Source organism: Ovis canadensis, chromosome 7, assembly GCF_042477335.2.
Source record: "Ovis canadensis isolate MfBH-ARS-UI-01 breed Bighorn chromosome 7, ARS-UI_OviCan_v2, whole genome shotgun sequence".
In the NCBI taxonomy this organism is placed as follows: domain Eukaryota; kingdom Metazoa; phylum Chordata; class Mammalia; order Artiodactyla; family Bovidae; genus Ovis; species Ovis canadensis.
This window is the reverse complement of record NC_091251.1, coordinates 29,415,250-29,557,051: the sequence shown is the minus strand read 5'-3', so window position 1 is coordinate 29,557,051 and position 141,802 is coordinate 29,415,250. Positions and strand designations below refer to the sequence as shown.

The following is a 141,802-nucleotide window of genomic DNA, read 5'->3' as shown; positions in this document are numbered from 1 at the left end:
TTGCTTTTATATTTCCAATCTATGCCTTGACTGATATTCATCTTGCTATTTGACAGTAATTAAATCTATTGTCAATGACATGAACCTGTTTGGTTCAGTAAGAAAACAAAAGTGATTGTTCCAGACAGTGCTGGGTTTTCCCTGTTGGTGCCACTGATTTATGGGCATGCCTTTAGTCATCACAATCAAAAACAGCAACTTCCTGGAAAAGGTGCGGCATTTATTCAGGTATCTGGTGCTGATTTTAAAGGTCAGCTGGGTGTGTGGTATTAACTGCTCTTCAGGGTATTTTCTTTCTTCAGACATGTTTCCATATTGTTCAGGATGAGGGAGCCCTAGCATTCAAGAGGAGTAATACATTCATTATACATAAAACAGCCTTAGAACAATCCAGTACATCAACCTGTTTTACATGAACAATGAAAGTATTCTGAAAAAAAACCTGATGGCAAGATGGTTACATAGTATTAAGTTAAAAAATTTATTTTACATAAAAACTAAAAAAGCATTAGGTATGTGCACATGTTTTAAGATTTGTAATTTATTTTTGGCCGTGCTGGGTCTTCGTTGCTGCTCAAGAGCTTTTCTAGTTGCAGAGCGTGGGTCTACCCTCTAGTCGTGATGCAAGGGTTTCTCACTGCAGCGGCTTCCCTTGTTGGGGAGCATGGGCTCTAGGGCGTGCAACCTTTAGGAGCTGTGCTGCCCAGGCTTAATTGCTCCAAGGCACTTGGGATCTTCCTAGATCAGGGACCGAATTCATGTCCCTTGCATTGGCAGGTGGATTCGTAACCACGAGACCACTGGGAAACCTGGTATATACAAATGTTTAAGGTATTTCTTATGCACTCATCTCAAAGAATAGATTTTGGGTTTTAAGGAAATTAAATCAGTTCACTGGTCAACACAAAACAAAGGCTACTCTATAAGGACCTGCACTGTGGGGCAATTGTTTCAGAAATGCTTGTATCCCATTTAGTCTCCCAAGTTGGCTAAATACTCCTCCTGCGATCTCACACCCTGGGCAGTCACTTAGCAAGCCTTTCTATCCTTGGCTAGAGCAGCTGCAAACACTGGTTCCACATTCTAGATAAGCCGAGCAGACAAGTACTATCTCATGGTTCTACTCCTAAGGTTTAGAAAAAGAAATTAATTATATAGGCACTCCTATACAAGGCTTTTTCCAACAGTTCAACCAAAAATATGTAGTCCATTATATTCTGGGAAAAGAAGTGGCTTGGAAGAAAACGGTCACTGCAGAGGCCGTAAAATGTCCACCTTCTGATCTGTATGCTGGACATCGGTTTGTTTGTCGCCTTGGCAGAGTGACCTTCCTCAGGAAGGGCGCACTGACTCTTGAGTCAGCCTCTCTGTGTTCAAAGGCTGGCTCTGTTTCTCATTTAGCTGTGTGATGTTGGGCCAGTTGCTTAACCTCTCTGTGCCTCATTTGGCTCATTTATAAAATAAGGAAAATAAGCTGATCATTTTATCAGGACTCCAGTTTTACAGGCACTGATAGATCTAGGGTAGGGATTGGCAAACTTTTTCTGTGAAAGGCTAGATAGTAAATTTTTTCAATATTGGGGGCCATACCTACAGTCTCTGTTGGGCCCACTTGATTCAGCTCCTGTAGCACAAAAACAGCCACGGCCAACATGTACACAAACAAGTGTGACTGCGTTCTAATAAAATTTTACAAAAATAAGCAGTCATTGGCCTGGGAGCGCTAGATTGCCAGCTCCTGGTCTAGAGAATGTCAGAGCCAGAGCAAGGGAAGTGGTAATGAGAACAGACAGAACCAGACCGACAGAGAAGGGATAACGGAAAAGGTTCTGAGCCCAGGGAAAGATGATGGAGGAGGCAAAAAGAACCAGTGGGCTCCCCCTCCACAATGCTGGTGACTGAGCTCCAGTCATCTCTCAGCCTAGAATGCCTCCCCTTTCTTCCAGCCTAGAATGCCTCCCCTATCTTCCAGCCTGGTTTCCACATTTCAACACCTATGGTCTCTCCCATTCCATCCACACCCTTGACAAGTATAGGGCTCAGGTTAGGGTGCCTGGCTTCCCTAGTGGCTCAGATAGTAAAGAATCCACCTGCAATGAAGGAGACTTGGGTTCGACTCCTGGGTCAGGAAGATCCCTTGGAGGAAGAAATGGAAACCCACTCCAGTATTCTTGCCTGGAGAATTCCATGGACAGAGGAGCCTGGCAGGCTACAGTCCACGGGGTCGCAAAGGGTCAGACACGACTGAGCGACTAACACTTTCACAAAGGGAAATGCACCCACTTTCAGGGTGCCTGGATGGGAAGTGTGTGGTAGAAGCGCAATCCTAGAGCCTACAGGGGACTCAGTTCTAGGTCCACCTCTGCCAAGACCTTGAAGTGTGACCTTATGTCTGGGGATGAAGAGGTGGCTATAGCCCCAGGGCCTCCCCGTAGAGTATCAGAAGATGAAGCTGGGGACAGATCTGTGCCAAATCTGTGCTGCGTCCTCAGACCTCCCTTCCCCCACCCCTCCTGGCCTCCCCAACCTCTTCCCTGGTGCTAAGGTGCTCAACCCAGCTCACCCTTTCCCTGGCTGCATCTGTGCTTCTTTTGCTTCTGTGCATCAGATTCTGCCATAGCCAAAGGGCCTTCAGGATCGCCTAGTTAATCCTTCCATTTTTCAAAAGAGGAAACTCTGGCCCAGAGACAGAAAGCGACTTCCTTCAGGTCACAAGTAGTTATCCTGCCTGACAGCCTACGCCCTGACCCTGCCTCTGAGGAAGCCCCACCCTCAATCTTTATAGAATGCAAATACTGGCCCAAACAATAGAATACAATTCTTGGTGAGAATTATAAAAAAGCATCCTTTCCTCCAGCCAAACAGAGCCCCACACCAGCACCCATGGCGCGGCAAGCCTATTCTAGAAACGCAGTCCCCATCTAGCCTCACAGCCGGGTGCTTTGTGCAGAAGACTACCTGTACAACTTTGCCTGGAGGTCCTGGGCCCATGCCTAGTATCAGGGATTGGTGTTACCCTTGGCAAACCGCAAACCTCAGACCCATGTGGAGATATCAGGGACTACTCAGCTCTCCCAGGTCATCCAGTGGGAAGGGTGCATGCCCACTCTCATACTAGAAATCTGGTTTTGAGAATCTGGAGTTTGTAAATGTTGCCAAGGGATTTTTTTTTTTTTTTTAATACAATACAGGCTCATTCTGTGCCGGCCACATGGACATGTGTGTGGGCCGACAGATTTTGCCATTTGACTACTCCAGACCTCTCAGGAAGCAGCTGTGAGATGACAGAGAAGTGACTGGCCCAAGGTGACGCCTCGAGCCAGTGACAGGCTGTCTTCTAGACCCCCACCAATGCCTGTGACCCACATCATGTCTGCATTTCACAAGTCAGCCTGCATTGCACACACACCTCCCGGCCTGGCCCCGTCCCTGGCTGATATTTTCACCAAATGTCACAGCAGTTTGCAGGAAGGCCCAGGGTCTGGCGTGAGCCAGTAAATTATGATCGCTTGCCAGAGAGCTGTAAACAGGATCCTGATCAATGAATTCCTTAATGGTTGGGCCCTGTGTGCAGACGCTGTCTGAGTGTCACCCCTGGCAGATACACTAGGAGTTGGCCCAGAGGTGGGAAGATTTGTGTCATGTCTTTGCCTCAGAAAGGGAGTTCTAAACCTGCTGGCCCTCAGCGCCTAAGTAACCAACGCTCCCCCCTCCCCCCCGACTCCTAATTGTGTGCCTGCCCCGTCTGAGTCCACGCCAGCTGATGTGTGCGCAAGGCGAGAAAGAGATGATGGATCCTCGGGTGAAAATAGAATTGGCTGGCCTCCGAGGTGAGCTCAAGAAACTTGAAAATGCCCTTATCTGAATCCAAACAAAGAGTCGAGAAGCCTTCTGCCTGACGCAGCCTGCCTTGCATCTGGCAGGACCCCTGAGGTCTGAGCAGGAAGCCCTGGATCACATCCTCTCTGGGTTGGAGATTGAAAACTCAGGCAGAAAGAGCCAGATGCAAACCTGTCCAGACTTCCCAAGGATGTGGGAAGAAGGGAAACACTGGAGAGTCACTAATGAGAGAATGGTCCTGCTGTGTGACCTCAGGTTAGTTTCTTGACCACTCTGGACCTTGTGTCCAGAGCACATGAAATAAAAGACCCAGAGCACATGATTCACTTTGTTCTCAGTGTCAGGGAAGATGAGGCCAAACGTAAGGCTAGAGAGGGGTGACAAGTAATTGACATGGGCAGCTACTCCCCATCCCTCCCCTGGGGCCATTGTCACTGGTGATCCTGGCTTTCCTTGCCACTGAGCAGGGACCAGCCTTAACAGGCTTTCTTGGTGCAGGACTCAAGGCAGCCGCTACCAATCAACCCTGCCCAGAAAGTGTGAGAAAAGCAATTTGCCTTTCTTGGACTGGAATCTGTGTCTTCTCTGCTTTAGTCTAAGAGCTGCAGCTTGTGTGATGGAAAGAGCACTGGACTGGGAGTCGGGAGACCCAGAAGGCGGTCATGGCGCTGTCATCAGTTCCCTTGGGCCGGACACCAGGACTCCCAGAGTCTCCTCCAAGTCCTTTCCAGCTCCAAGTTCAGGGATCCGTAAGAGCACAGTCTTTTGTATCAGGCACTGTGCAAACACTTCAGGGCATTTTCTCATGTAGTTATCATGATACTTGACAAGAATGGATTACCACTGTCCCATTTTATGGGGAAGGAAATGAAGATTCAGACAGATGTTTAAAAAAAAAACAAAACCATCTTTATAACTAGTAAGTGTCCAAATGGTTGAACCCAGGTATGGTCTGACAAGTGTCCATAAAGTCTTTGAGGCTCTTCCCATCAAGAGATGGGGTCTTGGGACTTCCCTGGTGGTCCAGTGGTGAAGAATCCACCTGCTGGTGCTGGGGACATGGGTTTGATCCTGATCCAGGAAGATCCCACATGCTGCAGGGCAACTAAGCCCGTGCATCACAACTACAGAGCCACGCTTTGGAGCTCGAGACCCACGAGAACTGAACCCCTGCACAAGTGCCGAGAGCCTGTGCTCCACAGCAGAAGTCACCATAACGAGAACCACACTCACTAAGAATAGCCCCTGCTCACCGCAGCTGTAGAAAGCCCACATGCATCAGTGAAGACCCAGCACAGTCACAAATAAATAAAGAAGAGATGGGATCTTGAACCTGGACTCGGTGTGACCAACAGAATGTGTCAGAAGGCAACTGATAAGTTTTCAGGAATTTTGCTGGTTGAGTAAGTTATTAAACATATCCATTACTAAAATTAAATTTATTTAGAAATGTATAGACAAAGAAATTAACTGAAATAAAGGTAATAAGTACTCAAAATTAAAAAAAAAAAAAGACTGTGGCAGAAGAGATACTATATAAGTTCTGTAACCTGGGCCTCAGAAGACCTAATGGCTTCTAGTCTTGCCCTTTGGAATGCTTCTCAGAGACTGCTGACTTATCCTACTGGAGGATGAAAGGCATGAGGAGGAGAACCAAGGCACTCCAGCAAACAGCCTGCATCAGACACGTGAAGAAGGCCGTGGTGAACCTTCTGGAACTGCAGATCCTCCAGTCAATGCTCCAGCCAAAGGAAACTGTGTAAGCCCAGAAGAACTGGGAGAAAAAAGCCGCTTCATTTTTAGGGGTGCTTGTTATGCAGCAATAGCTGACGGATACACAATCTTACTCCAGAGCCACACTCTGAGTATTCTTGGTGTCCCTCACAAGAGGCAATCCAGAGCAGTGGATCAGAGTGTGGTCTCTGGAGGCAGCCTGGCTTCAATTCCCGGCTCTACCCTTTCCTAGCTGTGTGACCTCAGACAAGTCACTTCAGCTCTTTGTGCTTCGGCTTCTCCCTCTGGGAAATGGGGGTGATAGTAATAACATAATTTCCTTGTTAGAGCCTATGACACTTGAGTTACTAGAAAGACATGTAAAGTGCCTAGAGTAGTGTCTGGCACAGTGTTTGCTTCTGTTCTCCCTAAAGAAAGGAAATTCCCAGGCTCATGGTCACTCACCCAGTCAGGGCTCCTGAGGACTGTGGCAGAAATCTGCCCGTCTTCTGCCTCTCACATCCTCAGTCGCTCAGAGAGAAGAGCTGAAAGCCCCAGAAAGAACATCCAAGGGGAGGTCCCCTCAAGAACTGTATCATGTGTGTGCTTACATGGTGGCCCTGGAAATGGATGCCATTGGGTCTACTTTTACCAGATGAAGAAACCAAGACCCAGAGAAAGAACTAGCCCTTACTCAGCCTCCTAATTCCTAGTCCAGGCTTGCCCCTCAAGCCCACCTGGTTTCCTGTCCCGGTGCTGAAGCAGCAGTGGGTATCCTCCTTGGAGCCATTCCCCAGCCTCAAGAGAGGAGCAGAGCAGACCCCTGGGGCTCAGTTAGCCAGCCTTCTTTGGGATAAGGTGGGAGGGATGATGGTGGCAGGGCCAGCCCCTCCCTGAGGCCTCCTGTAACCAGAAACACGCACGAAGGAGAGTGGGCCAGATGCCAGCAATGACAGGGTCCCAAGGCTCACCTTATAACGGAGCTCTTCCACCATCTTCTAGTTTCCCTCATTCATCTTTCTCTTCCCTTGATCCTTTGTTCCTGTTTGGCCAGCATCCCCTCTCTTTCGATCTCCTCGAGGATAACCCTCCTTCTTTCCTTTCCTGATAGGCTGAGCACCAGGCAGACAGGAAACAAACCTGAGATTTTCCAACAGGTGCCTGGTACAATATAAAGTGAAGTGAAAGTCGCTCAGTCGTGTCTGACTCTGTGACCCCAAGGACTATACAGTCCATGGAATTCTCCAGGCCAGAATACTGGAGTGGGTAACCACTCCCTTCTCCAGGGGATCTTCCCAACCCAGGGATCGAATCCAGGTCTCCCACATTGCAGGAGGATTCTTTATCAGCTGAGCCACAAGGGAAGTCCAAGAATACTGGAGTGGGCAGCCTACCCCTTCGGATCTTTCTGACCCAGGAATTGAATGGGGCTCTCCTGCATTGCAGGCAGATTCTTTACCAACTGAGCTACCCTGTGGTTCAGCTGGTAAAGAATCTGCCAGTGTGGGAGACCAGGGTTCGATCCCTGGGTTGGGAAAGATCCCCTGGAGAAGGGAATGGCTATCCACTCCAGTATTCTGGCCTGGAGAATTCCATGGGCTTTAACGTTTAATGATGTAAACATTCCCCTTTTGATTGACACAACAACCCCACAAGGGATGAGTGGTTACTCCCCTGTTACAAATGAGGCAGCAAGGGCCCCAAGGGGCTAAGTGACTTGTCTGAGAAGACACCTTCAGTCGATGTCAGAAGTGGAATTTGAATCCAGACCCTCTGCCCTCCAAGTCATGCCATTTCCATCGCACCACCTGGTCTCCCGCAGGGGAGGCTGGCAGCCCAGCACAGAAACCCAGGGTGGAAACACTGAGTGGAAACTACATTAATGAAAGGAGAGAGTGAGCCAGGCCGGCCCCCCAGGGCTGGTTCCTCATCAGCCTGAGCCCCTGGAGGAGCTGGGGAAGAGATGTTCCCAGCCTTCTTGGCAGCTAATTACTGGCTTCACTTTTTCCTTTCCCTCCTTAGATGTTTCCGATGCTCTCATCAAGTGCTCCAGACTCAGCCTGCAGAGCAGGGCTGCGCCTCAGAGCTGGTGAGGGAGGAGGGGCTGCGGAAAGCAAGCCTGCAGGGCCCACTCACGGCCCCATCCAGGAGGGCAAGGGCTTCCCGTGCGGCTGAATCCACGCTCCTCAGTACAGATCTGTTGGACTAATAAATCGAGCACATCTAGGCGCTGGTTTCTGCGCTCTGATGTTCACAGCTGTAGCTCACAGCATCCCTGCAGCGTTCACACGGGCAGCATCATCACTATGTGCCCTGACTGTGCCGAATGCTCTCGGAGTGTGGTCTCACTTCCTGTTCTCATGACCCCCTGAGAGAGCCCTCCGGAGTCCCCCACTCCCACCGTGTTGTCCCAACCTCACACAGCAACGGATGCCCCCTGGATATAAGTGGCCTCTTCCCTGGTGGCTCAGTGGTAAAGAATCCACCTGTCAATGCAGGAGATGCAGGTTTGAACCCTGGATTGGGAAGACATCTCAGAGAAGGAACTGACAACCCAGTCCATTATTCTTGCCTGGAGAATCCCATGGATAGAGGAGTCTGGTGGGCTACAGTCCATGGCGTCACAAAGAGTTGAACACGACTTACCAACTAAATGACAACAACAACAACAACCCAGCTAGTAGGTGGTTGTGCCAGGAGCCAAGCCCAGGTTCCTTTGGCCCCTGAGTTGATGCTCTTAAGCATGATGCTCTAGGTCATGTAGAGAATACGAAGGTTCAGAGGTGGATGTGACATCTCACATGTCAGAGACCAAGAGTTGGCCGCCTGGAGCTGCTTCTGTTTCTGAGTGTGGCTCTCACCTGGCCAGGACCCCACTGGGGCTGATGCCCCTCCAAATGTAGCCCATCCAGGTAGCTGTTCCTTCCCACCTCCCGACCCGTTCTCCCCAAAGCTCCCAACACAGCAGCCTGGCCCACCTAGCTCTCCCTACTTCCTGGCCATTCATTGCCCATCTGAGCTTCGCGGCATGCTGCTGAGAGTCCAGTTACATCTTGACCATTGAGCGCTGTCTGTGAAATGCATGTGTCTCTGGTCAAGCCAGCAGCTGGAGCCTGCGCGGCAGACTCACTCTCTGACCCCCTTCTCTCTCACCTCCTCCTGCCCTCACCTTCTTCCCTCACCATGACACTCCCTTCCCCTCTTTCTCAGCTTACCTCCTCCTCACCCAGAAAGGGAGAGGGCACAGCACAGTTCTGGAGGTTCAAGGCCCAATGTCAATTTCCAGGCACCTGTGGCTGAGTGACCTTGGACAATTTACTTGTCTTCAAAACGAAGCTAACAAGCCAGGTAGGGCCTTGGGGCTGCAGGAGGAAAAGGCCAGCAAATATTTGGGGGTGCCCAGTCTGTGCTGGGCTTCCCTGGTGGCTCAGACAGTAAAGAATCTGCCTTCAGTGCAGAAGATCCAGGTTCAATCCCTGGGTCAGGAAGATCCTCTGGAGAAGGGAATGGCAACCCATTCCAGTATTCTCACCTGGAGAATCCAATGGACAGAGGAGTCTGGCAGGCTACAGCCCACGGAGTTACAAAGAGTCAGATATGACTAATCAACTAACACTTTTACTTTTTCAGTCTGTGCCTGGGACTGTTTAGGGGTTGCCTTTTCCCACCAACTTGAGCCTCCCAAGTGAGCCTAAGTAGAGGTAGGGGCAGAAAGGGTTTCACCTAGAAGTGGGGACTTGGACTGTGTCCATTTTTTAATGAGGAAAATAGATTTCAGAGAGATGAAGTCACTCACCTAAATGTCCCAAGGCTGGTAAGCATTTGGGTCTGCATTTGAACTGGCCCTCCCTAAGATGAAACCAGTGTTCATCCCCTCACTCAGTATGTGTCTTCCCCGAGTACCTGTTGTGTGTCAGCACCTTAGAAAGACACTTTAAGGCACAGCCCCCCTCTCCCAAGTGACTGGGCAGGTGTCAAGGGCCAGGGGAGATGGAGGGTGGGAAGCACCTGTAAATGCTAATCTCTCCTCCCACAGTCCTGCCTCTGCTCGGCCAGACAGAGAGGCCTGGGTGGGCAGAGAGGCCAGAGGTTGCTGGCAGACCCCTCGTGAGACCTCTCAGGAGTCTTCCCCTACAGTCCTCCCTGATACTCAGGTCTAAGGTTGGAATTCAACCAGCAGAAGACCCTTGGGCTTGGTCCAGATCCCACTGTGCCCTCAATGTCCGGGGGCTCACTGCTCTGAGAAGCACCCCTTCTCCCCCTAGGCCTCTCGTCCTGCTGGTCCTGGTGTGCAGAAGCCCTGCACGGAGACTGAGCCATAAGCAGAACCCAGCCAGGGCACGGCCAGTGCCAGGAGGAAGCCCTGAGCATGTGCCAACACTGGGAGCAAGATGGGAGGTTATTTTTAGAGGCACCCTGATGGGGCAGCCGTCTGTCCCCGTGCACGATGACACGGAGATGCCCTCTGGAGAAGGACAGGAGATTTGCCATCCAACACTCAGCCTCTCCTGGCCTCGTCAGAGCCTGGGCAAGCCCCCCTCCTCCAGGGAGATTTCCTCGGTTCTTGCAATCTGCCGGTGGCCCTGCATCTCAGTTTTGTAGGCAGGAAAGCAGAAGAGGACACGGATGTCCCTCTTGCATGTTGAAAGGTCTCTGCGCCAGGTGCCTTCAGCACATCTGACTTCTCTCAGGCCTCCTGAGGGGTGGGCATTACTCATTCTCAAACAGAGGAAAAATTGACGCTCAGCGAGGCTAAGTAACTTCCTTGGGGTCACACAGCTCGTGCCTGGCAAAGCTAGGATTTAAACCCAGGACTGCGTGATGCCAAACCCTTTCCACTCCACAGTGGCTCTGAGAAACATACCCTCTTCCCAATTTCTGGATGATCCTCCGGCCACATGTCCTGCTCCATTCCATTGTGTGACCTTCAGGTCTGATCTTTCACTAAATGCTGGAGACTTCAGGATGAGTCAGCCCTGGCCTATGGTTCTCACTAGGGGATTTAAGGGTTTGTTATGTATCTACCATATACCAGGCGCTAGGCTCTGTGAATCCCCTTGGGATTAATCACTGGGGTGCTTAATCCACTCAGACCTCTGTGCTCTGAGCTTTGCTTCTACTCTTCTGCTCAGTCCTCATGATGACCCTGGGCTGCAGCACTAGTATCTCCATTTTTCAGATAAGGAAAATAAGGGCTGGAGAGATTAACTCTCATTCGCCCAGGGCTTTGAGATCACATGGTTTAGGGGCCTTATTACACATGCATTAGCTATTTAAACATTTCCTGCTTTTCCCGCCTGGGGCTGCCCTGATGGCTCAGTGGTAAAGAATCCACCTGCCAATGCAGGAGACGGGAGGGGGGAGGTTTCAGTCCCTGGATTGGGAAGATCCCCTGGTGCAGGAAATGGCAACCCATTCCAGTATTCTTACCTGGAGAATCCCATGGACAGAGGAGCCTGGCGGGCCACAGTCCATGGGGTTGTAAAGAGTCAGACATGACTGAGGGTACCGGCGTGCATTGTTGTTATCAACTGACTCCTAATCACATGGAATGCTGAGGGCCTGAGGGCCTGAGGGACCTTAGAGACCTGCTCTGGTTCAATCCCCTAATCCCTCGTTTCTTATTGACCTTGAGGTAGGTTGGGTTTCCCTGGCAGCTCAGCTGGCAAAGAATCTCCCTGCAATGCAGGAGACCTAGGTTCAATCCCTGGGCTGGGAAGATCCCTGGAGAAGGGATAGGCTACCCACTCCAGTATTCTGGCCTGGAGAATTCCATGGGCAGAGAGAGGAGCCTGGCAAGCTACAGTCCGTGGGGTTGCAAACAGCTGGACACGTCTGAGAGACTTTCACTTTCAATCTTTGAATTGAGACAGGTAACAGTTTCTAACCCTGCCCCTTTTGCAGATGGGAAAGGCAAAGCCCAGAGAGGGTGTGCAACTCCCTACATGTTGCACAGTGACGGAGACAGGACGGTGCCTGCTTGCACCTACAGCCTGTCTGCCTTTGGCTTTAGACAGAGGCCCCCACCCCGCCCCCTCCCCACTGCGTCTGAGTAGTCCAGGACATAGTCACAAGGTGGGAGTATCCTCATAGCTCTCTGCGCTTGGTCTCACAGGAAACCAGAGACCCTGGGCAGTGTTCCAGCTCAGGAATAGGGGAAGAAACTCCAGCATCAGGAAGGGATGTACGTTTTGGAATGCACGGAACTTAAACAGTTCTTCAGGAAGCAAGGTCAATGGAAGGCCCTGCAGGGACTGGGATAGAGAATGTGATGCAACAGAACAGGGACTGGCCCCCTGGCGACCAGGCCCTGACCCTCTCAATCCCTACAGGGCCTGGCGGCAGGGGCTGGGATTCTTGACCACTGTGGCCCTCCTTCCCAGGACCAGAGGGATCTCTTGTGTTTGTTCAGTCATTCAGTCATGTCCGACTCTTTCTAACCCCATGGACTCAGTACTCCAGACTTCCCTGGCCTTCACTAACTCCCAGAGTTTTCTCAGATTCATGGGCATTGAATTGATAATGCCATTCAACCATTTCACCCTCTGTTGTTCCCTTCTCTTCATGCCTTCAATCTTTCCCAGCATCAGGGTCTTTTCCAATGAGTTGGCTCTTTGCATCAGTTGGCCAAAGTATTTTGGCCTCACTCGGATCCCTGCCTCTAGGCTTCAGTGGCTTTCTCCTCTCTTGTAAGGATACTAGTCAGTGGATTTAGGGCCCACCTGATTAACCGCTTCATCTCAAAATCCTTTATAACATCTGCAAAGACCTTTTTTACCATAGAAGGAAATCCCCAGTTTCTGGAAATTAGGCTGTGAATATCTCTTCGGGGGCAAGGGGCACCATCCAACCCACTGTAGCAGGATCTTAGCTCCATAATCACAGGCTCTAGGCATCTGAGAGGCTTCTGGCAGCTCAGCCCAGCTGGATGTGGAGTCCTAAGTGAGGGGAAACCTGCTTTCTGCCTGCCTGCTTGGCCCACCCTGAGGCAGAAGGCTGAGGGCAGAGATACTCCCAGGAGGGAAGGAGGTTTTTCTGCAAAGGGGGCTCCAGCTCTGGGAGGCAGTAGCTCCTGCAAGTCTGTCTTCCTGCTCAGAGACAAATGAGCAGGCTAATACAACTTGGAAACATCAAAGGAGCATTCCGCCCAAAGATGGGAACAATAAAGAATAAAAATAGTAGAGACCTAGTAGATGCTGAAGAGATCAAAAAGAGATGGAAAGAATACATGGAAGACCTGTATAAAAAAGATCTTAATGAACCAGATTACTTCAATAGTGTGGTTAGTCACCCAGAGCCAGACATTCTGGAGTCAAGTGGGCCTTAAGAAGCATTGCTGTTAATAAAGCTGGGGGATGAGATGAAATTCCAGCAGAACTATTCCCTAAATCCCTAAAGGCTGATGCCATCAAGGTTTTGCATTCATTATGTCAGCAAGTCTGGAAGACCCAGCCGTGGGCACAGGACTGGCAAAGGTCAGTCCTCATCCCAGTTCCCAAGAAGGGTAGTACCAAAGAATGCACTCTCAGACAGTTGCACTCATCTCCCATGTTGGTAAGGTCATGCTTAAAATCTTGCATGCTAGGATTCAGCATTATGTGCATCAAGAACTTCCAGATGTCCAAATTAGGTTTAGAAAAGGAAGAGGAGCTAGAGATCAAATTGGCAACATCTGCTGGATTGTAGAGAGAGCAAGGAAATTTCAGATAAGCATCTATTTCTGTTTCATCGACTATGCTGAAGCCTTTGCTTGGATCATGACAAACTGTGGAAAGCTCTTAGAGAGATGGGAATACCAGACCATTTTACCTGTCTCCTGAGAAATCTGTATGCAGGTCAAGAAGCAACAGTTAGAACCTTGTATGGAACGACTGACTGGTTCAAGATTGAAAAAGGAGTATGACAAGGCTGTTTATTGTCATCCTGTTTATTTAACTTATATGCAGAGTTCATTATGCAAAATGCCAGACTGGATGAATTACAAGCTGGAATCAAGATTGCTGGGAGAAATATAGCAACCTCAGATGTGTGGATGATACCACTTTAATGGCAGAAAGTGAAGAGCCTCTTGATGAGGGTGAAAGCAGAGAGTGAAAAAACCAGTTTAAAACTCAATATTAAAAAAACTAAGATCATGGCATCCAGTCCCATCACTTCATGTCAGATGGAAGAGGAAAAGGTGAAAGTAGTGACAGATTTCCTCTTCTTGGGCTCCAAAATCACTGCAGACAGTGACTGCAGCCATGAAATCAGAAGACAAATGCTTCTTGGCAGGAAAGCAACGACAAACCTAGACAGTGTGCTGAAAAGCAGAGACATTACCAACGAAGGTCTGTATAGTCAAGGCTATGGTCTTCCCAGTGGCCATGTATGGTTGAGAGAGCTGGACCATAAAGAAGGCAGAATGCCAAGGAGCTGATGCCTTCAAACTGTGGTCCTGGAAAAGACTCCTGAAAGTCCCCTGGATGGCAAGGAGATCAAACCAGTCAAGCTTAAGGGAGATCAGCTCTGAATATTCACTGGAAGGACTGATGCTAAAAATGAAGCTCCAGTATTTTGATCATCTGATGCAAACAGATGACTCATTGGAAAAGTCCCTGATGCTGGGAAAAACTGAGAATAGAAGGAGAAGAGGGAGTCAGAGGATGAGATGGCTGGACGGAATCACCAGTGCAATGAACACGAACTTGGGCAAACTCCAGGAGATGGTGAGGGACAGGGAGGCCTGGTGTGCTGCAGTCCATGGGGCTATAAAGAGTCAGACACGACTGGGCAACTGACCAGCAATCTAGCTCCATTAGTCGGAATGGCCGTGTCTGAAAGGAACTGAGGACAATCAAACCAATTCCTTCTGCACCTAAGGACAGAGAAAGAAGGGCAGAGTGAAACGGGATTCAGGAGCAGCGTCAGGAGATGTGGCAGAACCTCCCAGTGCAGCTCAAACACAGTCCAGGATCACCATCTTCCCTTCCCAGCCCGAGCACGGGCCCCAGAGTCCAGGTTGGGCAGATCTGCCCCGCTTCGGGACATGTTCTATCATCAGAGTCCTTGCCAAGCACGCCTTCGGATCTGGGGTCTTGGGAAGACCTCAGTGAATACAGAAGACCATTCTCACTCCAGACCACTGGAGGTGAGGCCTTGGCTAGTCAGCTAGTTTACTGAGTGCTTTGGCCTGGCTCTGAAAGGGACAGCGTGGGGGAAAGACAGGCCTGGGGCATTGTTTCAGTGGTCGGGGGCTATAGACTGAATAGCAACTGTGTGCGCAAGGAGAAGTAGAGAGCGTGGCCTGGAGGGCGGAGGTCAGGGGACAATGACATGGGCAAGAAAGCGTTCTGGGGGCTTGGGGACAACTGGAAGGAGGTTCATGTAGAGAGACTGGCTTAGGAGATAAAGCTGGAATAATGTATTCTAGGGTCTCAGGAACCCCCCCCCCCCAGTCTTGGGAGTGACAATATTGGGCTGGATTCCAGGAAGATTAATTTAGGGGCCACTTGTAAGACAGATCTGGAGGCAAGAGGAAACAGGGCAAAGTGACTGGTTGGGAGGCTGTTGTGCGTACCCAAGAAGGGTAATGAGCGCTTGAACAAGAGTGGTGGTTCTGAGGCTGGAAAGAAAAGGATGTAAGAGGGAGGAGTGGAGGGGGGGAAGGACTCTTTGAACATCCATCCTGGGCTGAACACTGGACATACTATGTCTCATTCCACATCTCGTCTCATCTTCTCAACTGCCGGCACCATGGGACAGCGGCTTCCTGAGAAACATCACGTGGGGCGGTAGGAAAGGAGAGATTGCAGGGTGAACAAAAGGGACTCACAAAGTCATTTTCTCTGCAGTGATTCCAATAATTGCAATGTCCTAGAGCCAAGCCTGCAGGCTGTGATTGCGAGCTAAGAGTAAGGAACAGCGTGTGTCCCGTGTGGGAGGTGTGACTGATAGCAAGTCCAGTAACAAGCATTGTGTCCCCTAATGGAAGGGCTGCGCCATTTCCACCTCAAGCTATTGGAATGTGCACACGAAACTGTATCTGCGTTCATCGTCCCCATTTTACAGACTCCCCAACTCCCAGGAAGAGGAGCGGCGAGGATGACTCAATGACTGATGCCTGCTGACAGCCCCAGAGGAAGGGCAGGCGCCCGTGGGGCTCCAGCCGGGATGTCAGCCAGCTCCTGGAGGCCTGAGCTTCATGAACGGGCAGCCAAGAGAAGGCAATCCCTCTCCCTCTCAGCCAGGCTGTCCCTCCCACCCCCAGGAAGCGCTGATTGAGCATGGCACTCTCAGAGCAGTGAGGGATGAAAATGGGAAAGGAGGAGAAGGAGCAGCCAGGGAAGGAGGGAGCATCGTGCCCAGGGGGAAGACAGCACCCTATTTAGGCCAGACGGAGGGCAGCTCTGCCCAGCTATCGCTGCACTGCCTTTTAGCACTTTAATCAAATGCCTTACGAATGGGTTCACCCGGATGTCAAAAATCCAATTGGATACATTTATTGGCCTGACAACCAATTTTCTGCGATGTATCATCAGGGACTGATGGTCCATTCGCGCAGCAGGGGAGTTGGAGATAATGGAGCCGAGAGCGCCATGGTGTGCTCTCCATATTGTCTCAGGCTGTCATGGGGAAGGAAAGGAGCCTGGGCCCACAGAGGCAGACGGACAGGTGGACAGACAGAGCGCGCCTGAAGCCTAGGATTCTACACAGCGAGGGGCGTGCTAGATGCAGGAGAGCGATCAGGGCAGCTCAGGCAGACCATTCAGAAACCACACTGCCTGAGCCAATGCCCATGCCTAATGTGGGGTCCTCGGGGCCTCGCCAGCCACTTCGGAAGAATGGGAGAGCATGAACCTGGCAGGGCTGATGCGAGGCCCACAAGGACTCGTTATCCTCCACGTGCAAGGCGTGGAGAAAGGGAGCCAACTAAGACATGGCTCTAGGGCTTGGGGAGCCCCCAAAGAGTGGGGGAGGCCAAGTGGAAAGGTCAGAGGGGACCACAGATGCCTCCCCTCTCACGCCTGCCCTAGAGCCTCCAGGAGCGCCCCTTTGCCCGTGAGTTGCCACAGTGAGGACCAGGCCTCTGGCTTCCACTCCCATTACAGCTCCTCTCATATCCCCTCATGCCTTCTTTTTGTTGTCGGTCTTCTGTGTAAGATCACCTTTGAGCAAAAGGCTGCATTCCTTTAAGAAGAAAACTGAAAAGCACAGGTTTAGTCCAATCCTCTCACTCTACTAGCAGGGAAACTGAAGCCCAGAGTGGAGAAGGGACTCCTAGGCAGACTCCTTGGAGGAGGTGACATGTGCCCTGAGCCTTGAAGGATGTGCAGAATTTCCCGTGTGGACAGGCAACAGGAGCGGGAAGGAATTGCTACGCTGCCCTCGGCTAGTTCCCACCTCTGGGCCTCTGCTCAGGATCTTGCGACCTGGAGGGCTCTGTCACCCTTTGTCCTGTGCCCCGCTTGCTCACGTTTCTCCTCCTCTAATAACCAGCTATGTCACTTCCTCCAAGAAGCCTCCTCATCCAGAATGAATGGTCCCAGCACCCTCGTCCTCGTGACAAATTATTTACAGCACATTTTAGCTCTTCCACAATTCTACCTGCCCCGTGTCCAAGGTCAATGGTGCTATCGCTATCCAGCCAAAGATCATGAAGAACATACCTGTGTTTGAACAAAAGTGGATGTGTTACCTGTTGCAACAGGCTGAACGGTGGGGAATGGCGGGTTATCAAGGAGAGGGCACGAGAGATGAGTTCCACCACTGGGGCTGGTGATGTACGATTTGGAGGAATTCTAGGAAGCAGAGTCCTGTTCTGGTTTGAATGCTGTCAGGAAGTGAGCAGGGGGGCAGGCAGTAATTCTATGCCTGAGTAACTTAATGAATCTTATCTTGGAGGGAAGAAGAGAGCACAGCAAAGACTGTAATTGCTTAAAAAGCAGTAGTCCCTGATATTAGCCAGAGTAGGGGAATGCTTAGTGATTTTTGTGGTTTGGAAAATGTTCTTGTTTTTGTCTGTGTTCAGACACGATTATGGAGTGGTCTTGTTTTTGTCTTGCTCATGGCCTTGTCTGATGTTTATATTCTGGGAAATTGTTTATGTTCTGCAGGGGAGAAGGGCAGTCAGGCTGGAGTGCCAGGCCAGCTCCGGCTCTCAGGGGCTATCTGCCTCCTCCAGGGAAGGGCCCAACTCTTGCCCTTTCCTTTCCTGCCTCTCCAGCACTGAGCCCAGTGCCTGGCATCCAGGAATTGTGTCCTGATCCTACGAGAGGTTAGGCGCACAGCAGGGCAGGTTTGAGGACTTAGCGTGGCTGAAACCAAGGACAGAGCGGGGAGCATACAGACGGAAGTCAGGAGCAGGCTTCGAATGCCAACTAATCAAATGAGATAACTGAGGTGGCTGCTCTCTGGAAGGTATAAAGTACGAGCGGATGGTGAAGGATTAGTCTTATCTCCTGCTCCTTCCTCCCTGGACATTGGCCTGGAGACTTGCAAGCTGTTCGGCAACCTCACCAGTCTCCAGAGACAGGAAGGGAGGGAATCACAGCTCAGCAGAAGCTGGAGCAGCCCATCCCGATGGGCAGGCTAGCCGAGGAGGGCTATTTATCCCGAGGATGCCCCTGACCTTTCCCCGTGCAGCAGGGACAGACGCACGGAGCCCGGCTGCATCCTTCTCCTTTAAAACAAGAAATGGAAGCATTACTCACCACCCCGGCCATTTATCATGGTCTGGGGACATTAATTTGACAGTGTGTCATTTTCCATTTGGTTTGGGCCTGGTGGAGGCTGCCCTCGAAACACCTTCAATTAAATGCAGCTAATAACACAGAGCTATTTTGAGAGAGCAGAGCCCTCTACCTCCCCCCAGAGCTCTGATGTGAGGAGGGGTGGGGGTGCTGCGGGGAGGCTGCAGTTCATGGTGATCTCAGCGAAGTGATATTGCCCACAAATCTGGGTCCTGCACCATTTTAGGCAAGAGAAGTGCAGACAGGACAGGGAAGATGGGGAGAAGGACTGCCTTGACCCCTGGATGAGAAGATTCCAGCAACCGGCTATGTTGTAGCCCTTTCCTCAGGACATGGGAAGCCATGGCTCTCACCCGACGTAGAGAAAGCAAAGGTTTTGGAGTCCAGAAGACTTGGAAGTGGATCTTGGCTATTCTTTCTGCTGTGTGACTTTAGGCAAATCCTATAACCCCTCTGAGCCTGTTTTCTCATTTGTAAATGGAAACAAGAGTTCCTCTTTTGTGGAATGAATGATGTTTCATGTTATTTTATTAATTCAAACAAAACATTATACACATGAAGCTTATTAATTCACTGAAGATAACTCATAATAGCCTTTTTATTTTCCTAGTTTCAAATTTAGAGAAAGACCAGTAAGTGCCCAACACTCAGGACTTCTTCCGTAAGACTTGGAAATTGGCAAAAGCACATGGTCCCCAGTTAAAAATCTCTGGGCTTCACTGTCACCTTAGCCACCAACTAGCCATGCAATTTATTAACCTCCCTGTGCCTCAGTTTCTCCTGTGGAGGGAGACAGTCATGGCAACCCTCCCTAGGACTGCTGAGAGGATTAAATGATATGATGTATGTAGTACCTAGTAAACCGTACATGGTTAACCCACGTTAGCTCACTTCTTCCTTGCCTCGGCCTTGAGCCTAGGAAAAAAGCACCAATCTCATGATTATTACATTTCAGATGTGTGCCAAGCATTGCGTATGAATAATCTCATTTTCATCCTCAAAATGTTATAAGTTAGATACTATTAGCAGATTGAGCCAGATGAAATTTGTTGGTTTCATAGTTCAAACTGGTTGAAGATCAGTAATTTTGTATGTTCAGCCTAACATCTTTCATTCTGTTGATGAGGCAGTTAGGCTCAGGATGCTGATGTGCTCAGATCAGCCACATGGACCAGTGGTGGAGATGAGATGGGCTTCTGGCAGATGACACCAGAGCTGGTCAGCTTAGCCCGGCCTTGGGAATAAAGGACAATAGCCACCTATCTTGCTTTGATAGCAGTATCCCTAATTCAAGCCTAGTGGCTGTAGAAACACATGGTCAGACCCAGTTGAAAGTCTGGAAAGACTCAGTGTAAGGGTCAAAGCAAGGCTTAGTATGTAGGGAGGGCCCAGCAGGGGCATTCAGGACTCTGCACAGCAAGTTCTGAGGGTTGCTAGGCTCCTTGGTGACCCCAGGACTCAAACTTCACACTCTGATGTTTATCCAGTCCCTCAGATGGCTACCCTCCCCACTGGAAGGCCCCGGACGGCCAAGAGCCACAACTCACCCCACGTCCTGCCACCCACAGCTCCTGCAAAGAGTGATATTGATTTGGCTGCTACTGCCATGGTTCCTCCAGAACTGCACTGAAGGGAAGCCCACGGACCACCTTGTGCAACCATGGAGATCCTATTTGTGAGACAAGACACTGGCAATCCCAGCCACGATTTAGGCATGCCCAGTTCAGAGGAGACAGCTTAGTCTGCATAGCCCCAGGCTCTTTTCCCAGCTTCACTGCTGGCTTGTTCTGTCCTCATGAACCAGGCCTTTCCCTCTCTGGGCTCTGTCTCCTCTGTAAAACAGGACCCTGAATTAAGGACCTTGCCAGTTCCTCTATCACCGAAGGTCCACGGGTCTGTATAAGCAGATTTCAGAAGGTGACTCCACTGGTTTACTCAAACACCTTTGCTCCAGAAAAAATGAAGTGAAGTAGTGAGATTCTCCATTTACAGTTACTAACTATCCTGGCTGATTTCAACTCATGCTCTTTTTTAAATAGCTTTTGAAACACGTATTTTTTTCTTTTCCTGTACTTTCCCTCCCTTCCTCAAAAGAAAGACTAAGGAAGAAAATAAAGGAATCTACATTCTTTTCTTCCCTCACCAGAACTGTTTTGTTTTTTTTCTCCAGTTGGTTGAGGCAAATAAGTGGACATTTCCTACCAAGAATGAATGCCTTTGTCTCCTTCCGCAGATTCACTGGAACTTGGTGTTAGGGAAACCTGTGGAGACCTGAGTTTCAATATGATGCTCACAGCCGTAGAAGACTAGCCAGGCAGTTACAGCAGACTGCCCCACTCTCTTGACCACAGGTAAACCAGGAACAAATATTCTGGAAGGCTTGACAAAATTAATCTGGATTTTAAAAGATGTGTATCTTTTAGAATATATCCTAAGGAAATAATCCCAAGTTTAGAAAGAACCATGGGCATATTCGTGATATGAAAAAGCAAATTCAGGACTTTTCTGGTGGTCCAGCGGGTAAGACTCTGCACTCAATGCAGGGGCCCAGGGTTTGATCCCTTGTCAAAGAACTAGATTCCACATGCCACAACTAAGACCCGGTACAGACGGATAAATAAATAAATATTAGAAAGAAAGAAAAAGTAAAGCAAATTAAACATTCAGCAGTGAGGGGTGAGTTAAGTAAACCGTCTCACATCTTCTTGATGGGATACAACATACTATACAGCAATTACAAAACAAGGCCATAACACTCAGGGTAACATGGAAAAGCAAGTATGTTCTAACTATGGGCGGGGGGGAGTCAAGATTTGAATCTGATTGAACATGGTGGATTAAATGCACTTGGTCTTCTCACATTCAGCATCTTATTAAACTGACATAGAGGGGGAGGCGTATAAAATCCTCAGCCCAAAGCAGTCTGCGACATCAGGAGATAAGAGATTTCAGCAAATGTCTGGGCTCTGGAAAGTCATTCTGGGTGGTAATGACTCTGCAGAGTGGAGACAGCTAAGACAGAAAGCACCTGCAGGAGACCAACGAGAAGCAAATGGATTTGCCCTGAATTCCTGAGAGGCTCAGCGCTTGCCAGTCCAAGTCTGTGAAAGGCCGCGGTGGCTCTGGAGCAGTTGCGCTCCCAGACCCCTCTTCATGCTCCACGGCACCCTCCTGGTACCAGACCTCAGCCGGAACTTGAGAAAGGAAAGGCAATGGAAACACATGTCCGCAGAAAGAAGAGAGGGACACCATTCCTGACACTACTCAATATGCAGCCTGATTATAAGTCAAGTGTGGCGATGAGTACATACCCTTCAGACACGCAAAGCCTAACCTCCTTTGCACCTTTTCTTAGGAAGTTGCTAAGCATGCGCTTCAGCCAAACGAGAGAACAAACCAAGAAGTAGTAACACATGGGATATAGAAAGAGGGGATCTCACTCAAGAAACTGGTACAGTTTCCGGTAACTACCAAGCACGGGGCCCAGAACCCCCAGAGGGGTCCAGACAGCAGCCAGTCCGCATGAGGGCGAAGAGGGGGAAGAGCATGGAGATTAGATAGTTTCAATTTTTTATTTTATTTTTTAATAATTGTATTTATTTTGGCTGTGCCAGGTCTTCCCTGCTGTTTCCCCTAGTTGCAAGGAGCAGGGGGTTAGTCCCTAGTTTCGGTGGTCAGGCTTCTCATTGCAGCTTCTCTTGTTGTGCAGCACAAGCTCTGGGGCGAGCAGGTTCAGTACTCATGGTTCCTGGGCTCTGGAGCACTGGCTCAATAGCTGTACCACAAGGGGTTCACTGCTCCAAAGCATGTGGGGGAACTTCCTGGACCAGGGATTGAACACGTGTCTCCTGCATAGGCAGGTGGATTCTTTATCACTGAGCCACCCAGGAAGCCCCATTTCAAATGTTGAGGAAGCAATAGTGATAGACATTTGATAGCTGTCTTGAAGCACAGAGAACTGAGCCAATGAAAAAACAAAGGCATTAATACCAAGAAAAATAAAACGATAAACAAAAAGGGGAAGTATGATCCTTATGCCTGACTTGAGTCATGGTGAACTGTATTTTGACAGTCATGATAATGTAAGCACAGCCCCAAACTGTGATATAACACAGTAGGGTAAGGAGAGAAGAAGAAAAGGTGGCGGGAAGGTAGGGCTTGTAGAGTAGCTCAATTCTCAGCTGCCAGAATAGGAAATCGATAGATAATGGGGAAAAAAATGGCAATACAACAAATTATTTAGAAGTATATGGAGATTAATAAAGAAGCATTTCCTCATGAGAGTCGGGGAGGGGTGAGGAACACTTGGGGAAACAGATACTTTTCACATTTAGCCTTTAGCTACTCGGATTTTTAGAGCTGTGTCCATATATTACTTTGGGAAAAGTAAAATCAGTTTTTCGAAACTGTATCCCCAGGTAGATCACAACTGTCAGTTCCTGAAGCCACGCTAACCCAGTCCCGTATCATGCCCTCTACAAGACCACGCACACTTTCAGGTCATTCCCAAGACTGTGGCTGCCTGCTTGTTCCCAACCTAATTCCCTCACTTTTGGTCCCTCACCCCAGACCCCCAGCTCCATCTAGGATGGCTATTTGCTGGGTTTTCTTTTTGACTCTTTAGGTGGTTTTAGAGATGCTCTTGGCTTGCTGAATTCGGTGCTTCTACTAAGGTTTTCCCTTCCATTTCTTCCCTTGACTCCCATTGCCTGGGGTGAGGCCCCCAGCACTGCCTCTACATCACACGAGCCTGCCCACTGGCCCCAGCTGATTGGGGCAAGGGTGACCCCATGACCCACGCAGGGCCAATCCCATTCTCCCTGGGAAGTTCGCAATTGAGACGGAGAGCCAGACAGCTGGATGCTCTCCTGAGTAGCAGATGTAAATGTGAATGTAGGCGCTGTGGGCTGGAAGGCTTCCAACTCCATGGGCATGAAGGGGAGACAGTCAGTCTGGAGCGGGAAAGACAGGCAGGAGGAAGCCAACTCAAGAGAGCATGTATTCTCAAGTAGAAAGACAAGCCGAGAGAGAAGCCAGGTCCTTGAAAGGTCTTCCCTAAGGTCTTAAATTCTTCGTGCTCCTTGGTTTCCTTAGGAGAAAGCTTTCTTTGCTGATGAAGCTAGTTTGAGTTGGTTTCTGTCACTTACAACCAGCCTATTTTCCTAAATCCTAAATGGGGTGGGGGTTAGTGAGAAGAAGACATTTGACTTTTTTTTGACACTCCAGCATCTATTTCCCTCCCTCAGCAGCCCCCAGTTTCCTCTAGGGGCATTTCTATCCTCCCTCCCAGCTCACAGAGCACAGCCTCAGTTTACAGGAAACACAGAACTGTGTTTCTCTGGGGTTGGGGGAGAACATGATTCCAGAGGCTCTTTGGCTGGAACCCCTTCCACCGCCCTGGTTCAGCCTGAGAATGGACACTTGACCAGTGAGACCCTCTCCTGGGACTCTGAATCCCCAGCAGAGGCAAGAAATGGGGCCAGGCTGGCATGCCTTCATTCCGCCCATGCAAGCAGAAACTGCATAGCAGGTGTGGACCGCATCAGGCTCCATCAGGTTCCCTCATCTTTGAGGATGGCTGGGGATGGTACCCTCAGTTTCAACAATGGGACTCTGGTTTGGGCAGACCACAAAGGCTTTGGAAGCAGAGGAGGAGAATGACTGGCAGGCTGACTCCCAGGCTGAACTCTGGCAGGGGCTGGCATTGGAGGTTTGCCATATATTGTGTGACCATGATCCCATTCTTACTGCCAGGCTGGGGCCGCCTGCAAAACACAGAGTATACAGCAAGGGGGTTGGTTAGAAGAAGATTATACAGTGAAAAAAAATCTAGTGAGAAATGTCTTTTTTTTTCTCCTTTTTCTTCTAAGAATTCTCGCAGCCCCTGTGTCTCTATTTCTGCTTTACAAATAAGTTCACCTGTACCATTTTTCTAGATTCCACATATAAGCATTAATATATGCTGTTTCTCTCTTTCTGGCTTAGTGCACTCTTTATGACATTCTCCATCCACATCTCTATATATGACCTGAGTTTGTTCCTTTTCGTGGCTGAGTAATATTCCTTTGTACATATGTTCCAGGAAACTTCTAGTTTTAGAAGCAGATCGATCTAGGGTTGACTCCTATTTCCTAGCTGAGTTTGGCCAAGTCACTTAGCATCTGTGAACTTCAGCTTCCTTATCTAGAAATTAGGGAGAACAAAGCAACTCCATCATAGGATTGCTCAAAGCAAAGTGCTCAGGAAGACATCTGTGCACACTATATGCCATGGCCTTCTGTTACGTAAATGATATCTGCCTCGTCGCATCGCTGTGAGATGATGTGAGCCAAGGGGCTTTTCTTGAAACTCTTGCTGAGAATCTTCAGATGTGCAGCACAGGCCCTGAGCCAAGTGCCCACTGGGCCTAGGGCCCGCCCTGGCTCTCCTGCAGCCCCACGCTCACAGCTGCCCACTGTAGTGGCTTCTGGTTTGTTTCCTCTCTGCTCTCTCAGGGCCTGGACTGGCTTCACGGGCTTCACGCAGGAGGCCTGTGCTTGGGGTCACGCTCTGCAATCACCCTCTTGACATTCTGGAACACAGGCTCCACGTCTGGCATAGCAGATCCTGCCTATCCTGGTGCCTACAGGAAGCGAGCCCTCCATCCGTGTGTGTCAGAATGAGGTGAACCAAAACAGATCTGGCTCTGCCTTCTAAGTGCTTGCCACCTCACTGGGAAGACAGCCTGCAGGGCACTGAAGCCCCACACGGCACCTGGGGAGGCTTTGACGAGCCCAGGTTGGGGTCCAGCAAACCTGGACTCAGGCTCTGAGTGTGATGCTGGACAAATGACTTCACCTCTGGGAACCTCAGTTTCTTTGGCTGTAAATTGGTGCTAAGTCACCCAGCTCAGTCAGCTCTGGAAGGCCACACTGTGGTGGGCAAATGGGTGGTGTCACCCTGCCAAGTTGTGGTTGGAAGGTGGGCTTGGGCAACGCAATGGCAGCTCCTGCCTCTGGGGTTCAAGAAAGGCCCTGTTCTCCAGGATCTCTGGGCTCTTCCCATCTGGTCCTGGTGTTCCTCCATCACTCTTATCAGGGGTACGTGCCTGAGGACGCTGACGTGGGGCACTGCACGCTGAGTTAAGCCTTGCAGAAAGCAAGGGGTCCCCAAGTGATTTCCAACATTTCCAAACCTCTGATGGGAATCCCACGTTGACCTAAACTTGACAGCAGGGCTCACTGAACTCTTGGCTGAACCTTGGCTGAGACCACCTCATTCCTCAGACAACCAAGGATTCGAGATCTGGTCAGATTTTTCTGAGCAGGGGTTTAGAGAGATTTCTGATTGGAAGAAAGAAAAAAAAAGTGGAAAAATGAATTCATTTGGCTGGCACAATCTTTCACATCATGTTAAAAATAACAAAATAGTTAAAAAATAATGAAAGGAGCTCTTTGCAATAAACAGCTTACAGTAGGTGAGTCTGAACTACTTGGCTAAGAAATTAGGATCCAGCCATATCTTCTTCCATCTCCCTTCCCACCCTCACCATCATCACTTCCCTTCTCTTCTTAGCACCTTTTCCCTCCTGAATCCTGTCCTGGGCTGACCTCCCTTTCCTACCTAGGACCGACCTTCCTAGGCCAGATTGCCCCTGCGGGAGAAGAGAAACATTATGTGAGCTTGGCCTCTAAGTTACCTAGGTTTCACAGGGCCGACCCCTTCCCATCTCCCAGCCCACCCCCACCGTGATTCCTCCCAAAGGGTCACCCCGAGGACAAGCAGTTTGCTAACTCAGGGGAGAGCTGGGAACTTGCAGCCTGAGTATCAGTAAAATTTATGAGTCATGGATATCACAGGACCCCGTTTTCATTCGACTTCATTCACCACTTCCTTTCTTCGTATTAATTTCTCCCAACAGCCCACTTATCTTTCCTCTTGGAGCCCTGCCCACCAGTACGTTCTCTGATACGGTGGTATCTCTAACAGGCTACAGCACTCAACGCGGTGATGGGCTTTGGAGCTGGCTCACTCAAGCACTCACAAGTTACTCTCTGGGGCTAATCAAATATCCAAACAACCTCCCCCAGCGATGTGGAGGAGCTTGGTGACAGCAAGACACAGCCACAGAGCCATCAGAACAGGCCACACTTGTCTGGTGGCAGGCAGCGAGGCCGTTTCTGCTGCGCCACACACCTCATGGCTTTTCCTGAGAAGAAATTGCTCTCTGGTTATTGGAATTGAAATCTTTTTTTCTTCTTTTCTTTTGAGATGTTCCACACCAACGGTCAGTCAGGTGGTGGTTAAATTTGTTTTGATGGCAAAATGAATCACAGTAGCATCAGCAGGGGTTAAAGGGAAAAGACTGTATCTAGGAAACAGGTCTCACTTCTGCCCTGAGGTCCCTGGACAAGTCACAGCCACTCTGAACTTCCGTTTCCTCTTCTGGAATATAAGAGAAATGGGTTAAGTGGTCCTTAGGGTTCCCAAACCAGAAGGTGACTCAACGTTATGTCATACCTTACAGCTTGAACAACACTTTCATGTTTTTTACTTCATTTGATGTCCTCAAGAATCCCATGGGTGAGCCAGGAGAGGGACTATTAGCTCTAGTTTATAGCAGCGAAATGACTTGCCCCCAGTTATGCATCCTGCATGGGACAGAGTTGAGCCTCCTTCCTGTCTGGTCTCCTGGCCCAGGCTTGTCCCACCTCCTGATGCAGACAGAGCAGGCTCTGTGATGCCAACCACCCATTCCCCTCATCACCACACAGGGGCTTCCATCCAAGCCAGAACTCAGGGGTCATCCCATCCGCTTCATTTCCTGTTGGAAAAACTGAGACCCCGGTGGGGAGTGAAAGGACCTTCCCAAGAGCACAGTGTGAAGTGCCCCCGTCTCCTGGCACCTCACCCCGGGCCAGCCCACCCCACTCTTCTCCTCACGGGTACTGCAGGAGTGAGAACCCCTGCATCTCAGGCCTGTGCTAAGGACGGGTCTGTCAAAAGGTGACACTCGTAACACATTTGGGGCATACCATTGTGTCATCACTACCCATAACGCCTGTGTGGGCCTGGAGACATTGTCACTAGGGTCCTCTTGGAGGCTGATGTGTTAACAGAGCTCATGACAGGCTGGTCAGTGCCCTGTCATCCTCTACATCTCCCTGGCCATCTAGGACGGCAGTGGCCCAGCTCATCCTCTGGGCTCTTCCAAGCCCTCCGATTTCTACCGATGCCCAGCCCCACGGGACTCATCCACTTCCAGACCCCAGAAGGAAATGGTTCATTCCATCTCTCCCCACCACACCCACCCTGCTGGCCAGAACAGCACAGTCTGCAGTGCCCACCCCTTCCTGTCAGCCTGGCAATGCCAGCTCTTCTCAGCCCCAATCCCAATTCCACACATGGCCCTGCAGAGGTAAGCACCTCCCCCCCAACTCCCACGACACGGACTAAGCCTCGGGGAGAGCCCTCGTGGTCTCACGTGGCCTTGCCCTGTCCACAGAGCTGTCCTTTAAACTGGCAGCTCTGTGAGGCTGTATCTCACTCCTCTCGGTATTTTCAGTGCCTGGACCGTGGTGGGGCTCAGCGACCTTGGAGGGAGGGCAGGCAAACATAACACATTGCTTGGAGCACAGGTCTGGGCGCCAGACCCACCCTCACTGCAATCAACGACACAATTCATCAATGTGGGAGTTTCTCCAAGCCTCAGTTTTCTGATCTACAGAATGGGAACAATGACCTCATCAGGATTAGGGGGGCTAAACCATGGAAAGGGCATCACAGTAACAGGGAACTGTCATTATTATTATTATTAGGGAATTCCCTGGGAGGTTATTCCCTCCTCTCACAAGAAAGCCCCAGGGTCTCCACACTCCTTGCAGGAAGTGCTCAGGAGAGCTGGCAGTCTCCCCTCCCCTCCCTTCTCCTCCAGCCCCAGTCGGAAAACCCCTTTGTCAGGTGGCCCCAGACATAGCCAGCTGTTTTCCTTTCCCTTGTTGACTTGGGGAAGACCTGGCCGCCAAGCCTTGGGCTGGGCCTCCCACTCTGTTAAGTGCAAACACTGAGCTGTGTATTTTGGGCCCCTCTGAAGGGCTGTTTCTGGTGAAATACCAGGTTTTGAAATACTTCACTGCTTGTTTGCCTTCGGAAGTCCGTCCATGCTCGGGTCCCCCTAGGCCTGTTTTAGAAAGGCTGGAGGGGCTGTGTGGTCCGAGAATCAGGCAGGACAGTGCGGGAGGGCAGCAGATCCTGGGGTGGAATGGGGAACCCTGTCCTCCTGGGGGGGTCCTTGTCCTGCTTGGGGAGAGCAGGCAAAGACACTCAGAGACCAAAGCGTAAATGCAAGGACAGACTAAGGCTAAGGTTCAGAGCAAGACTTTGACTGAAAAGAGCCTCCTGCAGCCCCATCTGCAGAAATACCGCTGGTCCCCACCCCCAACCCCACCCATCTAGCTTCCTCCAGCCCCTCCCCCGCTCCATCTCCAGTCCCCACCTCTCCACCCGCACAAATATGTAAACTTCTAGGCTGACCAAGAGCCAGTTTGAGAGGAATGGACGTTCATTTGAGCTGCAAGGCTCCAAGAAGTAGCCATCTCGTCCAGCAGCAGAGGCAGAAGGGGCCAGTGAGGGAGGCAGGGCTGACTTGCTGTGAACTGCATGGGTTGGAGCTGGTCCTCCAGGGGGACAGACGAACTGCCATATCCTGGGTGGTCACTTGGGCCAAGCGTTTTTACAAGCCTTGTTTACTTTAAACTGGGTGAGAGGTGGTGTCATCCCCGTGTCACAGACAAGGAGACTGATGCTAAAACAGATTGGGATCCTTGTCTAAGGGCCAGGACCCTAGAAGGGGCTCCGAGGACAGGGCCCACTGACCTCCCTACAGGCAGTGGCTCTGGAAAGTGCAGGCTGAAAGGAAGTGGGGGAAGAGCTCACAGAAAAGGGAATGTGGAGGAAGCTGACCCAAGAAAATCAAGGCAAGATGTTTGGGACACATTCAGAGGCTGTGAGAAGCACAGTTTGGCAGGAGAGAAAGGAGACTGGGGAGACGAGGACAGAACAGAGTCAGGAGTTGACCAAAGAAGGGCCTCCAGCTCTCCTGCCAGGGGCCCCTGTCTGAGGAGTAGCAAATAATGACTGAGCGCCTTGGGTGTGCCTAGTGCCTGAGTGTCCCCCGACGAGAAAAGCAGAGAAGGGAACTGGTTTATTCATAAAGCCATTTCCTGAAAAAGTGAGTGTTAGTCGCTCAGCCATGTACGACTCCTTGTGACCCCATGAACTGTAGCCTGTCAGGCTCCTCTGTCCATGGGGATTCTCCAGGCAAGAATACTGGAGTGGGTTACCATGCCCTCCTCCAGGGGATCTTCCCAACCCAGGGATTGAACCCAGGTCTCCCGCATCACAGGTGGATTCTTTACTGTCTAAGCCAGCAGGGAAGCCTGGATCCCCCCCAATGCAGACAGTCCAAAGCTGATGTCCTAGGGCTCGTATATCTCCCACAGAAAGGGACCTCTTGTCAGGCCTCCACTTGGAATCAGCTGACCCTGAGTGACCTGGAATCCCATCCCTAGGTGGACTAAAACTTCTGGTTCAGGTGCGGCAGGGATTAAAGGCAAGCATACACACCACGAGAAGGGGCTGCTGAAGACAACCACAAAGAAGGGGCCAGAACCACCAAAGCAAGGTGCACAGACATGCTCCCACTGTGAAGCTGGTGAGGGCTGTCTCACAGAGGCCAGCTTTGGCGGAGAGCTGAGCCTCTGGACTCTGCTGTGAGGGCAGAAAACTTCCTGCTACTCTGAGACTCCATATCACCATTGAAAAGCAGGCCTAAGTCCACCAACAGGAATGAAAGGGGGTCACCAGCTGAGTGTCTGACACTTGTTTCATGATCACTGTGCTTGATGGCATTTTATTCGTTTATTTATTTTGACTGCATGGGTCTTTGTTGCAGCACAAAGCAGACTTTCTCTAGTTGGAGCATGTAGGTTCTCTAGTTGTGGCGCATATGCTTAGTTGCCCCACGGCACATAGGATCCTAGTTCCCTGACCAGGCATCTAACCCATGTTTTCTATATTGGAAGGTGGATTCTTAACTGCTGGACCACCAGTGAAGTCCCAATGTCTTTTTTTTTTTTAATTATTGGAGGAAACTCAACACATCCTAGAGCAGTAGTTCTCAAACTTGCCTGCACAGGCTGGAATCATCCAAGGGGCTTTAATAAATACTCATGCCTGGCTTCACCTCCCAGAGACTCAGAATTAAATGGCCTGAGGTTGGACCAAGTGTTAAGCTCTCCAAATGATTCTAATAAAGCTAGGCCTGAGAACCCCTGCTCTGGAGGCAACTGTAACCCAACCCCACCCAGAAATAGGCATTCAGGGTCGCATCATCAGAGTTACCAAGTCTATGAAGTGGAAGTCACTCAGTCGTGTCTGACTCTTTGCGACCCCATGGACTCCGTGGAATTCTCCAGGCCGGAATACTGGAGTGGGTAGCCGTTCCCTTCTCCAGGGGATCTTCCCAACCCAGGGATCAAATCCAGGTCTCTCGCATTGCAGGCAGATTCTTTACCAACTGAGTTATCAGGGAAGCCCCAGGAGTTTCCAGGAAGGGGCTAAATATCTGGGTACCCAGGGTCTGAAAGCAGAGGGACATATTTTAGAACACTTTCAAAATGGTTAATTTCTTTTAAGCTTTGGCTCTTAAGGGAATAAAGTTCAATTATCTGGAAAACTCACTTATGTGGAACTCCTCACTCCCTAATGACACTGGCTAAATGAGGTGTTACGATTCTATAGATTCTCAAATTAGAGTCTTTATGATTCTTCACCCAGAAAAAAAAAAAAAAAATTATCCAGAGGCTTGGATTTGAAGCACTCCCTCGATGCCCAGGCTCCTTAGGCAGCAGTTAGGCCCTGCTGAAACCTTGTTTCTAGAAGGGAAGGGCTCCCTGGCCTCATGGGAAGATTTTTGCTTCAAGCTCCAGCCAGCCAGAGTGACATGCCCGCCCCTCATTTGTCTCAGCTCCCCGAGGCCATTTAGCCCATTTCCGCATCAAACAGTGAGTATTCTCTTCTCCCACATCCAATGACCACATCCTGATAGGTTGGGAGAATCACTCTTACCACACATCCTGCAGAGTGCATGGGCTCCACATGAATATTTTGAATGTTTTTTTCATCATGAATAAAAATAAAGGATTTGTTTCATTTGTTCTATTAGCCCATTTTTAACCAGAGGGCAGAGAGGGAAAACAAAAGATGCTTTGATTATTAAAATCTCATTTTTCTCTTAAGGACTGCATGCCAGCAAAACTCAGAGATGGAACATTTATCAGTGAGTTTCCACGACCTAAATAAGGAAAAGAGCTTGGAAAGAAGGATCCCAGGACCCTTTGCGCTTTCGTCATTAGATACTAACTTTTTGTTTATTTAATGCCTGTCTCCCCCACTGGAAAAGAAGTTCAAGGACAGCAAAGTGGGAAGATGAATCCCACCAAGTCACAATAGTTACCTACTATATTAGTTGGCTCTGGCTCCTGTAACAAAGTACCACAACCTGATTGGTTTTAAACAACAGAAATGTATTGTCTCACAAGTCTTGAAATCAAGGTGTTAGCAAGGTTGGTTCTTTCTGAGGGCTATGAGGAAGAATCTGTGCCATATGTAGGGGTCCTCCAAGACAGCCACACCTGGGCTTCATCTAGACAGCCTGGCAGTCACAAAAATAAGCCCAGGCCCTTTCTGAAGGAGCCTGATTGGACTGGGTTGGAGTGGGACTCAGCACTGGTATCTTTTTTGAAACAGTCGTTCTCAGACTTGGCTGTATATCGGAATCACCTGAGCAGCTTCAAAAATTACTGATGGCCAGTGGCACGTCTAGACATCCTGATTTAATTCATTGGTTTGGAGAAAGATCTGGGCTTTGGGAGTTTCCAGCACTCCCTAAGGGAGTCTGATTCAGAGTTAGGACTGAGAACCATGGCTCTGTGGGGCGGAGCAGTGACAGGTCCCCGGAGGAATGCGGGGCAGCTGTGAGAAGGAGCGGGAGACCCTCGCAGCCTCAGCCTCGAGAGCCAGGAAAGGTATCAGGCACTGCAGGGAGGGTACGGGGCGGGGGCGGGGGTGGTGCTTAGAGGTCGTCAGGCAGTGGTGGGCTGGGGCCAGCTCGGCGGGCTCTGTAGGGGGCTACTTGTAGGCATCTCTTCCTAACTCTGCTCAGTGCCTCACGTTGATTTCAAAATTAGCCGTGGTGAGAAGATGTATACCACAGAAGTAGGCATGCATCAGGATATAAATCAACCCCCACCCCCACCAGAGCCAACCATGCAGTGTTTACCAGAACACCACTGTCTTCTGGTCTGACTGCCATTTTAGGGCAGAGTTTTCACCCATATGTCTCCTATCCCAGGACAGGCTCTGCTCTGAGGCTCCTTGTGTCCAGGCTGGAGAAGATCTCTGTCCCTTTGCCCCAGACCTCTGTGCTCTCTGTCTATCTGAGTGGCTTTCCTGCCTCCATCACCTGCCATCTACAGCAGCCTGCCCTGGCCAGCCCCTGGTCTCTGGGGCCCTTGAGGGACCACAGGGGCTATAATTCAGGTGTTAGCTCTGGAGGACCCCAGCCCCTGGGGAGAAACCAAGGGCAGAGAGCGGGTGACCACGGAAGGCAGGGGTGACAGTGAGCAGAAGTGAGGGACCCTCAGAGCCCAGGTTGTCCTGTGGTGCACCAGCCACACACACGGGGCTCCACAGAGGCCAGTGGGCATCAAGCTGCCGGCCGCCAGTCACCCACGGTCATCTCACTAGGGCAGGACTGGGTTCCATATTATTTTATGGCCCTACAGACATTTCTGTGTGGATTAATACTTCTGATCCTCTGGGCCCTTTTTGCATTTCCCTGGAGCCCCAGCCAGACGCCCCTGCTGGGCCTTTGGGGACATTCTTGTGAGAGACCCAGCAGAGAGCCAGCCTCCTCCAGGAGCCCTACCAGACCTCCCCTCTCTATCTCCCACTCATGTGTAGCTTTGACCAGCAACGCCTCTTTCCTCACAAATCCCCAGCCAGGCAGCAGTGAATGCCCTCCCCAGTCAGCTATAACCAGCTTCCACTTGGGTCCACTTGCACAGGAGAAAAAGACTAGTCTCATTTTCAGGGGCAGCACGAACAAATTAGAGTAGGTCTCAGATGGCACCCCATTCCAATAATCTTGCCTGGAAAATCCCATGGACAAAGGAGCTTGGTGGGCTACAGTCCATGGGGTTGCAAAGAGGCAGACACGACTGAGCGACTTCACTTTCCCTTTTCACTTTCATGCATTGGAGAAGGAAATGGCAACCCACTCCAGGGTTCTTGCCTGGAGAATCCCAGGGACGGCGGAGCCTGGTGGGCTGCCGTCTATGGGCTCGTACAGAGTCGGACACGACTGATGCGACTTAGCAAAAAAAAAAAGCAGTGAACTAGCTACACACCAAAGCCAGGCCACAGGATGGAGGGTGAAGGCTTAGGGACTAGGTATCCTTGGGCCTGGTGAGGTTCTGAGCCCGGGAGCATACTCTGGAAGTTGAACAGTCACTACATGGACATGGAATTCATCATCTATGTGTCAAGGAGAGAGCAGAACTTAGCCAAACCAAGAGTATCCATGAGGCAGACACAGCTTTGACAAGGTGCCCTGGCTTTTTTAGAGCTGCCCAGGCCATTTGTACAGGCCTCTGAAGTTGACAAAAACAAGGGTCACTCTGGTCAAAGACGGCCATGTTTTTAAATTACCACCACCAACACATGGGCCAGAGCCCCCCATTTCACCCACTACTCTACCCCCACAGGAGCTAAAGGCCCCAGGAAGGAATCAAAAGTTGGCATTCCCTATGTGTTTATCTCCTCTGATGTTAGAACCCAGGCAAGCTTCTTCCTCCTGGCCCTGAGATGCATAGACATCTCTGAAGCATGGTCTCCAAGAAACACTGGCTGAGATGTAAATAACCAATAGCTGTGAGACCCTCTCAGCATCTTGGGCTGCGAAGAGATGTTAATCTAGACCAGTGGCTGAAGCTAAAGAGAAGACTTACAAGACGTAATATCAGGCACTGCCAAGGTGGACATGGGAGCTAGAAATTACAGACCTCAGTGGCAGGTCCTGTGCTGGGAGTTAAACTTCACTAGCTCATTTCATCCTCCTTCTCAGAAGGTCGCTAGATATTCCCAATAAATCTACCTGGCATCAGAGAAAGGCTGGGCATGGACGCCAGAGGTGAATATTTGAAAATATACATGTCTGCGTTCTCTTCTCTGCAGAATAGCATTTAACATTATTCAACAGAAAACCACACCTAAGCAGATCTTCCAGACAGATGAAACAGAGGGTAAACTCAGCCTCTTCAAGAGGGATCCCTCGGGTTGCAGGAAGATGGAGGGCCTCTGTAGGTAGCATCCTCTCCAGTGTTTGTTTTCAGATCATTAAATACTTAACAGAGGAGAGACTAAAAGCCGAAGTGTTCCAAGCTACTGCTGATTAAGTATCAATCAGGAATTAAGACAGAGCAACTCGAAAATTGTAATGATCCTTTTTAAGGACAGGCCATGTCCACTTGATTTTTTTAACCTGCATGGCAGGAAGCTAAATGACTAAAGTATGTGATTAAACTTGAGACACCTGGTGCCCTCACCACTCTGTTGGGTATCACTGTCCTTAGTTTACCTGCAGGGACCTGGAGCTCTCAAAGGCTGTGCCAGTGCCCCGAAGTCACATGGCTACTGAGTATGCATGCGGTGGGGTACGCGGTAAACACTGGCCGCACCTCCACTGTCCCATCTCACAAGCGCAGGCAGAGGGATTTAGAGAGACCTGGCCTGTGATCATGCTTGACTTTACTTTCAAATCCCATCCCCTGACATAGCTGGCAGAGCCCTGGGCTCTGGGCAAAGCCAAGGCAATTCACACACCCTGAGTGTTTACTGAGTTTACATTGTTCTGATGCATGTAGCTTTCTATTGTCACAACCATCAGTCAAGGAGACACCATGGGATTTCCCCTGTGGCCCACTGGTTGAGAATATGCCTGCCGATGCAGGGGACGTGAGTTTGATCCCTAGTCCAGGAAGAATCCACATGACATGGGGCAACTAAGTCAGTGCTCCACAACTGCGGAAGCCTGCAAGTTCTAGAGGCTGGGAGAAGCCACTGCAATGAGAAGACCATGCACAACCAGAGAGCAGCCTCCACTCGCTGCAATCAGAGAAAGACCCAGCACAGCAAAAATAAATTTAAAAATTTTAAAGTAGATTCCATGATGAGATACCACTCTACTGTTGAGAGACTGAGACTGAGGGAGGGTGAGTAATCTGTCCAAGATACCCAGAGGGTGAGCACTGGGCCCCATGTACAAACTGTTTGATTTCAGCATCCCCACACTTCACTTCTGTCCCAGGATCCCAGCCTCCCCTCACCTCACACGGGGTCCCAGTGCATTCTGTGGGTTCCCAGATACCACCCTGAAGATGAGGAGATGACTGGGCTCCAGCCCTAACTGGCTCTAAGAGGATTCTATTCCCCTGTGGTTCTGGAGTCAAAGGGTTAACTTTGACCTGACTCCCCTTTCAAAGGAAATGAAGCAGAGGCCCTATGGGAGTGGAGAGGGAGGGGGTATGTCCTATGACTGAGTCACTTTGGCACTTAATTGCTTATTATTTAATTGCCTTATGGGGAGGCACAAAGTGATCGACTGCAAAGTTATTAGCAAACTCCAGTTTTAAGGAAATAATTACTGAATTCTCCCTCCCTGGGTTGAGTAATTCCTTCCAAGATACTCAACGACATTAAGCATTTTCACCAGGGCCGCTAGCAGCTCCATAATATGCAAATAAAGTAACTCTGTAATTACCAATAAAATGCTTACTGAAGTGACAAATTTTTACTCAGCAGTGAGTTGGGGGAAAAAAATGGCGTCATTTGTTTTTTAAGGATCCTTTAACCTTGTTAGTTGGCATTCATTTCTGTGCTGTTTTATGGTCATTTAAAAAGACAGCAGAGCAGACAGGCCTCCCTCAGTGGGGAGAAGGCCCTCCTGGGAGTTCTCTCCTCCACCCAGCCTGGCTCCTTCTGGAGAGGGATCGGTGGTCCACACTGGGTGCTAGGGAAACAAAGCCACTCTGCAGACTGGCCCTGGATGTCTTTTTTAATTAATTAATCAATCAGTTAATTAATTTGGCCGCACCAGGTCTTGGTTGCAGCGTGTGGGTCTTTAGTTGCAGCATGCAAACTCTTAGTTGTGGCATGTGGGATCTAGCTCCCTGATCAGGGGTTGAACCCAGGCCCCCTGCTCTAGGAGTTCTGAGTCTTAGCCACTGCACCACCAGGGAGGTCCCTGTGGGTGTCTTGATGGATGCTTGGTGGAGTTGGGCTTTCAGTGGGATTCAGGACTGATCTTTCCAGGTGGACAAATAAAGAGTGAGCTCTCAGCCTGGAGCAGCTGTCACATGATCCTCTGAAGCCCAAGTATGACGGCTGTGTGGTTCCTGTTTTCAAACCCTTCCCTTTCACTCCAGAGATCACAATGTGAAGTCTAGCTGTTTGCTAGGCCCTCTGGGCTTTTCACAGTCAGTCAGGGCTCTGGGCACAATGAGGGCTCAGTTACCTCTTCCCCAGGCTCATCCATGCTTCCATACACAAGTTTGATTGTTTCATCTGTGAAACAGTGTCTTAGTCATCATAGACTAGATTATGCAGCGGTAACAAGCGAGTCCAGTATCTCAATGGCTTAAAACAATCAACATCTACTTTTTGTTCATGCTCCATGCCATCCTGGTTCAGCCAGAGTATCTGCTCTTGTCGCTTCTCAATAAAAAGCATGCTGATGAAGCTACCACCTTGTTGGCAGGCCCATCACCATGCTGGAAGGAAAATGAAATGTTTTCCAACCTGGAATGAGAGATTCCTTCCTCTCACACGGCATTGTTCCCGTGGTCCCTCTCCATCACAAGGGGCTGAGGAAGTGAAATTCTTCTTGGTACTCAGAAAGAGGAGAGCCAGAAGTATATGATGACAAGTCTAATGACCAGCATGAATATGGATTTGAAACATGGTACAAGAAGACTCTTGAGAGTCCCTTGGACTGCAAGGAGATCAAACCAGTCAATCCTAAAGGAAATCAGCCCTGAATATTCATTGAAAGGACTGATGCTAAAGCTGAAGATCCAATCATTTGCCCACCTGATGCAAAGAATGATTCATTGGCAAAGATCCTGATGCTGGGGAAGATTGAGGGCGAAAGGAGAAGGGAGCAACAGAGGATGAGATAGCTACACAGCATCATGGGCTCAATGGACATGAATCTGAGCAAACTCCAGGAGAGAGTGAAGAATAGGGGAACCTGGCATGATATAGTCCATGGGGTCTCAAAGAGTCGGACATGACTTAGCTACTGAACAATGACAACAAGAATGATCTCCCTCCTGGTGTTGTTGGAAGAGTTAAGTGTGATCCAGCTTGTAGGGAGCTTAGCACAGTGCCTGGCACGTGGCCAGTGCTCAGCCAGTGTTAACTACTCAGTAGGTTCTCAGTGCATGCTAACTGGAGGTTCCAGCGGAACCCTACGTAGTCACTTAGAACTAGATCTCTTTCTGGATCTCTATAAGTTGTGGTGACCAGAGAAAGCCTTCAAAGAAAAAACACCAGTCGAACCCAGGTTAGGGGATGCTACAATATCAAGAGATGACACTCGAGAGGAGGAGAGGCATGAGCCAAGGAGGTGAGGCTAGGGAGTAAGATGTATACGGAGAAGGCTGAGATGAACTGCACGGGAGTAGAGTTTCGCAGGGAGAGTCCCATATCCAACAGGGGTGTCCCCTCAAAGAATAGGAAAGGGGGCTTCATTCTGAAGCCTGTGTTAGCCACAACACTTCACAAATCAGGAACATTCCTTTGATGTGTCCTGCATCTCATTCTTGGCTTGGAAACTGTCTCGGGGGAATAAGGTTGGGCCTAGATTATCAGAAACCTTGATCTGAAACCCAAATCCCAACTGAGAACCTAGGCCTCCTAACTCCTAGTCCACAGGCCTCTCCACAGCCCCACACAGTGGCTGACCTCGTTTTTTTTTTTTTCTCCTTGTTGCCAAAGGCTCCATTTCTGGGTGATCACATTTGCCCCCAGGGGAAAGTCTTTCTCTTATATTTGCATTGGGAACTGCTCAAAGTCCCACCAAGGCCTTGGAACCATGCCATCCACATCCTCTCACACTGGCCCAATTGTTCACGGCAAATGCCTCCCTTTTGAACTCTGGACCTTCTGGAGGAAACAGTTTCAATAGGAATAATTCTGAATTCTCCTAGGCCTTGGCATCTGGGAGTCTGGAATAGAGCTTCCAGGATATATGGCTCTTTTGAAGGAAACAAATTCAATCGGTGATTGTGCTCCCATTAATATGCCTAAGGAGTGATTCTGAACTCTTGCCAGGGCGTTTTTTTTTCATTCGACAAACACATATTGATCTCCTACTGTGTGTGGGGGCAGAAAGATGGCGAGAGCGGACACTTTGAAAAATGACTTGGACCCAGTATCGTAAGAAGCATAAAGGAGAATAATAGAGGAAGGCGTAGAAGGCTATGGGGAGCCCTGCAAAGGGGTAGTTAACTATGCCTGCAAGACAGGAAGGCTCGGAAAGGCGAAACCAGGGCTACCAGGCACTGCAGAAAATCGACCTGCAGAAACTTGGGGGGTCCTACACTTACTCCCCAACATTTCTGGGCAAGTTTGGAATGCACCCAATTCAAAAAGATTCCGGTGAACAGACATTTTACCACGGATGGGTTACTTGCCAGGCGCAGAGCTAGATGACAGAGGGATCTAGAGAGAAACAAGGCAAAGCCCTGCCCCTGGATAGCTGATGCTCCAACCGTGGAGATTCAGTCTAAAAAAATACTTTTTAAAATTAATTAATTTAGTTTTGGCTGAGTCTTCACTGTTGTGGGTAGGCTTCCTCTGGCTGCGGCAAGCGGGATCGGCTCTCTGGTTGTGGTGCTCGGGCTTCCCAGCGCGGTGGCTTCTCTTGTGCGGAGCACGGGCCCTAGGGCATACGGGCTTCAGTAGCTGCGGTTCACAGGCCCAGCTGCCTCACAGCATGTGAGATCTTAGTCCCCAGACCAGGGATCGAACCTATGTCCCCCGTGTTGGCAGGCAGATTCTTAACCACTGGAACGCCAGGGAAGTCCTGGAAATTCAGTTTGGATACAGGTGGCTCTACCACACTGCCCAAGGATACAATGCCTTAGAAAGCCCTACTACAATCCTTCCAAAGTGGAAAGGGCTAATAATCTCAGGGACTCATAGACACCAGGGCAGGCTTCCTAGAGGAGGTGGCAGCACTGAGGTTTTAGAAAGATGAAGTGGTAGGGAAGAGGGAGGAAGAAGGAAAGGCCTGTGGCACAAACAGACAGGGTGACCCCTGAGCCACGTCACAGGCACAAACCACACACGCATGTCCCAGCTGGAGCAAGGGCCTGCCTGACGCAGTGGCGGCAAAGCCAGGGTGAGGTGGGGTGAGGTTTGACATGACCCTGCTGGCCTGACGCCATCGAAGTTATCACCACCGAAGACTCTTCATTCAGCTTTCTCAAAGGATCCCATCTTTAGGAGGCCTGCCCTGCTGAATACACCCCTGCTATGAAACAGTAACCCGCATGTTTTCTCACAGTATAACCAATGTAGGTTCAGTTGAGATTATACAGTGAAAGGAAAAGGAAGATTTTTCTGAACATCTCACTCGAGAGCTCTAGACTCCTCAATGGCTCCCTAGTGCTCGCAGGACAAAGTTCAACATGCAAAGTCCTTGGCTTCCCGGCCCCTTACCTCTCTACAGGGTTTTACCAGGTGACCTGTGGTTCTTCAGACCTGATATTTCCTCCTCAGACTTCTGAGTATGCTGCTGCTCTACATGGAAGCCTCTGATTCTTGCCCACTTCCCTATCTTCTGGCTTTTCAAACCTTAATGCTTCCTCCAGGCAGAGTCGTCTGACCCCACATAAAGGTTAGATGCTGAGTTCCAATCACACTGTGTGGGCATGCTCCATGGGCTTGTCTGTCTCTCCTGGGAGGCCGTGAACCCCTGGGGGCAGGGATTTCATATCCAAATCCCTTAGTGGCCAGCACCATGGAAGACAGTGGTGCTCATTAGAGGTTGAGTAATGAGCAAGCCACCCAGTGAGTGAATCTGATGTGCCATTTCAGGTTAACCCATAGAGCAACATTGCAGGAAAAAGGACCATTCATACCTATCAAACTTTTTGAAGGAATGGAAAGTACCTACAGAATACCCACATAACCACCTCCACAGCTACAGGACCAGGGACTCCTGGCGCAGGCCCGGAGGAGCCGGTGGGGATTTCGATCAAGGGAGGGGTGTGCTTTTTCCAGCCACAGTTGTTATCTGTCTGGAAGCCCCTCTGTCCTCCTCCCCTGCACACCCTCCCTTATGTCAAGAGGGCTGGGCCGGTGGCAGCAGCATCAGCCAGGTTGTACCAACTTCTCCCATGGGTGTCTTTCTTGGTCCTCTTTCAATATGCTTTCACCCTTTGACCCCAGACAGGAAGCAGGATCAGTGTTTCTGAGTCCTCGTGAAATGATGTCCTTCTGATCCCTCACCTTCCCAACCCCATCTCTTATCATTGTCACCAACAACAACACTGCGGCCCAGACACACCTCCAATAGAGTCCCCACTTTTGTGGGTTTGGAGAGAAGGCAGGCAGGATAAATCCATCATTAAGTAACTTCCGTGGGAACCCTAAGTAGAGTGAGCAAGAAGGGGACAGGGGTCCCTGGCACAGAAGTGTAGAGGGCACCAGAATGCTAAGAAATGGTTTTTCCAGACTGTATACATCTCTCAGCCCTCCTGCCTCACCCTGTGCACATCCATGGGGAGGATACAGAGGTGACCAGCTGGCTGGGGCGGCCTCACTCCCTGTCCCGCTGCGGCCACCACCTGTCGGTGCATTCATACTTTACACTCCTCATCCCACCCTGTCCTTGAGGAGAGAGCTCTGGCCATCACTTACCCTGCGCTGAGCTGCTTGGGGCTCACATACAGCCCGCAGAGCCTCACTCAGCCGTCCCGAGAGGTGGGGCTGATTTCCCTACTTGAGCTGGAATGTTGTGTCCAGCAGAGTGGAGCAGCAGTTTGAGCCCAGGTCTGGGAGATCCTGAAGCCAGGGCTGTGATGCCAGCTGTCTGGTTTGGCCTTCGCAGCAGCCTGGTTGGGAAGGCCAAGCAGATGGGGGCATCCTCACCTGCTAACTCCTAGGTAGAGCTCTCCACTGCTGTGAATGTCAAGGGCCCCCACTTCTTCTTTGACTAACTTTGTGAGGCCCCATGGGGGTCTTGGCCATAATGGAGCCCTTGGTCATGGGGGTAAGGAAAAGGAGGGGCAAAGGAAGAAAAGGAGCCCCTCCCTCCTATCTAGACCCCCAACCCACTCTCTGTACCTCTCACCTTCCCCCACCCCAACCCACCAATAGTCCCATTCATTCACTCATTCACTCTCATAGTGAGCACCACCCTCGCTCAGAGGGATAGCTCACGTAATTCAACAGCTGGACACAGGCTTTATTATCATCCCCATTTCACAGAGAAGAAAACAGGCTTGGAGGCATTAATGATCCAGGTGCGCTGTTGGTGGGGGCTGGGACTCCAATTCAGCGCTGCCTGGCCCTGAAGCCTCTTGCTGCTACATTCCTGCAGAGGACTCTGCCCTGGTCCCCACCCTCAGTTATGCTGCTGTCCTAAGAGGGGAGGAGGAGCCCGAGAGCTTGGAATCCATGAGTAGAAGATTCCAGAAGTCAGGGCTCCTCCTTGTCCTCCTCAGCTGTTTGCTCAGGGAAGTCCCTCAGCCTGCTCTGGGTTTCCCTCCAGGCCCAGGAGCACTTCTGTCTGTCACAGGGGCGGGCAGGCAAGAGAGGACTAATTAACAGTCTGCATCGGGGAGGAGTGGGAGGAAGAGGGGTGGCTTTGAAGCTGAAAGGTAACCTTCCAGGGGCAACCTGTTATCCTTAAGCTTCAGAGGTGGAATAAGGAAATTCCAGCTTCCAAATGGAGAGTAAAAATCTTTTAACAAGGTTATAAAGAGAGGCCAGGGTGAGGATGAGGGGCGGGTCTCTCGCACCTCCACTGCGCAGACCCTAGCTGCCTTGAGCTAAAAGTGTGTGACCTGGGTCAGCCTCAGGCTGAGAGGCCTTTTTCATCACTGCAGGCAGCTGTCCTTGCCAGCAACCTGAGATGCTGGAGGAAGGGAGAACCAGGCCTCCCCCAGGGGCCCCTGGCTTGGGGTGGGGGTGGAGGGCCAGGAGCTGCAGATGGTCAGAGTGGCAGGGAGCAGTGCAGGTTTCTGGGCCTCGCTCTGTGGGTCCTGCCCTGGGGTTTGCTTTCTGAATTGACCTGCAGGAGTTCCACCCCACCCCACACACCTGGCCCCTGAGGGTGGCTGGCTACATGGAGCCCGGTTCCCAGCACAGCACAAGTCATCAATAGCTTTTGACTAAGGGCCTTTCTGGTGCTGGCTTTCTAGGGTTTCGTTTAGGTAGTCTGAGGGTCCCAGGTAACCAGGCTGTGCCCTCCAATCATTCCCTGACTCGGAAAGCCCTGGGGGCAGATCTGAAGGAAGCCCTGTCAGAAGCAGGACCTCTCTAGTGGGTTCCCTGAAGGCAGGGGTGGGCCCCACTCTGCTCTGGACCCCCAGTGCCTGCCACAGGGGTGAAGCCACACTCCAACATAAAATCTTGGTGTTTGCAATCCAGTAAACATGAAATTGAATGTGTGGAGTTACTAGATAGAAGAGATTTTGGAAAAGTCTCACCAAAAATTAAAACTTGATCCCATTTCCGTATCTGAACCAATCACTTAACCTCTCTGTGCCTCAGTTTCCTCATCTGTAAAACAGGGAGAGTGACAGGATCTACCCCATAAAGTTGTTCTTAAGTGATACAAGTTAATTCCTATAGAGCTGAGAACAGCATCTGACATATAGAAAGTACTCTGTCGTTTATTATGACTTTTATTATTAACTGGTTATTCATTACTATCAGCATTAGTTACGTAGTTATTGTTCTCTTCACCTGTTTTCTGCCTCCTAGAATTCCTTTAACCCTTTCACCACACAGGGCGGGGCAGACTGGGATGGCAGATGAATTTAGACAGACACTGTGACTTAAAAATAAGCCCTGGCAGCGCAGCAGCACATTGCAGGTGTTCAGAACTCCCCATCAGCTTTCCACGTGATCCTTACAACGAACCGGAAATCCAAAAACACAAGCACTGTTCTCCCCATTCACAGATGAGAACACCGAATCACAAAGAACAAGGGAGTTGTCTAGGTGATCCAGCTGGGCAAGGCAGAGCATAGATTTAAACACAGATGAGAAATCATTTGTGCAGTCGAGAAATGTGCACTGAGCATGGGTGGGCCAGGCCCTAAGGACACGAGAGAGACCTGTTCTTCTAGAGCTAACACCTCTTACACAATGAGCCAGGAAAAGGTGAGTAAATGAATAAAGATCGCAGCTTGTAGTAAAGACTATGAAGAAAATAAGCAGGATGCTATGATCAAACCTAAAGAGGGGGGACTTCCCTGGTGGTCTGATGGCTAAGACTCTGCACACCCAATGCAGGGGACCTGGGTTTGATCCCTGGGACTAGATCCCACGTGCTACAACTGAGAATTTGTATCCTGCAACTAAAGATCCCGTAAGTCACAACTAAGACCTGGAGCAGCCAAATAACTAAATAAATATTTTAGAAAACAAAAAAAACAAACACCTAAAAACTAAAGAGGAGGTTGATCCAAGACGACTTCTCTAAGATCTGGGCTAAGTCCTGAAAGATAATAGGTGATAGAAACCCAGTGCCTTTCCATTGCTCCCAGCTGCCTTATGTCTTAATTCTCACTAAAGTATAATAATTGATTGACTGTGGAACCCAGACTGCAAGCAAGATGTGTAAATAGAAGGGCAGAGGGAATCTGAGGTCAGTGTGGAGGCCCTGGAAGCAGAAAGGAAGAATGATGTAGAGAAGGAGAAGGTTTGGAAAGGCCAAGGGGCCTTGCAGAGGTAAGGATGTGAGTTGTAACTTTTAAGGGCTTTGCTAAAACCAGAAAGGCAGGCTTGGGGGCTCTGGGAGAAGCTCTCATTGGTGAGAAGGAAGCCCTCTGAGCCCTCCCAGAGACAGCTGGCAGTTTGAGGCTATCAGGGGAGAAAAATGGAAATGATCTGTCCCTGGGAAGCTGGGTTCAGGAAGAAGATATCATTCCTAAGGAGAGGGTGGAGGGGGGTTGGGGAGGGGGGGGCGGTGGGGAGGATGAGGGGGTGAGGCGGGTGCGGGCTATAATGCAGGTCCTTCCGTTCTCACAGTTGTCCTGACTTAGCTGGTCCCATGCGCCATTCCACATCCTTAAAGTGTCCCTGCTATGCACCCCACACTCTAGATGGGAAGCAGAGAGGGCCTCTTCTGGGGAAGTCCCATTTGCACTGAGACCTGAGGTATGAAAGGGGAGGGGAGCTTGTTTCTGGCAAAAGGAGCAGTATGTGTAGTATGTGCTAGAAATTTAATTATTGGCTAATAACAGTAATAGTAATAATAATAACTGAGGGGGGCTGTTGACTGGCGGTGTTTGTTGATTTTTGTGATGTAAACGTTCTTCTCACAGCAAGATGTGGAAGACCACAAGCCAGGGAAGCTAGCTGCAGCCCCTGACTGGTGTGCGTGGTCTCAGACAGGTAGGCAGGTACTTGGCTGGTTGAATGAAGGGGTGCCCAACTGCGGAACCCAAGGAGATTGCTGGCCTTGGAGGGGGTGTGGGTGTTGGCCAGCAAGTAGTTTGTATAGACTGTGACTGCGGGTCTCTGCATCATATTCCTGTCACCCTCAGAGCTGCGCCTGAGCCCAGAGTTCCTGGAGTTAAGTAGCAAAAACAGAGGTAATTCATTAGCTCCTCACAGGACCTTTTCATCAGGTAGGAGGGGCCAGCACTCTTTTAGCCACGGGTGGGATGCCCCTGGAAGTGCCTGTCCCTTCCTGTCGCTGACAAGACCCAGATGGTGGGTTCAACATCCCTTCTGCCTAAGGAGGTCCAGCCAGGCCGCTAATGCTTGAAGTGGCGGGGGGTGGGGGGAGGGGGGCACCCAAGGTGGAGAGGTGAGATGCCATTTGTGCTTCTCCAAAGGCCTAGTCCCAGGAGCTCTTGGATTACAGGGCATCTCTCCATTTCCATTTTTTTTTCCAAAACATAATTATTTATTTGGCTGTGCTGTATTTTAGTTATGCAATGCAAATTCTTACTTGCAGCATGTGGGATCTAGTTCCCTAACTAGGGATCAAACCTGGGCCCCCTGCATTGAGGGCACCAAGTCTTAGCCACTGGACCACCTAGGAAGTCCCTCCATTCCGATTTTAAAGGCTAGAGCAGGGCAGAGAAGGACCAAGTGATGAAGATAGGTAGAGAATTGCCCAGGCTTCAGGCACCCAGGGGAATCAACCACTCACAGGAAGGAGGAGGGGGAGGCTTAAAAAGGGCAGGACTAGGTGACGGGGCCTTGAGGTCAGGGGACCTTCACTTCCCACCCAACCCATCACCCCGGACAAGGCACCTGCGCCTAGACCACCTAATTTTCTCAGTTCAAACCTGCCCTAAAAATCATCTGTGCTCCACCTAGTCAAACCGCCTTGTCCCTGGCAATCACTGAGCTTTTTACTGTCTCCGTTTTGGCCTTTTCCTAGAATGGTATATAGTTGGAAACATATAGTGTGTAGCCTCTTCAGATTGGCCTCTGTCGCTCAGTGATCAGCTGTAAGCTTCCTCTATGTCTTTTCCTGGCTTGATAGCTCATTTCTTTTTAGTGCCGAAAAATATCTCATTGTCTGAATGTATGGGAGTTTCTTTATCCTTTCACTCACTGAAGGACATCTTGGTTGCTTCCAAGTTTTGGCAATTGTGAATAAGGCTGCTACAAACACCCACATGAAGGTGTTTGTATGGGCATACGTTTTCATCTCGTTTGAGTAAATAACGTGGAGTGCAACTGCTGGGTTGTATGGTAAGAATATGTTTGGTTTTCCAAACTAAATTGTTTTCTGTAGTGGCTACACCATTTTACATTTCCACCAGCAGTGAATGAGAATTCGTGTTCCTCCTTATTCTCGCCAGCATTTGGTGTCATCAGGGTTTTACAATTTGGCCTTTCTTAATAGGTGGATAGTGTTCTTATTGTTGTTTTAATTTGCATTTCCCTATGATACGGAGTATCTTTTTGTATGCTAACTTGCAATTTGAACATCTTCTTTAGCGAAATGTCTGTTCAGACCTCTTGTCCATTTTTTAATTCGGCTGTTAATTGTCTTATTGTTGACTTTTAAGAATTCTTTGTATATTTTGGATACCATTCCTTTATCAGGTATGTCTCTTGCAAATACGTTCTCCCACTCCGGCCTGTCTTCTTGTTTTGTTGATGAGTTAATTTTTTCATTATTAAAATAATTTCTGTATATGCAGCAAATTGATAATGAAAATCAAGAGAAAAAATATTCTTCATTCCACTCCTCTAAGGATATTATTAATAATGATGATATTGACAAACGTTCTCATCTTTGGAACACTCCCAGTGTTCCAGGTGCTGACAATCGTCTCATGTGATCCCACCCCAGACCTTGTGGAGCAGATATTATTATGCCCATTTTACAGATGCTAAAGAGGAGGCTCAGAGAAATGCAGTGGCTAGATCCACACTGCATACTACTCAGAAGTGGAACCAGTATTCAGACCTAGCACTGTCTGTGTCACAGTCCTTGTCCCAAACTGGGCAATTATAGATGGTACTGTTTTCATCTTGAACCTCCCTTAGAGGCTTAAATACAGTTCATGTCTCTCCTACCCTGGATCCTCTTGATTTTTATCACTTATTTTTAATGTTACGATCTCCCTGAGAGATAGACATCCTTACCCAAGAACAGATTGAAACTGAGAGGTTAAGTGGCTTGCTCAAAGTCACACAACCAGCCAGTGTGTGAACTTGGATAAGCCACTTTCCAAGGATTCACACCCAGTGCTGTCAGACTCCAGAGTCCAACTCTTCCCTCTACTTGGAGTGACCCCAGAAAAATCACCCTGGGGCCAGATTATTGCTATAACTGCTAGCTTGCTTTCCCCCTCTCCCCACCCATCCGTCTGTGACTTCTAGGGGATCATCCTGCTTTCTGCCTCTGCAGCCTCGTCCATGACCTTCACACCTGACCTTCTCCCCTGAGCCAGACCACCTGCATCTGCTCCTTCTTGAGCCTCCAGTCCACACTACTCTTCTGCCTGGTGCACCTTCCCTCCTCTACCACCAACTCCACCTGAGCCTGGAAGAGGCAGAGATGATAGCGGAGGGTGTCCTTGGAAGGTGGCACCATCATGATTCCCCAAGGGAGCTGTTCACGGGAAAGATTTGGGGTAGAAGCCCTTTCCGCAGGCCCTGTCTTCAGGGGCAGCTGAGCAAGCAGCCCACAGGAGGTGGGAGATTCCAGGTCTGCCTCTTTCCCAGGTAGGCTGGTGATGCTGGGGCCTCCCCATTAGTGGAAAGCACCCTCATGTCCCCCTCCCCTGACCTGTATGGGCCCCAATCCCAGTTCCTCTTGTTGTTACCGTCGGTGGCACAATGATGGTAGCTTCCTACTGCATGCCCGGAGGCTGACCTCCGGATCACCCAGCCCCAGCATTCCAGTTAAAGAGGAAGGGGGCAGAACGGGAAGTGGGACTTCTGCCCTAGCAACCCCACAGTCTACTGGGAACCGGCAGGCATGGGGGCGGGGAGAGACAGCAGAAGAAGGTGTTTCTCTCAGCATTATTGAAAGCCGTTAGACATCTCCAAATGACCCCCTCCTTGATATTTTTGTAAAATCTCTGCCTTGCTGCATTTCATTCAGCATTTAATGAGCGCCTACTATGCGCCTACCCATGGAGTAGGCGTCATTAGCATCCAAGATCATAAGTCCAGCCTTTAATGGAAATGGCACTGGCAGGTGACCAAGATGAGTCCTGTTCCGTAATTATTAGCCAGCAGTCACAGGCACACTAGGAAACCTTCCAGGCCTCTACTGCGTCATCTTTAGGATGGGGACTGTGATATCTAACCAAGGGAGCAGGAATGTGAAAATGACCTTATATACTGGCCATCACTGTACAAAGGTCAGGTGACGCTCACAGCCCAGGAGGGATAGACACCCACATGCTCAGCTAACTGCAAGGCAGGGCATCCTGAGGTGCGGGCATCAGACACAATTTAAGGGTGCTATGGAGCCCTAAGGGAGTGATTCATTCTGACCAAGGGGGAGGGGGCCTTAAAGAGTGATGGAATTCCATGAGCTCAAGCACAGAAGAAAGGGCATTTGGGTAGAGGGAACACATGGGCAGAGACTAGAGGTGTGATCTACACCAGTGGTCCCCAACCCTTTTGGCGCCAGGGCCGGTTTCATGGGAGATAATTCTTCCACGGATGGAAGTGAGGGGATGGTTTCAGGATGATTCAGGCGCATTACATTTATTGTGCACTTTATTTCTATTATTATTACATCAGCTCCAACTCAGATCAGCAGGTCTTAGATCCCAGAGGTTGGGGACCCCTGATCTACATTGCCTATGGCTATGGGGAGCTATGGGAGGGTTTTGAGCAGGGGAAGGACAGACCAAATTTGTCTTTTAATTTTTATTGGAGGATAATTACAATATTGTGATTTTTTTTTTTTTTTGGCCACATATCAGTGTGAATCAGCCATAGGCATACTTATGTCCCCTCCATCCAGATACCTCCCCCACCTCCCTCCCTCCCCCACCCCTCCAGGTTGTCACAGAGCGCCAGCTTCTGTGCTGGGCATCATATATCAAAATCCCACTGGCTATCTGTCTTAGAGGTCACACCAGCTCCTAGAGAGGGACAGAGTGAAGTCACTGTGGTTCAGCTGAGTGAGACAGAGGCTTGAGCCAGCCACAATCTCCAGAGGAGAGGGGAAGCCGGCAGAGGCTCCCCCCGCTAGATGGAAGTGGGAAGCCTGGGCCGGGCTGAGCCAGCTGCCAGGCCTCAGCCCCTCCCCCAAGCCTGCCCCCACCCCCTGGGAGCCTAGAGACCTGTTTGTTTTCCTTGTAGAGAGGGGAGCCCTGCCCTTTGTGAGATTTCTGCTTAGGAAGGAGCAAGCTGTCTACTTGTGCTGCTGCCTGGATTTCCAGCTATTGACACAGACTCTGACAATGAAAGCAAAGGCCAAGAGAGGCAGAGACTGGGGTGGCTGATTAAAATGTTCTTCCCGGGTTGTTCAGCTCTACCCTGGGAAGGCTCGCTGGAAAACCCGGGGAGGAACCATCTCCTCCAGAGCTGCAGGCCCAGTGAGAGGTGGGGCTTCGAAAATGACTGAGGAGTTTCTGCCCTGCCACCCCAACCCACTCCAGTGGCTCCAGCTCCCAAGACCACTGTTTTTGTGGTTTCACCCTCAGGTAATAATAGGGGTCACGTATGTGACTGTAATCCTTTTCAGGCTCAGTTTTGTTTCTAAATTGGGGCAATGAGAGTACCGCTTCACAGGCTTTGTTATAGGTCAGATTCACCCAGGGACAGACTCAGGTGGAGCAGGGTTGTCAGAAAAATACAGGTTGCTCTGTTAAATTTGATTTTTGGATAAATGGAGGATTTTGTTTAGTATAAGTACATCCTGTGCAACACTGTGGATATACTTATATTAAAAAAATTTATTTGTTTAACCAAAATTCAAATTTCAGTGAGTATCCTGTGTTTTCACTCGCTACCTCCCACAGCTATAAAGTGGAGAATGTTCAAGGGGTGTACTAAGCAAGGGAAGCAAGAAGGGGCAGAGAGAGAAGCCATAGGGCTGGGACAACATCACACAGAGGTCTCAGTCGACCTGCAGGGACACTTGGAAGCTGGAGCTGGGTGGCCTTTCAGAGTTGTCCAAGCTGAGACTAGGGCACTGGGTTTTTATATTCCTATAGCCCATCCACATTGGATTCTGGCTTTCCTTGGTAGGGTGGGACCCGATGGGGTGTGAGCTTGGGCAAGGGGGTTGTCCTCGCTGAAGGCAGTTCTGGGAGCTCCCCAAACTCCCCACAGCTAAGGCATGGGGCTTTGGTCCCAGGGGAGTCTGGGCCACGGCCCACCCTGCAACCATGACCCAGTGGTTACGCAGTTTGATGAGATGATTATGAAAACAGCTTAGCATGGACCTGACACCTAGTAGTCAATGATTTTAGCATCTCCCAAATAAAGGCCAGGTCACGTGGCCTGGCGGTCAAGGCTATCAATTATCCAGTTGCAAGTTACATGCTCTTCCAATTCCCCTCGGCTCCTGAAAACCCTTTCCAAAGTCAGTCCTGTTGATTTAGGGGGAGGGAGACTCTGTTCACAGTGGCCCCTCTGTGTTGATACAAGATCCGCTCTAACCTTCAATTCTGGAGATCTCAACCAATAGCATAGCGTTGCTCTCAGGAATCTGTCTCCTGCTAGTCTCCTGGTCATAGCCATGGGGGCTTCCGTCTTCCTCTGTTTGGCTCTGGCCTCATTCTCATCTTGGTTAGGAGTTATGATGTACGTACTCAGTCGCTCAGCTATGTCCAATTCTCTGCGACCCTCTGGAAAGTAGCCTGCCAGGCTCCTCTGTCTACGGGGATTCTCCAGGCAACTCCAGGCAAGAATCCTGGAGTGGGTTGCCAGGCTCTCCTCCAAGGGATCTTCCTGACCCAGGGACTGAACCCACATCTCTTTCATCTCTTGCATTGGCAGGCAGGTTCCTTACCACTTGCACCACCTGGAAAGCCCTAGGAGTTATGAGGCTGCCGTTAATTGGGCTGGAGTGGTACTGCTCCTCCTTGGCTAAAGGGGATCCCTGAATTGTAATTGTGGGGAACACCTGGCTCTAGTTCCTGGATTTGGTCTTTGTAGGGTAGGAGGCTGCTGGCAGGAGGGCAGGGACTACATCCACGTCTGGCTGTTGCTAGCTCTGGGTGAGCAAGTCCCCAACCCCATCTCACCCACCCACTCGCACACGTCCATTACCCACCAAAAACCCACCACCATTGCATCTTCCCTTTGCAAGGACTCCAGGGGCCCTCTGATTAAGACTGCCCTCTAGCATCTGGGCTTCTGAGCTCCCAGCTTCCTCTCTTTCTGGGTCTCCCACAATGTGAAATACATTTAAGTTCTGGGAGCAGAGAATCTAGCTCTAGTAGAAAAGCATCTAAGTTTGGATTTAGATAAAGAGGCTAAGGGGTCTGAAAATATTGAGACAAAGCAGTTGACATGCCCTCATTCATTCAGAATCCCTAACAGTCATCGAAAACTTGCTGCCAGCCAACGTTATCCCATTTAATTCCCACAGCCCCCTGTCAGGAAGGCACTATTACTATCCCCATTCTACAGATGAGGAAACTGAGGCTTAGCAAAACAAGTGTCTTGCCCAAGGTTCCACAGCAAAAAAGAGAAGCAGCAGCAGAAGAGTCAGAATTCCAACCCACACCTGTCTACCAATAGCACTTGGGCTCTGAATAGGAGAATGTACCCTCTGATAGGTTGCACAGATTCATCTGTTTCTCTTCAGGCTTGCTGGCCCTGAGTCATTGTTATTTTCAATATCATTATTCTTGTCAACAGGTAAACAGCAAGAAAAGATGAAATAGCCCCAAAGCCCAAGTCAGGCTGTGATTGGCACAGTCAGGAGGCTGGCTGAAAGAAGCAGTAGGGTACCCGCCAGAAGTCAGGGGCAGGGAATAGAAGCCACTCTAGCTATGCGACAGACAGCATCCAGTGGAAGGAGCTAATATCTGAGACACCACTGAAGGGCTAGAGCAGAGGGCTGGGTCTGGACCTCTGGGACGCACACCTACAGCTCCACAGAACTTGTCTGCCAGGTGGCTATCTCTTTCCGCTGTTGTAAAAACCACATAAGATTTACCATCTTAACCATTTGTAAGTGTGCAGTTTGATAGTGTTAACTAAAGGCACATGGTTGTGCAACAGATCTCTAGAATTTCTTTCGTCTTGCAAAACTGAAACTCAGTACCCGCTTCCCCTCCCCCCACCTCCTGGCAACCACCACCTACTTTCTGTTTCTACGAAATTGACTAGTTTACATACATCAGTTTAGTGGGATCATACAATATTTGTCTTTACGTGACTGGCTTCCTCTGCTTAGCATTAATGTCAAGTTTTATCCTTATTGTAGCATGTGACAGGATTTCCTTCTTTCTTATAAGTGAGTAATATTCCATTGTGCATATATATCACATTCTGTTCATCCATTCATCCGTAGACAGTCGGGTTGCTTCCACCTCTTGGCTATTGGGAATAATGCTGCAATAAACATAGGTGTGTAAATATCTTTTCAAGATCCTGCTTTCAATGGTTTTTAGATATATACCCAGAAGTGGAATTGCTGGATCCTATGGCAATTCTATTTTTAATTTTTTGAAGAGCCTCCGCATTATTTCCAATAGTGGCTATATCACTTAACACTCCCAATAGTGCACAAGTGTCCAACTTTTACCATATCATCACTAACATTTGTTTTTTTTTTTTAATATAATGGTCATCCTCATGAGTTGAGGTGATATACCGTCGTGGTTTTGGTTTGCATTTGTCTAATGACTAATGATGTTGAATATCTTTTCCTGTGCTTGTTGGCCTTCCGTAGAGCTCCTTTGGAGAAACGCCTACTAAGTTCTTTGCCCATTTTTAAATCCAGTTGTTTATTTTGTTGCTGTTGTTTAGTTGCGCAAGTTCCTGGGAAATCTCGATGTTATCCCCTCATCAGATAAATGATTTGCGGGTAGTCTCCGTCTCTCCATAGGCTGCCGTTTCACTATGTTGGTTGCTTCCTTTGACACACAGAAGTTTTAAGTTTTCTATAGTTCCATTTGTCTATTTTTGTTTTATCGCCTGTTCTTTTGGTGTCATATGCAACAAATCGTTGCTAAATCCAGTGTTATGAAGGTTTTCCCCCCATGCTTTCCTCTAGGAGTCTTGTGGGGAGAGCTGCTTGGCACAGTCAGGAGGATGGGGAAATAGACATCCACCTCTAGGATCTGTGACTTGGTGAATACCTGCTGTTACCAAGAGTCAGAGCTCAGAAATCTGCACCCCGACCCCCATCCCACCAACTTACTCTTGACATTTATGAAGCTAGTGATTAGATACTGGAACATGAGTGCAAAAACCCCACCATCTCCACAAACACATCCCCAGTCAGAGATGCCTGGGGTAGCCAGCGACGGACTCTGCCTTACTGCTGCTTTCCAGTCTTGCTCAAGAGCATCTAATTGTGGAACTGTATTTTTGTTCACGGCCCTTGCAGTGAAGGAGTCTAGAAGTGTGATGTTTAGCTGTCAGTCTCTGCAGTATAGAAAGGTGGCCAGTAAGGAAGTTGGAATGAATGATGAGCACTGGGTGGGGCGTGGGGGGGGGGCCAAGGTAATACAGTAGATGCTATATTAGTTCCAGGCCCCAGCTTAGCCAACAGTGGAGCACTGGCACAGTGAAAGTTCACTGTGACTTTCCAAGTACCAAAGAATGGTGGGTTGATGAAGCAGGGTGGTCCTGGGTGGAGGAGTTCAGTGTTCATGGACACTAACTCTGCAGCTGGACAGGGCTGGTGTGCAACCCCAGGTCTTCCATGACCGAGCTGAGTGACTTAAGCAGATCATGGGTCTCTCTGGGTTTCCCTTCCATTCTTTGTAAAAGGGCACATGTGGGTGGTGGGGAAGGAGGTGGCCCAGAATTTCAGCCTCAGAATTTGAGCCATGCAATCTGCTCTGAGGCTGTGAGTGTAGCCCTTAGCCTCCCAGAGTCTCCATGTCCTCTTGGGCCATTTTACAAGCGCAACTGGGAGGCCAAATTAGCACTAAGGGCTCCCTAGGTGCCTTCTGCTATGAGGCATTGGCAATGCCCCTCCCAGGCTTCCAGAGCCCTTCCCACTAAGCTGGAAAAAATTCTGTAGTCACAGCTGAGAATGTCTGGAAAGATATCATGTAGTTTAGTGATTCTAAAACTTCTTTTTTTAGACTTCTTCGTTATTTCCTCAAAGTATTTTGTAGAACCTAATGTATTAAACAGATAAAAATTGGAGCTCTTCCAATGGAAGTGGGGAAGGGGATCCCTGTCGCCACCCTCTCCACTTCCCCATCTTCTTCCCACCCTGGGACTTGCACATATCCCAGTACCACCCTAGAGCACACTTAAAAACCCTGACTGGTTTATTCTAACGCCAGAAGGCCTAATTCTGAGCAAACTCACATTTATCAACTTGTATGGTAACGGGCAAGCCACTTTCTCTCTTTGATCCTCAGTTTTCTCATATGTCACATGGGGCTATTTCCCTGCCCTACAAGTTGTGTCTTGCCTACAAGTCCATATATATGACAGTACTGTAAGCTGAAAACACTGCTTTGGTTTTATTTGTACCTTGCCTCTTCCTACAGATGTTTTGTGGGGGATCAGGAGTCAAACAATGTTGGTCCTTCAGACTTTCAAAATGAGTTTTTTTACAATTCTACTCCAACCTCAAAATCTGAAATGGTCTATCTGCCTTATTTCCTTCTTTCTTACCTCCGGAGGCCCCCTCCCTTTTCTCCTGCCCCCATCTCCATGTTTCCAGAATTCTGGGTCTGCCAGCAGTCTGGACCTTCAGAGTCTCCAGCTCTCTTTCCTCTATACCCTTAGTTCTGCCCCAGCCCACTCTTCTTAAGTTGCTCCAGGCTCCCTCCTGCAGGACCTTCATTCCGGGAAGCGAACCTCCAAAGAAGCCAAAGAATACATACGTACATCAGTACTGGCCCGACTCTCCCTCGCTGAACTCCACACAATCTCATCCTATTTAGCCTTTCACTTGGATTTCTTTCAGAGCTGAGCCAACATCTACTTCCCTGACTACTTCCCAGTGTAACACAGTTGGCCAGAGGGACCAGGCTTAATGTCCCCACTTGGAGGAGGTACCAGGAAATCCCAGGACCTTGCTGAGAGCTAGCCCTTCATAGAGAGACTTTATTAGAACTACTACATGATTACTGATTTGTAGGGCAACCTTTAAAATGGCTTAAACTCTACACAAGGGAGGATGCCAGAGCCAGTTGGTTCTAATTACTTTCCGCTAGAGACAGCACTAAGAATAGAGAAAAGAGTAGAAAGGGGGTCTAAAGACCTTGATCCAGTGTTTGAAGGTAGAGGGTCTGAGTTCAACAACTGCTTCTTCATGTCCTACACACGTGATACCTTTGTGTATCTCAGTTTGCTCATCTGCCAAAGAGGAGCAGAGAGCGCTGCCTTGCTTGTTAAAGTTAGATGAGACAGGTTTGCAGGGCTCCTCGACCTCAGTGTGACGGGCGTCTGCGACTCGGTCATTCTTTGCTGTGGGGGCTGTTCGGTACACTGCAGGATGTTAGGAGTCATCCCTGGCCTCTACTCAGTAGATGTCAGTAGCGTGACTACCCTCAATTTTGACAACCAAAAGTGTCCCCAGATATTGCCAACATCCTCTTAGGAGCAAAATCCCTCCTGATTGAGGACCACTGGTGTACATGAATACACTGTATAAACAAACTCTTCACTGCTACGGCCTGTATGTGACAAGTAGACTTTTATCAATTCATTTACTAAAAGGATAGAAAGTTGAGACCAGATTTGGAAGTGAACATCAAAGCTCTGAGGCAAATACAGACCCTCTCCTCTGTCCTTCTCACATCTACACCCACCATCACAGACCAGGTGGCGACAGTCCCCCTCCCTCAATCATTCCGCCTGACCCAGAGCACTCCCCACTGCTGGCTCTGCTGGCCCGTGTAACTCTTGCGGCATGAGCCTCACCCTTGTGAAGTTGGACGCATTAATACCAGCAAAATATTTCTTAATCTCCTAAGCCTCCACTTTGAATCCTTAAAAAGGAAAGAAAGAAATGGCACAAATCTCTTAATTAGGACGCCCAATCACTTCGATAAATATTTACCCAGTTCCGGCATGAGGCACAGAAACCCTGCCCCCTTAGTCAATGGAGGTCAGCGAAGTGCGCCTTGGGAACAGCAGGATGCGAGGGAACTCGGCTTTGGATGGAATGCTGGGAGAATGTTTCCAGTCTTACACTTCTCCTAAAGAGAGGTAAACAAACACATTCCATCTGTACACAGTCCCAGGTGGACATGAGGGGCTCATTAAATTATTGCCTGGCTTCCTTAGATTTCTGGAGAGATGTGGTGGCCTCCTCTGCCAGTTGCACCATCAAGCAAAGCAAACCATCCCCAGCGTTCTCTAGAATGTCTTGGCTGACCATCTAGGTCCCTGTCTGGAACTCTTCCCCTTCCTCTGCACTTAGCCACACTAAGCACCACCCTCTACAGACAGCTTCCCTGCTTTCACCTCTACCCATCCCTTCTACCCAATACTGCTCCCCTGCATAGACCGTATTTAGTTCTTAGGGCCTACATACAGCCTGGAATTAGAGGCTGTCTGTGCTTGCATATGTTCCAAAGGTTTCCCTTAGACTTTGGTACCTCCAAAAAGGGCTTAGAGTAGACTTTCTGTTAACCCCTGCCAGGTAAGCAATTAAGGGTCAGTCCCTGGTGGCTTAGATGGTAAAGCGTCTGCCTGCAATGCGGGAGACCCGTGTACCCGGGTCGGGAAGATCCCCTGGAGAAGGAAATGGCAATCCACTCCAGCACTCTTGCCTGGAAAATCCCATGGACGGAGGAGCCTGATAGGCTACAGTCCCTGGGGTCGCAAAGAGTCGGACACGACTGAGCGACTTCACTTTCACTTCACTATTCCCATTCTACCGATCTGGAAACTGAGAACCTGAGAGTTTCCAGGTCTTCCCCAGGATCTGGCTGCTCCTTAGGCCTCTTGATTCAGGCTGGGGCTGCCATGCAGTACTGAGTGGATTCCTCTCTTCTGATCTTAGGAGACTTTAGAGATATTTCACTGGAACCTGAAATACAAGTGAGGATGATGGCAGGGGTCTTAGGGAAGGGAGCCAAAGGACTTTTTCAGGTGGCAAAACACAGAAAGGATTCAAGGAAGCAGAAAGCACCCAGGCGCAGGCTAAGAGGGACGGGTCCCTGTTAGCAGCATTTGCTCATCCTGGTCCCCTTTACCCACTGGAACTTCTGTCCATCATTCTGGACTAAGCTTAAGCTCCACCCTCCCAGGCAGTCCTCCCAGGAGCCCCTTTCACAACTCCTGTTCTCCCTTAGAGCCAGACTACTTTATCCTCATATACTTCATTGTTGTGGCTTGTCTTCTCAGAAATGCTATGGACTCCACTGCTGTTTATCAAATTTCTCTGCCTCCAGAATTCCCCACCCACCAACCCTCCAAACCTTAGCTTTGAACTGCCTTTGGCCCTCCCTCTCCTGTACATATCTCAAGGGTCCTTGGGCAGTAGGGATATCCAAGGACATCATAGGACGATGATAAAGAATGGGAATTCCAGAGAGGGAGGGGAAGGCCTGATGACCTCGGTGGGGGATGAGGCGTGGGGCCAGGGTGGGGTGGGGGGCGGGTGAGCTTCAGTGAGCTCAGTGTTCCCACCTGGGCTTGGCTACTGCCTGAATTATTCCTCTCGAGGGTTGGGACATTAGACCTTCCTCATCTCTTCAGGCACTCAGGAAATGTGTAAGGAGTTGAATAATGTGTAAGGATGGTTCTGCATCATCATCATGGCCAACATGGCTATTATTGATCACTTAATGAGCCAGGCTCTGCACTAAGTACATTGCATGCATTATCTCCATCCATCCTCGGAACAACTCTCTGAGGTGGACAGGACTGTTATCTCCACTTTACAGATGAGGAAATGGAGGCTTATCGAGATTGAATACATCCCTCCAGGTCACATACCTGGGACCAGCCAGAGAATTGGAAGAGGGGATAAGGAGACCCTGGGAAGTTCCCCGCCCTCCTAGAGCTCAGTTCCCATCCCTGAAATAAGGTGGTTGCAGAATGAGCTCTACAGGGGCTCTGTCTGGGACTTCCTAGGGGCCCTCCTGTTTCCTGTGGTCTGTCCTGTGGCCCTGATCTGCATTCCCAGGAAAGTCAAGCTTGTGGAGACAGTGGAGTGTTGGGGTGAAGACTCTGGAGCCAGACTGCCTGGGTTCAAGTTCATCAGCCACTGAAGTGACTTTGGGCAAGTCATTGTACATGGCATGTCAATTGCCCCCCACCCCCCTGTATAACAGGGGTGATATTGATAGTACCCACTTCATTCACTGTGAGAGGATTAAGTGTGTTAATATTTGTCAAGTGCTTAGAACAGTGTCTGGGACAGAGTTAAGCACTATGTAAGAGTTTGTTGGATAAATAAAAATTCCCTTTCCTTTTACTTTGTGGTGAGGTGCTCACTTGTGGAGGAAGGCTGGGGATGACTGGTGGATAGGGGTGGTGCTGGTGAGGGGACAGAACTGCCCTAGCAATGGAGTCAAGGGCCAACCATCAGAGGAGGCTTACAGAATCAACCAAATGGGAGAGGACAGAGAAAGATTTCTCTTCCCTTTGTGCAGTCCCAACGACAGGCCTTGAGAAAATCAAAGCCATTGGAGGTTGTGGGGGAAGGGAGGACACAGAGTGATCTGAAACCCATCCAAGGTACTGCAAGTAAAAGTGTAGTCCTCAGTGGTGTCTGACTCTTTGCGACCCCATGGACTGTAGCCCGCCAGGCTCCTCTGTCTATATGATTTCCCAGCAAGAATACTGGAGTGGGTTACCATTTCCTTCTCCAGGGGATCTTCCTGACTCAGGAATGGATCCCTAGTCTCCTGCATTGCAGGCAGATTCTTTACCATCTAAGCTGCAAGGTACTGAGTTCTTCCTCAAATTGAAGGCCACAGCCCTGTGGCTGACCTGAGTAAAGCCCTTTGATTCCTGGGAAAAGGAGAAACCATTTATTAACACTCTATCTAAAGTGTTTGACAGTTAATTTTTAAAAGCCAGAGAAGTAGCTCTTGGAGCTGGTGAACAACTGCCCACCAACCACCTCTCACCCCCCAATGAAGGGCCGGGGAACCTTCGCTCTGCAAATCCAGGCCGGGCTTTCTGTCTCACCGGGTGACTTTTGTATATGTGTATGTGTGTGTGTGTGTGTGTGTGTATGCGTGTGTATGTGTGTGTGTGTGTGCCAGGAATTCCTCTCCCACGTGGGGTGGACTCTGAGGTACTCAATTAAGCAGCCAATGAAAAGTCAGCTCTCCAGTAGCAAATGACCCTGACACTTCTTGTAACATAAACAGTTGAAACGTTTCCAATTAGAACTGGAGACAGAGACGTTTGAACTCTCTCTCTCCACTCCCCTCCTTCTTGAAAAATAATTGTCAAGCGCTTTGGGCGGGGTGTCCTATACATGTTTTTTCTTTTCTACCTCAAGCATAAAAAATTATTTTTCTCCCTGTTTTTCCTAATTTGTGGTGTGGCAAGGTGGGGGGTAAAGGGGTGGCCAGCTGAAAGGAGAGCTGGGCTAGTTGCTTTTACCTCTCTGCTCCTCCACATGCTGGAGGCCAGAAACCCAGCAGACCTGGGAATGATGCTCTGTGAGGAGCCAGTGGAAGCCCAGCGCTGGGGAGCTGGGCCTGTGACCTCATCGCCAGACCCTCAGTATGAATGAATGAACGAAGATGAATGAGTGAATGCCTTTCCTTTAGCACTTATTTGCAGGGGTCCAGCTCCTGCTATCAAAGAGGACACTGAAGTTGGCCGTTGAACTGGTTACCTTGGACTGGAATCCTGACACCTATGCCCAGCTTGGGGCAAATTACTGGACTTTCTAGGTCTTCTCTTTTACTCTATAAAACAAGGCTACCAGTCAGGCTGTTTCCTTCGGGAGTGCCTGGGTAGCAGTGTCCTGCCTTGTACATTGAAAGGGCTGTGGCGCCGCTATTATTTCAGACTAGGTGGTGGGGTCCTCCAGTGGAATCCTGCCGATAAGGCGACTCTGCAAAACCAGGTCAATCACACGAGGGCTCCAAGGTTGCAGGGCTGGCGCTGAGGCTCACAGGTGAACTCGACGTGAGTCTACCAGGCAGGAGGGCACTGACTCAACGACCAGGAGAGTGGTCGTCCCGGCAGGAGCGACACCAAACCCCAGACCGCTCTTCTGGCCTCTATCCAAGTGGACCCGACCTGGGGGCCAGGTTTGTCGGCCAACTGCGGGCGGAGGCCAGTGGAGCCAGTCTTAAGTGAAAACGGAGAGAGGGAAGGCCGGACCAGGCGCCGCATCCCGGGCATCTTGAAGGCATTGTGTTTAATAAATCCGGGCGAGACGCACACCCACTCTCTCCCCCCACCCCTCATTCCCTCTCAGCTCCCAAATCGAGACCTGCTGCGGGATCCCAAGTTTATGGGGTTTTAAAACCCCCCTCCACTTTGATTAACAGCTTCAAAGAGCTCCCTTTAAAGTTTGCCCCCTTCCTCGCCCTCAACTCTCCTTTTACGGGCCACCCCTCCCCCATCACTCCTCCTAGACCTCTGGACGACAAGAGAACACACAATGCAAGTTTGAAAGAGGTGGGGAAGGGGGTACTCTTTAGGCTTCCTCCTGAACGTGGGCCGTAGAAATTACCTGTTTAAGGCTTGCACAGGAGTCGGAGAACCGTGGAGTTTGGTTTTTTCCTTTCTTTCTTTCTTCCCCCGCCCCCTTCTTTTTTTCTTTTTTTGGTTTGTGTGTGTGTTTTTACCTTTTATTATTTAAATTGATACGTTTCATTACTAGGGAGAAAAATAAAATATTCCTTTGATACACAAAATCAAATTGATATTTAGCCTCTGCTTACTTTTTTATGCATGGCTCCTTTATACCACATGGTAGTGACAGATTGTTTGAGCTGGAAGGAAAAGCCATTCAAAGCTAATTAAGCAGCCATTCCAAGCACTATTTGCAAGCGGGAGGCTCAGAAGCCTCGGCATTTGTCAGCGCTCCCCCACCCCGCGTGGTTTTGACTGACAGCCTTGGTCGCCGACTGACAGGGCTCGGCAATTGAACCAATCAGTAACTGAGACTCTCATCAACAGCCTCTGATTGGCCTTCTGAGCCTCGCTAGGGGGCGGGGTCTTCGGCCCCCACGTGGGGGCAGGGGCGAGAAAGGGGCGGGGCGGGTGGGAAGCGGGTGCGCCCACCCGTGACGTAAGGGGGAGGGCAGAGAAGGGGGAGGGGGGAAGGAAGCTCCAAAGAGGAGCCATTTTGTGTCTAATGAATGCTGCGGCCAGATGCTCGCATCTGTCGAGCCGGGCTTCTGCCCACCCCCCCTCCTCAGTGCGTGGCGCACACGATTTATGTTTTTATTTAGGAAAATAAATAAATGAAGAGAGGAGCGCGGTTCGGGACTGGCGGCCGGAGGGGACGTGGGGAGGCTCAACTCCGAGGCGGGCGCTCACGTGTAACTCCCAGCGCACCGGCCTCCGAGCGCCCGCTCGCTCTCAGCTCCTCATTAAAATGCAAAAGCGAACTCCAGCTCCTAATGAGGGGAAAATATAGATCCCGGGCCCGCCGCCGGCCCCCGGGTGCGTGCGGGTTCGCGGAGATGTTGGGGAGGGGGGCCCACCTGGGCTCCCAGCCCAGCAGTGCCCCTGCGGCCCAGGGCGCGGCCCCCCCAGCCCCTCGACGCTCAAGGGCCGCGTCCCCTCGCCCCGTCTGCCCTGACGTAACCCCGAACGCAGTAGACGCAGGCTATGGGTTTGCGGGCAAACTGGCCCCCGGAGTCGAGTGGCCTGTGCGACCGCGCGGGGAGTCCCGGAGGCGCGGCGGTGGGGGTGGGAGAGGAGCGAACGGGGGCGGGTGAGCGTCTGCGCCTCCCGGGGCGTCGAGGCTGGCGGCCGAGAGGCCCACTGGCTCGCACGCGCGCCCCTCTGCAGGCTTCCGCCGACGCCGTGACACTGCCCGGGGTTAGGCTGAGAAAACCGGGTCGGAACTCGAAGCTCCCGGGCTGGTGGGGTAAGGCCGCCACCGTATTCCAGACTCCGCTTCCCTGGCCCCGGCGCTCACTGGGCAGCTGCGGCGAAGGCGTAGAGGTCTCCACCGGAAAAGAGTTCCCGAGTGGGGACAGCGCGGACTGTGCAGGGTGTCCGCGGGCAGACGGGCCCTTCTATCTGCGCAGCCCGCCAAGCAAGAGTTCCTCCGACTTGTCCTCGCGGGCAGCCGCCGCACATCAAAGACGCTGTTTATTTGGCTTTCCGTAAAGGACAAATGAACAAAGAAGAAAAGCTGGGGGCCGTGGGGGCGGGGGTGGGGGTGGGTGAGCAGGAGAAGGGGCTAAGGAAGGGACACTCTCAGTTCCGAGCAAAATTAAGGTGGGAGGCAACTTTGGGAGCCACCATTTTATCGGTCCTAAATCTTGTGAAGTGAAAACATTAAAGTGACAAAGTGATTCTGTTTGTTTTATAGTATCTAATTGGGCTGCTTTGCAGACCTAATGAGATTAGAGGGAGGAATCGTTCGCCGCCACTGCAGAATAAACTGATACATTGCTACCAGCCACAGGTTTTGAGGACTGTACAGCTTGTCTCTCTTTCTTTTGTTGTTATTCTGTCTTTCCTCTTTTCCCCTCCCGCCAAATGATTATTTGCTAGTATATCGTGGGAAAAAAAAAAAGAGAGGGGGGGGAAACCACAGCAGCCCTGGACTATAATATATATCTATTTATTATATGTCTTTCGGTTAATTCCTGATCTGAGGAGCGCTGTTTTTCACTCCCATGCGAAAGTCACCAGCGGGTAGGGCCTGATTGCTACTTTTCATGCATAGTTTTAGACACAAGAGGGCATTGTGACGTCGCGCCCGGCGGCGCCCAGTCGCAGGCCGAGTCCGGCTGCCCCACGTGGGGGCCCCGAGCTCCCATTGGCCAGCGCCGGGCGAAGCTGCCACATTATTTTGTTACTTTTCAGTCCCTATTTGGAACTGCTCTCGCGGCAGTTCAGACCTCGTGCTCGTCCCACTCGCCTGTCTGTGTGTGGTATCCGCAGGTCCGGGGCACTTTTTTGGTGTGTGTGTGTGTGTGTGTGTGTGTGTGTGTGTGTGTGTGCGCGCGCGCGCGCGGGCGCGCGCGTTGGGTGTGTGTTGGGGGTGGGGGGGGGAGTGTCGGGGCACGGAGAGGAGAGCCGGGCCGAGGCGAAGGAAGGAAGCCGCAGAGCTCCTGGGTCTCGAGCTGCGTCTCCCCTCCGGCGCTCTTCTGCCTGCGCGCTCCGAGGCGGCGGTGGCGGCACCGAGCGCTCCTCGCTGGGGACTCAGCGCTCGAACTGGGAGCAGCGAGGACACTCTTGCGGCGGCTTCTAGTGCTTGCTGGAGTTAGGATGCCAGGGCGGTTGATTCCCACCCACTGAACGCGGAGTTTCCTCCTCGGCCCTGGGAAGGGCTTGCAGCGGCGGCGGCGGCGGCGGCAGTAGCAGACGGAACAGCAGGCTTTCCTCTCCGAGGGGGGGCGTCGAAGCGCCAGCGCCGGGCTCCCGCCCTCACCCTCCGCCGCTCCTGCGGCCCCAAGCCGCCACCTCGGTGCCTGCCTCCTTCCTCTTCTCGCCGAGAGCCGCCCCTGGGATCGGACCCGTGCGCCCCGGATGCTGGGGCTGCCCTGGCGCGCCCCCCTCCCGGCGCGACGCGCTGAGTGAACCGGAGGGCGCTCGCGCTTGCCCCAAGAGGGGCCCCCAGACCTCGGGACCCCGCGCCAGACCCGCCAGGGAGACGACGATGTCCGCGCAGCCCCCGGCTCTGACGCGCTCCACGCAGCGGGGGGAAGGCGGCCGGCCGCAGCTCGCGGAGCCCTAGGTGCACAAAGCCCGCGCCCGCCGACGACTTTGCCGCCTGCTCCTCGGCTCTTTGTCTCCGCTTGGTGCGAGCGCCGGACTCTGGGATTTCGGTGCGAGATCGGGCTGGGGGGGCCGGGGGCGAGCTCTCGGTTTCCCGGCCGCCCCCCGCTCGGGTTTGGCTCCCCCCTCCCCCGCACCTCCCCGGCCCGGGCTCTCTGCGCTTCCACGCTCTCGGAATCACGACCCCTCCCTGCCATGTATCCGCAAGGCAGACATCCGGTGAGTAATTGCAACTCGGTTTATTTAAGCATCTATCATGGCAGGGTAAACGAGGCAGTTTATCTGGCACCTCCATTTTGCTTGTTGCTACCTTTATGGTATGTGTGTGTGTGTGTGTGTGTGTGTGTGCGCGCGCGCGCGCGCGCGCGCGCTCACACAAAGGATGGGGATGGGGGGGCGCCGTAGAGAGAGGAGGTTAATTCCGCTCTAATGGCGTGAGGGGCTCCCAGTGTTACTGGGGAACTGTTTGTTTTCATGCTATCCCCCGCCCCATCACCCAAGTCTCCCAACTCGCTCGTTGTGTCTCCTCTGTCCCCGTCTTACTTGGGAATAGGAGCCCCTTCGTAAAAGGGATAGGAGCCCCGCGGCCGAGAGGGAGAGATTAGGGCGCCCCCCTCCCCGTCGGGGACCGGAGAAACTTGTTGGGAAGGTTCTGGGCTTTGTGGGAGGCCCCTTTGGCTGAGGTGGGGGCGGGGGAGACCGGGGAAAGCCGCTGAGGGGCTTGGGCAGCTTGGAGCCGGGTCTGACGCCCCCGCCCCTCCCCTGTCTTGTCCTGGCCGGCTTCAGGCTCCCCATCAACCAGGGCAGCCAGGATTTAAATTCACGGTGGCTGAGTCTTGTGACAGGATCAAAGACGAATTCCAGTTCCTTCAAGCTCAATATCACAGGTAAGGCCTGTGGGGGCCGCCCCGGGGCTGGCAGGGCGGGGGCGTCCCCCCCGCGGCTCCTGCCACCACCCCTCGGGGACTGAGCGGGCTCTCGACCCCGGGGCGGCGGGGCAGCCCGGGCCTCCTCCTTTTGTTTCCCCTTTCCGAGCGCGGCGCCTTAACCCTTTGCTGCCGGCAGCCTCCCGGCTCCCCGTGCCGTTCCCGGGGTGAGGGAAGTTGAAGGATCGGGGCGCGAGCCGGCTCGCTCCGGGTTCTAGGGGTCGCGAGGGGTCGCGAGCCAGCGTCAGGGTCCCGGCCCCCACTCCACCCCACCCCGCGCCCCGGATAAGTTCACTCGCTCGGCCGCAGGAAGTTTCAAGTTGTTACACTCCCCCCCCCCCCCGCCCCTGTGTCGGGGACCCACGTGCCCCTCCGCCCGAGGCTGCGGGATGAGGGGAGTACCCCCGGGGGTGGGTATCAGGAAAGTGGCCAAGTGGCTCTGAGACGCCCTAGGGGTTGGGGTCCCAGAGGAGGCTGTGCAGGCCCCAGGCCTGAGCCGGCTCCTCCTGCCCTCGTAGCCTCAAAGTGGAATACGACAAGCTGGCGAACGAGAAGACGGAGATGCAGCGCCATTATGTGATGGTGAGAGGCGGCTGGGACCCGGCCAGGGTGGCGTGGGCCTGGGGAGCCCTGCCCAGCCTCCGCGGGGCAGCCCCCGCAGCGGGTGTGGTCCGAGTGTGCCATCCGACCCTTTTTCACCAGCCTCCGTCAGCCCGGGCCACTTGGAGGAGGGTGGGTGAGAGGAGGGGCAGAGAAACCCAACCCCTCTCCTCGTACACTACCTTTGTGCGCCTTTGATTTGTGTTCTGAAGGTTTCCCCGAGGGCTGGTTGTCCTGTCTCGGGGTTGGATAAAAGCCGTTCTTAGAGACCTCCTGGGAGTGTGTAGAAACTTCTCTGCTCTGCAGCCCTGGGATTTAGCCAGAGTGGGACATAAGACCTCTCCTCCTCCCTCGTTTTCTCCCTAGGGGTTCCTGAGAGTGGGGGAGCCTTTTGCCTCCATGCTCACTCAGGGATCACCCCACTGAGAATCTCATGGACCCTGGGGCAGTGTGTAGACGGGTCCTCCCTTTTCCCAGTGTCTCTTCCAGCAAGTTTTAATCTTCTGATGGTGAGGAGGGCGCTGGAGGTCCTTAAGTGGGACTCTTTGCACTGCTATCCATATAAGAGACCTTGGGCACATTGCTAAAGAACTCTGATAGGGCAAGCGGCCCCAGTGTACACACGATTGATTCCCTGTTGAACCCAAACATTGTATAAACAGGATATATGGCACAGGCAGGGCTGGTGGGAGGGAGGGCCCAACTCTTCTTACACTATTTATTGCACATAGGGTATTCTGTTGAGATGAGAACAACACTCCTGAGTCCTTCATCTCTTCAAGCCTCTTTGTAGCTGGCTTTGGGGTTTGACTTAAACTTCTTTAGCAAATGTATCCTAAAAGTACCATTTGGCCAAAACCTTCTCCAAAGCTGATTCTGGAACACAGATCTTGGTGTTGTGCGTTAACGGCAGTTCTTTTTACTTTTAGTACTATGAGATGTCCTACGGTTTGAACATTGAGATGCACAAGCAGGTAAGTGCTTTAGGATATGTATCTAATTACAGATCCTGCTCTTGACAGGCAGGGTCTGAGGCTTGGTTGAGTTTTCAGACATGTTGAGCTTTTAGCATCCAAGCTTGTGAAGTTTGTCCTGGTCTTGGATCTTGGTGGAGGGGTAAGGAGCAAAAGGAAAGTTGTCTGTTCAGGATCCGCTTTACAAACTTCTGTAACCCAGAGGTGGCTGCTTTAATCTGTTTTAATGTAAAATTTACAAAAGGAAAGGCAGGAGGGGGTGTGTGTGTGTGTATGTGCGTGCTTGCGTGTGTGTGTGTGCGTATGCGCAAAAATGTGATGTTCTGCCTTGATAAGATTAAACTTCAAGAGTCTTAAAAGCCAGGCTGAGCTGTCAAAATGTAAGGGAACAGGCTACCTACTGCTTAAAAATATAAATCCAGGAGGAGTTATAGCTTGGTACCTTCTGTATATGACGCAACTTTCTCATCTCCATCTTAATCTAAAGGCTGACTTGATCATTCCCATTTTCCAGGGGGAAGCTGAGAGGTGAAGTAACAAGCCCAGGGGCAGCCTAGCCAGGACTTCTGAGATGACTGGGGGTTGAGCTCAGCTTTGAAATCCTGAAGTCAAACCAGTTTAGCTGGTGTGTGATGGATATGTAAACTACCCTGTATTGTCACTCTTCTAATAACAGTATACCTCAAACTGGGCAAATACAAACACTTTTATCTCAGTGCATATCAGTAAGTCTGTCCTGGGCGCTGGGCTGGGCTGTGGGAGAGGCCTGTTTGTATATTTGTCTTCCGAGGAGAGGCCGCCTATAGTTTGGCTTGGCCAGCGATTAGCGTTGACTTGGCATGGAGAAATGGCGCAGGCCGGTGGTTCTTTTTAACAATTGGTGTTCTTGAAATCTCAGAAGGCTGTTGACTCATTCTAGCCTTTGGTGACCGTGACTTGAATGGATTTTCTGCTCTAAATGAACAGTGGTTTACAAGGCTTAAATTTTGCTCTTTAAGGGGGCAGGACCCAGGGCAGGTGAGAAGGGCAGGTGACCTCTGGAATGCTTGTAGATTCCTGCCTGCCCGCTCCAGTGGTTTCACAGCGAGCCTTTGGAATCCAGGTTCCTTCCCCTTCCTGGAGGGAACCCCAGTGTTGGGTGAAGGGCAGCCAGAAAGGGGGCCTGAGTTTGTTGAGGAATGTTGGGAGGCAGTCAGGGATTAGCTTTTTAGGGAGACATGGGAAAAGGCTACCAGGCTTTTACTTCTTGACCCACAAGAATCATAATCAGACACCAGTTTGTAAGTAAAGATGTTTGTCCTCTGGAGTATGGGCTAGAGACTGCCTAACTTTAAGTGTAACTGGCTGGATCCGACTAGTCCATTAAAAATGTGTGAAGTGAAACGGGGGTCCCAGGTGTTCGAGGACCTTGGGCTGTTATGCAAGATGCCACCTCCTCCCATTCTCCACCCCTCTTTTTTTGTCCTCAGTGCTTGGTATCTTGGGTGTGTTTAAAGAGGGTAATTGCAACCAGGTTTAAAATTTATAGCAGCCGTTCTTCTAAAAGCTTCGTAATTAAGGTGTAATATGTCGTTGCATGTTGAGGTCTGCATGGGTGGTGTTCCCTGTGTCTGTAAGTGGATGGTTCTTTGGCACCAAGAATCCACCTTGGCTGTTGGAGCAAAGCTGCTCCTGGAGTCCTGGGCCACTCTGAACCCAGGAAGAGTTATTCATCTTCCTAGTGCATTCAGTGGTGGGGTTTACATAAAGAAGCAGCTGCGTGCATCTGGGGCTTCTGGCCCGTCCCCAGACCCTGGGTTCTTAGGAGGAGAATGCTTGAGGTTTGGCGACATGATTTCATTTAATCCTCTGAGCTGCCAGAGGGAGAGAGATGTCTTCTTTGCCCCCTTTTTATAGGCGAGGAAACCGAGGCTTTAGGGAAGCCAGGAGGGCAGAGATGGGACTTAAATGTGGGCCTCTGGCTTCCAGAACGAGCACTTTACCCTGTTTGCCACTCACCTTTGCCTTGGAGCCTCAGCTCCCACTTGCTTCCCAGCAGGACTGTCTGTGCTCTGAGCACAGTACCTGTGCTGGGTTTCCGGCAACCTCTGAGTTGGGTGAAATCGCCCTGTGGCTGTGGAGGAACAAAGAGGCAAGGAGGTGAAGAAACGCTGCACTAAGACATGCAGTCCTGACCTCCTGGGGCTGGCCACCTCCCTAGGCTTGCGAGGGTTCTGCAGAAGAAAACCGGCCACTAATTGTAGTGTGGGTCTTGGGTGCATTTGGCGGATGGTGGTTAGGCCTGAGCAAACAAGTTTATCAGCTGACCTGTTTAGCGGTTGACTGGTGTTTTATCTGCACACACAATCAAGTGACTGGAGTGCTTGAATTATTCATGCAGTGTCCTGCCCTCTAGACTTGACTGTTCGTGTGATTACATCTGCCTGGAACAAACAGGCTGGATTCTTCATCTTGAAGCTCAGGGGTGGGGGTGGGGCCTGTCTGTACTTTTATATAATAGATGATCTCCAGAGCTAGCACCTTGGGAAGTGTGGCAGCCCTCAGCCAGCTCACACACACATGCACACATACACACACGTGTGCGCCCGCACACCCCTCTTACCAACACCACCACGTATTTTTTTCAGAAGCCCTTCTTTGCTGGCTCAATGGGAAATGCTTGTTAGTTTGGAACCTCAGGTTCTGCCAGATGGGCCTGAGTATTGACAGAGGGCAGCTGATGAGGTATGTCCAGCCAGTCTTAACTTTACTGAGAGGTTACACTCACTGTGGCTGGCTCCCTTCCTGGCTGTGTCTCTGTCTCCCTCTGTGTTCTTTTTCCAGGCTGTCGAATGAATCCCAGAGAACACAGTCGATGGTTTTCTCCTCCCCTTCTCGGTTTCCCTCCCTAATTGTGGCAAAGCAGAGATTACAGAATCATGGGCCTGGCCTGAGATTTCAAGAGGTCACCCACCTCCTCCAAGCCTCTGCTTCTAGGCAGGATGTCAAGGGTGATTCAGCAAGGCCAGGGAGGTGATGATGGCTGGCCAGCTCATCAGTTCCCATCTTGTTCCCACAGAGGCTGACACTCTCCAGTGTCAGCCACAAATCACAAAGCCAGCGTGGAAACAGGCACTCCAGAGCAATTGCAGTGCGTAGGGTTTGAGGCACTGATGCTCTGAGAAGCTGGGTCAGGCTGCCTTTTCACCCCTTGCTGGTGATCACTGAGGTTTTGGAAGAGCACTGGAGGCCTATTGATTTGGGGAATGTGTCATGCCCCCACTTTCCCATCACCAAGCAGCCCTTCCTCTGACCTTCTGTTCTAACTGGGAGAGCCCTTTGGCTTCTTCTGCAAACCTTTCAAGGTCCAGATGAAGGAACTAAGGCCCAGGCAGGGGAGCTGAGGTTTCCAGATCCATCCAGTCCAGTAAGTTACCAGAGGAGCTGCTGTTACCACTTCTCCTCCCGACCCAGCTCTCTTAGCAAAACTCAAGAAATGAAGAGTGCTCGTTTACTAACTAATAGCACTCTGTGTCTTTAATTACCATTGCTGCTTTCTGCGTTATTATCTCAGGAGGTTAAGGCTACAGACCTGGCGACACCAAAGTCCAAAGTCCCCCATTTCGGGTTGTATAACCATATCAGCTGAATCGCCTCTGCCTGCCCAGGGTCCTCTTCTGAACCGCCAGCTATTTGCACAACTAATGATTCATTGCGCCTGGTAATAAACACAGTGCATAACCAGCAATCCCGGAGAGAAGGTTCACAGGCACGGTGAGGTGATAAAGCCTGTGAATCTTTCACCCGAGGATGGGGATGGCCCATGGGGGTGGCCGTGGACGTGGCTGAAAAGGAAGATGGAACATTTTCACTTATTACTTCCCCTCCCTGGGCCCTCACACCCACATGAAAAGGGGCTTGGGCTGAAAGAGCTTCAGACATAACATCTGGAAGTTCTGTGGCCACTGTAAAGGTGTGAGGAGCGAGAGGGGACCAGCAGATGATGAAGTTACCAAAACCCTGCCCAGGAGTCGAGTCAGTCTGGGTGGGGAGAAGCTGGGACACTCAAATTGAAGGGGACGTATTTCTTCATACTAGGGCAGTCCCTGTTTGTGTGGCATCTGTGAGTTGAGCTAAGAAAAAATACCTTTGAGTATCATTTATTTTGGTCAGAATATTGGCATCCGGGAACCCCTCTAAAGACTCAATTTCCTTCTGACGTTTTTGCCTTGTTGCTCTTCTCCAGAGCTGTCTCTTCTCTCATCCTCTTCAGCAGTGGATTAGGGTATCTGCCTCGCTCCACTTTGGGGTCCACCAAGTTGAAAGCTCCCTTCACCCTGTCCTGTCCACCTAGGAAGAACCTGCACCCTGGACCCTCAAGGCTGCCGTCTCTGGACACTATTGCTTCTTGTTTGTGGAGCCGTCAGAGTGAGGGTCTGTGTGCTTTCTGGCTCTTTTCCTTCTTATCCACGCTATTATTGAAATGATCTGGGAGATGGGCACGTGGTCCCCACCAATCATGGGAACTGGTCCCAGATGAGGACCTGGCTCCTTATTGAAGACTCTTCATGAATCCTGCTGGACCAGGAGCTCCTCTTTCTGTCTGTGGCTTCCTCTTTTCCCTCATACAGGAAGGGGCTAGTCTTGTGTCAGAGATCCTTTTTTTCCTTTTTGTTGTTGAAGTAAGTCAGTCAAAGGATGGATTCCCTTTTTCTTCCTGTGTGGGGAAGATGTTTTTCATCTCATTTGTACAAAGTCCTGGGATACCAGGGAAAGGTGTTCCAGGCCAGACCTCAGTGGGGTGTCCCACTGGTCTGCATGCACGAAGTCTCAGTATCTGTGGGGAGCCCCTCTGTTGAGGTCTCCTATGTGTGCTTTGCACATAATAGGTGCCCGGTAAACACATTGCTTTTTCTTTGCCCAGGATTACTGTGGTGTCAGAGGGTGGAATTCCCATTCCCCCAGCCTTGTGAGTAGGAGGAGGGGGGGTTGCTCTTGCGGGGCTTCCTCCTACTTCCTCCTCTGGCTCAGCATCCAGGTTCTTCATCAGTCAAATGAGGGGGTTGGACTGATTCCCAAAACGGGTATTAGGGGCCTGGGATGTGCTGGGTGTGGGCTAGGGCTGGTTTCACAGACACCCTTCCCTCCTCTGGGGAGTCAGGCATCTAAATAAGTCATTGCAATGCAGTGAGGTAAGTGCTAACCGGGCCAGTGTCATGGGAGGAGCCCCGGGGGACAGAGCAGCTCATTCTTCCTGGGAAAGGGGAGTCGGGTCAGAGAAGACTACACCGGTGGGCTCAGGACTGTTACCTGAGCTGAGTCTTAAAGCGAGGGCCGTGTTCATTAGGCAGGCGCGCCCGGAGGCTCCTCTGGCGGTGGCAGCAGCCCTTGGAAACACAGCGCTATGTGGTGTCCCGGAGCCACAAGTCTGCAAGTCTTGGGAACCGGCCCGGGGGAGGGGAGGAGGGACACCACTTGGGGCGGGAGGCGAGGTGGTGACATGTTGCAGCGAAGTGATCCCCAAGGCCTCTCGGCGCTCACACTCACTGCTCTGTGGCTCCTCGTCCCCAGATGGCTCTCCAAGGCTGGCCCGCGTCCATCTGCCGGGCTGGGGGGAGGTGGGGGCCGCTCCCTGCAGTCTGTCTCCCTCCCCTGCTGGCTACCCCACCATCATCTGCTGGTTTGAACTTTATCCCCCAAAGTGGCATTGTCTTCTCGCTCATATTGGTAATTCTGTAATGACTGGTTATGACCCGCCCCCTCCCCCATATTTAATTCTCATCAGCCCAGCTCTCCACTTTGCTATTAATGATAGCAAGCCAGCAAAATAGCTTTCAACATGCCATTGACAGTCTGGTTTAAGAGAGCACTTGAAGTAGTGCTAGACAGCTGAAAGCACCCATAATTGTGTACCAGAGTGAGAACCGCGCGCTCAAGGGCCTTGTTTTTATATGCTTAAAGGGACAATATCTTGTTTTCAACAAATGCTCTCCGAGACTCACAGCCAAGATGCGTTCTCTCCCCTTCTCTCTTTGCTTTTCTCCCTTGGCTTTTGTTTTTTTTTTCCTCTTGCCTTTCAAAAGAAATGTTCCCTCTCAAGTTGAGGCTAAGGAGAAACTTAGGGAAGGGGGGATTTCCTGCCGCTGCAGAAGTAAGGTCTGGGGTGCCACCCACTGCAGGCAGCCTGTGGGGTATGCGGTGGAGGGGGGGTGGGGGCCTCCCCTGAGGGTCTTCTGGAGGAGGTAATGGGGGGGGGGTTGCAGTTCTCCCCAGCAGTGATACAGAGTTCTTCGGTGGGTAAGGATGTTGCCTGGTGAGCGTGAGGGTGGAGTGGGGCAGGCTTCCAAGATGTCACCTTGTTACCGTGGATGAGCAGGCAGAGGCCACCTGAGGGAGAAAGGGGTTGGCTTTTGGGGAGTCAGATTAGAACCCTCTAAGCCCTTGAAAGGAGATTCTAGGAGGCCCTTCTGTACAGAGGTCCCTCAGGAAATCATGAGGATGAGTAGGGCAGGGACCTGCCTTCTGCAGGGGACATTCATCCCAGCTTCAGGGATTAACAGGGGGACCCATTGACTCAGCCCTGAAGATTCTGCCTGAGAACAAATACCTCCTTCCACTTCACCCCACCGACATCATGACTTTGATGGTGCAGTAGACTTTTGAGAAGGGGTTCCCTTCACTGCTATAACCAAAACCTTCCCTGACCCATTACAGGGTGAAGGAAGAACAGAGTTCCTAGCAGTGGGGCTGAGATGACCAGGGAGCCCTGTTGGGGTTGAGTCTGGCTGTGGCCGTGGCCTTGTCTCCTTAGAGGGGCCCCATTTTGTTCACCTGCCACGCGAGGGACACGGGTGGGATACTGGGGCAGCTGCTGCCACCTCTAGACACTGCCAAGAGAAAGCCTTTATCGAAGACAGTGAAAATTCTGATCTATAGTTAGAGACTATAATAATACAGGCTTTCGTATTTGCGGAGCACTTGTTTGCAAAGCAGATAAGACGTTTTTGTCTTAGAAACCTAAACTCACAGGCATGTGGGTCCAGGACAGACATACCAGGAGGAAAGCGTCAGAGCGTGTCAGGAAAGGCCTGGGGTGTGAAGATGACCTGTATGCTTCAGGGTGCCACCAGGCTGTGTTCCTAAGCTGGGGCTGGGGTGGGAGGGGAGCGTGTGGAGCAGCAGTGAGTCTGTGAGCAGGGTGAGGGACAAGACCATTTTGTGTTCACAGAGGCTTCTGAGCCCATTGTGGGTGCACGGTGTGTATTTTGTGGGGGACTCGGACTGTTGGGCTTCCCTGGTGGCTCAGGCCAGGGAAAGAATCTGCCTGCAATGCAGGAGACCCCGGTTCGATCCCTGGGTTAGAAAGGTCCCCTGGAGGAGGAAATGGCAACCCACTCCGGTATTCTTGCCTGGGAAATCCTGTGGTTAGAGAAGGGGCCTGGCGGGCTATAGGGCTTCCCTCATTGCTCAGTTGGTAAAGAATCCGCCTGCAGTGCAGGAGAGCCCAATTCGATTCCTGGGTACGGAGTATCCCCTGGAGGAGGGACTGGCTACCCACTCTCGTATTCTGATCTGGGGAATCCCATCAACTGTGTAGTCCATGGGGTCACAAATAGTTGGACACGACAGCGACTTTCACGTGATGGGCTACAGTCCATGGGGTTGCAAAGACTCAGACATGACTTAGCAACTGAGCACGCACAAGCAGGCACAGACCAGGACTGTTACATTCCAGTTTTGGGGGGCCGCTCCCTGACCCTTTGTAATATCACTGACCTTCTGGGAATGTTGCCAGGCTTAAGAAATATGTGTAATAAACCTGTATTTTAATGTGTCTTTAATAGGCTTACGCGCTTCCCCCCACCTCCCCTTCACATGACAGGACAGTGTGAAAGGGGAAGAAAGGAGAGGGGTGAAGAACCAGATACTTGGGGAAAGATGATAAAGCAGAGGTATGAGGGGATAAGGAATGGGGAAGAGCCGGGAAAGCATGCTGGATTTAGATTATAGGAGGACATGAGCAGCAGGAAGCAAGGGTTAATGGCTTGGAGGTAACTTAGTCAGTGATGCTTGTCATGCCTTAGCTATCTATATGGGCCTGGAGTTCCAAGTGCTGGGGCCTTATCTCATTGCCCTTTTAAATCCTTGATAACCATTGTTCACAGCTCTTCGACTTTTTTTTTTCTTTTAATTCCGAATGAGAACTTCTTAGTTTGCACTGGAAGGCTATGTCTTCCCTCAAACACAAATAGAGTTCTCTCCAACTCTATGCAACAAGGGGCAGGGGAGGGGATTCTTCCTGCCTGGTCAGCTGGGGAGGCTTTCTTTGGTTTTAAATGCCTTCACCAGCCAGCCAGTAGGTGAGGATGGTGTGACGAAGGGTTGGAGGAGGGGCCCCTTACCCAGTCTCCCAGGGCTTCTTAAAGGAGAGCCCTTAACAGATCTGTTCTTCTCCTGGTTTGAAACAACATCTTGGCAGATGGTTTGGGAATCAGTGGTGATATCTGCTGGGGAGGAGCAAGGCAGTTTAGCGTAGACTGGGGAACCAGGACAGGAGTCTGTCCTCCAGCTGAGGTGGGGCTGGGTACAGGCTCTGTCAGACTTCCTGCCCAGGAAGATGTCGGGCCGCCTCACGGGCCTGGGAGAAGCTACGTGTGTCTGCTAAAGTCACTTCAGTCATGTCCAACTCTGTGTGGCCCTGTGGAGAAGCTGCAGGTGATACCAAATGGTCTAGAGTGAGGGGCTGAATGGGCTGGTGGGAAGACATACAGATGAGATGAGGCAGATGGAGGTGGTGAGCTGGCCGGGGCCTGATTGGTCAGTGGGTGCTTTAGCATCTCCTTAAACTCTTCCTCTGAGAAGAGACAGGGACTCTTCCTCAGAGCTCCATCACCCGTGGAGAGGCCTGCAGACTGGCGTCTTCTCGCTTGGCCTAAGAGCAGGAGTCCTAGGGTGTGACTCTGGAGGGACTGAGGTCAGGGACCCTGTCTCCCGGGGCCTCCCACTTCATCCCAGGGAAACAGCTCTCTACGAAGCCAGCCCGAAATGAGGAGCATTAGAACCCCAGAGAGGCACCCTGCCCTTGCCAGGGTGCTCCCCCTGTTGGCTTGACTCTGGCCGTGTCACCTGGGAAGTGTGTGTGGCACCATGGAGCTCAGTCTGCAGGGATCCCTTAAGGTGGTTGTGTGTGTGTGATCATCTCTCTTAGCCCTTTTTTTCTTTTTTAATTTAATTTGTCTGTGCTGGGACTTAGTTGTGGCCTGTGGGATCTAGGTCCCTCACCAGAGATGGAACACAGGCTCCCTTCATTGGAGCTTGGAGTCTTAGCCGCTGGACTACCAGGAAGTCCCTGTGTTATCCATTTTTTGGTTTCTCATCTCTTACCTGATTCCTACCCCCTCCTTCTCAAAGGACCACCTTTCCCTGGCTCTCTCTCTGTCCCTCTGACCACATCCCTTTCTCAGTCATCTGGCTCTACAGGAATATTGGGCCTTTCCCAGACCTCCAGGTGATAGGTTATTGATAAAGCCTTTTTCACAAAGGTGCCGGTGGAATCAGAGTTTCGTCATCAGAAGTCAGTTGGTTCTCAAAGAGGGGATCCTGAGAAGTTAGGGGCAGAGTATCAGGATCTGGAAACTGGCCAGACCTGGTGGCTAAGAATCAGACTTTGGAGTCAGACATACTTAGGTTTGAGTCCTCAATCAGGGTCTGCTGGCTGTGTAACTTGGTGGCCCATTTGTCCTCTGTGAACTTGAATTTGTAACAGAGGTGATGAGGATGCCTGCCTACCTTTAGAGCAGTGTTGCCTGGTAGAACTTTCTGCAGTCATGGAAATGTCTGTCTTATTGTTCAGTATGGCGGCCACCAGCCGCATGGGGCTCTTGAGCCTTGGAGTGTGTCTGCTGTGACCGAGGAACTGAGTTTCGAGTTGAACTTTAGTGAACATTCACTAGCCTCGAGTGGCCGGCGGCATCATAGATGGGCCTGTGCGTGTATAGTGTTGTGAGGGTGATGTGAGATGATGTATTGACTCCTTTGTGTGTGGGGAGACCTCAACAAGGGCTTCTCACAACGGGACAGTCCCTGGAGCTGCCAAGGCCTTGGTGTTGCTAACGTTGTAAGACTTCCCAGAGCCCTTTCTCATTTGTGACTGGTTGGCTCCACCATGCCAGCCCTACCGTGTAGACACCTGAAGCCCCATCTCACAGTAGGAACACGGGTGTTTCAAGTTTAAGTGACTGACTTGTGGTCTCACGGTCGACCAGGGGCGGGTTCAGAACTGGAAACTAGGCTCGTTTCATTTGGACCAGTGATCTTTATCCAGAGGCCACAGCAAAGTGTGGTCTTTTGTGGTCTGCCCGCTGGCCCACCTCCAGACCCACCTGTGCGTCAGGGCTTCAATTCCAGTGTTGAGAAGTCCTCAGACAGAGATTTTAAGAATTCAGTGAAATGTAAGCGTCAGTGATGCGTAGACCAGGGTTTCTCGCCCTGGGCACTGTTGGCATTTGGGGGTCAGATGATTCTTTGTGGTGGGGTTGTCCTGGGATGTTTAGCAGCATTGCTCTGCCTCCTGATTCCAGTGGCACCACTTCAGCTGTGACACCCCAGAATGTCTCTAGACACTGCCAGATGTCCCCAGGGGAGCCAAAGCTGCCCTGCTCAAGAACCCGCGGTGGAGGAGGGGGAAGTCTGGCTCTAGGGCCCCTGCCTTGCTGTGTGACCTTGGGCAGCCAGGCCCTCTCTGGGCTGTTTTCTTCATCTGTAAAGTGAGATGTTGAATGTGCTGGCGATTTGGGAGGAGGCCAGCCCGAGAGGGAGCCGATCATATAAACAAGTTCCGAAATACCTGATCTTGACTTTTACGGCCTATGAAATGCCACCAGCCCTGCCATCTTTGTCTGGGGAAGCAAGGCCCCTCTGATACTTTTAAACTAGGAAGAGGACTTGTTCTTGGGTTGTGAACTTGGTGGTGAGGGTAAAATGGGGCTGTTTCTGCCCACAGACAGTCTGTTAAGGAATACTCTGACATCCTGCTTTCCCCTTCCTGCCCCCCAGGTTTCCCAGAAAGCCCCATCCTTAAAATTCATAGCCAATGCTTCATTTGTAGCACTGACCTTACAGGGAGACCCCCAAAATTTAACGAGCTGCCTCTGCAAGGGTAATGTGACTTTTACAGCCTGTTGAGGGGCAAAGGGAGATTTGCATAATGTTCCAAGGGGGATTAGGTGGCTGGGGGTTGCCATGGCAACCCCACTGGGATGAATTGAGAATTTTTCCTCCTGGCAGGAGTTGGCCAATGGAGTCTGGGAAGGTGGGGGAGGGGGCCTGGGGTTATCTGAGGGGAGGGAGGGAGAGATGGGGAGGGGAGGGAGAGATGGGGAGGGGGTTGGTGGGTTGGTCGTGCCTGGGATGAATGGACAGTGTTGGGAGAAGCTGTAATTTGAAAAGACTTGCCCTGTTTCATCTATACAAGCAGGCTCTTTGAGGACCATTCCCTGGAGTGGGGGTGGGAGGCGGGCAGAGTTTAATGTGTTTTAGAAACCAAGAAATTAAAGCGAACAAATATTTAAAGATTATTGGATCTTGTTAATAGGAAGCCCGGTGGTGGATAGAAACTGAGAGTCTGAGAAATGAAAGTCTTAGAGGCAGAGAGGGACTTGGCTGTCAAATTTCCAGGTCCCTCCCATGGAGTGGTGTCCACCCCCATGTGTCTGTAGGGTTGGAGTTGAATGCTCTCCAGGACAGGGTACTCACTTGCACGCAGCACTGTTTGGTTTTGAGAGCACTGAACATTATCTTGAACCCAAATCTGCCTCATTTATGCAACAGAAGCTGAGGTCCTAGCGCAGGACACACCTGGGCCAGGCATGCAGGTCTCCAGACATCGCATTGCCAGCTCTTTCCAGGGTTAGTGGCCCACCACCACCCCGCTCCACTCCCTCACTTCCTCAAAGCATCACTGTTCCCAGTTCCCTTCCTCCCTGGACTCTTGGCAGAAAGTGTCTAAGGCTTCTGGTGAACACACAAAAGGAAGGTGAGACTCCTTTCAGTGGAGCACACAGCAGGGTCATGTCACACCTAGGCCCCAAGATTCCCTCACCTTTCATCTGCCCTTGCCAGGTGAGGGCTGCCATCCTTACTCTGTGAAGGGCGTGGGGGCCAGTGTCAGAGGCCAGCCTCCAGCAGCATCCCTGCCCTCCCCCAGGAGACAGATCCTCAGGGTCATCCCAGGGCTGGGCCTTTTCTTGTTCCAAGCCCTCCCGGCATAAAGAATTCAGCAGGCTTCCTCGGAAGCATAAATATTTAATGGCGTTGTAGTTATATATAATTTGATCAATATGTCAGTGCTAAAAGGGCCTTTAAGGAGGCTCACCTATCATTGAGTGATCTGTGATGTAAACCTCCCCAGCCCCTCCAGGAGCAGGGGTCATTATCTCCCTGGCTGCTAAGTGGGTCATTTATTCACCCCCTTCTTAAAGATACCCTGGAACTGTTCTCTCACTGAGCCTGTACATGGTAGGGATGGAGCAGGGCCTGGGAGCCCTGCCCTGGCTTTTGCTGGAGGCCTCATCCCTCCCTGGACTTCCTTCTCTCTGGTGATAAAACACCCACTTATTTCATTTCCGTGCTCTCTGAGTTTGGTCCGAGGAGAAACTGCCTGGCAAGGAATTTCATCTTGTAGTCCAATAATCGAGGGCCTATCAATTTAGAATTGCCTAGGAAATGCAGTGGGATATTTTAAGGTAAAATTGCTCGGCTGCATTGTTCTGGAATCTTATAATATTTGATTGCTGGGTGACTGTGGCACCTGGCTGCTGGCGCTTCTGCCTTCTGCGCGGCCTCCAATCTCTCCCTCTGCCCCTGTGATGTTACTTCAAGGTGAGATAGACTCACTTTGAACACCCCAGGACGTGTGTCAGAGAGCTAGGTAAAACCTGATTCAAATTCAAGAACCTCAGAGCAGACTGAAGTGGCCGCCTCAGACATACATGCTTCAAGAGGCCTAGCCACCAGGGTGTGACTTTTCAGAGGTCACATGGCTTGTCAGACACGGAGCTGGCGAGCAAGCCAGCATTCCACGCGGCTTGGAATATAACTCAGTGTCTCACGTAGATATCTTTTCCTCAGCTCATCTTTCTCACACACATCCACAAACGCATCTCCAGAATCACACAGCTCTTTCCAAGAGCCTGCATGGTTGTCCGGTGAAGAAGTCCTTGTTTTAGAAGCTAACGCAGGAACCTGGGAGCGGCCCCTTGGCTGCCTCACAGAGAGGCAGTGGTTTCTTCCTGCTGAATGAAACACCTTGACGGGCCCTTTCCTGGCTGGCTGCAGCTCCTTGTGAATCATGGAAAGAACCCAGACAGGAGCAGCTACACACTCGCAGGTAGGATAGGACATCCCTGCTTTTGCCCGCTCTGTGACTGTTGTTGGCAGTTTGTCTGATGGACACACTTGAATGGTTCGCGTGCCATTAAGACTGGTCGCGAGCACCAAGCCCCAGCCAGCCCCAGTCTCGCCCACACCACCCAGCATGCATCCACATTTCGAGGTCCATCCACATTTCAAGGTGGCTTGCCTCTTTGCTCATCATTTAAACTCATGCTCGGCTCTACTTTTCTGAGCTTTCTGGAGGAATCCCTGTGTCACAGAGGAACTTGGGAGCGTTTAGTATTCTCAGACTCTAAACGAAGGCTCTTGGATCTTGTTATCATCCCCCTGTTTTGCAGACAATTAAGTTGAAGCCCAGATGAGGGAAGGGACTTGCCCAAATCCATGCAGGTCATTTCTGTGTGGCTCAGGGTTCAGAACTCTAAAGCAGTCAGGTTCCTCTCTCTCCTTGTTTGTATTTGGCTGAGGTTAGAATGAAGTCTGCATTTTCTAGACCTGATCCTACCGGGCAGTTTAAATACCAGAGAGTGAGTCTTGGGGAAGTGGCTGTCGGTTGTTTCTTGAGCAGGCATTTAAATAAATTTAAAAAAAAGACAAGCCAAAGGCTGGCTGAAGGCTGCAGGCCAGGAGCAAGAGGCTGCTGAGGGTGTGGGCCGAGGGCAGGTTCCGGCTCCCTTCAGTGTCCTGGGTCAAAGGTCAGAGGGATGGGAACTGCAGCAAACGTGAGTGGCCGGGTGTGACTGGAGCAGTGTACTTTGAGAAAGCCCTCTGTTTATAGCAGGCTGCTCCGAGATCCTGCTACAGTGAGGAGATGATTGTGTGAATGGGAGTTCCTAAGGCACGCTGAGCAGACAGCTCTTGGGGAAATTACACTCGCCCCCTACTATCCTGTGTTCCGACATTTATTTGCTTAACAGTCTCGATGGAGACGCGGGGCAGATGTTCCTCCCGCAGCCGGAGCCAGTTGGGAGCACAGACTCCGGATTTCGCAGGATCTCTGCGTACGCTTCTCTGTGTTGAGTAGATTAGTTCCTTCTGAGGAATGATGTTTTTCCACCAGCAAAGCTGCCTTCTTTGAACCACACTTGAAAAGAAACTTTCAAAGGCAGCACCAGGTTCCCCAAACACCTTTTTCCAAAGGAAGCCATCCTCCAGCTGCCTGGCATCCTCCTCCCAGGTTCCCCTCCAAGGCTCTGACTTGGAGCAGAGGCTTTGCTGAGGCCAAGATGGAGGGAAGGGTAGAGGTCTACCCCATGAGCCCCAGCTGCCATATTGATAATGGGATGCCCGGCATTGCCAGGACTTCTCCAACGTAGGCTCTAGTTCTCGTTTGTGATTTGTGACCTGTCCTGATTGTTAAAGTCACACATCTTGATTCTTTTTTTCTTTCCTTTCTTGGAAGCGATGTTTAGAGCTTGTTTGAATTGGATCAAATGCTGTTTTAACAGCTGTTCTATTCGGAACTGCTGTCAATTATTAACCCTGACAGTAGTTTTTCTTTCAAAAATGCTTCTCTGAGCTCTCTCAAAATGTCGAAATTTGGCTTCTTGGTAGGAAGTCGTTTAGTGAAGTTGCTTAATTGCCAGGCGTCAGTTTCTCCATCTGAAAACTGGAGATTTATAGGAAGTGCCTTCCCTAAAGGGTTCTTGTGAGCTCACACATGTAAAATGCTCAGAACAGCTGGATCTGTAGATGTTAGCTATTATTATTGTTGTTGTTAAGAGTGGTTCTGTCAGGCCAACTTTCTATTTGCAGAGCTTCCTATCCTCAGTCACCACCCTCAAAAAAATAAACATTAAAAAATTAAAGTCATTTAGGGAACAGTTTTCCTGTTCATTCTTTGACCCTCTGCTGTATGCTGAACTCGGGTTTGGATTGGTCTGTGTGCTTAGTTGCACAGTCGTGTCTGACTCTTTGCAACCCCGTGGATTGTAGCTGCCAGGCTCCTCTGTCCATGGGATTTCCCAGGCAAGAAGACTGGAATGGGGTGCTGTTTCCTCCTGGGGATCTTCCCAGCCCAGGAATGGAACCCTCTTCTCCCTTGTCTCCTGCATTGCAGGAGGATTCTTTACCACCGAGCCACCGGTTTAGAGATGACCAAGGCTCAATTCCTGCTTCCATTTGGGAGACCAGGAGGGTGGTGCTGCCCGTGGCAGGGGACAGTCCCAGCTGGGAGGGATGGGGTGTGCATACTTTCTCCACCCCCACTTCCCCCCAGAAAGAAATCCCCAGACCCAAGAACAGGGACCAAGGGTGACACTACCTACCTCGCCTCCCCCTCAACCCTATGTAGTCCTGACCCATGATGGACCAGAGTCCATCCTGCCTCTCAGCGAAGCTGCTGTTCATTGAGTCTGGGCCCCAGGAGAGAGCCTGAAGGCTGATATCCCAAGCCTCTGGAATATTCTGTATCTTGTTCTGCTGACTCTTGGTTGACTTGTGGAGGCAAGAACTGTTCCCCGTGGTGGAAAGGAGAGATGAGAGGGGACTTGCTCGGAGCGACCCAACTGTGGTCATCTTGTAGCCTGGATGCCAAGCCTGGAACCAGTTGGAGCTACATGAATCCCAGCAGGTTGTTCCTCATAACCAGAGGATGCTGGCCTCTGGACCAGGCCCTGCCAGGGAAGATTCCACCTGGAGGCAGCCTGTGGCCACACGTTTGCTAGAAGGTGCGGGGAAGGGGAAGGCTGGCTGGCTGCTTTTTCTTTTGTCCCTTCACCTACCAAAGTCTTGACACTTGACCTGTTTGCTAGAAGAAGTAAGCAACAGCTAGGACTCCTTTATGGGCTTCCGAGGTGGCGATAGTGTAAAGCATCTGCCTGCTGATGCAGGAGGTGGAGGAGACCTAGGTTCAATCCCTGGGTCGGGGAAGATCCCCTGGGGGAAGGCATGGCAACCCACTCCAGCATTCTTGCCTGGAGAATCCAATGGACAGAGAGGAGCCTGCTGGGCTACAATCCAAAGTGTCACAAAGAGCCAGGCACGACTAAAGTGACTTAGCATGCACACACAGGACTCCTTGATAATCACCCCAGAGATGGTAAGACCTACAGTGGGCCAAAGTGACGGGGAAGGTTCCGAGCTTGCCGCCTGCCTTCCTGGCTGAGGAGCGGGCGGCAGCTAGGGACCCGCTGGGTGCCTTGTGACTGGTTCGGCTTGACCACTGCTTGAGCTGCTGCCCACTCCATCTCCCGGTTGTAGGTCAGCACTTTGTCCACTACTGCCCCTCCCCCTAATGCTGCCCACACTGAAGTAGGCCCACATCCCCAGCCAGGGGACACTGTAATATGACGTCTTGAAACACACATGCAGGGAAGCCAGTGAGATTCTTTTGTCTCTAGATTTTACTGGGCATCTGTCATGTACCAGCCTCTGCTAAGCCAGTCATTTGAGGTAAGAGACATAGGACCAGTGAGCTCCCTCAGCTCATTGGTAAGGATGATTTATTTTGTTGATTTCTCTTTGCTTTGTATTTTAAATAAAACTTTCTAGTCTTACTTGGCACAGAAACATGTGACAGGTGAGTGATTATGTTGTTCTATACAGGTTTGGACTGAGCTGATTGTTTCTAGAATTCCTGACATATACAGTTCTGACGCTTATATTTCATCGCCCTTTCCCACTATCAGTCAATGTGGGAGAAGAAAAAGTGGAAAGAAATGAGAAGGGACCCTGTTTTGGACTAGAACTCTTTCCACTTACCTAGATTAATAATTTATACAATAGTTAGTAATTGTCCCAGGAGACTTATAAGTATGAATGATGGGCATCTAGTGGGCAGAGGCCAGGGCTGCTGCTAAAAACTCTACAGTGCCCGGAACAGCCCCACCCAGCAGAGTTTTCTCTGGCCCCAAATGTGTGTAGCGTGGTGTCTCAGGTGGCTCAGTGCTGAAGAATCCACCTGCAGTGCAGGAGACTCAGGCTCGATCCCTGGGTCGGGAAGATCCCCTGGAGGAGGAAATGGCAACCCACTCCAGTATTCTTGCCTGGGAAATCCTGTGAACAAGAGGAGCCTGGCGGGCTGTAGTCCGTGGGGTCACACAGAGTCGGACACAGCTGAGCACATATGTGGATGGCACTGATGCTGCGACAAGCCCTCCTGTACAGTGTCCTTGCTGAAGTAAACCCCAGAAGTACAGATGTGGCTGTGAGTCCCTCCCTTGGAACTCAGCCAAGGATGAGTTTGGAAATAGGACCATTATTGGCACTGGTTGGTCCAGGATATGAGGGACAGTCTTTCGCACCAAAGACTTGGCTTTTACCCCCAGTGCCCAATCTAGAGTGTTCCAGGAGAGAGCTGTGATCTGTGACCCCCACCCAGGAGCCCTTGCTGCTCTGGACAAGGGGTCTGTGTTGGAACCTGCACTGCAGCCAGCAGCCCCGGGATGTGGGCCCACAAAAGCCCACAGACTGCTAGCCTGAGATCCGTCTCTTCACCACCCAGAGGCATCTTCACCAGTGGCTGGGGACGGGTTGTGGTGGGGGGTTGGGGTAGTAGGGGTGCTGGCACCACAAATTCTCCGTAGGGCCAGGGTCTGCTTGTAAGCCTTCAGACAGCATTGCTTTTACTTTAAATGCACAAGGGTTTCTCATCCGGAGTCATTTGACATGCAGCTGATCACAGATTTTTAAAGGCTGTTGTCATGGTTTTGTCTCTCAAAGATTGCTATGTGCTGATGAGAGCTCTGAAGCCAGCTCTGGGACCTCAGTCCCGGCAGCCTTGGGATTCAGAATGAGATAAGAGAGGCACTTCTGAGACGTGTCTGTCAGTGGTCCTCAGCCTTCCTATCTGGACTGTTAACCATTTAGCCCCACTCTTTTTTCTTTTTTAAAACCATTCTTCATTTGAGATGGCTCACATAGACGGATGGCAAAAACAGTTGATTTTTTCTTCCTTCTTTTTTATTTTTTTAATACTTACTTATTTGGCCATGACAGATGTTAGCTGCAACACGCAGGACCTTCAGTCTTCCTTGCAGCATGTGGCATCTAGTTCCCTCACCAGAGATGGATCTTGGCCCCTTGTATTTTGAGTGCAGAGTCTTAGCCGCTGGACTACCAGGGAAGCCCCCAGTTGATGTTTTTCTGATTGTGATCTTTTCTGGAGTGTTAGGGGTGGGGCAGAGAATTGATCTGCCTTTCTGTGAGCAGCTTAGATGAAGGGCTAGGGTTCCGATAGTTACGTCCCGAGCAGCATCTTAGAGAAGGCAAGGCTTGATCTCCCCAGAAGGAAGCGTCGATGGTGGGATTTCTGGCTGGACAGCGCTGGAAGGGCGAGGGATTGGTCTGCGGAGGGAGAGGCAGCAGTGGGAAGTGGGAGTGAGGGAAACCCTCTCAGCGGCACATCACTGGGCGTGAGGCTGGCCCCAGGGGGCACTTGGCACATGCGTCCAGGGTCCTCCACCACCTCCTGATGGGTCTGGGCGTCTGAGAGTCTGAATTGCAGTTGCCCGTGGGGCCACTGGGCAAAGCAGTTCCTTCTCACTGCGCTGCGTCGCTCTTGTGAAAGGTTTCGCCGCAGTGGGTGGTATGGGGGTGGTTCCTGTTTAGCTTTGCATTGTTTTGGTTAGGGCTTCCATTCCAGAGGAGGCGAACTTATACTCTGAACCAAACACGGAGACCACCTCTGATAGGAAATTGGAGCTCCTGGAAATTGGGTTGGTTGGAGGGAGTTGGAAGGAATTGCTTCACGCTGTGGATTCAGCGAGGCCTCCTGGCAGGAGGTCCATAGAGGGTGGAAGGACAGAGCCTGTCGAGGGCCTGTGGTTTGGCGGGGGTTGGGGGGTGGAGGGGGTTGCCCTTCCACAATCTGACATTTCGGCGACTTGATTTGTTTGCCTGAGCCTCACGCAGTCTCTTTCCCTTTGCAGACAGAGATTGCGAAGAGGCTGAACACGATTTTAGCACAGATCATGCCTTTCCTGTCACAAGAGGTAAGACCTTCTTTTGCTTTGTCTTCTGTGCCTTGCCAGAGCGGCCCCTGTCCATCTGTTCATGTGGACAGAAGTTGACAACCTGGGATTTTACACAACCGTCTCTGGCATATCAGAGAGGCCGTTTGCTCCTTCTTCTGGTGGAAGCTGATCCCTGCTTCTGCCTGAGCCCCAGGAGGAGGGTCCCGGCCTGTGATGGAGCCCACAGTAGGCAGTGGGTATCTCTGCCTCTTCCCGTTCCCACCCTTCGGCCCATCCAAGCCAGCATTCCCAGCCTCAGCTTCCCCATGTCCCAGCACCCACTGCTGGAGACATCTAAGAGCAAGGAAGCATGCCCAGTCAGTGCCAGGAGCCAGACCCTGTGGGGGGAACCACTCACCCAAAGGTTCTGACTCATCAGAAGGACGGCCGAGTCAGTCACGTCGTCTTCTAAGTGCTCTTTCCAGGAGACCCCCTCAGCCCCCACCTGAGACAGTGCTAGACTGGTGGGCAGTAGGAGAAAACCCTCTCCAAAGAGGCCCCTTGGTGCAGGGCAGACGGGTGGGCTGCCGAGAGGGGCCCGTAGAGCTCACTGCAGCCTGGGCAGGCCTGCCCTCCAGGCCTCCTCCGGGGCTGAGACCACCTGCACTCCCTCCTGGGTGCTAGGTCTCTTGAGCGGGAGTGCTGACCCCTACCTGTTTGAATTCCTGTAAAAGCAGGATGTAAGTGATGCCCTCGTGTCTGGTAGCCCACTAGGGGAGACAACTGCCTTATGAAGCCAGTACTGCCCCAAGGCTGAAGGGAATGAATGCTCTAAAAAAAGTTTTTTTTTAAAAAAATAGACTTAATTTTTTAGAGCGCTCTGAGGTTCATAGCAAAGCTGAATGGACGGTACAGAGCTGTCCCCTAGCCTCCCCACCATCAGCGTCCCACCCTGGAGTAGCTGGCGAGCCTGCCTCACGCGGCATCACCCGAGGCCGTAGCTTAGATCAGGGTTCATTGTGCCGTGTTTGCCCTCTATTTAGACACGTACTTTTTTGGTTTGTTCTGTTTAGACAGATACAGGTTGAGTATAGGTACATGTACTTTTCTTCTGAACCCTTCGAATGGAGTTGCAAACATCCTGAAAACTCACAGCATTCTCCCTAGTCAGGCTGCCTCTCCTAAAAACAGGACACCTTCCTATTGCATGGACGACAATATTGTCACTGCATCTAGAAACGGAATAGTCATGCAGCAGCATCGTCTGATGTCCAGCTCTTTCTCGGAGGCCTCGGATAAAGATTTTGTTTCCAGTGGTAGAGGGCGACAGTTGACAGATTACCATCTTTTGGCTCGTTTATATTAACTTAAAATTATGGGACGTTTTCATTACAAAAGTAATACGTGCTCATTGTAAAAAGGGCTCCCCATCCCCCATGTCCTGTTTTGGTTAGTGGCCCTGGCCTGCCTCCTGTTAGGACTGTGGCCCGGCCTGTCCCACGTGGCCCCCGCACCCCATGCCTCCTTGGGCAGCGAAGGCCGCCACCTCTGACCCTGCCTGTCCATGTGGCCCCCGCACCCCATGCCACCTCTGACCCTGCCTGTCCATGTGGCCCCCGCACCCCATGCCTCCTCTGACCCTGCCTGTCCATGTGGCCCCCGCACCCCATGCCTCCTCTGACCCTGCCTGTCCATGTGGCCCCCGCACCCCATGCCTCCTCTGACCCTGCCTGTCCATGTGGCCCCCGCACCCCATGCCTTCTCTGATGCTGCCTGTCCATGTGGCCCCCGCACCCCATGCCTCCTCTGACCCTGCCTGTCCATGTGGCCCCCGCACCCCATGCCTCCTCTGACCCTGCCTGTCCATGTGGCCCCCGCACCCCATGCCTCCTCTGACCCTGCCTGTCCATGTGGCCCCCGCACCCCATGCCTCCTCTGACCCTGCCTGTCCATGTGGCCCCCGCACCCCATGCCTTCTCTGATGCTGCCTGTCCCATGTGGCCCCCGGACCCCATGCCTCCTCTGACCCTGCCTGTCCATGTGGCCCCCGCACCCCATGCCTCCTCTGACCCTGCCTGTCCATGTGGCCCCCGCACCCCATGCCTCCTCTGACCCTGCCTGTCCATGTGGCCCCCGCACCCCATGCCTTCTCTGATGCTGCCTGTCCCATGTGGCCCCCGCACCCCATGCCTCCTCTGACCCTGCCTGTCCATGTGGCCCCCGCACCCCATGCCTCCTCTGATGCTGCCTGTCCCATGTGGCCTCCGCACCCCATGCCTCCTCTGACCCTGCCTGTCCTGGGTGGCCCCTGCACCCTATGCCCCCTTGGGCAGGGACCATGTGGCCCCCGCACCCCAATGCCTCCCTGGGTGGGGAAGGCCTCCGCCTCTGACCCTGCCTGTCCCGTGTGGTCTGACCCCGCCTGTCCCATGCGGCCCCCGCACCCCATGCCTCCTGGGCGGGGAAGGCCACCTCTGACCCTGACCTTGCCCCTCCAGCACCAGCAGCAGGTGGCGCAGGCGGTGGAGCGAGCCAAGCAGGTCACCATGACAGAGCTGAACGCCATCATCGGGGTACGTGGACTCCCCAGTCTGCCTCTCACCGTGTGTATAGCCCTTTTATTCCTCTCATTTACCATAACCAGAGACAGACCCTGACCTCAGCTGGCCTCAAAGAATGGCGGCCCCAGGGCTCCAGTGCTCCCAGCATCTCATGGGCTTGGACCCACCTAGATACCTTCCCCCATGGCTCCCCAGTTGCCTCCCAGTCCCCAGATTAAAGGGGTATCTGACCCAACCCTAATCCACCTCTAAATCCATCCGCCCCATCCTACCGGCTTTTGGTGTCTCCAACAGAGAAGGGGTGGGCTCTGGGGTCACCTTGGCGGCCAGCCTGATGTCTCCCACCTCCCTGGGGGCCTGTCCCTTCCCTGGCACAGATCTGCCCCTCTTTGGCCTCCTGAGGTCAGAGCTGTCTCTGCTGCTCTGTGCTGTGAAGCGTGCTGTGGCTTTCGGGTCTGGGCCTTGCTGGCCTGTGCGCTGAGCTGCCTGGCTGAGCATCCATCAGGGACCTGTGTGAAGTCCAGCCAGGACCCCTGGCCAGGTCTCCCTCACTGAGTGTGCATCCCCAAAGGGACTTTTGGACAATATACATTCCAGGGCACCCCCCTCAGAATTCTTTTCCATCAGTCTGGGGTGGGACTGGGAATCTGTGTTTTTGTGTTTTTTCCAGATCATTCTGAACCATAGTCTGGCTTGGGAAGCAGTAGACAGGTTGGCTAGGGTCTTTCTAGCCCTTTGATTGGTCTTCAGTCCTCTTCTTGTCCTTAAGTACAGTCATTATTTCAAGGTGGAATTAAAGGTGCAGAACGTTCTGGCTTGCTGGGATGAATGATGTCACTGGGCTCTTGATTCTGCGGAGAAACCTGGGGCCCTCTGTTCTAGTTCCACTTTTTCTCTGTGTGACCTCAGGCAGATCCCGTCTTTTCCTCGCACCCTGGTTTCTGCATCTGTTACAGGACAGGGGTGAACCAGCTCACCTCTTTGGGCCAGGACTGCTGGGAGAGCAGGGTCGGAGAGACAGAGTGATGCTGGTGGATCCTCACCCTTCGTCATGTCAGTGGCACCCGTGATGGTTATGGGCTTCCATCCTTCTGGCCTGAGTTGCCTGTGGGGGGGCTGGGCAGGGCAGCTAGCCTGGTCTAAATCCTGGCAGTGCTGGGAGAGGGGCAGACCCTCACCTGCTGTGCAGGAGGAGCGGAGGGGAGGCCGGGAAGGAGAACATGAGTGGGTGGTAACTGTTTCTAGCCAGTGATCTGGGAGGCAGAGCTCCCAGCAGGAAAACCATAATATTGTACAGTTTGAAGTCTCCTCGGAAACCACCCAGCCCAGGATCCTGCAGCCTCTAGGCTCATGAACTTTGAGGCCGGGTGCTTTGTGAGGATGCATGGGAGGGCGTTCAGCAGCAGCCCTGGTCTCCACCCACTGGATGCTGGTGACCTCCACACACAGTTGTGACACCCCACAATGTTTCCAGACATTGCAAAATGTCCCAGTGGGGGACCCGGGGGCAGTGCATGAAAGGGCCCGAGGTAGAGAGCGACTGATTCAACTGATGCCCTTGCTTTATAGAGGCTGGGAGTGACAGCCAGTCACACAGGGTTCAGGAGCAAAGTCAGGCCAGACGCCCCAGGCTGGCTTTCAGCTCAGGGCTCCTCCCCTGCCACCTTCTGCCCAGTCCGGCCCTGGTGTGGGGCCAGTGTCCTCCTCAGTGGTCAGTTCACAGCTAGATGGCCGTGCTGGGAGTGGTGGGCAAGGGCTCAGGGTGGGAAGTGCCTTCTCTGAAGTTTCTCCTCTCCCAGCTCCTTGCCCCCACCCGTACTGTAGGCCCGGCCCTCCCACCCCTGCCGTGGCCACAGTGGGGTCCCCTCTTCCCCTCCCCGAACTCCCCCTTTGGAATTAAAATCCTCTTATGAAAATAGTGTGTGTTTTTTTTTTTTTTTTTTTAAGTTCTAAGAAAGAGTGGAATTGGGAAGAAGCACTGCTTGGATTAGCTTTGCTTCCTTCAAGGAGTATTTAGGAAGCTACACGTTAGGTCAAGGCAGCTCGAGGCAGATATTGGAATTCAATTAAAGCCAACGAGTGGGGCCTGTGACCCCCATTTTCGAGGTAATTGCTTCTTCAGCTCTGAGTGAACGCAGCCGTCGCCCTGTCATTAAGCAGGCAGCCGTCTAATCGCTGCGCCTGACAGAGCCTCACAAGGCAGGAATTACGGACAGGCTCTCGAGCCGGGGCATCCCGCGAAGGAGGGAGAGGGAGAGTGGGCTTGTGGCCGGCTGACTCAGGAAAGTGATGGAGAGGAAGGTGGGGAGGGGCCTGGAGTCCTGCCTCAGCAGTAAGGGGCAGGGAAGGGAGGGCCCTGGAGGCCCTGATGGCAGCTGGTGCCTGCCCCATGGCACAGCTGGATTTGCCCCTCTGCGGGAAGGAGTGGCCCGGCCTCCTGATCTGGGAGCTGGGTGGCTCGTGCAAGTCACCTAGTTCCTCCAGGCCTGTTACTCCATCTGTGGAAAGGTGAAGGGCTGGGCAAGTGTCGAATGATGTCCCGCTAAAGTTGGTCGTCTGGGGCTCTCTTGGGCATGGGGTGGAAGGATTCTGCCTTCGTGCCTTGGCTTATATCAGAGAGAGGTGAGAGATCAGGTATCTGGCAAGCCTGATCACTGGCGTACCTGCAGTGAGGGGCATGTTTATCACACAGGTTAGAGGATTTCTAGGGTCTCCCCTCCAGGTGAGAGAGGCCAGGGTCTAGCATCAACTTGGTGTGAGGTGAGAGGGGATGGAGGGACTGACGGAGGCCCAGGCTTGTTGGTCTGCGGGGCCACTGGGAACTCATGTCCATCTGGGGAAGGCAGGCCTGAAGGTGTGTGTGTGCTCGTGAAGGGCCTACGAAACCCAGTTACTGCAGACCTGATCCACACCCTCTCTTCTTGGATCCAGGTCATTAGGGGATCCTTACACAGTCAAAAGATTGCTGGGCATCGTGGCGGGGGGCAGAGTTTTATCCCTTGGTCAGCAACTTGCAAAAGGTCTCCCTAGGCAGATTAGACGCAGTGAGCTGATGGTACCCACCACTTCCAGAGCTCACGTTTCGGTTTGCTCCAGTGGCTCCAGGTCCTGCGGGTGGAGAGGTGCGCACCCCACTTGCTGCTGTTCAGTTGCTCAATCACGTCCAGCTCTTTGCGAACCCATGGCCTGCAGCACACCAGGCTTCCCTGTGCTTCACTATCCCCTGGAGTTTGCTCGGTCATGTCCATTGAAGTCAGTGATGTTATCTAAACATCTCATCCTCTGCCACCCCCTTATCTTGCCCTCAATCTTTCTCAGCATCAGGGTCTTTTCCAGTGAGTCAGCTCTTCGAGTCAAGTGGCCAGCTCACCCCACTTGCCTACTGACAATTTGGGCTGTGTTCCCTTGAAAATTATTAGTGGAAGAGATATTATAAAGTGTTGATGGGTTTTCTTTCTGTGCTGGAGTATAGTTGATTTTCAGTGTTACGTTAGTTTCGAGTGTATAGCAGTGATTCGGTTATACATACACATGTATCTCTTCTTGTTCAAACTCTTTCCCCATAGGTTATTATAGAATATTGAGCAGCCATCCCTGTGCTATACAGTGGGTCCTTGGTGGTGGTTACTTTTTTTTTCAGGTTAGGTAGGGGTGGGGTGAGGAAGAGGGAGGTTGTAGCTTGTCACAAATTGCACAGAGTGTGCTGAAGCCAGTCCTGAGGTTCTTGCATTCCCTCACAAAGCTGATGAACTGGGTTTGGTTGACAGGGGGTGTAGAAAGGGAGCCTTAGAATGAATGCATCCTTTTCTCTCAGCCGGGGGCCATGGTAGAGAAAAGTCACGCTGGGCTTGAGTTCTGGCCCTGGTCTCTTTGGCTTCGCAGAGTCATTTCACCCCTCTGAGCCTGTCCCTGTTTGGGAAATGGAGTAACAGCATTGCTGTGAGCCCTCCCAGCTGTAGTAGAGCACAGAGGCACAATTTCACCTGGAGCTGGGGGGCCACTTCTGTGGGCAAGAAGTAGAAGGACCAGGCAGAGGTCGGGGCTGCTCTCCTCTCCCCCGGGAGGCGAGGAGTCTCCATCTCATACAGCTAGGACGTCCTCAGTGGGTCTCGGCCCTGGGAAGGCTTAGCCTACTTTGCTAGGTTTAACCCAAATCATGAACCTGAGAAGCGAAGCCTTAAATCAGGTAGCAGAGGCATGAAGCATGATGTGCACAGCCCAGTTACACAGACTCGGCCAGCAAGGGCCTCCCCATCAGCGTGCCCTGTGAGTGAGTAGCCCTGTGTTCTGAGCCCAGGATCTGGGCACTTGGCACCCATGAGGAGGGCAGGGACACACGCCTGCCCCCGGGATGTGTCTCTGACAGGCTGCTGTTCCGGCATGAGGAGGGGGCGCTCGTGAGGGGCCTTGCCCCCTGGTTGGGGGATTGAGGGGGATTGTTGACTTCTTTCACTTCATGGACAGAGAGATCCTGGTCTTAGAGGGGACAGTGGAAGCTGGAGACAGGCAGCTGCAGAGGTGAGCCCAGTGCCGCCTCGGATGGGGGCTCGATCCCGTTTCTCCCCGGTTGAGAACCCCGTCACCCTCCCACTCGGATGTTGCTGTGTTTCCTCCCCTCGTCCTCTGAAGTCAGAGACATGTCATGGGGACAGGAAAGCAGCCTGAGGGTGGCTGTGCCCTGCCTGCGATGCTGGGATGGAGAGACAGGTGGAACACTGCCAGCCGCCCCACTTTGGAGAAGATTTTTTTCTCACTCTCTGTCACAACCAGGATGCTTGTCAGCAGACCCTTGACCTGACAAGCCCTGGCATCTGTCCTCGCCCTGAGAGAGAAGCCTCGGAGGTCGGCTGTCTGTCCTTGCCTCCTGGAGCCTGCTGGACTGCTCCTGACCGTGCCTTCCATCCATCCAGAGCAGACCTCGGGGGAATTTCTGGCTGTGCAGGAGGTCCTGCTCTTGTGCTTGAAGATGAGAAGTACACGGAAGCTGCCTTTCCTCTGTTGCAAAGAAGACATACCTGCTTCATGGGCCACTGCAGAAAACCACCGTCTCCACCTTGGAAGCTAAACAGCTTTGAAAGCCAGTGTCTTCCATACAGACACCGCAATTGCAATTATAGACTCTGTTTCAAGTTTCTGGTGCTGGTTCACTGGCTCACCTTTCAGGAAGCAGGATGCCCCACTGACGCTCCTCGTCCCAACTGACTGTTCAAGCTGTACCTTCTTGGGCCTTGCCTCTGGGGGGTGGACGGCTTTAGCGTAGACACCTCCACTTTGTGTCTGCTCTGGCATCTCAGGGCAGACAACCCGGACCAGTGCCCACCAGCAGCTTCCATAAACTTCCCACCAAGAGACGTCCCAGGTCTTGAGCAGTGGCTGTGGTCCCAGGCTTTTCTCCCTACACTGAAAAATCAGCCCTGCAGGACTAGGAGTGTAGTACCTCAGTTTCCTCATTTGCAAAGTGGGGATCATGAATTTGGGGGTGCACGAGGTTGGCAGTTTGCAGTTTAGTTGGGGAAGAGCAGGTCTCTTAATGTGTGCTCTGTACTCAGACACTCAAGTCGTGTCCAACTCTCTGTGATCCCATGAGCTCTAGCCCACCAGGCTTCTCTGTCCAGGGGGCTCTCCTGGTGAGAATACTGGAGAGGGGTGCCATTTCCTCCGCCAGGGGATCTTCCTAACCCAGGGACTAAACCCAGGTCTCCTGCATTGCAGGCAGATTCTTTACTTGGGAAGCCATTTGGGAAGCTCTTAACCCCTGATCTCAAATACACTTACTGCCTCCTGGAGCCGCATGTCCATCCAGAGCCGTGGGCCTTCACTGTAGTCTGTCGTCTGTCAGCAGTGGCCAGAGAACCATGGTTCACACTGACAGGTGGGCTTGTCAGGCTTTGGCTCTCTGTCACCCCCGTAAACTCTTCTTGCCTGGGGGCAGGGGGTCTCCTTAGGAACAGCCTTTGGATGATGTTGGTAGTTGACCCTATTCCAGCCCCTGAGTACCAGTTCGCCATCTTTGAAGTGGGCACAACCCTTCTGCCAGGTAGTTGAAAGGGTCAGAGATAATATTTGGAAAGGGCCCAGGCATTCTTTCAGGCATTCAGTAAATTTCCATCCCCTCCCCTCGTGCTTGTTGAAAGGAAAGACATACGTATAACCCGAGGCCACAGTCACTCCCAAGAAATGTTTCAGTCTCTATGAAAGAGAGACATTGGTCATGGCGTAGTCAGCGGCACAGTGCCCACGGTTCTTAAGATTGATGAAGGATGTTTCGTCTTGGCTGCTGGGGGAGAACAAGGGGACGGGGGAAGAGAAGACCCTGAGACCAGTGCTGGGTTGAGGAGTTCGGGACATCCACGGAGCAGAATCCTTGACTCGGGATTGTTGTCCTTGCTATTGATGGTAGTCGTCATTGGGCATGCCTAGTCCTGTCCGACTCTGGGACCCCGTGGACTGTGGCCCTCCAGGCTTCTCCATCCATGGGATTTTCCAGGCAAGAATACTGGCGTGTGTTGCCATTTCCTTTTCCATCTATTGATGATAATAACTGAGTTAATACCTGTCTAGATTTGGGGAAAGTAGGGGAGAAGGGGGCCCATGGAAAGCCCTCTGGTAGATGTTCGCTATTGTTAAGAGATCACTTAGTGACCTACCTGAGGTCACCCAGCTAGTAAGTCCCAGGGCTGGGATTTGAATCCAGATCCGTCTTAATTCCAAAGCCCTCCTCTTCACCCTGTTCCCTGTTCTCCTGTTCAGTGGCCTTGGTTCTCATTCCTCTGGCCCCAAACTCTTCTTGATCCCAGGACTCTTCTGCTGTGTGCTGCTCTTGCTCTGAAAGACAGGCGTGGAGTTCTTCAGAATTAGGGAGTCTTCCCCAGGGCTGGGGATAAGGGTGGGAGACGCTGGCTGCTGACGTTCGCAGGCATGTAAGCATGAGCAAATCTGTGACTGCTGGGAGCTTAAAAGTGGATTGCCCTCCACAGAGAGGGAGCCGTGATGACTGTGGTTTTTAAATGCATGCTTTATTTATCTTGGGCTGGGAATCATACATTGAGAACTTCTGTCCTGGTTGGGGAGGAGGTGGTGTTTGCCATCGTAAATCTTGTGTCTAAATTGCAGTCCATTAACAGACTTCCTCCAGCATGACAGCATGTGGCCTGAGCTGGGGATGAGGCTTTGGCGGGGTGCGTGTTCCCCTGCTGCCTCCTGGAGGAGCGAGAGGGCTGGCCTAGGCCTCTCCCGCCCTGCTGGCTCGGCCGTGCTTACCACCCACTTCATTGCAGCAACAGCAGCTCCAGGCGCAGCACCTCTCCCATGCCACACACGGCCCCCCGGTCCAGCTGCCACCCCACCCATCAGGCCTCCAGCCTCCAGGGATCCCCCCAGTAACGGGGAGCAGCTCGGGGCTGCTGGCACTTGGTGCACTGGGCAGCCAGGCCCACCTGTCAGTGAAGGACGAGAAGAACCACCATGAGCTGGACCACAGAGGTGCGACCCGGGGCCAGGGCAGGGGCAAGGGCGGGGGTGTGGTGTGGGCACAGGCTCTAGAGGCCCTGCTGTGAACGGACACAGCGAATGCTGTCACCCGAGGACCAGGAGTTAGCAAGCCTTGGAGCCATCCATCAGTGAAGTTCCTGGTGTTTGGAAACCAGAGCCCCATCCCCCAGGCCCACCCCCCAATCCCTGAGGTGTACCCACTCTTCTCTGCCCTGGAAGACATCTGGTCCTTTCATGCTGGAGTACCTTTCCATTTTCCTAGCTACATCCTGCCCATACTCCAAGGGGGTCAGCCCCAGTCCCATTCCTTCAGGCGGCCCTCCTGGCCAAGCTGAGAGTTTTTTCAAATTCCCAGAGGAGTTTAAGAGTTGGGGTCCCAAGACCTCTGTTGCCATCATCTTCTATCCTTCCCTGAAAAATGTTTCATCCTCACAGAGATCATTAGCCCTCTGAGGACAGAGGCCAAGTTCCCAGGTGTCTAACCCATAGAGGGTCCTTGGAAAAGGCACCAGTTGACTCTCAAGTAAAGGCTTGTTAGGGGCTGCACGCTACGCAGAGACAGTGCTGGTGCTGCTGCAGGGAGAGGACTGGGGAGATGGGATGAGAACGCTCCTGCCCTTCGCTCAGCCCTTCCCGCAAGGAAGCTGTGGGGCATCAGGAGCGCTTAGTTTTATCGGGATCGGAAAGGGCCTGGCTTCCTAGCAGACCCTTTGCAAATAGGACCACTCTGTGTGGTCTGCCCGCAGATGTTTTTTTCTAGCTTTATTGATACGTAATTGACACATAGCATCGCATTTAAGGTGTACCACGTGATGGTTTGATTTGTGCTTAGATATGGGCACATGCCAGTGCCCTATGGGCATGAGGGCTTGGAGTGTCACCATCCTACCCAGGCCGGGGCTGGGGAGCAGTAGCAGGTCCTGGGAACTGAGACTGAGATTTCTGTCTCTGCCCTAGGATGATCCTCCCGGCAGAGGAAGAGGGCCTCTCTGCAGCAGACAGGAGGACCAGGGAGCTAGTGCTTGACTGGGCAGATAATCAGAGGCCTCTGCTTCCAGGAGCTTCTTGGCAAAGAAACAGAGAAGGGTGATAATTAAAAACAACACCATACCAAAAAACCACTCCCATAATTAATTAAAAAAAAATAACAATAGTGTTCTCAACTCTCAGATCCTATGGATATTTTATATAGCACGATCCTTCCCAAGCTTGTGGCTTTAAAAACTGCTGACCAGTAATCTTGGCACCCTTCTCAGCATGGCAGGGAGAGCTAGGCCACAGAGCCCCCTGCAGCCCCACCCAGGCCTGGTGGCCCGGAGAAGCAATGGAATTGGGGCGGTTAAGTTCCAAACTGAGAGACGTCACCTAATGGCTCTGCCTTGGCTGACCCGGGGTGACTCAGAGAGCCAGGCCACTGCCCATTTTAAAATCCGTGAACTAGCAAAGCGTAAAAGCCAGCTGGACGAGACTGACCTTGCTTTCTTTTTGTTTTTCTGTGTTGTGGGACCCGACCCTCCTCCTCTCCTGGCCTTCTGTCCCTGAAGAGAGAGAATCCAGTGCGGTAAGTGCTGGCACTCTGGGGCCTGTGGGGTGCGTTTGGCGTGCAGGGTACTTGGGGTACGCTGTGTGGGCTCCTGGGGGTGGCTGGGTGTTGTCATGAAATAAGAGCTGTTGTCACCTGTTGCTTGACCTTTACTTGGGCAAGCTTTTACGTCTCCAGGCTTTAGGGCCATTATTTGTCAAATGAAGATTTGGGCTAAGTGAGCTGTGGCTAACCCCCTTTTTATATAAGAGGTGATTACTGGAGAGGTCAGCCGGCCAGCCCTGGGTCCTACAAGGGGGGTTGTGGAGTCATGGGGCTGACCCCAGAGCTCGGGACCCTGGCGTCCCTCCCTCATTTGGGGCTGGAGTCCCTCCCTGTCCCCCAGGTTGGCCGTCTCCTGTATGATCCTGTATCTTCCTTTATTTCCTCCCAGCACCTGAGGTTTCTCCCTGTTGCAGGCTTTAACTTGGTTTAAGAAGTGCTCACAAGCGAGCATTAAGGCCAGGCTGCCTGCGTGTCTGCCAGCTCTGAGATTTGCCGTAAATCTTTCTGATCACACTGAGGCTCAGAGGTTCTGTTTCAAGTGAATAAGCCTTCTGAATAAGCGCAGTGGAGTCTGGATAAAAAAATCCTCCAGCGATTAGCAAAGCTATTTTATTCCTCATCGCCGTCCTTGTATCTGGGGCCATCTAATCTGTTAGGATGGCTTTGGTTATTACCTCGTGTTAAGTAGGACTTGGAAGGTCAGGCAGTTAACTAACCATCTAAACAGCAGCTTCCTCGGGTGGCTTCTCCATCTCGACCCACGTCCCCTCCCCAGCCCTCCACTGGGCTGACTCTGAACCTCCCATCAGCAGCAGTGCTCACGTCTGTCCCCTCTTTGCTTGCCTGTGTGCTCAGAAGTCCAGGTCATTTGGGCCCAGGAATGACTAGGAACATCAGAAAGGAACAGCTGAAGCTGCAGACCCATTCTGATAGCTTTCGTGTTGATCCCAGGTGCCCTTTTTGGAGAGGTAGTTTGCCTAGACAGGAAGAGGGCTGGGCTGGACACCTCAAGGCTCAGCCTGGTCCCGGCTTCACGGGGCAATTGGGTAGCCCCTCTCGGCCTCTCCCAGCCTCAGTTTTTCCATCTGTAATATGGGAATATTCCTGCTCAGCCAGCCTCTCTGCTTAGTTAGGAAGACCCCACTTAGCACAGGACCCAGGACCCAGCTTTATCTGCTTACCACGGACTTGCCACAGAGAGCAGTGGCTGCTCAATCCCTTCACTGCCTTCAGACGTCCTCATCCTCATCTCTCTTGGCCTTGGCTTTGCGTTCTCTCTGTGAATGCTTTCTGCTAAAGAATCCCACGAGGAGCCCCCAAGATTGGGGCGCGCTTCACAGTGCTCTCCGATGTTGAGACTCAGGGCAGAGGGGCCCCTGGAGAGTTCAGTGGAAATGAATGGGGTCACCGTCCTTGGCAGGGAGGGCTGTGGGCCGTAGGGGCTCACACGTGTGCGCGCAGCCATAGTGTCGGGGGGAGTGGAAATGAACGTAATCAGCCCTTTGGAAACCAGGTTGTCAACAGATGAGGCCCCGGCAGGAAAGACAGGGCCATGTCGGAGTGGGAGGGGGGCCGACTGGCCGGGCTGGAAGCTGTCCCGGAGGGGTTAGTCTGGAGTCCAATTAGAGGTAGCTTCATTCATATTTCCTTGCCTAGCCGAAGCAATAAAAAATACTTAGTTTTTTGGCCGCCTGCCAGCCAGAGGCGGGCTGGATCGATGCCGCTAAACGCCTGACATGACTCTCCTCCGGTAGCAGGGAGGCTTTGCAGCTGACTGCAGAAGAAAGAGCCCGCTGTTCTCCGAGCCGCGGCCTGGGTCGCGGGGGGAAACAGGAGCGGCCGCACACCCCCCTCTCCTTGCTACCCACGCAAGAGCAGAGGGGCTGGGAGTGTTTCTGCTTAGCACAGGGTGGCCGCCGTCGGAGGAAATGAAATGAAATGACAGTGATTTTTCTGCCGGCGCTCGCCGCGGCTAATTGAATTGCGGCTGTGCGCGCATCGCTGCCGCGCCTGCCCAGCTGCGGGGAAGGTTGAAGCTGCACTTCCATTATAACCTCCATATTTTCTTCAAGGCTTGATAACTCTGCCATTTTAATTTGCTTCAGGCAGAAGCTTGGCAGGGAAGGGCTGCCCAGAAACCAGCTTAGGGGAGGAAATGAAGTTCTGCGGCTCCTTCCCGCACCGCTCCCCGCAGAACGCCAGACCCTGCCTCTGGGGGAAGTGGGGAGACTGTCCATCTGCCTCTGGAAGGCCTCCTCCTTTGAGGAGACATCTCTGCAGGTCCCCGTGTAGGCTTGTCACATTCCCCTGGGCACAGGGGTGAGGATGGACTGGACCTTGCTCCCCACCCTGCCCCAGCTGGGCGGTCAGCTGCTGGGGGGCAGGGACTGCATCGTGTTCACTCATGCACACCTGCATCCCGCCTCAGGCCTGATCCAGCGCAGGTGCGCAGGAGAGGGCGCCGAGTGACGCGGGGGAAGGTGTGGTGCCGTCTCTGGTGTTATTGTTGTTTGGTCCCTCAGTCGTGTCCCACTCTGTTGCGACCCCATGGACTGTAGCTGCCTGGCTCCTCCCCTTCATGGGATTCTCCAGGCAAGAATACTGGAATAGGTTGCCATTCCCTTCTGCAGGGGATCTTTCCGACACAGGGGATGAACCTGGGTCTCCTGCATTGGCAGGGGGATTCTTTACCACTGAGCCACCAGTGTGGTCTCTTAGGAAGGGACAAACCTCAGTGGTCCCCTAGAGGGGGTTGTGGTGTCTTTCCCTTGGCAGAGAGGTTTGCTGGCAGGCACCCCTGCCCATCGCACCTCCCTGCCTGCTCCCAGCCTGGTGTTGGCGTCCACGTGATGCCTGTCGCTCCTACTCACCCTTCGCGCCACCAGCTGGAGTCCTTCCCTGAGAGAAGCTCTCAACTTCCGCTCCATCCTCAGACCCACTGGCATTGTCTCTCCTGCCTTACCTTGTTAGCCCGCCTTCCCTCTTCCCAGGCCATGAATTCCAAACTCTTCTCATCCTCATTTGCTTTGTAGTTGAAGGGAGAACTCATTAGTCTTTTCCAGGCATAAAAACCTTGGGTTTTCTTCAAGTTGCCTCCTGCTAGGGGACCTTGGGCACGTTTCCCATCGTCTCGGGACCTGGACTTGGCCATCATCACAGAGGGGAGGGGAATTCTACCTGCCCTCTCTGCCTTTTCCCATCTTCAGAGGGAGAGGCTTCATGACACTGTGTTTTCTGCTTCATTGCAACCCTGGTGTTTCTCTCTAAGATTGCGGGAGGCCAAGCCGTCACAGAAGGACATTCACACAAGATGCCCGTTGCGTACCTGCGCTGGGGAGACCTGTTGGCACCTGGCAGTTGTCCTGCCTGTCGGTCCCCCCTTCCTGTCAGGTTTAGCAGATGAGGTATTATGCATAGCCCCAGTTTGTCAGCTCAGATCTGTCTTCAAGACTCCGTACAAATTTTCAGCTTATCCATTCTTTGAGCACAGAGGGGTGGAAGAGGAGATAGGTGCGACCCCGCCTTCACGAAGCGCGCAGGGTCATGGGCCAGAGGCCAGTGGCTCATGCAAGGTTAATTATCTGACAGCAGCGGCATTGCTACAGTAGAGAACTGTCATGCTCTCAGGGCCTCAGGAACCAAAATCTGAGGAACCAAATCTGGAGAGTTGGGAGGGCGTCCCTCCCTGGAGAGGCTGATGGAGCCAAGACCTGCAGGACACACAGAGCACCTCGACCGGCCTTCCGGGTCACCCCACTGAGCTAGATCGATGCGTGAATGAAATGTTCACACTAAGTCTCCTTCTTGCTTCCAGAATAACTCAGTGTCGCCCTCGGAAAGCCTGCGAGCTAGTGAGAAGCACCGGGGATCTGCGGACTACAGCATGGAAGCCAAGAAGCGGAAAGCGGAGGAGAAGGACAGTTTAAGCCGATACGTACGTCCCGGGCTCCACCGGGGTTTGTGTTGGGTCGGCCGGGCTGAAGGAGAAGCCCTCTCCCGCCCCAGGGCCTGGTTGTGGAAGAGTCAGGTACAGGTGGGGGAGGAGAGGTGGCCCACTGAGGAGGGCAGGTGGCCTGGGCATGGGAAGCCTGCATAGATCAGTGCGCTGTGAGCATATGGGCCACAGCCAGGAAGAGAGGTCTTCCTGGGCCCTGTGGGGTCTGGGGAGAATTAGGGGCCCCTCCCTAGATGGACCTGCAACCCCGTGCTACCATCACGGCCCCCTCAGAATCTGTGGGCTGCCCTTATACTTTGACCCTGCAGGTGGCCACAGTTTCTGCTCTGTGCCAGGCTGGGCAGGGCTGAGAGCTGGGGCAGAGGGCAGGGGGCAATGTAGTTTGGGAGCCAGTGCCCTTGGGCCCAGCCCTCCCTGTCCAGCCACTTGGCTGCTCTGGGGCTTTGGGCATATCGTGCAGCCAAAGCCTCAGCTGCGTTTCTGGGAGACGAGGCTAATCACCCCTCCCACACCATGATGGAAATGATGGAATGAGACCACGTACAAGTGATGGTGGATGTCAGGCCAGCTAGAGAGAGGTGTCTGCCTCCAGAGGGACAAGTTAAAGGGAGCTTAGAAATATAATGGGGCAGGTATGGGTGAGGCTGCCAGTGGCTGTGGGAGCCGAATGAACCCGGGTCCGGGAGGCTGCTCTAGCAAACAGCAGAGGGGAGGCCGCCACTGGTGGGGCTGAGTGGGGACAGTGTGGACTTTGGGGTTTGGCTGAGGTTCAGCTCCTGGCTGGTGGAAATGGGATGGTTTGGGCTCAGTCTGGGGTGGGTGTGGCCTCTCATCGGCTTCTCTCTCCATGCAGGATAGTGACGGGGACAAGAGTGATGACCTAGTGGTGGATGTTTCCAATGAGGTGAGGGCATTTCCCGGTCGCAGGGCGGCTCTCTGTGTGGGGAGTTAGAGATGGTTCCTGTCCCGGGTGGGAGCTGTTGTGTCTCGGCTATTGCACCCTCACCGGCAGCCGCAGCTGGGTTTGATGCCTTTGGGTTGGGGGCATCAGGCTGGTCAGGAGGAAGAAGACAGGGCTTGGCTGCTTGGTGGCTGGGGAGTCATTAACCATGCTGGCTTCCTAGGATGGGTCTCCAGAGAGAGAGAGAGAGACCCCTGAAGATCCCAGTGGAGGGCCGGCTCCCCTGGTCCTCTAGGTCAGCTCTATTCTCCCCACCATCCCTGGGGTCTTGGGGTGGTGAGCCCCGTGGGTCAGCCTCAGCTGGGAATGAGGAGCTGGAAGGGATCTACACGAAGTCAAGAGGGCCAGCTGTCCAGCGTGGAGGCCTGAACTCATTTCGATCTTGAGCAGATCCCGTCCACCCACCCCCTCTGTCCTCAGTCTCCCCGTCTTTGAGATGAGGAGGGGTCAGACTAGGTTGTTAAGAGCTGGTGGCCGCCCCTTGGGACCAGAGAAGACTCAGGCTCATCGTAGCTGTTAGCACATCTCTGTCTCACTTGTGTCCTTAGGACCCTGCGACACCCCGGGTCAGCCCGGCACATTCCCCTCCTGAAAATGGCCTGGACAAGGCCCGTGGCCTGAAGAAGGATGCCCCCACCAGCCCTGCCTCGGTGGCCTCCTCCAGCAGCACGCCCTCCTCCAAGACCAAAGACCTCGGTCATGTATGTAGAGTCTGCCCCTGGCACCGCAGAGACTAGGAGAGGGCTGGGGAGGGTTGCGGCAGAGGGAAAAAGTTCCTGGAAAAGGGGCTGGACCTGGAGTGCTGCTGATTAGAAGGTGGAGGGGTGGAGCAGAAAGCACAAGGATTGGGGCTTGGCCTGGGTTCACATCCTGGCTTTACCACTTACAGGCTGAACCCTGTGCTTAGTTACTGTTTCTGAGCCTCAGTTGCTGCATCTGTAAAATGGGAACACAGTCCCTGCCAAACCAGACTGGGCAAGAGTGAAAGGGCTGTGTGGCAGGAGATTGGGAACTAGGCCTCGTGTGGTGCTGAGCTCTCGGAGAAAGGAGTCTTCATAGCCTCCCTTGGTCTCTGCGTTTCCCTCTTGCAGAATGACAAATCCTCCACCCCTGGACTCAAGTCCAACACGCCAACCCCGCGGAATGATGCCCCAACTCCTGGCACCAGCACGACCCCGGGGCTCCGGTCGATGCCAGGCAAACCTCCAGGCATGGACCCGATAGGTATAATGGGTAGGCACAATGGGGCTGAGCTGACTGTGCTTGAGGGGAGGGTCTGCCCCGGGCCAGGGCTGGAGCCTCACAGATGGGCCGGAGCACCAGGCAGGGAGTCAGAGTCAGGGCTGTCCCAGGGCCTGTCTCTGCGGGACTTGGTCAGGTTTGACACCGAGGTGAATGCCTGCTGCTTCAGCACTCACGTCAGGGCTTACTGGGGCCACCGTTGAGCTCAGCGTGGGGAAGGAGCTTCAGACAGCTCAGGACACCATCAGTGTGTGTCTGCCTTTGTTGTTCTGTGAGATTCTGAAAAATGCTCTTCTCTGGGCCTCTGAATCTTGTTCTATAAAAAAAAAAAGGTGGGCACATCTCTCACCTCAAACCTTCTTGGGCTGTGAACATGAGGGTCTCTGGTAGTGAGCTCAGCCCAGGAGGACTGCCTGGAGTGGATAGCTTGAGAAGACAGGAAAGATTGCTTCTGGACCAGAGGCAGCCTGGTGGCCTGGGCTTTTCCTGGATGAAGGGGGTGGGACCTCTCCCCTTGGCGGTGCATCCTGGCTTACGTCCGCCTCCTTGCAGCCTCGGCCCTGCGTACGCCCATCTCCATCACCAGCTCCTACGCCGCACCCTTTGCCATGATGAGCCACCACGAGATGAATGGCTCCCTCACCAGCCCCGGCGCCTACGCGGGCCTCCACAACATCCCGCCGCAGATGAGCGCGGCTGCAGCCGCCGCCGCCGCAGCCTATGGCCGATCGCCAATGGTGAGCTTTGGAGCTGTACGTAGACCTTTTGGCTCCTTTTGGGGGGGCCTGGGCAAGGAGTGGGGAGGGGAGTTGGAAGGGGTTAGAGAGACGCTTCCTGCATGCAGAGGGCGCCCTCTGGGTCCAGTGACCAGGCAGCTGCCTTGCGGGGAGTGTTGATGAGGAATCAGAAGGGAACACTCTTGGGGGTCACAGACCTGCTTCCCACCCCCCTGCCCTTTTGTCACCGTGTCTCAACCAACAGCCTCCCTGGGCTGCCCCTTTCCATCTGGGAGGTGGGGCTGGCACCCGTCTTTCTGGGTGCTCTTGGTGGGACTCCCATGGTGAGTCAGGTGATTTCACAAGGCAAGGCCTTGGCCCGTGGGGCTGCCCATGTGTTATACCAAGGTGTGTCTGCTGTTAGTGAGAGGGCCCGGGCCTGTGTTGTCGCTGGAACAAGGGGCTCTGCTCTGCTCCGCCATCTCGGGCTCTGAAGAGGCAGTGTGGTGCTGGTGGGACAGGACGTGGTGGAGGAGGAAGCTAGGGTTGGGGTGTTGTATAGTAGGGGGACAGAGGACGGCACCCCTCACTAAGGGCTGGCCTTGTCTTGCCTTACAGGTTGGCTTTGACCCTCACCCCCCAATGCGGGCCACAGGCCTGCCCTCAAGCCTCGCCTCCATTCCTGGTGGAAAACCGTAAGCCTTGACTACTTACTTTCTGCTTGTTGGGGAGGGCAGAGAGCACACCACCCACCCACCTATCCCCTGCCCTGATGGGCCTCTCCTGGGGAAGGGTGTCTGCCTCTCTAGGGGTACCCCTGGGGCAGGTTGCAATCCTGTTGATGGCTGCTTGGCTGCACTCCTGATCGCCCCTGGGCTCCCTCTGAAAGGGGAAGGAGAAGGTTTGGGGTTGAGGTTGTGATCCCTGGGCTCTGAGAGGGAAGGAGCGTTTCACATGTCGGGCTTCCCAGCTGGATGCCATGGATCTTCCCTGCCCTGGGGGTTCCTGTGGGTTCTAGCCACAGCTGGCACTCCTATGACCTGAACTAGCAGGCAGACCACACTGGCTCACCCCTGGCTCTGATGTGTACTCTGTGATTCATTTAGGGACGGGGGGCAAGCGGATTTTCTTCCCTAATACTACTGGGCTCCTAGAGGAGGGGTGGCATTCAAGCTGGGCCCTTTCCGGGGCCAGAGTGCTAGGGATTGTATAGATGGCGGGAAAGGTTGTTCCAAGGCAATGAGGGATCAGTGACGTGGTTTGGAGCAAGGATCTATTAGCAGGGGCAGAAGTCAGGGCAGGACTATGAAGCTGTCTCCGCCCTGGTGGAACCAGGTCAAGGAGGTTGGGGTTACCAGGTTTCCTAAGATGAGGGCAGGGGACACCTGGAGGCAGGCAGGCCAGGCAAGGTTTAGGGCCAGTCAGGAAACTGTTAGAGGACTGGAGATGGCAGAAGCGTGGTTCTCCCCCTTTCAGAGCCTACTCTTTCCATGTGAGTGCTGATGGGCAGATGCAGCCTGTGCCCTTTCCCCACGACGCCCTGGCAGGCCCTGGCATCCCCAGGCACGCCCGGCAGATCAACACTCTCAGCCACGGGGAGGTGGTGTGTGCGGTGACCATCAGCAACCCCACGCGCCACGTCTACACAGGAGGCAAGGGCTGCGTGAAGATCTGGGACATCAGCCAGCCGGGGAGCAAGAGCCCCATCTCCCAGCTGGACTGCCTGGTGAGGACCCCAGGGCTGCGGGCATCCCTGCTAGCTGTCATAGGAGAGCTGGGGCCTGGGCGGCACCCCACTGACCTGGCCAGGTGCAGCCCTGTATCGACTGAGCGACTTCGGGCAACCTGGCAAACCTCTCTGAGCCCTGCTGTCACTGTCTGTAAGGGGAGGTGATGCTGGTCTCCAGGGGTCTGTAGAGAAATGGAAGTTTAAAAAGTCAGGAGGGAGCAGTGGGGTTGGCCTGGCAGCCGCGAATAAGGGCAGGAAGTGAGCAGATGTGGCGAGGATGCTTGGTGTGGCTGGATGTGACTTTCCCGGTCCCTGGGAGGAGGGGTGGGTGGCGCTGAGCACTGCCCCCTCCTCCTTCAGAACAGGGACAACTACATCCGCTCCTGCAAGCTGCTCCCCGACGGGCGCACGCTCATCGTGGGCGGCGAGGCCAGCACGCTCACCATCTGGGACCTGGCCTCGCCCACGCCCCGCATCAAGGCTGAGCTGACGTCCTCGGCTCCGGCCTGCTACGCCCTGGCCATCAGCCCTGACGCCAAAGTCTGCTTCTCCTGCTGCAGCGACGGCAACATTGCCGTGTGGGACCTGCACAACCAGACGCTGGTCAGGTGAGGCACGGGAGGGGCGGGGCTGTCCTCGCCCTGGGGAGGCCGCGCTGGCGGCGTGGCTGTGACGGCCGGTCAGAGGTGCTGTGGGGTGGCCGGGGTGGCACAGGCGAGGGCGCCCAGGCGAAAGGACGGCGGCTTATGCCAGGTGTCCAGCAGGGGCGGGAGGGCTCTGTGGACCAGGAGCTTGCACCAGGCTCCGGGGAGGGGGCCCTGGAGCAGACCCCGCAGGGCAGAACTCGGATAAGTTGAGACACGCAGAGATGTGGGGAGAAGAGGCGGCGTCGAGACCGCTATGGAGGAGCTTAAGTGTGGGGCCTCGGGAGCAAAGCTGCTGGGTCTGAGCCCTGCCTCCCTGTGACCTCATGAGAGTTCTGGCCCTGGCTGAGACGCTCAAGTGGGAGAGGAGCCCTGAGGGACCGTGGCCGTCAAGTTTCCTGTTCTGCTGGGGGAGAGTTGGCATCTCCCTGGGACAGCTGTCAAAACAGCAGGCAGTGCTTCCCTGGGGCTTACCCTCATCCCTGCCTGGCCTTCCTAGGCAGTTCCAGGGCCACACGGACGGGGCCAGCTGCATAGACATCTCCCATGACGGCACCAAGCTGTGGACGGGAGGCCTGGACAACACTGTGCGCTCCTGGGACCTGCGGGAGGGCCGGCAGCTGCAGCAGCACGACTTTACCTCCCAGGTGTGTGCCTGAGACCCCTCCGCCCCATCCACTGGAGCAGCGTGGGGCCTTTCCTCCCTGGGTCTCAGTGGCTGGTTCAGGGGACCAAGGGGTCCTCACACGTGGTCGTTACAAATGGACCTGAGACCAACCTGAGTCATCTAGGAAGCCTTCCCGGAGGAAGTGGCCATGAAATAGAATCCACAAGGCTTTGGAGTTGGTCGCATCTGCCCCTGCTGCTCAGACTTGATACCCAGCTCCTCTGCCATTGAGCATTTGGCCTCAGTTTTCTCATTCCTGGGATGGGAATAGTCATAGCTACTTCATGGGTCTGGTGTGAGTACCTGAAATGGTCCCTCTGAAAGCCTTGGCTGTAAGCCTGGCTATAGAAAGCATTCCATAAATGCTAGGTATTATTTTTTGTTATTGTATTATTTGTGTTAATATTTTAATCTTACATGTTTAATACATTAGTGTTTTATTTACTCATATTTTTCTTAAGGAAAGGTAGAAGTCACTGAGACAGAGAATAACTTTGAAAGTGAAATGTCTGTGTCACCTCTGAGTTTGAATCCTGGCTCTGCCACTTTACTTTTTAGAGTCAGCAACCTCTCTGAGCCTCAGCTTCCTCACCTGGGAAGTTGATTGTGGATAAAACATGAGATCCTCTTCCCTTAATGGGGAGAGAGGGGGACTTTGCATTGCACATGGCAGGTGGGGAGGTGCTGGGGGAGGGAGTCGGTAAGACGCTGAGCCCACAGGGTTCCTGAGCAGGGCCGTGGGAGAGCGCCCCTCCTCTCCCTCCTCCTGTCCCCCTGCCCCGCTGTGCTTCTGGAGGATGCTGATCTCTGCCCGCCCCATCCCTGCAGATCTTCTCGCTGGGTTACTGCCCCACCGGGGAGTGGCTGGCCGTGGGCATGGAGAGTAGCAACGTGGAGGTGCTGCACCACACCAAGCCCGACAAGTACCAGCTGCACCTGCACGAGAGCTGCGTGCTGTCCCTCAAGTTCGCCTACTGCGGTGAGCCTGGGAAGCGGGAGCCTGGCCAGCCCTCCGCGCAGGGGTGCGGCTCAGAGCTTAGAGAAGGGCCAGGGCCCCGCTAAGGGAGCACGGTCTCAGAACCGGGCTCCTGACCCAGACCAGTACCCCCATCCCGCCCCGCACCTCAGGATGCAGATACTGCCACAGGGTACCAAGCACCTGTGACATCAGGCCAGAGCCAGACCTTGATGGCCTGGGGCAGAGGAGCAGTGTGCCCAGCCCTGCAGGCAGTGGACCATGGGCTTTGGTGGCCACAGCTCTGGACTGGAGTGTGTGCCGGCCCACTGACTAGCTGTGCAGCTTAGGACAGTCCCAGCCTCTCTGAGCCCCAACAGGTCTTTATGGACCAGGAATAACAGGCACCCCCCAGGGCTTTGGGAACCCTGGAGCTTTAATACAGGCAAAGCTCTGGTGGCATGCCTGCAGAGACCCACCACCTTTGGCTGGATCTCTAGCTGCTTGGAGCTTCGCCATCCCCAGTACTTCCTGCCATCTTTCAGTAGTAGAATCGAGATGGGTCAGTTGAGCTTAGTGGCTTTAAAAAGAATCTTCTGGGGAAGTGTAATCCCTGTGATTAATTGCAGATACTGCCTTTCTCTGTCCCAGCCTGCCCACCCCTCCCCTTGATTGCAGAGAAAGGCAGTATCTGAGTGTCCATGTGTGTCCGTGTGTCCGTGGTATGTCTTGATTACAAAACGCTTCTCACAAGGGAAGAGTCAGCCCGGCGCTAGTTAGCGGGTCACGCCGCGTTTCCATGGTAGCTGGCCATGTATGGGGCGGGTCTTGCTTTAGACCCACAACAGCAGCCCACAACCTGATGTTTCCTTTGCCTGCAGGCAAGTGGTTTGTGAGCACTGGGAAAGATAACCTTCTCAACGCCTGGAGGACTCCGTATGGAGCCAGCATATTCCAGGTACTACCCGCCCTCCAAGTGCCCCTCTTGATTCTGCTGAGAGTCCAGGCCTGGCCACGGTGATGGGGCAGGGATAGGGGAGGCAGAGCAGGACTTGCCCTGACCCCTACCTGCTGGGGGTCCCAGACAGCTTCTCCAGCAGCGAGGGTTTGGACTCGGGCACATCAGTGGGACGCATACTCTGCTGCTAGTGGCATCTGACCGATTGGGGCGAGGGCTTTTAGCAGAGGTTCCTGTAGGATTTCTAGAGCAAGGAGAAATAAAAACATGCTCTTGGCTCTGGCCTGCACACTGAGCCCTCACAGGAGCTGCACCAGGCATTTGAGCAAACTGGGCAGCTTTTTTTTTTCTGAGCAGTGTTGTCTGGTATTAAAGTAGGTTTATTTTCCATCTCAACACTTCAATATAAGGAGAGAGGTCTGCGGCCAGAGAAGGATCCAGAAGGAGATGAGAGAGAGGGAAGAGGCTTTTTTGTGTGTGGGTTTTTAAAACCTAGGGCCTGACACTGCACTGTCCCTCACTCACTCATACACTCACACAGAGAGACACTCACACACAGTCTTGCACAACTACACTCAAGTCACACACACTCGCTCTCAGAGTGAGTAAGACACTCTCGATGCAGTCTGGAAGTCTGGCATCTGGTGCATCACTCATGTAACTTTCAAGAGTCTCTAATTACACTGGATGTTCAAAACTTAGGTGCACATCCTTTTTTTTTAGCTCACCAGACTGAGGGTCTAGCCCACTGACAGCTGCTCCCAGCTCAGAAACGCTTCTTCCTATTTGTAAACTCAGGATGCAAAGCTCACACTCAAGTGTTCTGTTCTGCTGCTCGGAGCTGACTGTAAAGATCACATCTGGCCCAGTTAATGAGTTTTTCCTTATGGGGAAGCAGGTAGAAAGGACCCCTCTAATGGGGAAGGGCTGTGTTCAAAGGCCTCGCAGCGTGCACTCCAGGATGTGCAGAGGGCGGGTGAATTCTGAGAGTACCGAGAGAGCGCTGAGTACCCCAAAGAGTGAGTTTCTGTCCTTTATTTCCTCCTCCAGTCTAAGGAATCCTCGTCAGTCTTGAGCTGTGACATTTCGGCAGATGACAAATATATCGTAACAGGCTCTGGTGACAAGAAGGCCACGGTTTATGAGGTCATCTACTAAGCAAGGACTGTGACGGGGCTGTCAAGCTCTGGGAGACACAGACTCGGCTGTGCCAGGGAGACCCCGCAGACACGGAGGACGGGCAGCGAGCGGCCCAGCACCGCGCTCCGGCGGGCTGAGAGGGTGCGCCCGTCACGGTCGGGACTCCTGGGCATGGACTCCTGTGTCTCACGGACTCCGATGGATTTCTCCCCTCCTCCTCCCGTAACGATGCTGGCAGAGGCTGCACGTAGATTTGGAGGCTCGTGGCTCCAGCTGTCCACATACACCCTCATGAATCTCTTTCCTTCCCCTTTCTTCTGATGTGTCCCCCTGCCCTGGCTCGGGGACACTGGAGTGTGGACCACACGTTTGTACCAGGGAGCGGGGGAGGGTTTCACGTTCCCGACTGTGCAGCGCACAAGGTTTGTGAAAAGTGTAAATAACAGACTCCTATCTTGGACTGGTCAGCGGGGGAGGAGGCCCCTTCCCACCGGCAATGCCAGCCGTGTATTTCGCCTGCTGTATTCGTAATCCACTCGTGGTGGTGGCTTTTTTTTTTTTAAACAGAAGTTCCCATCTGGGAAGGGGAGGCAGGGAGGGGGGCAGAATGGAGAGGGGAGTGGGAGAGGGAGAAGACTCCTGGGTGGAGGAGGGGCAGTACGGCTGGCGGCCAGGTCAGCCATCAGGCAGCCCCTGGGCGAGTGTGTCTCCATGTGGACCTGGGAATCGTCTTAAAGCATGGCAGGACCCAGCTCCAGCAGACTGATCGACAGGCAGAGCTTGAGATGGGTGCCCGCCCAGGCTGACGGCAGCAGAAACACCGTGAATTTTTTGTGGCCTCCTGAGTTCCACCTGCCTCTTAGCCCCTTGGCTCCCCTCTCCGGTGTCTGAACCTGTCTGTCTGTCTCCCCCACCCCACCGCCACCTCCATCTCTCTTTGGTGCACACTTGGTTGTCGTGACGAGAAATGGAAGTTCAAAGGCACTCACTCTGTCTCCAGCCCTACTTAATCTTCGGACACAACCTGAAAAGGACACAAAGTTAGAAGAACGCATAGCAACTGAGCTCAGGGAGCTACCAGAGAAAAAATAGCAACTGATGTGGGTGCTTTTTTTTTTTTTTTTAATTTGAATAAAAAGAATTAGAAGTGATGTCCTTTCATAAAATGCCTTCTCCCCACTTTCCTGCCTCTGACCCCTTACTCTCTCCTTAGAGGGAAAATGTGTATTTAACCTGCAGGATGGAGTCTAAGGTTGATCTCCCTGCCCCCCAACCCCAGGCAGGGCAGCGGGGAGAGGGGACTGGGGCTGGGCTGGGGGTGCTGCCTTCTCCCGGCTTCATGTCTCCCTTAGGAGTGCAAACAGCTTACAGGTAGAATATCAGCTCCTGCGGGTGCCACTTTTTGGTACCAAAATGCTCTGAGGTATTAGGGTTTTGTTCTTTGTTTTGTTTTTCCTTTGCTTTTTTTTTTCTTCTAAGGAAAAGCTAAAGGCTGTTATGAGTCCTGGTGGTGGGCTCTCCATGGATGTAGCATATGGAGGATAATTTTTATACTGCATTTTTATGGGTTATTTTCTAACGTGTGATCCTGTCTGGTGAGAAGGAAGGGGGTTTCCCAGTGAACCTCTCTCCAATGCTCTTGCTCCCAGGTGAGCCCCTCCCCCTACCTGGCTCTGGAGGCCGAAGAGAAGGGCAAGGTGGGTGCCCTGACCTTTCTGAGGCTGGGGAGGGGTGTCCAGAGTCTGTCTGTGTCTCTCTTCCTCTCTCTCAGTCTCTGTCTCTGGGTCCTGGATGCTAAGCCACCACCTGTTGTTAAGGCTTTTGCCACAAGGGAGGGCGAGGGTGGAAGACAAATTGATTCCTGAAGAAAAAAAGAAAATGAAAAGTCATTGTAATGACCTGTTTTTATATTTTTAAAAGTTACTATTTAAAGGTTGGTTTGATTGTTGCGTTTTAATTCTTCTTCCTCCCCCTCCTGCCCCACCCCAGTAGTTTATCTCCATTCTCCCTCCCCCCAAACCCCCAAGAAGAGGGGTGGGGTGCTGTCTACCCCATGTCCTGGGTGATTTCCTTTGTCTTCCATGAATGTGAGCTCTTTGTTTTCTAAAGCATTCCCATGCTCCCCCCACACCCCTAGAAAGTGTCATGTGGGATAGCTAAAAAGGGAGTGTTTTCATGCCCCCAGCCCTTGCTGTCTCCCCAGTTTAACGCGGGGTGGGGTGGGGGGTTTCCTCGGGGCAGTCGCCAGAGGGGAAGTCCACAGTTAACACCGATGTCCTATATAGCTGCCATTGCCCAACTCTTGGGGAAAAAAAGTGAAATGGGATGAACTTGTAGAGAAATTGCAAAGTGTCTGTGACCATCAGGACCCTGAAAACCTCTACCATCTTTTTTAAGCTTAACTTGAGATGCTGTGGGGTAACCCCACTTAGGATGGGTTTACAGACGGGAAATGGGGGCAGTACCCTTGGTGGGGCAGGACTGTCCTGGGGTCGTGGTTCCCAGGTTCTTGGGCATCACGCAGCCATGAGCTAAATCTCCAGAATGTGGGGTAATGTGGTTTCCAACTCCTGCCAAAGTCACTGCAAATGAACACACAAAAATGATTGCCTGCCGTTGTTTCATTCAAGAAAGGGGATTGAACATTTGAAGGAAGGAGTGACCATCCAGATAAAGCAGCCTTTATTCTAAGCCTCGAAAGGACAGCTGGGCTGCACATACCAGGATCACTTAGCTGGGGCCGGGCTTGCTGTCAGGCTTACAGAAGAGAAGCTTCCAGCATGTAGGAAGAAGGCCCATCTGAGGCTATGTTTGGCTGACATCTCTGTCTTGTACTAGTGGCACAAACTTGAGTAAAGGAACACCCCTTTGAACCACGCTTTCCTTGCTTGTCACAGTCTGATCATCACAGCAGAGGGCTAGCGGGGCCAAATGGGGGAGACTGGCCAGGACAGTCTGCCTGAGGGTTGCAGGTCCCAGTGGGTAGAAGGGAAGAATGTCTCAGAATGCTCCCCTCCACTCTTGGCTCCTGGGAGTGAAGGCCAATGTCAGGCCCATTGCTGAGAAGGGGAGACCATCTCAGAAAGGCTCCTCTACCAAGAGGTTCTGGGCACAATTGACCATGGGGAGACGACCAAGATTCAGTTCAGGCCCGGAAGCTCACAATGGAAGCCAGGGAGAGACACCTGACCTGTGAAAGTGCAGTTGGGAACACATCCTTCGGCTCTGACTACTGGTGCCTCAACCCTGCCTGTCCTCTCTGCGACTGTCCTGGCAAGCTCACAAGCCTCTCCACCCTGAGCCTGTCACTGCGCATGCTTGTCTTTTCCTCGCTACTGCCTCCCACCGCACCACCGCTCCCCTCCTGCACTTGCCGCTTTACGGAACCTCAGCCCCGACTCAGCCCTACTAAAGCCGTATCCACTGCCATAACCACCTCTCGCAACTCTGCAGATGATTCCTCTGCACTTGAAGGTTTGGGAGGCCTCTTTGAATCTTTGGGGAGGGACCCAAATACTGTGCGCACTCTGATTTCCGTCTCGAATCCCCCAAGACTGCCCCTACCTCCTCATCAACAAAGTAGTAGAAAACCTCCATACCATTTTCCTGTGGTGGTTTAGTTGCTAAGTTGTGTCAGACAGTTGCAACCCCATGGACTGTAGCCTGCCAGGTTCCTCTGTCCATGGGATTTCACAGGCAAGAATACTGGAGTGGGGTTGCCATTTCCTTCCCCAGGGGATCTTCCAAACTCAAGAATCGAACCCAGGACTCCTGCATTGCAGGTGGACTGCTGTACCGCAAGCCAATTCTTAACCAACTGAGCTATGAGGGAGGTCCCATTTTCCAAGCCTTTTTCAAAGTCACCCCTTAGCCATTCCTGCAAAAATTCAAGCTCATACTGATCATAGCATTTGCAACTCTTCAGTGCTCCTGTTCACTTGTCCACACAGCTAGACTGGTTTCGCTGACTGAAGACAGTGCTCAGGACATCATAGACCCAGGGCAGCACCAGTGAATAAAGGCTGAGCTGTCCCTGGCTTGAGGTTATCCTGATTCTCAGGGCAAGTGGGCTGTCCTGAGGCTTGTCCCTGAAGCCCAGAGAAAGGGTTGGCTTTTGAGGGTCTTCTAGCTTGGTCACCCTGCCTTTGCTCGAAGCAAGATCTTTGAAACAAATAGAGAGAGCGTGGTCGTTCGAAGCCACAGTCTGGCCAGGAGCCAAGTTCGTGGTTTCAGGTCACATCAGATGATGTGCAAGTGTCCAGGCCGTTTGTAACAGTGGCATAGCCATTCACTCTCAGGCCTCTCTGAGTCACTGCCCTGTTCCCCACCCCAGGCGGCCCCGACCCCAGCAGAGGCAGTGACCCTCCTACATCACAGCGTCTGCAGCGAGGAAGGTGCAGAGAGCTGGAGCTGGAAGCGTGGTCGGCAAGGCTTAAATGTTACAGACTGGCCATGGGCTCTCCCATGGAGCTGGGGTGTACATTTTTAGTTTCCAAGAGCACAGTGTTGGAGAATGAACTATTTTTAATATGAAGTATAACAAACAAACGTGATGAGCCTTTTTTTATTTGCACGGTTAGGCATCATTTGATGTTTTTGCGACAATAGTAGGACATGAACTCTATAAAATGTACCATACTCGTGAAGTATTTTTAAATATTACACCAAAGTTGGAACTTTTGTATTTGAAGAGACATCTATCCTTGGCCCCTAGTTTGATAGATGGGACAGTGAAGGCCCATAAAGGCTACATAACTCACCATGAGTCACACAGCCTGAGCCAACATTGCAACTCACACCTCCCTTTCCCCTAAACCCATACCACGGCCTCGGTGAAGGAGCCGCTTAGTGGGCAGGACTGAATGGCACTGTCTCAAGGATTAGTATCTAGTGTCTTCTTTAGTATCTTCTATTAGTATTTAGTATTAGTATTTAGTATCTTCTATTAGTATCTTCTTTAAGAGGACTGGTGAGGAAATTCCTCAGGGAAGGGCCATGGCTGACAAGAGTCGTGGGAACCAGTATCCTGCCTTGAGAACATTCTAGAACATACCCACCCATCTTACCCATGTTTCCATCCATTCACCAGTCACCCATTCATCCATCCATCCATCCACCCACCCACTCATCCACTCATCTCTCCATCCTTCCATCTACCCATCCATCCCATGAACATTTCTATGGAGAGACCCTAACATATGCCAGGCATGGTTCTAGGTGCTAGGATGCAAAGATCGGTAAGACACAATGCCTGCCCTCTCCGTAGTGTGCTCAGCCAACTGGGACAAACTGTCACATAAACTGACAACGGCCGCTCCGTGAGATGCGTGTGTGTGTGTGTGTGTGTGTGTGTGTTTTAGTCACTCAGTCCTGTCCAACTCTGTAACCCCATGGACTGTAGTCCATCAGGCTCCTCTGTCCATGGGATTCTTCAGGCAAAAATACTGGAATGGGTTGCCAGTTCCTTCTAGAGGGGATCTTTCTGACCCAGGATCAAACCCAGCTCTCCCACATTGCCGACAGATTCTTTTACCGTCTGAGCCACCAGGGAAGTCCAAAAGGAAGACAGATACCAGCAGGTTAATGCTAATGCCCATAACTTGGATGAGATGTGTGAAGGCACAAACCAGAAGATGCCACACCACACAGTAGAGATGTTATCCAGGGAGTGGAGTCAGAGCAAGGGCTTCTTGGAAGGATTGAGCCGAACCAAGGCCCGAGGAACAGAGAGATGCCGTGCCCAAGGGAGGTGGGGAGAAGAGTGTTCCAGGTAGAAGGAACAGTGTGTGCTAAGGCCCGGAGTAAGAGGCACATCCTCCTCCATCTCCCTCCCCCAACCCACCTAGTTCTCCCTTTTGCCCTGATCTAGCTACACTCCAGCTTGTTGAAGTCCCCATTCCTGCAGCCTCTTGTTGGCCAGTCCCCTCCTGTGCAGAAAACAGGCTCAGATTCAGGCCAAGCAGGATGGTGAAACTTAGGAGGAGGGATCTGCAGAGGCCAGAGTTCTGACCTGAGCCAGGAGGGGCAGGGGGATGAGGAGGAAATATTAGGAGGTGAGCTGCAGTTCAGAGGGTTGAGACTGCCTGTGTTGAGCCCGAGGCACTAGGTCCCCACCTCAACTGACATGCAGAGACTGGGGTTCTGTGCACTGGAGCATTGGACATGATCTGGGTCCCTTATCTGATGGATACAGTTGTGTAGGACATTAAACTGCGCATCTGTCCCCACCAGCCCTCTGCTGGGAGCCCCTTGATGGCCCTGGGCACAGCACTGTGTCTGAACTCCTTACTTGGTTCCCCGGTGCAGCCCTGTACCTCTAGAGCCATCTTTTCACACCGGTCACACATGCCTCCAATGCCCTGAGAGGCCACACTCTGATTTTAGGTTATTTATGTGTTTCTCTTGCAGCCAGGAATGCCCTGCATCTTTCTTTGAACCCCTGTTCATTCTTTAGCCCTCAACTTTAGTTTCACTTCCAGGGAGCCCTTCCCTAGCCCGCAGCTCCTTTAGTCTGCACTGGCTGCGTCTCCCTTGTGCTGCTGGAGTGTCTTCTGCCAGCTCTCTCTCTTCTGCCAGCTCATGGAACGTACTATGCATGGTGCATCACGGCTGTTAATTTAATGGTATCATCCTCTCCTGTTTCCACCTGGGTGTGAGCGGGGATTGTGTCTCAGATTTCTGGTACTCAGTATGTAGTACATGCTCAGGAAATGTTAGTTGAATGAATCAGTGAGTGTGGGATGAAGATAATAGCTATTCTTAATAGAGGACTTAGTATGTGTCTGCCAGTTCTTTTTGGCATTGTGTAATTCCAAACTCATAACTGTCCTAAGAGGTCAATGCTATTACTATATTCATTTTATAGATGACGTCACTGAAGTTCCAAGATCACGCAGCTTGTAGCATTTGTACGATACTGCTGCTGGCTGGCTGGCTGGACAGACGAATGAGTAGATGGATGAATGGGTGGGTGGGTGGTGGACCATTAGGACGGGTTCAGAAACTGGAAAGAATTGACCCCACAGGTAGAGCAGGGGATGAGTGGTCTCAAGATGAAGAACATAGGAAGGAGAGACAGAAGGCAGAAGCGTCCACTGCCTAGTTAGGCCTTCCTCACATCCATTAGGGCATGTGTGTCAATGCCCAGAAAGCTCCACAGCGTGCTCACTCTGACCCTGACTCTGAACTCCCCTCCCAAGCAGATCAGCCAGCGCAGGGCTGATGGCTCAGAAGCGGGCCCTTGAGGTCTCCTGCACCACTGAGGCCAGAAGCAAGAGTGAGATGGGGCTGTGGTCTTGTCTCTCCTGGATATCACAGAGGGAAGCTACTTGTGCAAGCGTTTGCTGGCAATAGCTGACAAGACTCGGAAAAAGCAGATCTGGAATGTCCAATACTGGCAAATGAAACAGCAAGCTAATTAGGATTCCCTTTAACCATGTGGACAGACAGCCATGTTGGATAAAATCAAAGGAAAACAGGGAATTCCCTGGAGGTCCAGTGGTTAGGAGTCAGCACTTTCACAGCCAGGGCCCAGAGTCCATACTCTCTGCTCAGGGAACTAAGAGCCTGCAAGCTGCATGGTGCAGCCAAAAATAAAAAGCAAATAACACAATTTTGATAGCCTATCATGAAAAAAAGGGGACTCATTTAATGTCATAGATAAACGACTTTAAAGGTAGAGTGGGAGCTCCCAAGTTCAGAACACTACATAAACTCTAAAAAATGGACAGAAAGAGGAATGGGAGGTTTTAACAAACCACTAAGAGAAATTGGTAGATCAAGCTGAGAGAGAAATTAATATGGATATGGAAGAGTTGAACAACATAATTGAATCACAGAACCCTACAACCGACTATTGAAGAACCCAGCTAGAAGATCTAGTTTCATCAATCAAAAGAAATAGATAAAGACATTTCACAAAATTCAACATTCATGGTTTTCCCTAAGATACCAAACAAGGAATATCCTGGATATCACAGGGGGAAGAAAATGTCTTTAATCCTATGATGGACAGCTAAACCAGATGAGCAGCAACCCAATAATAGATAAAAATTAAGTTTTAGAAGCATGATTTCAAAGTCAGCAACATAACAAGAATGTTCTTATTACTGTTTCTATTCAACATTGGGCTGGAGGCTCTACTCAATGCAATTGGACAAAATAGAACAATTAAAAAATGAATGCAATGATTGAAATGAAAGAAACAACTATGATTATTTATGGATAGTATGACTATATATGTAGAAAATATACAGTTGAAACAAGAGAGTTTAACTATGTTGCTAGATCTGAAGTCAATATTCATTAATCAATAGCATTCCTATTCATAAGCAATAACCAATTTCAAAGCATAATGTAAAGAAATAAAAATGCTTTTACAAATAGCAACAAATATGACCTATGAGTAAAACTAAGTAAAACTACACAAGACCTTTTTGAAGAAAAACATTAAATGTTACAGGTCTTTTTTAAAAGACCTGTGCAGATCATAAACTATACCATATTCATTGATAAGAAAATTCAGTATCATTTTTAAAGCTCTCTTTTCCAGCAATCAATTTATAATGCAATATCAAACAAAACCCAAAGAGAATGATTTCTATGTAATTTGAAAAGCTAATACTAATATTTATCTGAAGAATAAAGGACTCAAAATAGCAACTATAATTTTGAAGAGGAAAAAGAAAGGAGAGCTTGTCCTCCAGATAGCAAGACTTATTAGGGACTTCAGGCTACAGTTGGCAGGCAAATATGCTCTTGGTGCACGTGTAGACAAATGGACCAATGGAACAAAACAGAGTCTATAAATCAGTCTCCATAGAGATGAAATGTGACTATGACCTAGGTGCCATTATGTATCACTGAAGAAAAGCACTTTTAGCAAACAGTTCTGGGACAATAGACCACAATAGACCATCTTTATGGAGGGGAAATGGACCTCGGCCTTACTCAGGGTACAAAAAGAAATTGCAGCGGGATTAAACTTAAGCTTTTAGAAATCTGAGTAGGGAAAGGATCATTGAACAAGATACAGAAATTGAGAGCTATAATGAAAAAATTAGAGGTCCATTTGACTGTATTAAAATTTAAAACACCTGTACCACAAAAGATGCCATAAACTTCCAAAGCATGAAAAAATACAAATGTGACACCTATAGCTGACACAGAAATAGAAACTGGAATACGTAAAGAATTCTTCCAAACTGGCACATAGAAGTAAACAACCCAGAAAAATGGGAAGAACACAGGTGATTCACAGGAGAAGCACAAATGGCCAGGAAACAGGTGAAAATGCCCCATCCTCACTAGTCGTCGGGGAAATGCAAATCCAAAAGCTAAAGCAAAAGAGAACAACTCATTCCCATTGGATTGGCAAGTTTTGCATTTAACAACATGCACCTTCCATGAGGGTGTGGGATGACTAGTATGGTCAGACACTGTTTGTGGGAGAGCATAACTGGGTCACCCACTTCGTAGAGCATTTGGCAACAGCAAAGTAGAAGCAATACAACCCTATGACCTGATAATTCTGCTTCCAAGTACACATGCTGGAGAACCTCTTATGCAAAGAGATACATGCAGAGACTTTTCATTGCCCCATTGTTCGAAGCAGCAAAAATAACTGTAAATAACCAGTAATGCAATAACGCATTATTGGAGGAATGAATAAAGAAAAATCTATACATTTTTATATAAAGAAATTGTATGGAGGCTTTAAAATGTATGAGCTGGGTCTGCATGCATCAACTTGGATAAATTTCAAAAACACAATGTTGTGTGAAAAGAGCAAGTTGCAAAAGGGAATATATGATATGATACTATTTATGTCAAATATAAATCCACACAAAACAATTCTAAATTTGAGTATACACATCAAGCTATAAAAACGCAAGTGGAAAGAACACAGCCTGCCACCAGGATGTTGGTATCTGTGAGGAGGGAAGGAAGGGAGAGGAAGGTGGGAGTTTGGCTCTATCCATCATCCCATTCTGTTACCTTTAAAAAAAAATCCGAAGAACATCTCAAAATATTCACATTTAAAAAATCTATGTAGTTGGGCTTCTCTGGTGGTGCAGTAGATAAGAATCCACCTACCAGTGCAGGAGATGTGAATTTGAGCCCTGGTCCAGGAAGATTCCACAAGCAACTAAGCCCATGCATCACAGCTCCTGAGCCGGTGCTGCAGAGACCAGGATCTGTAGCTCCGGAAGCCACGTGTCCAAGGTCCTGTGCTCCACAACAGGAGAAGCCACCGCAATGAGAAGACCGTGCACCACAGCAAAAAGTGTCCCCTGCTTACCACAACTGGTACGTAGCAATGTTTAAAAATCCATGTGGTAGTTTTAGTAGTATCAGTTGGAAAAGACCCTGATGCTGGGAGGGATTGGGGGCAGGAGGAGAAGGGGACAACAGAGGATGAGATGGCTGGATGGCATCACGGACTCGGTGCACATGAGTTTGGGTGAACTCCGGGGGTTGGTGACGAACAGGGAGGCCTGGCATGCTGCGATTCATGGGGTCGCAAAGAGTCGGACAGGACTGAGCGACTGAACTGAACTGAACTGAATATCTTCTATATGTCTGAAATATTTCATAATTGAAGACTAAAGAAAGAAAGCCAGAAGAGTCAGGACTTGCACCATGGTTTCTGGCGACTAAGAGGGGAAATTTGGGTGTGGAGTAGGGGGATGGGTGCACATGCCCAGAGGCAGAGGAGCACAGCCCCAAGCTCACCATGTCACCTTGGCTATGTCACCAGACCTCTCCAGATCTTGGTCTTATCTATGGAGTCATGCTTGAAGGCTGGGTGAGCAATCCCTGGATCATCTCCAGTCTAGATATTTTGTGATTCTAATGATTCTGTAGATTGCATGGGCAACTATCTCATGCAGAGACATCATGGACTGAATCCATTTGGCTTTTTATTATGAAACATGCCAAACATACAAAAGTAGAGAAAACAATATCATGAATCTCCATATACTTATCATCCAGCATCAACAGTTATCAGCTCAGGGTTAACCTTGTTTCATTCCTACACGCCTTCTATTTATACATGACCACTAGAATATTATGCAACAAATCCCAGACATTTCGTTATTTAACTAGTAAACATTTCAATATCTCCAAAAAGTTAAATCTATTTTAAAAATATAGCTGTGATATTCATACCACTAAGCCACCCCCAAAATTAACAGTAATATTCAATGTCTTCAAATGCCCACTCTGCATTTGAATTTCCTCAATTGTCTCATGATTTTTTTAAAAACATTGTATATATGAATTAGGATCCCAAATAAAGTCCATACAAAGTGATTATAATTGATACGTCTTATAAGTTCCTTCTTCATATTTCAGTGTCTCTCGCTCTCTCTCTCTCTAACATACCTGCACATACATACATACATACATTAATGTATTGAAGAAACAAAATTATTTGTCCCCAAAGCTTCTCGTAGTCCGAATTGTGCTGATCACTAAATTGTAGTTAGGTCTTGGAGCCTGATTAGATCCAGATTTCACTGGGGGGTGGGGGTGCCGAGGAACAACAAGAATATCTCATTGACCCATTAGGAGGCACGTACTATCTAGATGTTTCTCTTTTCGCATGAGAGCAGTCATGGATGATCATGTCTAGACGCATGAATTCATTAGGGGGTACAAAACGTGGTATTTTATTACTCCTTCATCTATCTGCTTGGATACTGCTATAAAAAGAAACCACCCCTCATGAACCATTTGGTCATCTTGAGGTAAAGTTTAAATGCAAGATAAATGCCTACTTATTTTACTTTATTTTTCAGTTTTCAAAGTAATATGCTAGTTTCTTAGTATTGTCAAAGATTTTCTTCTTTTAAAATATCACTTTTAACTTGTGGATTTGTATATAGTTGATACATTTCTGTCAAGGGGAGTTATCCTTGAAAGTGAAAGTTGCTCAGTCATGTCTGACTCTTAGCAACCCCACGGACTATATAGTCCATGGAATTCTTCAGGCCAGAATACTGGAGTGGGTAGCCTTTCCCTTCTCCAGGGGGTCTTCCCGACCCAGGGATCGAATCCAGGTCTCTCACATTGTAGGCAGATTCTTTACTAGCTGAGCCACAAGGGAAGTCCAAGAATGTTGGAGTGGGTAGTCTATCCCTTCTCCAGTGGATCTCCCTGACCCAGGAATCAAAACGGGGTCTCCTTCATTGCAGGCAGATTCATTACCAACTGAGCTATCCTTATTGCTTCTCAAATCATCCTATTTTAGACAACTTCTTGAAGATACCTTCTGAGTCTTTTTGATATGCCTGTGGTAGTCTTTGATAGCTTCATTGCTTACTGGTACAACATTCTCATCTTGTACATTTTCTATCTGAAGTCTGGAGTCAGCCATTTCTCCAAGAAGCCCTAGTTCCTTTTAGTGGGAATTAGTATTTAGAAGCCATAATCTGGGAGTGAGCTTGATGCTAATGGATTGGTCACTGTAGTTAGCTCCTTCCAGTAGCAGAGATAGGATACGTGTGTGTTTGTATATTTGTTAAAGATAAAGTACATCGTGAAATCTACTGATAGCTTTTCAAGTGTAGTTAATTTACAATGTTGTACCATTCAAGTGTATAGCAAAATGACTCAGCTATGTACATACATTATATATATATACATATATTTCATCACCTCCAATAGCTTTGTTCATAGTGATGCTTCTTCCTAAGGCCCACTTGACTTCACATTCCAGGATGTCTGGCTCTAGGTGAGTGATCACACCATGGTGATTATCTGGGTCGTGAAGATCTTTTTTGTACAGTTCTTCTGTATATTCTTGCCATCTCTTCTTAGTATCTTCTGCTTCTGTTAGGTCCATACCATTTCTGTCCTTTATTGAGCCCATCTTTGCATGGAATGTTCCCTTGGTATCTCTAATTTTCTTGAAGAGATCTCTAGTCTCTCCCATTCTATTGTTTTCCTCTATTTCTTTGCACTGATCACTGAGGAAGACTTTCTTATATCTCCTTGCTATCTTTCCTTTTCTCCTTTGCTCTTTGCAACTCTTTTTTCCACAGCTATTTGTAAGGCTTCCTCAGACAGCCAGTTTGCTTTTTTGCATTTCTTTTTCTTGGGGATGGTCTTGATCCCTGTCTCCTGTACAATGTCATGAACCTCCATCCATAGTTCATCAGACAATCTATCAGATCTAGTCCCTTAAATCTACTTCTCACTTCCACTGTATAATCATAAGGGATTTGATTTAGGTCATACCTGAATGGTCTGGTGTTTTTCCCTAATTTCTTCGATTTAAGTCTGAATTTGGCAATAAGGAGGTCATGAGGAACCACCGTCAGCTCCTGGTCTTGTTTTTGCTGACTATATAGAGCTTCTTCACTTTTGGCTAAGTGAATATAGTCTCTATATTCTTTTGGCAAAGAATATAGTCAATCTGATTTCGGTGTTGACCATCTGGTGATGTTCATGTGTAGAGTCTTCTCTCGTGTTGTTGGAAGAGGGTGTTTGCTATGACCAATGCATTCTCTTGGCAAAACTCTATTAGCCTTTGCCATGATTCACTGTACTCCAAGGCCAAACTTGTCTGTTACTCCAGGTGTTTCTTGACTTCCTACTTTTGCATTCCAGTCCCCTAAAATGAAAAGAACATCTTTTTGGGGTGTTAGTTCTAGAAGGTCTTGTAGGTCTTCCTAGAACTGTTCAACTTCAGCATCTTCAGCATTACTGCTTGGGACATAGACTTGGATCACCATGATATTGAATGGTTTGCCTTGGAAACGAACACCTGACCTGCCTCTTGAGAAATCTGTATGCAGGTCACAAAGCAACAGTTAGAACTGGACATGGAACAACAGACTGGTTCCAAATAGGAGAAGGAGTGTGAAGGCTATATATTGTCACCCTGCTTATTTACCTCATATGCAGAGCACATCATGAGAAATGCTGGGATGGATGAAGCGCAAGGTGGAATTAAGATTGCCAGGAGAAATATCAACATCAGATATGCAGATGACACCATCCTTATTGCAGAAAGCAAAGAAGAACTAAAGAGCCTCTTGATGAAAGTGAAAGAGGAGAGTGAAGAAGTTGTCTTAAAGCTCAACATTCAGAAAACTAAGATCATGGCATCTGGTCCCATCACTTCATGGTAAGTAGATGGGGAAACAGTGGCTGACTTTTTTTTGGGGGGGGGTCCAAAAAAGTGATTGCAACCATGAAATTAAAAGACACTTACTCCTTGGAAGGAAAGTTATGACCAACCTAGACACCATATTAAAAAGCAGAGACATTACTTTGCCAACAAAGTTCTCTCTAGTCAAGGCTATGGTTTTTCCAGTAGTCATGTATGGATGTGAGAGTTGGACTATAAAGAAAGCTGAGCACCAAAGAATTGATGCTTTTGAACTGTGGTATTGGAGAAGACTCAAGAGTCCTTTGGACTGCAAGGAGATCCAACCAGTCCATCCTAAAGGAGATCAGTCCTGGGTGCTCATTGGAAGGACTAATGTTGAAGCTGAAACTCCAATACTTTGGCCATCTGATACGAAGAACTGACTCATTTGAAAAGACCTTGAAGCTGGGAAAGATTGAAGGCGGGAGAAGAAGGGGGTGACAGAGGATGAGACGGATGGATGGCATCACTGACTCTATGGACATGAGTTTGAGTAAATTCCAGGAGTTGGTGATAGACAGGGAGGCCTGGTGTGATGCAGTCCATGGGATCACAAAGAGTCAGACATGACTGAGTGAACTGAACTGAACTGGTATATAATATGTCTTATATATTTTTTCTCAGATTCTTTTCTAATACAAGTTATTCCAAGATATTGATATGGTTCCCTATCTACTGATACTTCAAATTCAGGGTTATAGGTTTTTACTTAACCTCACTGATCTTCTACCTGAATTTCCTTTCAAAGTAGATTAAATTCTGAGTGGTTCACATCTAAGTAATTAGGATGTTGAACTCCTTCTCTTGTACTCCAAGTGTTGCTTGCCTCATTCTCTAACCTGACTGTGAACTTTCCGAGGGCACAGATCAAATTTGGTTTGCTCTATACTCCTGGCTCCTAACAGAGTACCTGTCCCATGATAGGTGCTTCGTAAATAGTTACTGAATGCCTGAAGGAACCATGATTTCAACAAAAAGTTCCCTCTCCTTAAATAGAGAAGTAGAGTGAATGGAAACTGAAAACTAGCTCGGAACTTTAAGCCAAGCCAATCCACCCGCCCACTGATTCAATAGATACACAGACAGCGCGTAGCCAGTGCCAGAGGCTGGGGACTGACATGGAGTATAAAGATGAATTGTTCATGCCTCAAGCAGTGTACTCATCAGTAGGGAAACCAAACTTGAACAATTAGAGCAGTTATAAAACCACGTTATTAATAAGTACTATGGACAGCATATTATGGGGGTGAGGAGGATCAGGCAGCTCTAAGAGGGTCAGGACGGGACATCCATAAGGGAGATCACATTTGTCCCAAGTTTTTAAGGATGAACAGGAGTTGTGGGTTGAGAGAAAGAAAGGCGTTTTAGACACACTGGTCCTTGAGTGGCCTGTCCCTCTGTAGTGATGAGCTAGTTTACTCCTGGATGGCTAAAGGTTTTACAGATCCTTTATGCTGGGGCTGGAGGCTACTCTTTGGAGCAATGGTCCCCAACCTTTTTGGCACCAGGGACAAGTTTTCCCCAACGTGGGGTGGTGGTGGTTTCAGGATGATCCAAGCGCATCACATTTATTGTGCCCTTTATTTCTATTATATCAGCTCCATCTCAGATGATCCGGCATTAGGTCCCGGAGGTTGGGGACCCTTGCCTGGAGGACCCTCAGTATCTCCCATGAGGGGGCTATAGGAGGGCAGGCACAAAGTATGAGGGAGGAAGGAGGAAGAGAGGGAGCCCACAGGCCCGAGTCACTTTGGAGAGCACTGTACAGAGAGGCAGCCCTCGCTGCAGAGCTCTATTTGGAAACCAGCGCCAAGTGCTACGCATGCGTGAGGTAGATCAGTGCGCCGGTGAGAGTTATTCGCATTTCAGCTTGTTTGGGGACATACTCCCTAGTCCCTGGGAAGCCCCGAGGACCGATGTTACCAGTTGGCTCACTTTTATCAGGGTGTAGTGCCTGCCTCTGACCCTACTGGCCCAGTTCCAGGACCTACAGCTGTCAGGCCTCTGAGCCCTGCCCCCAACATGGGCAGAGCTACCCTGCTGACGCAGCACCCTCTGAACCCAAGGATCAAGGAATTGCAGTCATTTGTAAATTAGTATCTGGTGATTGGTGCCCTGGTTTACTAAAATCCACCAGGCAAGGAGTTACTTCATAGTTATTCTTTAAATAAATTCACTTTTAAAGCTTAAATATAAGCATTTAAGAGGGAAGCTTTATATCATTCTCCTAAATGGGACAGAGGAGCCTGGTAGGCTGCAGTCCATGGGGTTGCGAAGAGTTGGACATGACTGAGCTACTTCCCTTTCACTTTTCACTTTCATGCATTGGAGGAGGAAATGGCAACCCACTCCAGTGTTCTTGCCTGGAGAATCCCAGGGACGGCGGAGCCTGGTAGGCTGCCGTCTATGAGGTCGCACAGAGTTGGACACAACTGAAGTGACTTTGCAGCAGCAGCAGCAGCAAATGGGTATCACTCATCTTTTAAAAAAGTTCTCCATACTACTAAATGTAACGTCAACAAATCTAACCACACCTTTCTTCTAGTCCTCCTGACTCCCTCTTTGTTATGGAAAGGGAAATGGGGCAGCGTTTGAGAGGTGCTAAGAACTCATCAGCATCCTAGAGAATTAGAAAGGGAAAAGCTTTCTTGCTCTGTGGGCAATGCTTTTCTTTTTCTTTTAATTTAAGTATAGCTGACTTACAATGTTGTGCTGATTTCTGCCATACAGCAAAGTGACTCAATTATACACATATATACATTCTTTCTTTATATTCTTTTTCATTATGGTTTATGCCAGGAGATTGCCTATCCTTGGCAATGATTTCCAATGCGTCTTCACCTTACTTAAAAAGAATCCTCCCCCAACCAGATCAAGTCCATGACTCCCATGACAGATGGAGAAACTGAGGCCCCGAGAGCACAAGTGACTTGAAATGGAAGCTCCACAGAACATCGGACTCTCTTGGTTTGCAGAATGAACAAATGATTGACCTCATGCAGCCGGAGTCAAGACTGAAACCTAAACCCTAGTTTTCTTGACTCTGCGTGTCTTTTGCATCGCAGGCTCCCCGACCACGTCCCCCACCTCCAACACCTCTCCTCAGCTTCCCCTTTTGGTTCTACTTGGGGAATTCCAGGGACTGCTTTCCGGGCAGGGTGATGTGGTCCCGCCTGGACCTCGCTCTTGTGCCATGTCGCCAGGGCTCCCCAGTGGCTGACCACCCAGGGTCGAGGCGGCCTGACGTGGGATGTCGAGAGGGAAGGCGGCAGCCCCATCTTCGCTGTCTCTGGCCTCAGCAGTCAGCAGCTCTAGCCTCATCCTGGGCCATCAGCCCTGCCCTATCCGACCTGCCTGGGAGCAAGAGAGGCAGCACAGAGCGGGCTTGTCAGACACGGACTGAGTGGCCTTCATGGCTGCGGGAGAGGTCTGGACTGGCAGAAGCGGGGTTCCTACCCCTTCAGCTCCCCTCTCTCCCTCTTCACTCTCACAGTGGCCTCTGTCCCAGCCTGTGGGCTTGGTTGTGTGTTCTCCTGAGCCAGTCTTTGTGAGGCAGCGACTGTGTCAGCTCCTGTTTGGGCCCCCCATCCACATTCAAGCTTCTATCCAGTCAGCCCTGAGACTCCAGAAATGCACAGGACCCGGCCATTGCTCACCAGTTGCTACCGGGATTGCAGGTGGGAAACAGACCTGTCCCCAGGTGACCCCAACATTCTGTGGTCAGAGCTCCAAGGGGACTAGCATGGGGCTGGGGGAGGGATGAGAATCCAGAGGAGGGGCACCCAGCTGGCTCCAAGGTCAGGATGGCTTCCTGGAGGTTGGGAGGCCTATGCTGGGCTCTGAGGGACCAGTGGGATGAAGAAGGCCAAAGGAAGGGGTAGAGCTGTGGAACAGCATGTACAAAGGCCCTGGGGCAATGGGGAAAGATGAGGCTCAAGGGAGAACACCTGGGGGGGGGGGGCGGTGTCAGATGTATCCTGGAGGAACCAAGGAACCACCGTGTATGCGTACGTGCACGCTCAGCCAGTCATGTCCGACTCCTTGCAACCCCATGGACTGTAGCCCACCAAGCTCCTTTGTCCATGGAATCTTCCAGGCAAGAATACTGGCATGGGTTGCCATGCCCTCTTCCAGGGGATCTTCCCGACCCAGGGATCAAATCTGCTGTCTCCTGTGTCCCCTGCAAGGCAGGCAGGTTCCTTACCACTGAGACACCTGGGAAGCCCCCAAGGAGTTGCTGACAGTTTAGCAAACGAGACTTGTGGTGGGATTTGGGCATGAGCTCTAGCTGTGGTATTGCGCTACCCATGGTGACTATGGCCTTAGAGCTTGGCATAGCTGGAAAAACGTGCTGAACAAGTAAGAGAATAACCAGGACATGGGAGCCCTGAGCTCTCTTTCCCCCACCCCACCCCTGCTCCACAGGGGCTCAGAATGAAGACTTTTCCCGATAGGGGACTCACTCATCTGCAGGTCCAATAGACAGGTTCCTGTTTCCTGGTGCTGCCACACCTGGAGGCCTGGTGTTCTGGGGCGACACTGCTGCCCCTAAAAAGGCAGCCCTGTCCTGTGCCCCCCTCCGCCTCATGGTGACGCTTGCCCAGCTTGCCCAGGCGTGGCCTGTCTCATCCTCCTAGTCCCTCTGAGTCCCCCTGCCCAGAGCCCACCACTGTCTGATCCGCTGCCTGCTGACCGATGGCCATTTCACTGCCCCACCTCACGTCCCCAGGGTCCCCGCCCTGTGGCTGGTGTCCCCTGCATTGCCCCTGGGGCCCCTTCTGTCACCGCCTTTGACCGGTTCAGATCTCAAGCCTAAGTCTGGCCTCTCCCCCTTCCCAGAGTCCCGAGGGCTAGGGGCCCAACTTTCCTCTCGGCACAGTTCCTAGGAGAGCGAAACAGGTGAGGTCTGGCTTCCTGTGCGTCATCTCTCATGGGTCTGGGCCTCAGTTTCCTCATCAGGAGCATGGGGGCAAATCCGAGATGTTCCAGTCTCACCCTCCGCCATGGGCGGGCACAAACCCAGAAGAGCCGGTACCGTCGCCTCCCCACATTCCGCATTTCAGATGTTGGCTTTCTGGGCCGCGCTCCCTACGGGGAGGGCCCGCTTCCCCAGCGATCGTGGTGCCGTCGCGGCCCCAGCCCGGAGGCAGCCCGAGTCAGCAGTTCTGCGCCGCCCCGCCGCGTGGTCCGCCCGCAGCACCTCGCCCCTCGGGCGGCCCCCGCGCCGAGCAGATGGCAGGGGAGGCGAGCGGCCGCGTCAGCTGCTGTTATCTCTCGCTGATGACACGGAGTGTAAATTCTGTTGGCAACACTCCCTCCTGCCTCTGCATGCCACCAGCTTTAATCACTGTAATTGAGTTATAATGAATGATTGTGTGTTCGCATTGTCTGAGCCAGGCGCAACCCAAGCGAGCAGGAGCGTGGGGCCGGCCCGCCGGGGTGGGGGGAGTCCTTTCTGCCAGGGGAGGGGGAGACCTCGCCCAGCCGCGGCCTGGGGCTCCCTCCCCACACCGCACTCCCTCCCCCATCCCTAGCAAGGAGGCGGCCACGCATCACAGCGGGGAGCAGGTTGATTTTTCACTCTATAATTTTCGAATGACAATGAATTCGGGAAACATTGAGGAGTATTTGGAAAACTCGGATAAGCCAGAAGAAAAGTAAAGAAAGAAAAGGAGTCGCTGAAATCCTGCCCCTCAGTGATAACCTGCCCTGCCGCACCCAGTCCATTCCCCGCTCCACCTCCCCACCCCTACCTCCGCTTAAATTTTGGTGGATTCTTTCAGGCTTTTACAGGCCAGTAGTTACAGCTGCGGCCCGCTTCCCCCATAACAGTGCTGTTGACATCTGTGCTGAGTGATTCTTTATGAGTCTGGCCTCACTCACCTCTACCAGCAGCTCCCAGAGGCAGTGCCTTATTACCCCATTTCACAGAGGAAGCAGCTGAGGCTCAGACAACTCAAAGAACCTCCCAAGCACAAGGAGCTAGTAAGTGGCTGCCTTGTTTCAAACCCTGGTGCCTCTGATTCTGTTGGCACCCTGCTAAATATGCAAATAAAATGAAGTCACTCAGTTGTGGCCCACTCTTTGTGACCCCATAAAGTCCATGGCATTCTCCTGGCCAGGATGCTGGAGTGAGTAGCCTATCCCTTCTCCAGCAATTTTTCCCAACCCAGGGATTGAACCAAGGTCTCCTGCATTGCAGACGGATTCTTTACCAGCTGAGCTACCAGGGAATCCCTGGCAAATTAAATGAATGGATTTTAAACATCTCTCTACACTTTCCCTAACCCCTTGGACCCAAGAGAAAAGCAAAACTGGCTCTGGAACTTTAAAGCTCTTTCTTATTCCCACATGACAGCATTCAGCAGGGGAGAGTGAGTTCTGGAACCAGACCTCTTCCGGGAAAACAGCCACCACGCCCCTCGATGGGTGGGTGGGGGTCACTTGGGACCTGTGACCTCCCAGATTGACAGGGCCCTGTGGGCTGCTCTCTCTTCCAAGTTGGAGGCCAAGGCCATAGGTAAGTCGTGGCCCCCACGTGTAAGTGAGCAGGGAAGGGAGAATTCCCAGGGTATTCTGCTGGTTCTGGCAGGTGGTCTCAGGGTCCCTCTCTGCAGGATGGGTGGGTGGGCAGCTGATGTGATCCTGGGGTCTCCTGGCTCCCAGCGCTCTCAGGTCTCCTACCCTGAGCCAGGACAGGTATTGGTGAGACTGCCAGTGGCCGCCAGCCCAGAGACAGCATAGGTCAGAGTATGGGGGTACTGGTCCTTCTGAGTCCCCCACCCCAGAGGGCTCTGTCCCCACAGTGGGGGTGGACAGGGCTAGAGTGTGACAGATAGGCCCCTGGAAGTCAGGAGGTAGGAGCTTATTCTAGACCTGTCCTTGAATTTCTGCATAGCTTTGGCAGGTCTGGCTGTGCCGAAGTTCCCCTCCAAGCGCCTCCCAACTGATGAACTTGGACCTGATTGCTTCTCGCACTCTTCCAGGTAGCATCTTTCTTTTTTTTTTTTTTTTAATGCATGATAATATTATTATTAAAATAAATATATTACTTACATCTATGCATTTGCACACATATGGGCTTCCCTGGTGTCTCAGTGGTAAAAAATCTGCCTGCCAATGCTTGAGACCTGGGTTCAATCCCTGGGTAGGGAAGATTCCCTGGAGGAGGGCATGGCAACCCATTCTAGTACTCTTGCCTAGAGAATCCCATGGATGGAGGAGCCTGTCTAGCTGCAGTTCACAGGGTCGCACAAACGCAAGTGAAGCAACTAAGCAGCAGCATCGACACACGAATAATATTTATAATACATAAATCATAATCAAATACCTATAGCTGCCAGTTATGGAGACTTGGCATACGCTAAGCACTGTGCTTTGGGCTTAGTTTGTTTTGTGTGTGTGTGTGACTGAGTGTGGCACATTTCTTACACCAACAAAATACAATTCATTCACAAACAGATGCCTTGGTGTCTCAAACCCTGTGCTCTAAAGCCAAGCTCTGGGAAAGGAGCTGGCCTCGTCCTTGGCCTTGGACCCACCTTCACCTCTGGATCTGGATGAATGAGGTTTGTGAGTCTCCTTGTCTGAAGCAGCCCTCCAAGCGAGTCACAGGGATTGTTCTTGGAGTATTTCTTGGTAAGGTATTTCAAGGGCCCTTTAGAAAACGGCTTCTCAGAGAAAACAATGATGACTTTCGTGAAGTGTGCTCCGTAAACAACATTCCCCAGGCGTCACCTTTTCCACTCCTTTCACCTTCTCTTTGGAGGGTGGTTCCAGTTTCTAGGATCAGAAGTTCCTTCTCCTAACAGCTGGTGAACCAGGAGGAGCTCAGATGCTCTGGGCTGGGGGGGCACAAAGGATGCCAGCACAGGGAGCGTACCAGGCCCTTTCACTGTCATGCTAAGTCTTTCCTGCAGCCTGGCACCAGCTCCATCTTACAGAAGAGGCATCTGAAGCACAGAGAGGTTAGGCATCTGAAGCACAGAGAGGCTAAGCATCTTGCCTAGGGCTGCACAGCCGGGTGATGGTGCTCTGTGACAGACACAGGGCGGAGTGAGCGAGACACACACCGTTTCTGCCTTTCAGGAACAGCCGCAGGCCTGGACTCTTGACATACCTCAGGGCCCCCATGGACAGCCAGACTCTCCACTCATCCCTCCTGCAGACACTCCCCCCTTGCATTTGCACACATGAGTGAACACACCCTCCACCCGGCAGCATAGCAGCCCCGCCTCCAAGCCCACTGCCTGGTGATGGGCTTGCTCACCTGGACCTCACTGGCAAGGCCTCTGAGCTGAAGTGGAGCGATTCTCCTGTCTCATTAGGAAGACTGTGTGGATCCCTGAGCTGTGGGGCTTCTGGGGACTAAGACATCCCCAAAACATGGGTGACCCATAGGAGCCGCTGATGCTCAGCCAGCAGCTGCTCTGATGCTGCTCCTTACTGGGACCTGCACAGACCTCCCCCTGCAGTCAAAGTGCTTGATGGGCCCCCTGCCATCCTGGTCTGGGGCCTGCCCACCAGCGGCTCCGCTGCTTGCTCCAGGGCTAGGGGTGGGTTCTGCTCTCTGGGGCCCTAGCCTGCCCTCCCTTTGTCCTGACCCACAGGGAACTTTGCTCCTTCACTTTGGGTACCAAAGACTTCTCCCAGGGATCAGGGCTTTTACCTGGACCTGTTAGAATCCTACTACTGTGACTTAGCCAGATAGTCACTGGCCTAGGCTTTGAACCCCCTGAAGTTTTCCCCATAGCGGGATACAGTGGCACTGGTGGGGTTTGCCTGCTCACCATGGCCTGTTCCTGGTGCTTCAGGCGGTAGTGGAATGGGCAGGGCACTAGGCTTGGAGCCAGAGCTGGGTTGACCCTAGGTCTGCCGCTGATACGCTGGTGACATTGGAAAAGTCCGTATCTCTGGTCCTCAGTTTCCTCGTCTGCGCCATGGGTCTAAATAGACCTACCTCTCTAGGTTGAGAGGTTTGAGAAGAGCACCTAAAAATGTACTTTGTGAACAGCTAAGAATTGCCTCTGCAAGGATGATAAATCCTTCCTAGGTTCCAAATGGGGTGTGTAGCCACCCCAAGCTGACCTGCCAATGCCTATAGTAGTTGGTGAGGTTTGTCTTCTGAACTTGGTTCCTTTTTCTGTCTCATCTTAGCTTCCAGGTCTGTGCCTTCTTCCCATTCAGGGACCAAGATGCTGTGGGGCTGCCTTTTGTAAGAGAAGATACTCAACTGGAAACTTTTTCTTTTAAAAAGAGATGCTTATGTACCCTGAGAAAACTGTGATTGAAAAAGACAGATGTAACCCAGAGTTCACTGCAGCACGATTTACAACAGGCAGGACGTGGAAGCAACCTAAATGTCCATCGGCAGATGAATAGATAGAAATGTGGTACATATATACAATGAAATATTACTCAGCCCCCAAAAGAACTGAATTTGATTCAGTTCTAGTGAGGTGGATGAACCTAGAGCCTGTTACACAAGGTGAAGTAAGTCAGAAAGAGAAAAACAAATATCATATGGTAACGCAAATATATGGAATCTCGGAAAATGGTGCTGATGAACCGATTTGCTGGGCAAGAAGATAGATGCAGACGGAGGGAAGACTTGCAGAAAACGTGTATTATCATAGGTAAAGTAGATAGCTAATGGGAAGTTGCTGTATAACACATGGAGTTCAACCCTGTACTTTGTGCCAACCGCTGATGGGGTGAGGGGTGGAAGGGAGGTTCAAGAAGGAGGGGAATATATGTATACTGAAGGCTGATGCACGTTGTTGTATGGCGGAAACCAACACAACATTGTAAAGCCTCCTATTAAAAAGTAAAAGCCTCCATTATCCCCCAATTAAAAATAAATTAAAAAAATTTAAATTAGAAAACTAAAAAGAGATGCTTAAAGAGGGCGGCGTTTAAGGCCCAGGCGTGCTCCGTGATGGTGGCATTTCCAGCGCCCTGGCTCCTGCACAGGGGAGGGGGCCTGGGGATGGAGTCAGAGAGTCCTCTGTAAGACAGCCTCATGACACATGCTGAGTGACCACTAGAAGCCTATGGATCTCTCAGGAGATGTGCTGCAGCCTGACTCCCTGCCTGGTTTTCACAGAATCATCCTCTGCTGGAGCTGAAAAGGAACCTCTGAGATTCCCTCACCCCTGCTAAGTGTCAGGGCTTCATCCGCGTGGCTGCCCTGGAGGTGTCTGCTGTGCTCCCGTTTGAGGCTGGTAGATTTACCAGGTATCCCAGGTCATAGAGCAGGGTCTGAGCAAGACTCCAAGTGAGTGCTTTGCCTGGTCCCTCCTTTGTGCTGCTTCTGAAGGATCCTGGGAAGCTCGTCTCTCCTGGCCCCAACAGGTGCCCTTGGCCGGCAGGGCTCAGCTCAGCTGCTCTGCTGTTCTGGGTCCTCCTGGCCTGGGCCCAGCAGTGCAGCTGTGATGGCCATCATCTCACACAACCTGTCCAGGCCAGCTGGGGGTCACAGGCAGCTTCACTTGGTGGCAGGGCAGGGCGCCATGATGGTGACCCTCTCGGAGAAGCTGGTGGGTGCAGGAAAGTGGGCATGGGCCTGGAGAAAGGTGGTCCAGAAGCAAAGGAGAATTGGGGCTGGAAGACAGTAACTCTTTTCTCAGGAAGGCAAGAGTGCGAAACCAGCCCAAGAAAGAGCCCCAGTTCCACCTTGAGCACCCACGCAAAGGGTCCAGGGTGTCCTCACAAGGAAAAGCAGATGGCTCCTTGGCCAGAGATATGACTACTCAGGGGTCTAATAGGGGCTGACACCTGACCAGGAGGCTTGGAGGGCAGGTGAACGCCAGGGTCGGCCAAGCCCAGGTGAGTGAGGCAGGTGGAGAGCCTTGGAGAACAAGGGGCTTCCTCCCAGACTTATTAAAAAGTAACTGATGAATGCAGAGAGGAGATGGCCCAAAGCTGAAATCGGGGTGTGGGGTGGAGGCAGGCTTTGGGGCATTTGGGGAGAACCCTGGTGGGTCTTGTCAGCAGATCCTCCCATCTCTGAATCCTGGTCACGGGAGGGGCCTGGGCTCCTGGGCTGGGTTTGTTCTTCAGACTGCGGCTTCTCCTCTGGAGAGAGCAAGAAGCACCTGCCTGATCAGAAATCCTGGGTGAGAAATCTGCCCGTGGGCTGGGCCTCAAGGTCTAGGTGAAGCCTCTCTGTTTTTCAGGATGAGAGACTCTGGAAGTGGCCCGGCCAGAGGGTGGGGAGAAGGGGAGGTTGGACAGGGAGGCAGGCCCAAGCCCCTCCCAGCAAAGCCTTCTTCGGCCATCACAACCCTGTCCCCACGCAGGCAAGAAATAATTTTAAGTAAAAACTTCCCTGTGTGCAGAAGTCTTACATTTTACGGTGTCCTTTGACTCCTGTTGCTTATTTGATCTGCACAGCTCTGGGGTGGAACATCTCTCTATTTGACAATGAAGGAACCTGGGACTCAGAGAGGGCAAGTGATTTCCTCGAGGCCACACAGCTGGCCAGGGGAAGCCAGCAGACTTCACTCTAGGTCTTGCTCTTCTTGTCTCCCTACCCAGCTAGGTCCTGGGGCCAGATGCATGTCCAGGTCCTCAGGCCTAGCTGGCATCCTGCAGTGTAGCAAGAATTTTTGAACTTTTTATTAATTTATTTTTGGCTGCACTGAGCTTTTGTTGTTGAGTGAGATTTTCCCTAGTTGCAGCGAGTGGGGGCTGCTCATTAGTTCTGGTGCCAGAGCTTCTCATTGCGGTGGCTTCTTTTGTTGAGGAGCACGGCCCTAGGGTGCCAGCTTTAGTAGGTGTGCCGCGTGGGTTCAGTAGTCGCAGCCCCCAGGCTCTACAGCACAGGCTCAATGGTTGTGGCGCGTGGGCTTAGTTGCTCCGAGGCGTGTGGGATCTTCCTGGACCAAGGGATCAAACTCATATCTCCTGCCTTGGCAGGCAGATTCTTTACGACTGAGCTACTAGGGAAGCCCCAGTGTAGCAAGAATTTCCCAGCAGCTTCTGCAAACCCCTTCCCTAATGGGGACCGAGAAGGAGAGCTTAATCTCTAAGCCAAACGGAACCCAAAGTTCTGGCTACAGAGACTCTAGGTTGAAGAGCACCAGCAGCTGCAGAGGAGGCCAGATTCCCTGCAGGATGCTGTCAGCCGCTTCCGGGGGGCCGCTGGTGCTTACAGATGAAGGCTGATCTCAAGAGCCCCGACCACGCCCCACACTGCCCTGTGAGCCCTGCCTCTGGCCGCTTCTGCAGCCTCATTCCCCCCTCTCTTCTCTCTGCTCGCTCAGCTCTGCCTCACTGGCCTCTATAAAGCCACCAAGTTTGCTGCTGCCTCGGTGGTACTCTCCTCTCTGATCCCAGGGCTTGGAATTGCTCTTCCCAGACAGCTTCTGGGCTCAGCACCCCCATCTCTCCCCTTGGTCCCACCCTCCCCTCACCACTCATCACCCCTTCTGGCTCTCACTGCTTCTGTTACCTTCTTCCTTGCTGGACGTTACTGTTTTGTCCATAGTTGTCTGTCTCCCCTGCAAGTGCTGGATGGCAGAAGCTGTTCTGTTCTCTGCTACAGTCCCGGTGCCTGGAACAGGATGGGCAGCTGATAAAAATTTATGGAATGAATGCATGGCCTGAAGGCCACTTTCCGCTTAAGATGTCAGCTGTGTCATTTCTCCACGGAGAGGATTTGATGGGGAGGGTGGAGAGGAGGCTCGGCAGGTGGGGGGGAATGAGAGAGCAGCATTATCAGGGACTCTTGGCCGTGGCAGCTGCTCCCGTCTGGGCGCCCTTTGTGTCTAATCCGTGTGGATGCAGCTCAGCCAACTTACTAACTGAATGCCACCCTCCCTGGCCCTCCTACCCGCCCTTGCTGCTGCTGTGTCGCTAGCTCAGGCTCTCAGACCAGGTCACCCCAAAGCCCAGTGAATCTTCCCCTCCAGTCTGCCACCCACACTGTGGCCAGCACTTGCCATCTGGGGCCCTGACCGTCCCATCTTGTTTCCAGGGCAGCAGGTCCTAAAGGCCTATCCCCAGGCTGGCTTTGGAGTCTGTCCTGAGCTCAAATCCTGCTCGTTCAGTACCAGCTGGGTGGCCTTGGGCAAGTCTCTGAAGCTCTCTGAGCTTCATGGTTCATCCATCCAGTGCAGGAATGAGACAGCAGTTATCTTCGAGCCCACACTGAGCCCCATGCTCATTACCCTGACTCTGCAAAATGGGGATAAAGATGCCAACCTTATAGGATTGTTGAAGGAGTAAATGAAGCTCAACTATTTGAAATGCCAGGCACGGGGCCTGGCACATGGGGGTGTTCAGATAATAGTAACTTTGCCTGTCTCCCAGAACTGTTTGTCTGTGAACCCACCCAGTGTAGAGAGGAGAGGGGAGGAAGGGGCTATGTCGTTTAATAACCCAGGTGGTTCAAGGCCAGCTCTGAGGATCCATCCTAAGGTCAGCCGAGGTAAAATGGTCCATTTGCAGAGGGTCTTCCAGAATCACCTTCCCGCCCACCTGTTCTGTCCCCTTCCCGCTCAGACTGCACGCTCACCGCTCCCATCACCTCTCAGGAGTTTGTTTTCCTGACAGTTTGAGCAGATTCCCGCCTAACAGTGGGCAGCTGACCTCACAGGCCTCCACCTCCTCTGCTAGCAGACTTTAGTGGGAGCAGGGGAGAGGTGGGTGGGAGAGCTGCCCCAGGGAGTTGGCTTGACCTGGGTTCTCAGTTCAAGAGAGCCATTTTTCTGTGGTGCAGGAGTTCATCTCTGCCGGAAGGAGGAGGGCCTTGACCCCCCAGCCCCAGGATGACCATCGCCGCGTGGAGGTGGCACCTACAGCCCCCTCACTGATGCAGGTCATCTCTGGGCCCAGCCTGCCCCCTGGCCCCTGCCAGCGTGTAGAGAGGATGGCTCCGGAGTCCCCCACCTGGGCCCGCCGAGTGGGGCCTGTGTGTCTCTTTGCATCTCTGTCTTCCTGTGTGCCCCTGGCCAGCTTGCTTGTCTGCAGTATCTGTGCCTGGTGTGTTTGTGCATTTGTGAGTGTGCCCGGCCGTGTAACATCTCTGGGTGGAGGCTTGGGCCTGGCATATCTGAGTGTGTGTGTACACGCATTCATGCCTGGATTGCACCCATGAGTGTCTGCCTCTGTGCCCGGGTGGGGGTGGGATGCTGGTGTGGGGAACGGGTTTTCTTTCTTGTCCGTGACTTTCAAATCAACACCACCCAACCCACACTCCTGGCCTCCTTTCCCTGCCCTGGCGCCTAGCACATGAACTTGGTAACGTGTTCGCAGGAGCTGTTGGAAAGCAAAGGCAGGTCTTTCCTCTTTAAAGGTAAATTCCAGGGGGAAGAACACTACAGAGGAATTGTCCCGGAGATAGCTGGCTGGTGGCCAATTCGTCTTGTAAAAAAGATCCCCGGTGCCTGTGGAGCCAAGATGAAACAATTCCTTGGAATTAACCAAGCTAATTTTGACGAGCAAACATTTTGCTACAATGAAAGTTTTTATTGTAGCACATAAAAGTCAAAACAACACCCAGTCCCCTTGGGGGAGACAGGCGGGCGGGAAGAAGAAAAACAGCGCACACACAAGCTCTAACTAATCATTGTGAAATCAAAAGTGCTCAGTGCTGCCAAATTAAATGTGACTAAAAATACCCATGGAGAGGGGCCGCTTAAGGGCAGCCCCCAGAAGCTCTTGATTCTCAGCTGACTTAAGAAATCCAACCCCCTCCACCCCAGCCCCCCCTGCCCACCAACCCACCCTGCCCCTGCAAAGCTCTTCAAGCACAAGCCATTATGTTCCAGGGAATACTGAGGCCAGAGGGAACAGACATTGTCAGCTTCTAGAACATTCCTCAGGCCTGGATCAACAAGGTGGTGTCACCTGGCAGGAGTAGAGAAGAAAGCTGCCATTTCTAGGTGCCTGGCAGCTCTCTGGACCCCCCCCCCCCCCCGATGGTCCCTTATGCTCTCCTGTATGGGGTCACTTCTGCACCTTTGTTCACGCAGGGCTCCCTTTAAGGAATGCCCTTGCCCACCCTTCCAGGCAAGGTCAAGTCCCTGTCCCTCCAGGCAGTCTATTTTGGACTGTTTCATGTTGTGGGTTCCTGCTGAGGGTCACATGACCATCACACTCTTTGGCGTGCCCCACAATGAATACCCCAGATTTTGGTGAAAGAAGCTCCCTTTGGTGGACAAAGACTTAGCTGAGCATGGAGTGGGTTTGCAACCATGTGGGAAACTGACCTAGGGGGCTGTCCTTACAGAGCATGTAGTCAGCACTAAATGAAGTCATATCAAGCCAGCAAGCCTTTCCTCAGCTCCTCCTGGGCACTCCAGACTGTGTTAGGCATAGGGTGGTCGCCTGTGTGTAGATGCAGTCTTGCCCCTCTAGGTGCTCATACTCAGTTGGCAAGAGGGTATGTGTATACATAATTAGCTTTGGAGACTTTGCTCATGACAAGAATCGGGCAAACAAGGCAAAGGAAGAAGAAGGTGGCAGAGGATGAGATGGTTAGATAGCATCACCAACTCAATCGACGTGAATTTGGGCAAACTCTGGGAGATAGTGAGGGACGGGGGAGCCTAGCGTGCTATAGTCCATGTAGGGTCGCAAAGAGTCGGACACGACATAGTGACTGAACAACAACAGGGAGCCTTCCCTGCCCCTCACTATCTCACAGGTCTGCTCAGGACAGTCAGAGCAGGCTTCCTGGATGAAGGGGCACTTGAACTGCCCTTGAAGGACCCCAACTGGAAGAAGCAGAAGAGTGTGTTCTTTTTCATGAAATGGGATGACCATCCCAGGTCTTTAAAGACAACACAAGTCTTTGAAGGGCCTGCTTGGTTTCATTCTGCTGCTGCTGCTGCTAAGTAATTTCAGTTGTGTTCGACTCTGTGCGACCCCATAGATGGCAGCCCACCAGGCTCCCCCGTCCCTAGGATTCTCTAGGCAAGAACACTGGAGTGGGTTGCCATTTCCTTCTCCAATGCATGAAAGAGAAAAGTGAAAGAGAAGTCGCTCAGTCGTGCCCGACTCTTAGTGACCCCATGAACTGCGGCCCACCAGGCTCCTCCGTCCATGGGACTTTCCAGGCAAGAGTACTGGAGTGGGGTGCCATCTCCTTCTCCGTGGTTTCATTCTACAGATGTCCAATTCCATCGTCTCTGTTCTTTCCAGCTCTGTAGCACATCATTGGTCTGACAGGCCACATTTCAACGTGAGTGCTCACTGAATCCTTGGAAATGGGGCTATTTAGAGACAGCTCTAGGAGAGGAGTAGATATCACCTTTTTCTCGGACGTCCTTCCTGTGGAACCCAGTGCTTTCTGAGGTAGGATTGTGAGGTGTTTTGGGACACTGCTGTAGGCATCAGATGAACCTGGGTCTGAATCCTGTTTCTTCTACTTGCTAGTGGTGGCTATATAAAGTGGGAAAATTCAGTGTTTTCTCTAAACTTCAGCTTCCTTACGTATAAAACAGATTTCAGAATGTCCACTTCACAAACTAGATCCTATTGTTACTGTTATCATCATCATCACCATCATTCCTTTCATCAGTTAGGATGATCCTGGTTGCAAGTAACAAGGTATCAGGTAATGGCGTCATCAGTACATCCGGGTTCTCTTTATCCACCTGCGCTACCACCTTCAGCAGATGTTGCCTTATAGTCACAAAAGAGTTACCATGGTTCCAGGCATCACGTATTCACCCAAGAGCATTGACAGCAGGAAGGAAGGTGAAGCTGAGACAGGGAGAGCAGAAGGGCTCTTTGCTTACGTTCCCTCCGTATTTAGGGAGGGAAGTTTCCCCCTAGAGGTTCCCAGTAGATTTTCCCTTCCCTTGTGTTGGTTGGAAGTGGGTCATTTGGCCACTGCCCAGCCAATCACTGGCAGAAGAAAAGGGTTACCATAGCCGATTTGCCACTTGGGGCTGGGGATGCCTGTATCTGAGCACAAATCTGAATGAGTATTGAGCGGGCAATCAACACCATGTTATACCCCTGTGCCACCTTGGCGTGTGTAGCGCTGGGAAGGACACAGCGGGAATGCTGCCGTTACTCTGCAGAGCCCCACGTCGGGCCAGCTCTTGACAGAGGAGGGCGAAGTCCTGCCCACGTCTCATCAGAAAGTAGACCACAGAGTGTCAGAGGTCATACCTGCATGCTTTTAGAAAGGCAGAGAAGTCTCAGAAACAC

The 141,802-nt window shown here is 51.6% G+C and overlaps 1 protein-coding gene across 8 annotated transcripts; it reads left to right on the top strand.

The window, feature by feature from the left end:
• Positions 1-63,184: 63,184 nt before the first annotated feature.
• Positions 63,185-112,411, top strand: TLE3 (TLE family member 3, transcriptional corepressor). Of its 8 annotated transcripts, none has more exons than XM_069597665.1 (20): positions 63,185-64,322; positions 64,890-64,990; positions 65,548-65,611; positions 66,559-66,603; positions 85,845-85,907; positions 88,367-88,471; positions 95,707-95,911; positions 97,465-97,481; positions 101,323-101,442; positions 102,317-102,367; positions 102,973-103,125; positions 103,516-103,648; positions 104,219-104,403; positions 105,001-105,077; positions 105,859-106,108; positions 106,472-106,719; positions 107,255-107,402; positions 108,251-108,401; positions 109,259-109,335; positions 110,386-112,411. In XM_069597665.1, the coding sequence occupies exons 1-20, from the start codon at positions 64,299-64,301 to the stop codon at positions 110,491-110,493; spliced, it is 2,325 nt and encodes a 774-aa protein (XP_069453766.1). In that variant the 5' UTR covers positions 63,185-64,298; the 3' UTR covers positions 110,494-112,411. The 8 variants fall into 8 exon arrangements, with proteins under 8 accessions (XP_069453766.1, XP_069453764.1, XP_069453765.1 ...); XM_069597663.1 differs by having other exon boundaries at positions 104,219-104,418; XM_069597664.1 differs by having other exon boundaries at positions 103,516-103,657.
• The last annotated feature ends 29,391 nt before the right edge of the window (positions 112,412-141,802 follow it).

Coding starts and splice junctions, on each gene's coding strand:
- TLE3 (XM_069597662.1), top strand. CDS start 64,299: ATGTATCCGCAAGGCAGACATCCG. Junction 88,472..95,706: donor TCCCCAGTCTGCCTCTCACC/GTGTGTATAGCC, acceptor ACTTCATTGCAG/CAACAGCAGCTCCAGGCGCA. Junction 104,419..105,000: donor CAATGGTGAGCTTTGGAGCT/GTACGTAGACCT, acceptor CTTGCCTTACAG/GTTGGCTTTGACCCTCACCC.